Source organism: Neofelis nebulosa, chromosome 15 (genome assembly GCF_028018385.1).
Source record: "Neofelis nebulosa isolate mNeoNeb1 chromosome 15, mNeoNeb1.pri, whole genome shotgun sequence".
In the NCBI taxonomy this organism is placed as follows: domain Eukaryota; kingdom Metazoa; phylum Chordata; class Mammalia; order Carnivora; family Felidae; genus Neofelis; species Neofelis nebulosa.
In genome coordinates this window covers 5,016,283-5,160,461 of record NC_080796.1, presented here as the reverse complement: position 1 = coordinate 5,160,461, position 144,179 = coordinate 5,016,283, and the positions used below count along the sequence as shown (strand labels likewise).

The 144,179-nt window shown below is 46.8% G+C and overlaps 1 protein-coding gene and 3 long non-coding RNA genes across 8 annotated transcripts; 1 reads left to right on the top strand and 3 right to left on the bottom strand.

Annotated features, from left to right (window-relative positions):
• Positions 1-26,641: 26,641 nt before the first annotated feature.
• LOC131495892 (small G protein signaling modulator 1-like) lies at positions 26,642-78,176 on the bottom strand. The gene is made up of 8 exons (XM_058701063.1): positions 77,930-78,176; positions 40,439-40,514; positions 37,108-37,270; positions 35,396-35,548; positions 32,106-32,173; positions 31,681-31,826; positions 31,416-31,547; positions 26,642-27,086 (listed from the first exon to the last, which is right to left on the bottom strand). Exons 1-8 carry the CDS (start codon positions 78,083-78,085, stop codon positions 27,033-27,035), a joined length of 948 nt encoding a protein of 315 aa, XP_058557046.1. The 5' UTR covers positions 78,086-78,176; the 3' UTR covers positions 26,642-27,032.
• Positions 78,177-80,424: 2,248 nt separating this feature from the next.
• On the top strand, positions 80,425-127,755 carry LOC131495943 (uncharacterized). 5 transcript variants are annotated; one of them, XR_009254186.1, is made up of 9 exons: positions 80,425-80,879; positions 84,062-84,189; positions 84,780-84,995; positions 90,831-90,942; positions 94,604-94,722; positions 95,096-95,210; positions 125,289-125,354; positions 126,928-127,191; positions 127,413-127,755. It is a non-coding gene; the product is annotated as an uncharacterized LOC131495943 (long non-coding RNA). The 5 variants fall into 5 exon arrangements; XR_009254187.1 differs by lacking the exon at positions 80,425-80,879 and having other exon boundaries at positions 83,725-84,189; positions 126,928-127,030; positions 127,106-127,191; XR_009254189.1 differs by lacking the exon at positions 80,425-80,879 and adding an exon at positions 94,246-94,372 and having other exon boundaries at positions 83,725-84,189.
• On the bottom strand, positions 95,209-105,212 carry LOC131495942 (uncharacterized). Its single transcript, XR_009254184.1, has 5 exons — positions 105,109-105,212; positions 104,619-104,649; positions 101,479-101,550; positions 96,338-96,460; positions 95,209-95,949 (listed from the first exon to the last, which is right to left on the bottom strand). It is a non-coding gene; the product is annotated as an uncharacterized LOC131495942 (long non-coding RNA).
• A 2,751-nt stretch (positions 127,756-130,506) lies between the features above and the next one.
• On the bottom strand, positions 130,507-134,249 carry LOC131495986 (uncharacterized). The gene is made up of 2 exons (XR_009254241.1): positions 133,698-134,249; positions 130,507-131,485 (listed from the first exon to the last, which is right to left on the bottom strand). It is a non-coding gene; the product is annotated as an uncharacterized LOC131495986 (long non-coding RNA).
• Between the last annotated feature and the right edge of the window lie 9,930 nt (positions 134,250-144,179).

Below are 144,179 nucleotides of genomic sequence, written 5' to 3'. Positions count from 1 at the left end.
AACAAGTGTTGTCTGAGCACGGCTTCCCTCTGGCCCCCCTCTACAGGGATCTCCACCATGGAGGCCATTTCGCTGAGGTCAGGGCTTCGCCACGGAAAAGAGGCTGCAGCCTGAAGAGGAAGCTCGTGGGCAGCAAGGAGACCCCTGACTGTGACGAGGGGGCAGCGGACAGAGCATGGGGTGCAGTTCTGTCTCTCCAGGGTCCCCTTTGTACAGGTGCCTCTGGCCCTCAGGCAGCAGTGGGTGCAGTGGGTGCAGTGGGCCTGCCCTGCTAGAACCCCTGGGGCACAGTCCTGGCTCAGAGCTCAGATGGAGCTCCCTCCAAGGGTAGGAGAAGGATCTGCATGTCCCATTGAATAGGGTAAGTGGGTTCCTCAGGAAGCAGAGCTCCAGGGGCATGTCCATCAAAGCCTACGAGCTCACCTCCCCTCCTCCTCCCTCTCTGTCCGGGTGATCTGCTGTCCATGAATCAGGGGAGGCTCAGTCATTTCCTTCTTATCTGAGGGTACAACAGGACAATGACTTCAGCCTCACCATCCCCGTGTCTCTCTGCCTTTATTGCAGGGCCCTGGGCACAAACTGCACTGTCCCAGGAATCTCAGTGGTGGGGTATCCTGGCCAGAGAGGTCCCTATCTTGCACTGGGTAGGGCAGCATCTTTAGACTGTGCTGTGCAGGCTGGCATAAACCGCTCCCTGGTGCTGCCCCCAGAGCTGTGATGCCCAGAAGTTCTTGGTGCCCACCTCCTGGGATTATGGTTAGGCTTGCCCACTTCGATTAGTTGTGAACCATCTTGCATTCGATGGAAAACTTTGAGTCTGTTTAGAATGATGTATGTTCATTGAAGGAATGACGTAGGAAGTGACCACTAAGGATTCAAGTGTGAGTTCTGTTCCTTAGGAAGTTGTCTTGGTGACTTATCCCATGTCTTCAGTGACTATGGGGCTAAACAGGCTTTTCTGCCTGGTTTTGGACAAGAAATTGACTAACCTCTCTTCAGACAGGCTGCGTGCAGAGGTGACTAAACTCACGTTACAAGTTTGGATTAAATGGACAATTGCCAGTTAAGTGCTTGGGACATGTGGGCGAGCATGGGGTGGGGGGGGTGCTCTTTGGAAGAACCTGAGAGACTGTACAATGAACATGCCAGGAGGGCAGGGACACCACCGCACTACTGTGTATCCCATGTCCCCAGTAGAGACACCCAGCCCCTAGACATCTGTGCTTTAAGGAAAACAAAAGGCAGGCACACAACGTAGAACTGAAAAAAGAATGTCCATGATAGAGGCTGACTGGTACTGGCACGAAAACACTCAGATCAGTGGAACAGAATAGAGAGCCCAGAAATGGACCCACAAACGTATGGCCAACTAATCTGTGACAAAGCAGGAAAGAATACCCAATGGAATAAAGACAGTCTCTTCAACAAGTGGTGCTGGGAAAACTGGACAGCAACATGCAGAAGAATGAACCTGGACCACTTTCTTACACCATACACAAGACAGAGTTTGGGATTGGCTGTGGCAATGGTGGGGGGGTGACAGCTGTGGTGACAGTGGTCCTAGCATGGACCTCAGAGCTGCATGGAGGCTCAGGCCTGCTGAGTGAGGTCGTGACCCAGTAATGCGGGGCCAGGCCTCCACACATTTAGTGATAACAGGACAAGCACCTTGCGAGGACCTTAGGCAAATAATACTTCTGTTTTCACAAGCGCCCCTTGAGGATGGTACTGGAATGACTGTCACTCCTATTTTAGACACGAGGAAAGGGACTCCTAGAGGGGTTTGTTGAGCCTGCCCTGGGTCATGCAGTGTGAAGGACAGAGCTGGGCATGGAGCAGACTGTGCAGATACAGATCCTGCACCCTCCCCGATGTACACCCGTTGTCCTGTCTCTGGGGAATCTCTGTCCTGTTCACCAGGTGCAAGGGGGTGTGTGCAGCATGCCTGTGTGAGTAAGAACTTTGCAGTCTCTGCCTCCATCGATCCTAATTATTCTCTGGAAGATACATATGAAATAAACACACAATAAAAAGTCACCTAGGAGGAGATCCCTGAAACAGATCACCTGAGCACAGCTCTAGTCAGGGAGCACTTGGGTGGCTCTCTTGGAGAGGCTAAGCCCCCAGCTAAGGAACGTATTCAGGGTAACTGGGGTGCAGCATGGGTCATGGCTGGGGTGAGCAGTGGTGGAAGCAATGTCTCCTGCAGAGGAAAAAGCATATGGATGGAATCAGGAGGTGACAAGGAAAATTTGAGAAGGAAGTGATGGGAGGCCTATGAGACAGGAGCTTTACCTCAGTCAACAAGACAACTAACCAACCCAGCAAACTGCAGGGTGTGCTTAGACACAGCTCAGGGCACAGAGTCAACTTGAAGCCACAATAACAGTGTCCTGAGGCTCAGACTTCCATGATAGGAGATACAGTGAGAATCTGAGTCCTCCCCAACCTCTGTGCCATACACACATCTGTGTGATACAGGTTTGGAATGGTCTCTAGGAAAACAGGATACAAAAATCAGCTGCATCCTCTTGGCTGCTGTAGACATCCTTTGAGCAGTTTGGAGCAATTCTGCATGTATTTTAAAGATGCAACATGGAGGGGCACCTGGGTGGCTCAGTCAGTTGAGAATCCGACTTTGGCTCGGGTCATGAGCTCATGGTCTGTGAGTTCGAGCCTCGAGTCAGGCTCTTTGCTGACAGCTCAGAGCCTGAGGCCTGCTTCGGATTCTGTCTCTCTCTCTCTCTGTCTCTGCCCCCCCCCCCCACTCATGCTCTCTCGTGCACGCACATGTGCACTGTTAAAAATAAAAACATTAAAAAAATTTTTTTTTTAATTTTTTTTTCAACGTTTTTTATTTATTTTTGGGACAGAGAGAGACAGAGCATGAACGGGGGAGGGGCAGAGAGAGAGGGAGACACAGAATCGGAAACAGGCTCCAGGCTCCGAGCCATCAGCCCAGAGCCTGACGCAGGGCTCGAACTCACGGACCGCGAGATCGTGACCTGGCTGAAGTCGGACACTTAACCGACTGCGCCACCCAGGCGCCCCAAAAAAATTTTTTTAAGATGCAATGTGGATCTCCAATCACTGGAAGCTTTACATTGTATCTTGGAATCCCTGGATATGTTCACATTTCTTTTCCATAAATCACAAGTCTTATCAAGATAGCTTTTGATAAAACATTCCTGGCCAAAATAATTATTTTCTTTTATTCCAAAATATCCATCTCTGTGACTGTGAGGATGAGTGAAATTTATAAGTGAAAGAAATCATAAATATCCAAATTTGACCACTACAAAATAATATATATAATAAGCTTTGAACAATTGTTTACTTTTTCCAACTTAAAAATAACACAACAAAACCACATCTAATAGCCTAAATTCAACTGAAGGATACTGTCAATATTAGCCACAGGTGCTGGGTTACATTATTCAGTATACTGTTTTAAGAAAATTCCTTTTATTCATTTATTTATTTTTAACACTTATTTAATTTTTGAGAGAGAGGGTGAGCATGAGTTGGGAAGGGGTAAGAAAGAGAGGGAGACAGATCATCTGAAGCGGGCTCTGCACCGAGAGCACAGAGCCTGACACAGGGCTCAAACTCATGAACCGTGAGATCATGACCTGAGCTGAAGTGGGATGCTTAACCAACTGAGCCACCCAGGTGCCCTTAAGAAAGTTCCTTTTAAGCCGGGGCAGAGGGGCAGCTCGCCAGCAAAGCAGAGCCCCCGAGTCTGGCTTGCAAAAACGGAGGGGCCGGACGGAGTGTGTTCTGACAGCAGGCAGGATTTAACATCTGGAAGGTTATAAGTTAACAGATCTGCTTGGAGAACGGGGGGCGGGGGGGGTGCTGGAGGACAACGGGAGGGAGAGTTGTTGAGCCCCGGACAACAGAGCGCAGCTTGGCGGGGAACAAAGGCGCTTGCCAGTGCCATCTCCCTCACCCATCCCCCAGCCAAAATGCCAAAGGGAACCAGTTCCTGTCAGGGAACTTGCTTGCACCGCGCAAACACCCAATGCTGTGCTTCTGCGGATCCATCCCTCCAAAGGTCTGACTCCTTCCCGGTGCCGCAGGGCCCCTCACAAAACAGACCTCCAAAGGAAAAGCGAGCTGAGCCTGCCCCTCCCGCCCCCGTGCACCTTGCCGATCCACCCCAGCTAATACGCCAGATCCCCAGCACCACAAGCCTGGCAGTGTGCAAGTAGCCCAGATGGGCCACGCCACCCCACAGTAAATCCTGCCCCTAGGAGAGGGGAAGAGAAGGCACACACCAGTCTGACTGTGGCCCCAGCGGTGGGCTGGGGGCAGACATCAGGTCTGACTGCGTCCCGCCCACCAACGCAAGTTATGCAAGACAGCACAGGGGAAGTGCCCTGCAGTTCCGCACCACTCCAGGGACTATCAAAAATGATGAAACAGAAGAATTCCCCTCAAAAAAAATCTCCAGGAAATAACGACAGCTAACGAACTGCTCAAAAACTATTTAAACAATACAAGAGAAAGTGAATTTAGAATAATAGTCATAAAATTAATCACTGGGCTTGAAAACAGTATAAAGGACAGCAGAGAAGCTATTGCTACAGAGATCAAGGAACTAAGGAACAGCCAGGAGGAGCTAAAAAATGCTATTAATGAGCTGCAAAATAAAGTGGAGACAACCACAGCTCGGATTGAAGAGGCAGAGGAGAGAATAGGTGAACTAGAAGATAAAATTATGGAAAAAGAAGAAGCTGAGAAAAAGAGAGATGAAAAAATCCAGGAGTATGAGGGGAAAATTAGAAAACTAAGTGATGCACTAAAGGGAAACAAGTACTAGAAGAAATCATAGCTGAGAACTTCCCTGATCTGGGGAAGGAAAAAGGCACTGAAATCCAAGAGGCACAGAGAACTCCCTTCAGACATAACGAATCAATCTTCTGCACTACATATCATAGTGAAACTGGCAAAATACAAGGATAAAGAGAAAATTCTGAAAGCAGCTGGGGATAAACGTGCTCTAACATATAAAGGGAGACCGATAAGACTAGTGACGGATCTCTCTACTGAAACTTGGCAGGCCAGAAAGGAATGGCAGGAAATCTTCAATGTGATGAACAGAAAAAATATGCAGCCGAGAATCCTCTATCCAGCAAGTCTGTCATTTAGAATAGAAGGAGAGATAAAGGTCTTCCCAAACAAACAAAAACTGAAGGAATTCATCACCACTAAACCAGCCCTACAAGAGGTCCTAAGGGGGATCCTGTGAGACAAAGTACCAGAGACATCACTACAAGCATGAAACCTACAGACATCACAATGACTCTAAACCCATATCTTTCTATAATAACACTGAATGTAAATGGACTAAATGCGCCAACCAAAAGACATAGGGTATCAGCATGGCGAAAAAAAACAAGACACATCTATTTGGTGTCTACAAGAGACTCATTTTAGACCTGAGGACACTTTCAGATTGAAAGTGAGGGGATGGAGAACTATTTATCATGCCACTGGAAGTAAAAAGAAAGCTGGAGTAGCCATACTTATATGAGACAAACTAGACTTTAAATTAAAGGCTGTAACAAGAGATAAAGAAGGGCATTATATGATAATTACAGGGTCTATCCATCAAGAAGAACTAACAATTATAAATGTCTATGCGCCGAATATGGGAGCCCCCAAGTATATAAAACATAACATAAGCAACCTTATTGACACAAACATAAGCAACCTTATTGACAAGAATGTGGTAATTGCAGGGGACTTTAATACCCCACTTACAACAATGGATAGATCATCTAGACACATGGTCAATAAAGAAACAAGGGCCCAGAATGATACATTGGATCAGATGGACTTGACAGATATATTTAGAACTCTGCATCCCAAAGCAACAGAAGATACTTTCTTCTCGAGTGCACATGGAACATTCTCCAATATAGATCACACACTGGGTCACAAAACAGCCCTTCATAAGTATAAAAGAATTGAGATCATACCATGCAAACTTTCAGACCACAATGCTATGAAGCTTGAAATCAACCACAGGAAAAAGTCTGGAAAACCTCCCAAAGCATGGAGGTTAAAGAACACCCTAGTAAAGAATGAGTGGGCCAACCAGGCAATTAGAGAAGAAATTAAAAAATATATGGAAACAAACAAAAATGAAAATACAATAATCCAAACGGTTTGGGATGCAGGGAAGGCAGTCCTGAGAGGAAAGTACATTGCAATCCAGGCCTATCTCAAGAAACAAGAAAAATCCCAAATACAAAATCTAACAGCACACCTAAAGGAAATAGAAGCAGAACAGCAAAGGCACCCTAAACCCAGCGGAAGAAGAGAAATAATAAAGATCAGAGCAGAAATAAACAATATAGAATCTAAAAAAATTGTAGAGCAGATCAATGAAACCAAGAGTTGGTTTTTTGAAAAAATAAACAAAATTGATAAACTTCTAGCCATGCTTCTCAAAAAGAAAAGGGAGATGACCCAAATAGATAAAATCATGAATGAAAATGGAATTATTACAACCAATCCCTCAGGAATACAAGCAATTATCAGGGAATACTATGAACAATTATATGCCAACAAACGGGAAAACCTGGAAGAAATGGACAAATTCCTAAACACCCACACACTTCCAAAACTCAAACAGGAGGAAATAGAAAGCTTGAACAGACCCATAACCAGCGAAGAAATTGGATCAGTTACCAAAAATCTCCCAACAAATAAGAGTCCAGGACCAGATGGCTTCCCTGGGGAATTCTACCAGACATTTAAAGCAGAGATAATACCTATCCTTCTCAAGCTATTCCAAAAAATAGAAAGGGAAGGAAAACTTCCAGACTCATTCTATGGAGCCAGCATCACTTTGATTCCGAAACCAGACAGAGACCCAGTAAAAAAAGAGAACTACAGGCCAATATCCCTGATGAATATGGATGCAAAAATTCTCAATAAGATACTACCAAATCGAATTCAACAGCATATAAAAAGAATTATTCACCATGATCAAGTGGGATTCATTCCTGGGCTGCAGGGCTGGTTCAACATTCGCAAATAAATCCATGTGATACATCACATTAATAAAAGAAAAGATAAGAACCATATGATCCTGTCAATCGATGCAGAAAAAGCATTTGACAAAATTCAGCAACACTTCTTAATAAAAACCCTGGAGAAAGTCGGGATAGAAGGAACATACTTAAACATCATAAAAGCCATTTATGAAAAGCCCACAGCTAACATCATCTTCAATGGGGAAAAACTGAGAGCTTTCCCCCTGAGATCAGGAACAGGACAGGGATGTCCACTCTCACCGCTGTTGTTTAACATAGTGTTGGAAGTTCTAGCATCAACAATCAGAAAACAAAAGGAAATCAAAGGCATCAAAATTGGCAAATATGAAGTTAAGCTTTCACTTTTTGCAGAGGACATGATATTCTACATGGAAAACCCAACAGACTCCACCAAAAGTCTGCTAGAACTGATACATGAATTCAGCAAAGTTGCAGGATACAAAATCAATGTACAGAAATCAGTTGTATTCTTATACACTAATAATGAAGCAACAGAAAGACAAATAAAGAAACTGATCCCATTCACAATTGCACCAAGAAGCATAAAATACTTAGGAATAAGTCTAACCAAAGATGTACAAGATCTGTATGCTGAAAACTATACAAAGCTTATGAAGAAAATTGAAGACGATATAAAGAAATGGAAAAACATTCCGTGCTCATGGGTTGGAAGAGTAAATATTGTTAAAATGTCAATACTACCCAAAACTACACATTCAATGCAATCCCAATCAAAATTGCACCAGCATTCTTCTCGAAGCTAGAACAAGCAATCCTAAAATTCATCTGGAACCACAAAAGGCCCCGAATAGCCAAAGTAATTTTGAAGAAGACGACCAAAGCAGGAGGCACCACAATCCCAGACTTTAGCCTCTACTATAAAGCTGTCATCATCAAGACAGCATGGTATTGGCACGAAAACAGACACATAGACCGATGGAATAGAATAGAGACTCCAGAATTGGACCCACAAATGTATGGCCAACTAATCTTTGACAAAGCAGGAAAGAACATCCAGTGGAAAAAAGACAGTCTCTTTAACAAATGGTGCTGGGAGAACTGGACAGCAACATGCAGAAGAATGAAACTAGACCACTTTCTTACACCATTCACAAAAATAAACTCAAAATGGATAAAGGACCTGAATGTGAGACAGGAAACCATCAAAACCCTAGAGGAGAAAGCAGGAAGAGACCTCTCTGACCTCAGCTGCAGCAATTTCTTCCTTGACACATCCCCAAAGGCAAGGGAATTAAAAGCAAAAATGAACTATTGGGACATCATGAAGATAAAAAGCTTCTGCACTGCAAAGGAAACAATCAACAAAACTAAAAGGCAACCAACAGAATGGGAAATGATTTTTGCAAATGACATATCAGACAAAGGGCTAGTATCCAAAATCTATAAAGAGCTCACCAAACTCCACACCCAAAAATCAAATAACCCAGTGAAGAAATGGGCAGAAAACATGAATAGACACTTCTCTAAAGAAGACATCCAGTTGGCCAACAGGCACATGAAAAGATGCTCAACATCGCTCCTCATCAGGGAAATACAAACCAAAACCACACTCAGATATCACTTCACTCCTGAGATGCCAAAATGAACAAATCAGGAGACTACAGATGCTGGAGAGGATGTGGAGAAACGGGAACCCTCTTGCACTGTTGGTGGGAATGCAAATTGGTGCAGCCACTCTGGAAAACAGTGTGGAGGTTTCTCAAAAAATTAAAAATAGACCTACCCTATGACCCAGCAATAGCACTGCTAGGAATTTACCCAAGGGATACAGGAGTGCTGATGCATAGGGGCACTTGTACCCCAATGTTTATAGCAGCACTCTCAACAATAGCCAAATTGTGGAAAAAGCCTAAATGTCCAGCAACTGATGAATGGATAAAGAAATTGTGGTTTATATACACAATGGAATACTACTTGGCAATGAGAAAGAATGAAATATGGCCCTTTGTAGCAATGTGGATGGAACTGGAGAGTGTGATGCTAAATCACATAAGCCATACAGAGAAAGAGGTACCATATGTTTTCACTCTTATGTGGATCCTGAGAAACTTAACAGAAACCCATGGGGGAAGGGAAGGAAAAAAAAAAAGAGGTGAGAGTGGGAGAGAGCCAAAGCATAAGAGACTCTTAAAAACTGAGAACAAACTGAGGGTTGATGGGGGGTGGGAGGGAGAGGAGGGTAGGTGATGGGCATTGAAGAGGGCATCTTTTGGGATGAGCACTGGGTGTTGTATGGAAACCAATTTGACGATAAATTTCATACATTAAAAAAAAGTTCCTTTTAAAGTGAGACTAGCCTCTGTTTTTAAGTGCAATTAATGCACGTATTTGACCTAACAGTATGCACACAACTTCAAGGTGAGTTTTCATCTGAGATGCAGTTTATATTGAACTGTGTATATTACAAAAACCCGAGGACAATCTGTCATGCATGTGGCCTGAGGATACTCAAAAGAATATGATTTGGTGAATGACTTCAGCGGAGAGATGGGAGATGACAGATCTACAAAATTCTGCCCTCCAAAAAAGCAATGAGGAATCTGTCCCAAATTGCCACCATCAACATTTGCAGAACTCTGGAAATGAACGAGGATTTGCAGCAATGGAGGGGATGCTGGTTCCAGGAAAACAGCAGCTAAATCTCAGTCAGAACCATGAGTTTCGTGCTGTTCTCACCTGCCTTGCCCCATGCCCTGCTCTGTGGTTCCACACAATCCAGAAAATGAAGAGCCCACATTCACAGTGAGAGTCAGCACTGTGCAGCCAGCCACCAGACAGAGCAAAGAGGGGCTTAAGCCTCCTCAAAACCTCATTCCTAGGAAATAATCACTACTGGACCTATCTGGTAGGTCTCTATCAGACCCTACTTATTCAACTGTCTGCACTTAATTGGACTCGGAGCTTGCCCAGGACAAAAAGCCCTTTTTTCCCCTGGAATCATTGTCAAAACACAGCAAAACAAAAATACAGGCAATTGCTTAACTTGCACTTGCTTAATGTAATGGATAATACTTGGAGCAAATAACAGGCCAACAAAAAGCCTTAAAAAAGGAGCTTAGAAATGAAATTTCTGTAGGAGTTTTGAAAAGCTCTTAGTCCTAGGAATCTAGACCACGTGCAAATGTAGGGCTGTGCACATGCTCAGGAAAGATTCCACAAGCCCCCATGTTGTCACCGCTGGCTGACCTTGATGTTGTTCTTCAGCAAGCGAAGGTATGGCAGAGTTCTCTGCTGCCAGCTGAGTGTTGAAGACACGGTTCCACATGCCCACACAGCCCCTCAGTAAGGACTGAGTGACTTCTCAGTTCTGGGCTGCTAATGCAATCTCGATCCAGTCAATGGCTGCACCACCAAGTAGCCAAGCAGGTACTACCACGATCCTACATGACAAAGAATACAGACTTCTTCAGAGAATGAGTTCAGAAAGGTCACTCACAAGAAAACAGCAATGACAAAAAGAAAAAAAAAAGCTAACACAATCAACCATAGGGAGGGGTGAGATCCGATTCCCAGAGTTGCCATATTATTCAAAATGTTTAATTTATACACCCCTGCACCCCAAATAATAGTAATTATAAGAGACCTACAAGGAAATTACTAAGTCTGGCTCTATACAGGAAAGAGTTACACAACAGGTTTGAGACTGCTTTCCTTAGAAAGGTCTGCTTGCTCGATTGGCCACTGGCTGACATCTGGGAACTTGGAACCAGGAGGGTCCCCACCATTCTCTGGTAAGAGTGGCTTGGTCTGCCTCAACTGTATGAACACTGTGGTTTATGCTAAGAATCTCTTACTTTCTGGAATTGTGGCCTTCAGTTATGTGCTAAATGACTGGTCTCCACTAAAAACCTTTGGGCACACAGTCACTAATGAACTTCCCTGGAAGACAATGTTTCACACATATTGTCTCGAGTCGTTGCTGGAGGAATGAGGTGTATCCATGAGACTCCATTGCAACAGGATATTTTAAATTATTTAATGTTTATTTTTGAGACCGAGAGAGAGAGAGAGAGAGAGCGCACAAGTTGGGGAGGGGCAGAGAGAGAGTGAGACACAGAATCCAAAGCAGACTCCAGGATCTGAACTGTCAGCACAGAGTTGATGCGGGGCTCAAACTCACCGACCGTCAGATCATGACCTGAGCTGAAGTTGGGCACAAAACCAACTGAGTCACCCAGGCGCCCCCATTGCAACAGGATTCTTAAAACCCTGTGCCTGGTGTTCTTTGGGCCTCCTCTCATGTGTCTTTTCCATTTGCTTCTTTTGCTGGGTGTGCTTCTACTGTAATAAACCATAGCAATCAGCATGACTGTATGCTGAGTTCAGTGAGTCTTCCCAGAGAGTCTTACCAGGCTGATACACAAGAAAATAAAAAAGCAACCAACAGAGCTGTCCCTGAGAGAAGTCCAGACATTGGACAAATACTTTGTATCAGTTATATTTTATTTTATTTTATTTTATTTTATTTATTTATTTTGGTGCTAAGAGAGTAGATCTTTTTTAAATATGAAATTTATTGTCAAATTGGTTTCCATACAATACCCAGTGCTCATCCCAAAATGTATCCTCCTCAATACCCATCACCCACCCTCCCCTCCCTCCCACCCCCTATCAACCCTCAGTTTGTTCTCAGTTTTTAAGAGTCTCATGCTTTGCCTCTCTCCCTCTCTAATCTCTTTTTTTCTTTTTTTTATTCCCCTCCCCCATGGAAGTTCTGTTAAGTTTCTCAGGATCCACATAAGAGTGAAAACATATGGTATCTGTCTTTCTCTGTATCAGCTATTTTAAAGACATTCAAGGACTTCACAGAGCTCATAAAGAGCTAAATTATAGTACAAGAATTGTGCCTCTCCAAGTGGAGAGTAACAATAAAAAGATATAAATTATAAAAGAGAACCAAATAGAACTTCTGGAGTTGAAAAGAATAAAATGTCACCAGAGAGGCTTGAATTGATTTTCTGGGGCTTCTGTGGCAAATTACTATACACACTACGTGGCTTTAAACAACACAAATTTCCTGTGATATGCTGCTGTGTGAAAAGCTAGAAGTCTGAACTCAAGCTGTAGGCTGGGAAAGAGGTGGGGAATTATCCCTCTTCACCACTATCTTGCTTTCGGGATTTTTCTGGAAACCCATGGCTTTCCTTGGCTTATATCTGCAGTTCTTCTATCTCTGCCTCAGCCAGCACCTGACATGGCCTTTGCCCCTCTGTCTGCGTGTCCAAACCTCCCTGCTCTGGTAAGGACAACAGCCTCTGCATTAGGGCCAGCCCCAATCCGGGGTTGATGATATCTGGAAAGACCTTACTTCAACTTTCACAAGTACTGGGGGTTAGAGCTCTGATACATAATTTGGGATGGGATACAGTTAAATGCGCACCAGAGCTGAACAGCAGATTTGAGCAAGAGGAAGACAGAACCAGCAAATTTGAAGGTAGGAAAATTGAGATCCAGTCTGACTGACGACAGCAAGTTAAGAAAAATAAAAATGGGGGGTGGATGAACAGAGCCCCAAAGACCTGTGTAATACTATCAAGCATACTAACACACTAACTGAGAGAGGGAGTCCCAGAAAGACATAAAAGAGAGAAAGGACAGGGAGAATATGCAAAGTAATAAGAGCAAAAATCGCACTGAATTTGATGAAAACATTAATCAAAATATTCAAGAAGTTCAATGAACACCAAGTGGGATAAACTCACATCCCACTAAAATGGTTCGAGGCCACAGACAAAGGATTGTGAAAACAATACAAGAAAAGTGATTAATTATGTATAGAGTGTCCTCAGTAAGTTTAATGGCAAATTTTCATCAGAAACCATGGAGGCCAGAAGGCAGTGGGATGATCTACTGAAAGTGTTAAAAGACAAAACCTGTGCACGAGAATTCTGTATCTAGCCAGGATGTCCTTCAGCAATGGAAGAAGACATGAAGACATTCCCAGGTAAACAAAATATGAGAGAATCCATTGCTATCACCAGCCCTACAAGAAACCCTAAGTCCTGGGGCACCTGGGTGGATCATTCCATTTCATATCTGACTCTTGATTTTGGCTTAGGTCATGATACCATGGTTTATGAGTTCAAGCCCTGCATCGGGCTCCACATTGATAGTGTGGAGCCTGCTTAGGATTCTTTCTCTCTCTTTGCCCCTCCCCTGCTAATGCATTATCTCTTTCTCAAAATAAATAATAAACTTACAAAAAAAAGAAGTCCTGAGTCCTTCCATCTAAAATGCAAAGACATTTATTTCTACATGAATAGTTACATAGGTAAATATAAAAAAGTACAAATGTATAAGTGCATAAGCGCAAGTGTATTAGCACATAAACTATATATAGCCTAAGTATATAAACAATAGATTTTCTTCTAATTTAAAACTGTGAAGTTAAAATTATACATATATATAAATTGCAAATATTATAAATACATAAAACGTAAATATATATGTTAATGAGCACAGGCTGTATAAAGAGGTAATTTGAGTGAAAATAATGGCAAAAAGAGAGGACATCAATTAGATATACTAAGAGTCAAGTCTCTAGGGGCACCTGGGTGTTCAGACAATTGAGCGTCTGGCTCTTGATTTCAGCTCAAGTCATGATCTCAGCATCAGGGGATCAAGTCCAGAGTCCACAATCAGTGCAGAACCTGCTTGAGACTGTCTGTCTGTCTGTCTGTCTCTCTCTCTCTCTCCTCCACTCCCCCATTCATGCTCTCTCTCCAAGATAAGTAAATGAAAAAAAAATTTAAAGGGGTCAAATCTCTGTATGCCATTGAAATTAATCTGGTATGAATCCAATTAGCATGTTGGAAATTAAGACATTAGTTGTAATCTCCAGTGAAACTACTAAGTATTCCCTGAATATATAGTAAAAGAAACAACATGGGAATTTACTTGGTACACTAGAAAATAACACAAAAGAAAGCAGGAATGGAGGAGTATTAGAACAATAAGATATAACATACACAGAAATGATGAAAAAACAATTGATTTTGATGCTACCTGATGAGTAATTAAGGGTACATGGATTTTACATCCAATTAAGAGGCCGATATTGACAGAATGGGTAGAAAACAACAATCTCTCTCTATGCCATCTACAGGAGAGTCATGCTTTAAACCTAAGACACAAAGGCATTGAAAGTAAAAAGGATGGAAAAATATATACCAAGCAAATAGTAATCAAGAGAGCTAGACTGGCTTTGTGAAGACAAATAAACTTTATGACAGTTTTTTTCTAGAGACAAAGAAGGACATGGTATAGTGACAAAGTGTGCATCCTTCAAAGAGATCATTGTAAACACTTTGCACTCAACAGGAGAGCGCCAAAGTACATGGTGAAAGGGCGGGCCTACCCCGGCCGACTCCATCTTGTTCTGTGTCCTTCACCTTGACCACACCTCCTCCCCTTGAGCAACCCCCTCCCCCACCTGCCCAACAGAACTCTGACCCTTCCCCAGCCAATCGGCTGAGGCCATAGCTATTACCTCACCAACTGCCCCTAGGCCCCAATAAAACCTTTGGGCTTTGGAAACTCGCTCTCTCTCCCTGGTATCTCACCGCTGCGTCGGTGCAGGTAGGGGACTGAGCTCGAGCTAGCTCGAATAAAGGCTCTTTTGCTTTTACATCGGACTCGGCTCCCTGGCGGTATTTGGGGATCATGAATTCTGGGCATAACAATGGAACTGACAAAAGGAGAAACTGATCTCTCAACAATAAAACTAGGAGACTTCAATATTACACTTCTAATAGTGAAGAAAACCTGTTAATTCTGGTGATGCTCATGAAAGGACTGTGGGGTGGGCAGAGAAGGGGCTGGGACCTATATTTTATGGTTCAGGGCATTGACATTTGAGAGGTTAAGTGGCTCACTCAGAATCACAGCACTGCTGACTTATGGTTCAGAGGTGGGGGATACAGAGAATTCCCTGAGGACAGAGATCTCTGATCACCTGGATAGGAGATCATGCCCTGCACACTGAAACCAAGCCCTTTTCTCACTCCCTGGCCCATATCCTTTGGCCCCAAGGTTGCTGAAGGGAGACAGCTGGCTCCCTAAGGAGGTACTGGCCCAAGAGAATGGCCCAAAACCCAACCCAACTCCTCTCTATTTCAATCCCTGGCCCAGAAAACAATGCCTTTTCCCCCTGATGGATTGGGTGTGAGGAGGTGTGAGAACAAAAAACACATCCCCATCTCCCCATCCCATGCCCCCCAGTGCTTGATGCTACTAGCTGCCTTGCTGGTGGCCAGGTGACCACCCCGAATGACCACTTGTCTGTTTGACTCCCAACTGTCTCAGAACCCAGAACATTCCAAACCAACTGCCCACAGGACCGTTGCCCAGTGAATTAGCGTCATCTTCAACTGACCAAACCTGGGTGATGAGCAGTTGATAGTAGCTAGGAAAGGGGTCTGCTAGGTTGGTGTTCTGGCAGATGAAGTCTAGAGGCCCCAGCGTCTCCCTGACGAACGATCTGACCCACCATTTGAGCAGCCTGGACAAAGGCATGGCTAGGAGTGGGCAGGGGCTCCCTGCCTCTGAGTGTACACCTTCCCTGCTCCTTCCATCCTCACCAACATCCAGTCTCCACTGTACAAACTGCCCTTACTCCTCTTGAATCTACTTACTGATTTTATACCCACACTACCTTCTTCAATGGAGTAGTCATTCATTGGAGTGTTATTTGTGGCTCGGCCCTGTTGTTTGGAAAGATGTCCATCTTGATGCTCTGAAGCACTGCTGGGGAAAGCCAGTAGATTGTCTTGAGCACAGATACCTTTCTTGTGAGCTCTGTGTTTGAATCCCTTAGGATCCTCTTTTTGTAATCTGAGCCATGATCCTAGAAAATACACTAAAAAGGGAGAGAACTGTTAATATGCACCTGGAATATTCACGCATCCCTAGGTCACACTCCCATTCTCCTTGTTCACCAGTGACTGGGGAGCCAGCTGAGTCTGAGCTGGGCTTAGAAGAGGGGTACTGCGATGTGGTATGCACTTACCACCCCCAGCAGACTTGTGCCTAGGGACCTGACATTAGATGAGACCATGTAGAAAGGACAGTACAGAGGACAGTGACGGAGAGCCTGGGAGCTGGTGCCTGATAACCTGTATCAGATCATACTAGAAACCACACATACCTGGGAAAGTTACCTAACCCCTCTGACTTCAGTTCACTGTTCTGTGATATGGGACCTCCTTACTAGTATTATAAAGCTTACTATAAGAAAATCCAAATAATGCCTAAGGAAAATGATTGGGACCTCCTAAGGGCTCCACATGTGACCCGATATTACACGTCTGGAAGAACAAGCAAGAAATGTAGGAGTGGTTGCCTGCAGAGAGGAAACCTGGATGGCCACAGGGCCAGGGTGGGTGGAAGGTAACCTTTCCGCCTTAAGGAGGGCATGAGGCTTTCCTGCTCGTGGAGAAGATCTGCCATCATCTCCTGTGATCCCCATCAGACTCCATGGAGTGCACAGGGCAGGGCAGTAACCCATATTTGGTAGTTCATGACACTGAAATTCAGAGATTTTAAGCAACTAGAGTGAAGAAGCTGATGACAGGACAGTCTGGGACAGGAATGTAGTTGGTTTCTAGGGACAGAGATCCCGGAGCCCCCAGAGTTCTCTAGCTCCTGTTTTCCCTCTGATCCCCAAACTCTCCTGCCGTGAAACCGCAAAGGGAGCACGTGCCTGCCTCAGCCTCCACCCATAGGTTCCGATCCCTGACCCAAAAGCGATGTCGCTTTCCGCAAAGGAAGTCCCTTGAAGGGTCAGGGTGTCCAATCTAGGTCTCTCCGCCTGCAGCATCTTCACACATCAGCTGTCCAATGTGAGCTCCTGGGCATCTGACCAGTGCTCTACGTGCCCCCATGCAGCTCAGAATGTGGGCATTTCCAAGCCCACTACCCACATGACAGCTCTCTATGATGAGCTTGGTCTTCAACGGCCAACCCTGGATGAACAGCACTGGTTAATGAGGGCATGGCTTGCTGGGCTGGTGTTTGGTGCTTTAATGGATGAAGCTGGCATGTCCCCCGCTACCTACTGACCACTGACGTGAGCAACTGTCAGAGCAGCCTGGCTGAGGGAGGGCAGGGGCTGCACTGGCTCTGAGTGCACACCTTTCCTACTTCTCTATGTGGCAAAATCTCTCCAGACTCCTTGTCCTTCTCTGGCCCTGGCAGTGGAAGGGGACAGAGTCCCCTGTCCTCTTAGAGGGTCCCCTCCATAGCCACAGCCTGTGACACCCACCCCAGGGCTCTCCCTGAGAGTCACTCAGATTCTCCTTCCCTCTGTCATCAAATATTTATTCCGCCAACCCGATGGCACTGTCCCTTCTCACCACCCCTGGGGCAACACGCAAAGTGCCACTGACTCTGTCCACATCCCCCCATTGGAATCCCACTGTGAGATCTCAATTGGCTTCCCAAATCTCCAGATTTATGCTGTATGGTTTTGGATTTTGACATCTACATCCAGGAGAGTTGACCTGTGTGTCCCCCTTTCCTGTCATGCCTACTGCTGGGGTGGCATCAATTTTCTTCTGATCCAATGAAAGCAATGTGGGCATATTCCCTCTGTATCTGTTCTCTGGAAGAGTGTGTATTTCCGTGTCTGGATGGAAGTCTCTCTGGAAGAGACAGGCATATTTCCATCTTCAACGTTTGTTTGAAATTAAAGGAAGCCACCTGGGCTTGAAGTGCGCTTCATGTGAAAATTTCTTATATTGCCTTTTTTTTTAAATGGCTGCTTTATCTAGTGTATGTATAGTGCACACACCTTAAGTACAGCTTTACGGTTTCTTATAAACATATCTGCCACGAATCCTAGTTCCATATACTGAATGGCTCCAGCACCCTGGCAGCCTCCTGTAGAAGGAGATAAAAAATAACTGCTAACTTATCAGGGTAAGGAATGAAATCGGCTACCATGTATTTCCCAAGCATGATGATTATACATAATTAGGACACAAAAGAGTGTGGTGGCACCCTGGGAAGGTAGCGCAACAAACTGGGGAGCTGGGAGGATCCAATTTCCACTGTGCAGGCATGGGGGCAGGGCAGAGAAGCTGGAAGATGCTTCTCAGAAGCATTTGTCTGAATCTCCCTACTTCGCAATGAGAAAGAATGAAATCTGGCCATTTGTAGCAACGTGGATGGAACTGGAGGGTATTATGCTAAGTGAAATAAGTCAGGCAGAGAAAGACAGATACCATATGTTTTCACTCATATGTGGATCCTGAGAAACTTAACAGAGAACCATGGGGGAGTGGAAGGGGGGGAAAAAAGTTACAGAGAGGGAGGGAGGCAAACCATAAGAGACCTTAAATATACTGAGAACAAACTGAGGGTGGATTGGGGTGGGTGGGGAAGAGGGGAAAGTGGGGGATGGGCAGGGAGGAGGGCACCTGTTGGGATGAGCACTGGGTGTTGTATGGAAAGCATTTTGACAATAAATTATATTTAATATAAAAAAAAGAAAAAATAAAAAAAACCCTAAAAATCTATTTAAAAAAAAAGAGACAAGCATTTGTCTTTCACAGAGGGAAAATCACCGCTACAAAGTATGGTGCCCACGGTAATTCAGCTTCTGCTACCTATGCATCATGTGCTTTTGTCTGTTTTATTTTACATAAAAATGAGTTCAAGATAAAGCAGGCAAAAGATAAATTTTGCTTGATGTAAAATCCTCCAGAATTAACTATAAAATACATCTCTGCAACTAAGACAGAATCTATACAATTCACATGCTCAGAGGCTGGCACTGAGTTAGCGGGTAGCCCTTCGTCCATGACCTCCTGTCTTCTTAAGCTTCTAGACACGTAGGTGCTCTGAGACCCCAGCCGACACTTGCTTGGTGCTTCCTTCACAGGTGTCAAAGCAGCAGCAAACACGGGTGCCCTATTCCCTGCAGAGGCACAGAGGTGGAGGGAGGAGGGGTGCCTGGGGTGGGTGTGTGGGACCCCAAAGACTCCTCCAGTCTTGGAAGGTAACCTTGGGCCCAGACACCCCCAGGGGCCTGTTTGGGGCTCTTGGCTCAGGGCATTGTCGTTGGCCGACAGTGTTAAGTGTCCTCCAGGAGAGATTTAACCTGGGCATGTGGCCGTGCAGCCCTCAAGCGTCTGGTCCCTTGAACAGGGTATTGGAGCAGAAGAAAGGGGAGGCTCCGGACTGCAGGAGGAAAAGCCCAAGTCCCACCCCTAGCCTGTGAGGAGCAGGAGGTCTGATGACACAGGGCTGGAGGGGGGAGGTGATGATGTCCCCTCATCCACCTGTGATAGGGCCTAGCATGACACCTGCACCATCGAAGTGACACTTAGAGGGCTTCCCTTTTCTTCCTCAGTATCTTTCCTCCCCATTACATCCAAATGCCTGACATGTGCCTTTCCTTTTAAAGAAGCTTATGATGAGGTAGTAAAAAAATAATAATCTTTATGGCTTAATGTGTTTCAGTGCGAAAAGGCTACAGAAGACACTACTAAGATGTAATGAAACCTAAAAAAAAATAAAAATAAAAATAACACAAATGGAATTAAACCAGTTATATTTGAATTAATTTAAAAAATTGAAAAATAAAAGAAACATAAGCAATTTGCAATTCTACCTCCTTACAAATTCCCTAATGGACACTGCACTGAATTTCTCTTCATTTCCATGTGTGTTTTGATTTATATTATATATATATATATATATATATAAACAAATAATATATAAACAAAATTTATATATATATATATTAAAACAAAAAATTATAGAACCCCAGTTTGAGGTGATCCAGGCTGTCCACAGGGCTCCGCAGAAGCTGACTACCCCAAGGGCTTGGGCTACTCCCAGCCCGGGCTGGAGGCTGCGGTGGCCCCTACTTTATGCCCAGGCTGCTGTGTGGTCACGGGTCTGCAGATCTGGACCTGGGGAGCCGCCGTGCTTACATGCCAGGGAGCGCAGGGCCTCTGCCTTCACTTTTCCCAGGAGGCCCGACTTGGGCAGAGTCAGGGCCATGCACCCCTGGAAATATGGAGCAGGTCTCCGTTTCCAGGAGAGATGTGCTCAGGGCATCCCTCCCCTTCCCTGTGCTGGTTCTTACCACCCTTCTGTCTCTCCCTTGCACGATCACATGCAATATGGCCGCCACAGGGCTCCCTTCCCTTTGGTTGCCTTTCCCGAGGGGCCCAAGAGAAAGTCAGGGAAGCCACGGAGATGTGGGCCCTTATCTGCCTTCTGCTTTTCCTCCCGCCCTCTCCACATTCCACATTTCCTCTTACTCTTCCACTTGATCGCCTCTCACCTTCTTCACCCACCCCCCTCTTGAGCCTGGGGGAAGAGACTTTCTGACCCCTGCCAGCTGGTGGGAAGAGAAGGATCGAGCCTGTCCAGAGCACCACGCCCCTCCCTGGGGCAGGAGAGCACCAACTGCGGGGTTCCTGGAACCCCCAGTCTTCTGGGGGAGCCTCTCAGGCAGGTGGGCCCATCCATCCTCCGCCCCCACCCTGCTCCCAGTCCACCACTCAGGGTGGCTGAGCAGGATCCAGGAGTGCAGACTCAGGTCTGGACCCAAGGCGCTGCTCGGAAAGCAGGTGAGGGGGTGGCGGGAGATCTTATAGACACTGGAGATGTGAGGATGTCCTGTGTCTGGACAGGACCAGGTTCTTCAGGATGAGAATCGTTCAAAGAGGGAGTGGTGAAGAGCCACAGAAGAAGGAGCTTACAGATGGGAAATGCAAGAAAGTGAAGGACATGACAGAGGAAAGAAATTAGGTGCAGAATTTTGCTCCCTTTTTCTGAGTCTTCATAATCTGCAATTAATCTTTGGCATGGACCATGGCAGCTGTGGCCTGGAAGGGGTGGCCTTGGGAAAGGACAGGGGACAGTGAGAACTCATACTCACTGCTCCTGGCAGGATAAGGGCTGATCTCAGGCCCCATTCTGACCTCAGCTCTGCACTCCTCCCTGGGGCCACGATGAGGGACTGGGTCTCTGATCTCCAATGTACTTTTCCAGCCCTCACATTCCATAATTGTGGCCTGGAATGAACACTGGTGTCATCTTGTCCTTCTTAGAAGGCAGCCGCTGTCTCCATGCATTTCTGTGCGTGACGATGCCTTCCTCAGTACTCACAACCTGCTGCTTCCCTTCTATCTCCCGTGTCCTTTCCCTTTTCCTGTCACCTCCACCGACCAGACTGTTGTGTCATATGGGAGGAGGGGGGGAATGATCACGGGTATACTGCCAGCCTCCCTAACCAATCAGTTGATCAAGTAACCAATGCAGCCAACCCCCCTGGGATACCTGCCACAGGTCTGGGGTTGTGCTGGGCCCTGTCAGAGAGAATGGCAACCACTGCCACACACAGAGTGTCTGTCCTGTGCCTGGGGCAACCTTAGGTACTTGGAGATACTTAATCCTCAGGACCCTGTACCTTTCCTAGCCCCTAAGAGGATAAACATGAAATTAAAAGTACTTGGTCCAAATTTCCCTAATCCACAAGCAGCGTGATAGGGGTTCTATAGTAGGTGAAGCCACATGAACACTGTACCTGCCAGCCTTTGCCTGAGCCCTGGCAAGACTGGGGGGAGACCCCGGGCAGGCCTGAACGAAGGTCACAGGATGGGCCAGGACCGTGTGGCTGGAGCAGCAGGTTGTGACAGGGGCAGGGACTCCTGTCTGCTGCTCGGAGTCTTTGGGCCTGGTCAGTCCCAGGAGAGAGCTCAGTGGGGCCGTGAGAGCCAGGGTATGTGGCCAGCCCAGCAGCTTTCACACAAGCTTCAAGAATTCCCGCCAACCAGGGAGGGTCTCAGGGAAGCTGCACACAGGCCTCTCTCACATGGACTCACATGTGCGGGATTTATTCTGATCCTGAGAGAAACGTGCTCCAAGGTGCACCTCCCACCTCACTTCTGCAGGAGGCTGAGAGGGTACATTTTCTGTGATGCCCACTCCGGGAGCATCCTTTCACCCAGGGGCAAGGCTGAGGGTGTCCCATGCAGGTGCTGGTCTGAGACCTGAAGGTGCAGAGAAGAGGGTCCCCACATCCCCAGCCTCCGGCTCACATGGTAGCACTTGGTCTCCAGTTCAAGTATGTGTGACAGTGTATCTCCCCAGACGACTTCTGTCACAGGTCAGACCAAACCCAATGTAGTAACTTCCCTGTTCAATTCGCAAAACGTGCAAACCAAATGTAATTGAGGCTCTGATGCTCGGTGGAGGAGAAGCAGAAAAGAGCTGGTCTTGGGGGAAAGATAATCTTGAAAAGCAAAACACACTTGAAGCCCACACACAGTATCTCCTACTGTTATGACGCTGACATATGAAAAACAGGACAAAACAAAGCTTCACATAGATTTCCTCCTTCTCTCGGATTTCATACCCCATTCCTCAGTCTCCAAAGCAGCAGGGATATTCAACTGCTTGAGTGTTTAACTTCATTTACATTAATTAACTTAAGCATAAGCAGGCACATCTGATCAGTGGCTGCTGCCCTGGATAGCGCAGTTAGGGACACTGGTGTATGGATTTCTGTAGAATATTGTCACGGTGATGCACGACATTATGCATTTGTCAAAATTCATAGAATGTCAAAGCACAAAGAGTGAATTTCAATGGAAGCTGCGACTTTAATTTAATGAAAATGTTTCATTATGATTTTGCTAATTATACCAAAGGTATTACACTCGTGTTAGATGTTATCAAGTGGGGAAACTGGAGGGGTAGAATATGGGAACTTGCTACATTATCTGTTCAACTCTTACATTCATCTCAACCTCCTGTTCTAAATAATGCCTATTGAGGTTTTTAAAAATCTGTAAACACTGTTTCAGGAAGAGATCTATTAGAGCCAAGGTTCACAAGTCAGCTAAAGGTCTATACAACAGCGAGAGATGTTGTTTAGTGTAAAACGTGTGCCCAATCTTGAGTTAGAAATGTATCTTGACTTCTCTACAGTGACAGCACAACTGATACTGATTGCCTTGATCATTCCCCTTTGCATACAGAAGAGTATGGTTTAGATTTTATGGTTTTCTATTAAATATGGGACACTGACTAAAGTAGAATCCTTCTTGAATGAGCTTAATGAGTGAATTTCCACCTACCTCAATGGGGTCATTTATAGAGTACCCCCTGTTGTTTGCCAGATGTGGAGTTTTCTGAAGCACTGCCTGGTGCCAGTCGATATTCTTGACCTCGGGGGAACATTTCTTCTTCTTCATCCTTGAAACAAGATCCTGGGAAATGCATTGCAATAGAGAGAACTGTTGACACCTTGCTGTAGAAGTCCATAGGGAAATCAGCGATAATGTATTCACAGTCAATCTTTTGATTCCATTATTTGCCAGCTGACCAGCAGAGCCTCATGAAGCCAAGTTGGATGTCTGGAGATCGTGCAGTTGGGTGTACGCCTAGAACACCCGACAGACAGATCTTGTGAGCAAATAGCTTTATTTCCCTGAGCCATTGTAGAAGCACAGCAAGTACATAGTCCGTGACTGACGGCCTGGGTCAAAACTCTGCTTAGAAGCTCTACGTACCTGAGAAGGTTGTATAGACCCCTCTGTGACTTGTTTCTCTGTTCTGAGACACTGAAATGTTAATAGGGCCTAATTTTTAGTATTAAGTTGTGAGCTCAAAATGACTAAACACAAGTAAGATCTTCAGAAAAAGAAGTGGTGTTTCATAACTTCCCTAGTGTTCAATCACTGAGTAAGGTAGACACTTGGTAGTGGTTGAATCCAGAGAGGGGATGTGGATGGCTCCACAGCAGGGAGGGATATAAGCTTCCTGTTAGCCTTTATATGGAGAGATGCTTTACAGCTCAAAGAGAGTATCTGTGATCTCCTGTGGTTTCTGTGTCAGCCCTGTTGAGGTGGGAGGCGGCAGAGCAGGGCCTGTCATCTGTATTTTACAGCGGGGGCATTCAAATTTAGAGAGAAAAAGTGATTCGCCAAAAGTCACTACACTGTTGAGTTGGGTGTTCAAGACAGAAATTTAGCTGGTTCCCTGGAGAGAGAGATCTCTGAACAGCTGAAATCATGCCCTGTACCCCTAACCAGGGGCCCCTCAGTCTCTTCCTCAAATCCTCCTGCCCCATTTTCTGTGAAGGAGACAGTTGATGCCTTGCAGGAGGTGCCTGAGCCAAGAGAAAAACCCAAATCCTAACTCAGTCTCCCATCTCTAGGTTTCAATCCTCGACCCAAAACACGATACAGTTGCCCCCAAGCGAAGCCCCTCTGAAGGATGAGGGGAAGCCCAACGTGGGCCATCCTTCTCCGGCATCTTCACACCATCAGCCATCTCACGTGGTGCCTTCCAGGTGACCAGCTGAACACCCTCAGTGACCACGGGTGTTTGGCTCCCAAGCTGACTCAGAAGCCAGGACATTCCAAACCAATGGTCACACGATGGCTCTGCTAAGAATTAGCTTCCCTTCAACTGACCAGCTCTGGCTGGGCAGGTATTGTGAAGTGATTGGGAAACTGGCCACCTGGGCTGGTGCTTTGGTGGCTTCATAAATTGTCTGTGGCCTTCCATGTCTCACTGGCTATTGACTGAAGTGTCTAAGCTGCATGGACTAAGCCTGGACTTGGCTGAGAATGAACACAGGGCTGTTCTGGCTCTGAGTATCCACTTTCCCTGCTCCTTCCTTCATCCCTCAGACCCAGTTTCTACGGACTCATCATCCTTTTGATGAGTCTAGACCCTTTTGTGGCAGGGGACAGAGCCTTGTCTCCTCTGGGAGGGCCCTCCCCATAACCACATCCTAGATACCCCCTAAATACCCCCAAATAGCACACAGTGCTCGAGTCAAAGGTCCCCAAAAGCAAATGAATAGGATGCCTATCAGGAGTTGTTTCTTCCTGGGGATGTGTCTCTCAAGACTACTTAGGGTGCCGACTACAAAATTCCTCACCCAAGCAAGAAAAATTGCTACTCAGGAAAAGATCCTATGACACTGTTTATTAGCAGGATTGGCACTGCCAGCAGTTAATGTCCCCTTTATCAAGTTACGGTTGGCAAGAGACAACCAATCTCCCTACCAGGGAATGTAATGCTATCATGTAAAATGTACATTGTCCTATGTCACCGAATATGACTGGAGATACTCTAAGTAATCAACTTGTCTTCCATAGGCAAAGACAGGCAAGTTCACCTCAGCAACACCTTGGTGTCTTCTTACACGAACGGCCCACACTTTTTCCTCCTTAGGGACACCTAGAAGGAAACAGAATATACGTCAGTACATTGTTGGCACTGCTCAAGAATAGCTCTGGACTGTTCTTTAATATGAACATGGGCCAGAGCATATGGAGGCTTTGCCTCCATGGAATGAATGTCACTGCTGAGCCACGCTCAGCAATAATCCTTATAGTGTGCAGTATGAGGAGTTTTTTTGAGAATGTAAACATGAGTCTTGTCAAGTGTCCATGGCACGTATCTACTGGGGAAAACACATCTCTCTCTCAGTCACCTCACTCTCTCACGAGTGTGTCTCATACTCTGTGTGTTTCCCTTTCCCGCATTTTCTGTCTCTCTCAAACACACACGTGCATGCACACACACACACACACAACACACACACACAACACACACAGTGAATACATTGTCTTCCTCACACTGTAAATAAACATGCACACAGGTTTTCCCCTGGGAAATCTGTCTTTTCTCCACACCCTCAAGCCTCTGTCCTACAGGGAACCTGGAGTCAGGACAGCTCTCTAGACTGATGCCAGCAGGAATATCCCAATTTCCTGACCATTTAGATTATTTCATCAGCAGGGAACGGATTCCAAAGTACATACCATATTCCATTGCTCCCGTGGCGACCTGAATGCACAGGAAAGAAACCCCATCAGGGTCAGATCATGATGAACACGCATTGCACTGGTCTTTGGTTCTCTTGACTTTTGGAAACCAGATGGCACACAGTGCTTGCGTCAAAGGTCCCCAAAAGCAAATGAATAGGATGCCTATCAGGAGTCGTTTTTTCCTGGGGATGTGTGTCTCAAGACCACTGGGGATGCCGACGACAAAATTCTTCACCCAAGCAGGACAAATTGGGGCTGACGAAAAAGTCCTAGGACACTGTTTATTACTAGGCTTGGCACAGCCAAGTGGTTAATGTCCCCCTGACCAAGGTGACCGTTGGCAAGAGGCAACCACTCACCACTGTCCCCATCAGGGAAAGTAACAGGATCATCGAAAATGTAGACTGTCATATGTACAACAGAAGTTGATTGGAAAGACCCTAAGAAAGCACTTGTGTTCCTCAAGGAAAGACAAGAAGCTCACCTCAGCAACAGCCTGGCGACTCCTGACAGGATGGGACCGCTGCTTTTCCTACTTAGGGACACCTAGAAGGACACAGAATACGTGTCAGTACCTTGTTGGTGCTGCTCAAGAATAACTCAGGGACTGTCCCTTGCTATGAATATGGGCCAGAGCATATGGAGGCTTTGGTTACCTGCATGGACTGAATGTTACTGCTGAGCCACGCTCAGCAGTATTCCTTGAAATGTGCAGTAGTATGAGGAAATTTTTGAGAATTATTGTGCAGTGTCACTGGCGCATATCTCCTGGGGAAGGACACATCTCTCGCTGTCTCTCCTCTCTCCCTGTCTCTCTAATGAATGTGTGTGTCCCTTTCTCTTAGTGTGTTTCCTTGTCTCCTTCCCTGTCCCTCAGTTTCTGTCTCTCTCAAACACACACGTGGGCATACACAAACACACACACACACATACACACACACACACACAAAACCACAGTGAATACATTGTCTTCCTCACACTGTAAACATGGACATAGGTTTTCCCCTGGGATGGGAAATCTGTCTTTTCTCCATACCCTCAAGCCTCTTTCTTACAAGGAACCTGGAGTCAGGACAGCTCTCTAGACTGATGCCAGCAGGAATGCCCCATCTTCCTGAATATATGCAGTCTTTCATCAGGAGAGACAGAGTCCAAAACGCATACCATTTTCCATTGCTCTCGCGACGACCTGAATGCACAGGAAAGAAACCCCATCAGGGTCAGATCATGATGAACACGCATTGCACTGGTCTTTGGTTCTCCTCTTGACTTTGGGAAACCAGATGGCACACAGTGCTTGCGTCAAAGGTCTCCAAAAGCTAATGAAATAGGTGCCTGTCAGAAGTTCTTTTTCCTGGGGATGTGTCTCTCAAGACCACTGAGGATGCCGACGACAAAATTCTTCACCCAAGCAGGACAGATTGCTGCTGACGAAAAAGTCCTAGGACACTGTTTATTACTAGGCTTGGCACAGCCAAGTGGTTAATGTCCCCCTGACCAAGGTGACAGTTGGCAAGAGGCAACCACTCACCACTGTCCCCATCAGGGAAAGTAACAGGATCATCGAAAATGTAGACTGTCATATGTACAACAGAAGTTGATTGGAAAGACCCTAAGAAAGCACTTGTGTTCCTCAAGGAAAGACAAGAAGCTCACCTCAGCAACAGCCTGGCGACTCCTGACAGGATGGGACCGCTGCTTTTCCTACTTAGGGACACCTAGAAGGACACAGAATACGTGTCAGTACCTTGTTGGTGCTGCTCAAGAATAACTCAGGGACTGTCCCTTGCTATGAACATGGGCCAGAGCATATGGAGGCTCTCTCTGCCCCTGTCCCCACTTGCACTCTGCCTCTCAAGATAAAATAAAGACATAAAAAAAAATAAATAGATAAACGTCTTATTTATTTATTGTGTGTGTGTGGGGGGGGGGGGAGAAGGGTAGAAGGAGAGGGAGAGAGTGAATCCCCGGCAGGCTCCGTGCTGCCAGCACAGAGCCCAACGCAAGGCGTGAGCTCACAAACCATGAGATCATGACCTGAGCTGGAATCAAGTTGGACGCTTACCTGACTGAGCCACCCCGGCGCCCCAACACCATCCTCTCCTTAACAGGAGTCATTTGTCTGGCATCATTTTGGCCAGTCTCAAGGGAGAACAAGAGGGCAGCCGAGTGCTATGCCCCATCCACAGACGTTATCTTGAATCTTTTCCTCCAAACACCCACACCATACTCGCTGCCCGGCAGCCTGACCCTCTGTGTTCCCCATGAGCCTGCAGAACTTCTCACCGGCTCCCTCTGCTTTATCCCAAGTGGGGTGTGGCGGAGGGGGGGGGGTCTCTCCAAGCCTCACAAATAGAGGACGCAAATTCACCTCAACGACATGTAGAGATGGACAGCCAACATTTACTGAGCACCCAGTGTATACCAAGCCTGTCTCAGTTTTACCCAGACTGTCTCAAGTTAGCCACTCATGCCTGCAGCCCCATGACGGAGCACTGCTGCCCTGGGTCATGAACGTTTTCCATGTTTTCCTGTACCTGAAGTGTGGATGTATCTTACAGCAGGTGGCATCTCACCATCGTGACACAGTGGTCATTGCCTGACCTCCCGCAAACTCGGTCCTAGCTGTTCCTATGTTGTTACTTCACATGCGGAGAACAGGTGCGATTTTAAACGTCTTCAGAAAGATTAGACTGTGAATCATCTTCGACTTAAAAGGTTTTTGTGTATGCAGAAACACGGGCAGCAGAGAAGTAAAGCACTGATTTGATATTGGCCAAGGAGACACATTCTTCACCACTACAGCCATGCCCACAATTCCAGATGGCCTTGCAGAGCAACAACCAAGGACATGCACTTGTGAGAAACGCTGGGCCTCCTACACTCCTGATCAGAGGTCAGCAAGCTTTTTGTATAAAGGGTCAGACGGGGAGTAATTTTGGTTCTGTGAGACATACAGACTCAGGTATGACCACTCAACTCTGCCGTTACAGCGTGATAACAGCCATACACGATAGGTAATGAGCATGGCTCTGTTACAATAAAACTTTATTTGCAAACACAGGTGGAGCGCTGCATTGGGCCCATGGCTTATAGTGTATTGACCCCTTCTTTGGATGGAACAGTAAACAGTATTTGGGGGTGCTTGGGTGGCTCAGTTCAGTAAAGTGTCTGACTCTTGATTTCGGCTCAGGTCACGATCCCAGGATCATGGGATCAAGCCGCACATCGGGCTCTGTGCTGGGCACGGAGCCTCCTTGGGATTCTCTCTCTCTCTCTCTCTCTCTCTCTCTCTCTCTCTCTCTCTGTGCAAGTGCACATGCTCTCTCTCTCTCTCTCACAAAGAAAAAAAAGAAAACAGTATTTACTAGAAAAATACAAGCAGTGATGACTCTAAGTCAAAAGTGATATAGAAATTAAACCCTGAAATGTGAAGAAATTCTAGGACTGTCTTAACTAATGAATGTCAGTTATAAGTTCCCTTATGCATAGTTAAAAAAGCAACGTATGATTTTAAAAAACCCTTTTACTTTTTTTTTAAGTTTATTTACTTCGAGAGAGAGTGAGTGAGCTGGGAGGGGGCAGAGAGAGAGAGGGAGAGACAGAATCCCAAGCAGGCTCCACACTGCCAGCCTAGAGCCTGATGCAGGGCTCGATCCCACAGACCACAAGATCATGACCTGAGCCAAAATCCAGAGTTGGACACTCAACCAACTGAGTCACCCAGGCACCCCTAAAAAAAAACACCTCCTTTTATCCAAATCAAAGAGCTCAAATAGCTCTTTCAAAAAGTGTCAAATAAAATTTCCAAGTAATGAGAAAACATTTTCTAGAACTTAGTATCGTTTTTTTACTTCCTGATGGTTATGTTTAAAAATGGAGCATCTTAAATCCATAGCTTCTTAGATCTGAGGAGATAGGATTTTGTACCCATTGTGATGTGGACATTAAGGCTCACAGGGAGAAGTGACTCGCTCAGGGTCACCCCGTGATCACAACTGCGACCACAGAGCTAGAGCGACTGGCAGCTTCCTCTGCCTCCTCCCAGCTGAGCCCAAACACCACACTGATCCACACAGTCTCAGGAAGGGAAAGGCAGAGGGGTATCTACTCCATGAGGGTAGGGGTTTTGTGTGCCTGGCTCACCACCCATCTCTGGGGCTTGCACCAGCCAGGCCTAGAGGTGATTGATAAATGATTCAACTCCCACATCAGGCAGCCTGAATTCAAAGCAGGACTCTGCCACTTACTCCCCCCTGTGCACATCTCCGCGTTATCATCTTGGATGACACTCCTTGCATCAAATAGTTGCTGGCAGCTTTAAATGAGTTAATATAGTTAAAAGCACTTATCATGGTGCTTGACACAAAGAAAGCACTCCATAAATATCAACTGTGAAGGGGGCGCCCGGGTGGTTCAGTTGGTTGAGCATCTGACTTCAGCTCAGGTTGAGATCTCACAACTCGTGAGTTTGACTCCGCGTTGGGCTCTCTGCTGTCAGGGTGAAGCTCACTTTGGATCCTTTGTCCCCCTCTTTTTTTTTTTTTAATTTTTTTTTCAACGTTTATTTATTTTTGGGACAGAGAGAGACAGAGCATGAACGGGGGAGGGACAGAGAGAGAGGGAGACACAGAATCGGAAACAGGCTCCAGGCTCTGAGCCATCAGCCCAGAGCCTGACGCGGGGCTCGAACTCACGGACCGTGAGATCGTGACCTGGCTGAAGTCGGACGCTTAACCGACTGCGCCACCCAGGCACCCCTCTTTATGCCCCTCCCCCATGCATGTTCTCTCTCAAAAATAAACATTTAAAAAATATATCAGCCATGAAGATACTTATCCTGATATCCCAAGCATCCAGCACAAGGAAAGTTCAGTATAAATACTTGCTGATGAGTGAGTGATAACAAAAGAGAATGGATGGATGGACAGCTAGGTGGACAGGTGGGTGGAGAGATGGACTGGAAAATAAATGGATAATTAAATAGATGGATGGACAAATGGATGGATGCAGGTAAAGATGGGTGGATGGATGGATGGATGGGCAGATGGAAATAAACATGGGTAGGAAGATGGATGGATGGGTGGATGGATGGATGGACGGACGGATGGGGAGATGGATGGGTAGATGGATGGATGGAAGTAAACATGGGTAGGAAGATGGATGGATGGGTGGATGGATGGATGGACGGACGGATGGGGAGATGGATGGGTAGTTGGATGGATGGAAGTAAACATGGGTAGGAAGATGGATGGATGGGTGGGTGGATGGATGGGTGGGTGGATGGATGAGTGGATGGATAGATGGATGGATAGGTAGAAGTAAAGACAGGTAGGTGGGTGAATAGATGGACAGACGGATAGAAGCAATGTTGTCATATGGATGAATGGATGGAGAGATGGAGATGTGGACAGATGCATGGATGAATGGATGAACAACCTGGAACCAGAGGGAACTCCTCCTGTATAACTGGAAGCCAGACCCCCTGTGGAAGATCCGGGTCCCAGATATCTCTCACCGGCTGAACCAGAACATCGTTCTTGCCATAGAGTAGCGTGGCCCGGGAGTTCTGGTGCAGGGACTCAACACAGTCACGGGCAGAAAGGGATGGTCGGTCGTCCATGCTGCCACTTGAATGTCTCTTCTGGATCTGGAAGGGTGAGGGGAGGTGGAGGGTGAGGCCTGCGGTGACCCTCAATGTCCCACTCCATTCTCCACCTCCACACCAAGTCTGGCACTCAGCCCAACTCCCTCCCAGGGCCCCAGAGTCCACCCCTACTCACACAGAGGGCTGGACGCTTGGTGGCTGAGTCCTGCCACAGGTGCGAGCTGTGGATGCGGTGCCTCTGGACAAGCTCGTCGGCCGAGGGGTCAGTCCAGAAGTGATCTGCAGTCTTCATCTTGGTGTACTCCAGGGCACGGGGCCCCACTGTGGAGCATACAGGGGCTGGGAATCCATAGCCTTGCAAGTCCACCCTCCTGTCTACCCCCAGATGGGCCACCAACTCACTGCCTCTCCCCTCCAGCCAGTGACTATGCCCCAGGGTCCTGCTAAGGAGAGTCCAGCACAAGAGCCTGAGAGCAAGAGCCAGGGAACAGGTAAGTTTTGATGGAGAAGGCTAGAGGGAAACGAGAGAGGCCCTTAGGAGGTGCACCAGTGAGCCAAGATCAGAGATCCAGATGAAGCTCAGAGCCCTGGACCACTTACCCAACAAAGATGCAAGGATGGGGCCATCCACCGGGTCCATCAGGAGGGCTTCCTTCTCATAGTATTTACTAGCAAGAGAAAAGGACGGGCAGGTCTGGATGGGAACCAGCAGAGGGCGCACAATTGACACTGACCTGATGCTTAAGAGCAGACTGAGTTCAGCCTCCCTCTTGTTACCCAGTTAACGCTGTAAGCCTCAAATGTCCCATCTGTAAAATGGGGGTAATAAAAACATATATCCTAGGGCCGTCAGAAGGACTTTAGAGGGGCACCTGTGTGGTTCAGTTAAGTGTCTGACTCTTGATCTCAGCTCAGGTCGTGAGTTCACGCCTCACGTAGAGCTCCATGCTGGGTGTGAAGCTTACTTAAATTAAAAAAAGGGACTTTTGAAAGAGACAACAGATGTGGGCACTTAGTACCATGCCTGGCACATAACTGCTTAATACATGGCTGTGATACAGCCTTAATGAGAGTAACGGGAGTAATAATTAGAAGGCTGCTTCTGGCTGCTTCTATCAGCTTCTATCACATCTTCCATTTCAGGCGCCAAGTGGCTTGGGAGCTCAGATGATGTCAGCTCTTCTAATATTAGTGAGGCAATAAAAGGCTTTTTAGCTGTGGTGTGTACGGAAAAGCTATATTAACAGGACTTCCTGCGCGGATAACTATGTGGATGACGCTGGCCTGACGTGCTCACAAGCGCCCCCTGACTTCTGGCTCTTCAAAATAACTTGTCATATGGGCAAGACAATGTTTGTGCTGAGTGTTTTCGGGTTTTGCTTCTTTGTTTGAGCTGTTGTGTAGTGCCTTCTAATTCTCTGCAAACTCCTACAAGCTAGGAACCGAATTTTAGAGTTGGAAAGGACCTTGCTCTACCTTCCCAAGGGATGTCAGGCTCAGGGAGGGTAAGTGACTTCTTGGAGGCCACACAGCAGGTGGATGCAAGCTATACCCAGCCAGCTTGGGTGTTCCCATCCTACAGCAGGGGTCGAAGAACACAGGATCTGCAGCGAGGCAGACTGAGTGGGAGCCCAGGTCGGCCACTCCCACTCTCACTGTGTGTCCCTGGGCATGTGACGACTACCCTCTCTGAGCTTTAGTGTCCTCAGCTATAAAATGACAAGAATGACAGAACCCACCTGCCCAGGTTGTTAGGAGGATTAAATATTGACCTGCTTTTACAGCAACAGCACAGACTCTGACACCAGGGAGTTCTTGCTAAGGGGTGGCAACATCACTGTAATTTGACCCCAGAGGAATCTTCTATCCACCAGGATACTGGCTGAAGCCGAACGGACATGCTCTGTGCGTTCTCAGCAGCAAGTTTATCCATTTTGGTGTCAGATCGGAAGGTAAAACTTCAAGACACTTTCCACTCTGCCACTCAGTCTCTATGCTGAAAACCAGCACTGTTGCATGATCATAAACCCTGGAAATAGTACCTTAAAAACTAGCAGGTGGGACTGGGGGCAAGATGTCACCATGGAGGGTAGCTCGAGGGAGCTTCTTTGGGGTGGTAGGTTTCATTGGAACAGTTCTGTGTCGTGACTGGGGTGTTGGTTACACAGAATTATAGACTGTATTTATACTAGGAGTAAAATACATATACATATGTAATTTTTATTAAATAGTTAAATAATACATATTTAATTAAATAATACATATATGTATTTATACTGAATTTAACTATGCTAAAATTCCATAGAGCTAGACAGAAAAAAATGAGTGTACGTAAAAACTAGTGAAATCCAAAGAAAGCATGGAGTTTAGTTAACAGTATTGTACCAATGTCAATTTCCTGTTTTGGTATTTGTACTATGGTTATGTAGGATGTGATCACTGAGGGCAGGCGAGAACTCTTTGTGCTAATGCTACAACTTCTATGCAAATCAAAAAAATTAAAAGTTTAGACAAAAAAAATAAAGAGATAGTTTGGCACTGCTGCTCAAATAAATTACTCCTTCCTTCTACCGACTCATTCGGCAGAAAACACAAGGTCATATGCCAAAGGCGATAGCTACAGAGGCCCGCACCCATGCGAGGGCACGGGGCAGAGACGTATCACATTTTACTAGAAGGTGAAGAGATTAATTGGACTCCAGAGCCTGGATTTCTTCCAATTTGTCTCCTGCCTCCTGGCTTTGCACCTGCTATTCCCTTGGCTGGGAACACTCTTTTCCCTACCCACTTCACCTGGTTAATGCCTACATGCTCTTCGAACGGATGATTAACTGCCAGGTCTTCCAGGATTCTTTTCCTGACCACCCAGAGGAAATTAAACACCACCCACCTGACTTGGAATACTCACCACATATTACCACAATTACTATTTTCCTGTTTTCCCTGAAACTATGTGAGGTTCGTGAGAGGAAGGACTCCGCTCTCTCCTTTCATATATATTTTCCTAGCAAACAGGCAAAGAATAAAAGGTAATCATAATACCCACTGCATGTGAAGATGTGGTTAAACAGGCACTTTCAAATACCGAGAGCTGAGGAGATTCTCAGATATTTCCCTCATCGTCTTTTCTCTTTCCCACTCCCCCTGTCTATCTCTCTCTCCCCATCTGTCTATGGCTGGAAGGAGTGTTAGCAATGAAGAATCTCAGGTTATACAAAAGCCCACATTCTTCAGTGGCTCCTCTGTGCTCTTAGCATAATATCCAAGCTCTTAACATGACACTTAAGACCAATGTATCTCCAACATCTCGGTTAGTGCCCGGCACATGGTAGGTGCCCATTAAATAGTTACTGGATGAATGAATGCATGGATAAATGCTTGCCAAGAGTACTCACAGTCTAAAACCTTTACACCAGGTTAATCTCAGCTAGAAGAGAAAATGTAAAAAAAGTATCATACATTTCCAAAACACTGTGTACTCACTAGCTCCCCTTCTCACCTCTTCTCCCGAATGGCAACAATCCCTGTCCCATTTATTAAAAGAGCAGCAGAGACACAGAGAAGCTACATGACTCTTCTAGGACCACAGTTAGCAAGTAGACTGTAGACTTCATTCATGGGAGGAAAAAGATCCCTAAGATTGCAAGATCCTTGTTCCTCATTCCAAATTTGAAGATCCTGTATTAGCAGGAAGCACCTGAATAGTCCCAGGTTCTAAGCTGGGCTCATTTAGATGCAAACATCCAGAAGGCCTTTATCTAATTGCTTTCAAATCAAGTGCACGTCAACAGGAGAGAAAAGAAAGTTGCTTTGTGCCATAGGGTGCAGTTCCCACAATGGGCAGAAGGTGGCGCCAGAGCACGCCACGGCGGCTGCTCTTTCTCACTCACCTGCTGTTTTCCACCAGGTAATGCACAATTTTGTCCAGAACCTTCTCAAACAAAGCAGTGCGGATCCACAGGTGCTTGATGGCAAGTGGGGACAGGCTGGGCAGCTTCGGCAGCTTCCGCACATTCTCCTGGAGGCCCTGAATCTGGTTTCGCCTTCAAGACCAGTACAGAAGGAGGAGGAATATTCTCAAAAAAGGAGATCCAACAGGACCTCCTTTTGCATATGCAAACAGCAAAATGCCCAACCTCTCTAGGGAATGAAGGAACGCCAACTAAAACAACAAAAGCCCACCTTGCTCCTGGCAAGTGGGTGACGTGTTGAAAAAATGATAACACCCAGTGAGTGTGAAGATGCGAGAAAACAGACATCTTTATATACTGTTGTTGATGGGCAAGCCAGATTCTCAGGGCGACACTTCTCTTCATCTCTCTCTCTCATTCCCTCTCTCCCTTTCCCTCTCTCATGAATGAGCAATTGCATGAATGAAATGAATGGCTCTCTCCTACCACCTGGCATGGGTATCTCTAATTCCTCCATGAGAAAGTCATTCCCGATATTATGGAAGGCCCATGGAAATCGCTCCCTTTCGGAAGTTATCAGCAAACACTTGGGAATTTAGCATACGGACTGGAAGGCACCTTGAACACCAAGTGGCTGAGGAGTCTGATTCCGAAAGGGAGCCGGTGACGCTAAGTCCACAGCCTTGCCCGTCCCACAGTTGTGGCCAGCAGCTCTGGGCTGGCAGGCCTGCAAGGGAGGGAAAGGACCATCTCCCACCCGCTGAGGTGGAGTGATCACCCACGGCACACACAGCACGTGCGCCTCTCTCTCCTTCTCTTGCCCGTGACACACATGGCGAATCAATCCACACATTCTTTCCTGTGAAGCCCAATCACAGCTCCGGAATCTTTCACAACAAGGTCCTGTGGGCGGCTGCTAGCACCAATGGGAGCTGAAACCTCTTTGCCAGCCCTGACCAGGCTCCAGACCGCGGTTCTGGCCTAGAGTCAAACTGTGCGGGTCGGGACTCTGGTGGGAGGTTCTCGCGTACATGCCCTCAGGCCCCGCCCCCGCGGAAATCAGCCCTCCAGACATGTGAGTGAAGTCACCGTTCCCCTTGTTGCCTCAATGTCAGCAACCGGTCCATGCAGATGGAGACCACAGTAGTTTCATTAAACTTGGTCTTCCTGCATGCGGAATGGGTTTGGCTAACAGCAGACACTTACTCATTCAACAATCATTTCTTGAGCATTTTACCAGGTGCTGGGCACTGTCCAGACACGGGGGACAAAATGGGGAATAACAGATTTTAGTGGCCTGTTCTCATGGAGTTCAGAGCCAAGGAGGAGAGATAGACAACAATCAAGTGAAAAGTACACAAAGGAATGAATAATTACAGGTGGTGATAACCACAGGAGAGAAAATAAGCAGTGATATGTAAGAGAAATGGGGTGAGGGTTGGAGTTTACCCATAACTGAGGAAAGGTCTGAATGATGACAAGGCACCAGCCCTGGAAGGTGAGGCGTGTGAACTGGGTGGTAGGTAGAGCATGTGCAAAGGCCCCGGGGTAGGAAAGAGTCTGGCGGGTTTGAGGAGCGAAAGCAGAGTGCAGACAGTGCCAGGAGGTGCGGGTTCTGGCAGAGCTCAGGGAGGAGCCTGGACTGTCCCCTGCGGGAACGCTCCAGCCCATACCCCATGCTCCGCACTCACACGCTCTCGATCTGCTGTTCCAGGTCCTGCACCTTGCGGCTCAGCTCTTCGGCCGGTGGGAAGTTCTTGCCCACTTTCATGAAGAGAGCTGCAATCTTGTTGCTGCGCAGAAAGCCAGCCTCCCGCCGCCGCAGCCCATGCAGGACGCAGGCCTCTACAGCCGCTGCAGGGACACGATGGTCAGCAGGCCCTGCCCTACCCGTGCTCCCCAGCACCCAGCCCAGCTCAGATCTTCAGCCACACACAGGCGCCTTGGAGAGCGGGGCGCCCCAGAATCGCAAAATCCACGAAAGCATCAAAGGAAAATCACGTACGTCTGTCTGCCTTCCACTCCCTCAAAAGGGAGCAGGAGAGCTTAGCAGTTAACCTGTGTTTGCTGCCCAAGGTCAGATTGTCTGTGTTCATATCCTCTCCCAGACACTAACCGGCTGCGTGACCTTGGGCAATGACTTCCTCTCTCTGTGTCTCAGTATCCTCATCTGTGAAATGGGAAAGTACGAACAGGCCTCTGACATGGTTGCAGCAAGCGAGGTGGGGAAAATGCACGGCAAGCGCTTCACATAGTTCGGCACATAGTGAGCGCTTCAGGGACGTTAGCGGTTACGCCTGTCGGTGAGGGAGGGGAGGCCGACCACAGGACTGGTGGGCTTTACCTGGGCTGAAGAATCACATGATCGTCCCCACCATTGTGATTCCAGGAACAGCTAAATCATGGATCCCATTCCATCTCTGCCACAGCCGAGGAAGAAAGGAACGCCATCTCCAGGTCTCAGATGTGGAAACTGAGGCCCTAAGAGGGGAACTGAATTGCCCAGGGCCACCCAGACGAGCTGGGATCCAAAGCCAGGTCTGAGCCCAAGGTGTGCTCACAACACTTGTGCCGCCACAAAGGATCTGAAGAGAGGACTGTCATCATCTTCCCATGTCTGTGTTTCCCCTGGACACCCCGCCCAGCCCTGCTCAGAGCAGGAGACCTGGGCAGTAGCCTGGGCTCTATCACTGACTTGCCTGAGTGTGACCTCAGGCAAATCGCTTTCCCTCTCTGGGCCTTAGTGTCCCCCCCACCCCCCTCCCCCCAGGAAACAGTCCCTGTGCAGGCCATTCTGATGGCCCCAGTCTTATTTCTGGTACTTTCAGCAGCGCTTCATTGAGTATTTTCTTATCTTCTGTCTTACACAGCAGACTGGGAGGGAGCTCACTCTGGTGTATCATAGGAGCATAATCGACGTTGATGGAAAAACTGAGCATCTTGTAAGAGCTACTCCTTATTGGGTATCTGCTGGGTGTGAGACCAGTGTGAAGGTTTACCTTACCTAATCCTTGTGGAAAAAACCCAAGAAGTGAGAGTTCTGGTTACTGTGACTCCACAGAAGGAATACTCCAGCAGCCTGAGGGTTAAGAGCCCGGCCCAGGTTATGTTGCACACAAGGAGAAATCCCGAGAGGTTTGGTGCAACTGCTTGTCTTGGTTTCTTTTTGTTGGCAATTATTTGACTTTCTTCAAGACCTTATGATTACACTTTTTCTTTTAAGGAGGCTCCACGCCCAACGTGGGGCTGGAACTCCCAACGTTGAGCTCCAGAGTCCCATGCTCTACTGAATGAGCCAGCCAGGCGCCCCAGCGATTACGTGGCTTTGAACGGAGGCCCACCCTACTGCCTAATCTGCCCATGGGTTTAATATATTCTGGGCGAGCATCTCGGAAATATCTTCATTTTTGCTTGCACACACTACACTTTTGTTTAGACTGCAATAAGTTAATTAACTGTTCAAGCACTGGAGACATGCCTCGCGTCTTTCTGACAATGGCTCGTAAGGCACAATGGAGCAGAGACACCACAGGGAGCCCCTGCAGGCCTCACCCTGCCGTGACATCACCCTTCCTCCCTCATCCAAACACTGGGGTTGGAGTTAGAGAATCATGATTTTTATCCCGTTCTATTCCTCTAAATCTTCAACGGGTGAGCATGGCCGCACACTCTGAAGTATGCCTATTATTTTCTTTGCAAATAGAGATGTCCAGGATAAAAAAAAAAATTAGGCATATATACATTCTCACATTAACATTTATGCGTATACACACATGTACACATGCAGACGTATATATATATATAGACCTATATATACACATACAATATATAAACACACACACACACACACACGTATATATGTAATTTAAATAAACACATCTCACTTTAAAAAGAAATCTGGGGGCGCCTGGGTGGCTCAGTCGGTTAAGCATCCAACTTCGGCTCAGGTCACGATCGCATGGTTCATGGGTTCGGGGCCCGCATCAGGCTCTGCGCTGACAGCGTAGAGCCTGCTTGAGAGTCTCTCTCTGCATCTCTCTTCCTCTCTCTCTGCCCTCCCTCTGCCCACACACTCTCTCTCTCCAAATAAACTTAGGTTTTTTTTTTTGTTTTTTTTTTTTTTGCCAAGGTCACCCAACAAACAAACGGCAGAGGAGGGATTCGAACCCAGGTCTGCCTGGCTGCAAAGGGGCTAACCTGACAGCACTGGGCTCCCATGTCACGACATGTGCTCCCATGGGTAGTGCCTCCAGCCATCTGGATGAAGCTGAGGGCCGACCAGGTCTCCTCGCTCTGGCCTCTCCTCGGGGCCAAGAGCGCAAGAGGGGAGATACAGCACGTCCTCCACTGCGAGACACTCCAGTCATGGAATGAAAAGGTTTTCAGGCAGAAAGAAACATCCCTGCTTATACATACACATGGATCAGAAGCTGAACCCTGACTGTGGGCACACGTAAAACGTGTGTCTGTAGCCATTGTGGAAGGACAGTAAGAACCTGGCAGCACGGTTATCTCTGGAATCTTGTGAGCACAGCTGGTTCAAGGATACAAGTCAAGCTCCGAGCCCTAGGCCTGCCTCCTCTGCTGAGCCAGCTGGACATGATCCTTTAGGATGGATCAATGGCTCCCAATTCCCTATGGTTTTAAAGCCCATCCATCCTCCCCCTTCATTTGGCAACAGCCACAGGCAGGGTGAGGAAAGGGTGCAGAGTGTGTCGTCAGATGCACGACCAGTATCACTAGGGGGATGGGCAGCCGTGAACTGAGCCCACAGGAGGGGAAGACAGTCCCTCCAGAGTGAGCAGTGACCAGCTCTTGCTGGGTACACAGGCCATTCTTCCTTTCTTCTCTCGACTTCTCCGTGGTTCCAAATTCCCTCACAGAGCCCCCCGGGGATCCAAACATAACTTCAGAGTCACAAAGTCAAAACACGGTGTGAGAATCCTTGCACAAAGACGCCACTCCCCCAAGGCAGCCCACAGAGAAAGAAGCCCCTCTCCAGGTCAGGGTCCACGGACTCACCACAGAAGGAGATGATGTGGCTGCTGTCCTCGTGGGCGAACTTCCGTGTGACTGCCTCCTCCATGATCTGCTTCACCTGCAAGGGCAGAGGCAGTTGGACGGGGAGACCCAAACGCGACCCAGGGTGCGGTCATCCCCAAGGGCCGTGTCGTCCTTCCTGGCCCTCTGAGGCCACCTGGGGTGCTTTGATAACTTGTCTCCTTCCATGCCCTCCTCATGGCGCCTTCGGTAAGTCTGAGGCCTGGGGCCTGTGAGAGCATCGTGTTTTGCTGAATTATCTCTTCAGGCTCTCTGCGTGGCTGGTTCTTCTCAGGTGTCACACGAAATGTCATCTTCCTTGAGCCACTCATCTGACACAGCCCTGCCCTGACACCACTCACACCTCGTTACAGTCCATTCTGGGTACATATGCTACTCCTGTCCTGTTTACTTGCTTACTATTACCTTCTTCTAAGATGTAAATTCCCTGAGGCCAGGGCCTCACCTATCTTCTTCACTTCTGTATCCATGGAGACCAAAACAGTGCCTGGCACATAGCAGGTGCTCAATAAATATTTTTGGAAGCAAGGAGGGAAAGAAAAGAAAAGAAAAGAAAAGAAAAGAAAAGAAAAGAAAAGAAAAGAAAAGAGAAAAGAAAAGAAAAGAGAAAAGAAAAGAAAAGAAAAAAGGAAAGAAGGAAGGAAGGAAGGAAGGAAGGAAGGAAGGAAGGAAGGAAGGAAGGAAGGGGAAACAAGCATATAAAAGAATCAGGAAGGTATAGTGATAAATCAGGCCTGGAATCTAGCATCTCTGGGTTCCAATCCCTGCTCAGGCACCTCCAGTTGGGTCTGTGACCTCAATTTGGGAAACCGAGGCTCAGCAAAGTGAAGCAAACTTGCCCAGAGAAGTAAAGCTGGCCCAGAGCAGACACCGAATTCCAGGCTGTCTGACTCCCTGGGGGTGTGTTTTCCTACTATCCTCACACGCTCAACAAATCTTTTTTGAGAGCCCCTGATGCACCAGGAGTGAGCGACACAGTGCTGAAAGGGCAGCCGTGCCTCTGCTCACAGAGATGACTCACCAGTGGCCTGAACACCCTTCTGCTTTGCTGGATTCTGGCCCCCGGTCTGCCCAGCCCCCAGTCTGCCCAGCCCCCAGTCACCATGGGGCTTTAGCCATGCATTTCTCCTCTCTAGAGGCTCAGTTTCACCACCTTGAGGTTGAGAAGGCCAAGAGAGATGACCTCAAAGGCCGGTCCCAGCTCTACATCGCCAGGGCTGCGACATGGGGTAACAGGAGCAGTTCTGAATCCAACCCCTCCATGAGCAGCCGCTCCCTTCCTGGCTGCCCCGTGACCTACTCGGCCTCAGCCAAGCCAGCTCAGCAGTGCACCCACCAGAGAGCGATCGCAGGCTCTCCATGCCCCTCTCCCCTTCCTTGCGGGTGCCTCCTGGAGGGGAAAACAGAACTCAGAGCATCCCTGGCCATGCCCTGCAGTGTCTGCCCCACACAACCGAGTCAGCACTCGCCCTGTGAACAGCGCTGACCTCTGAGCTCAGCGAGCTCTAAGCTGGGCTTCGCCAGTGGCATTTCCAAGTCTGAAAACTATCTAGCCAAAGCCCTGGAACCGGCACTGTTTACACGTGTGGAAACTTGAGGGTTGGGAGGCAAACTGGCCTACTGAAGGCCACAAAGCTCGGAAGCCATGGCTGGACTTTTGGCTCAGGACTTTTTTTTCCCCCCATCTCAGCTCCAGCTGCCATATCCTGGCCACTGTGGCTACTGATTGTGTTTCCACAGGCAAATCACATCACCTCTCTGAACCTTAGTTTTCTCGCTGGGTGAAGGGCGTACAGGAACAGCACCTGCCTCATGGGGCTGCGGGAAGACTGAAGGTAACGCACACCATGTGCTGAGCACAGAGCCTGGCGCACAGGGTGCCTGCAGTGTTACTTGCCTAAAACCTCACTTGGTCTCTCTATTCTGGCTGAAACGGTAACCTGTTCAGGAGAATAAAATTCCCCTGCTTCAAGGGTCCCCACAGTGGCTGCTCTCGAACACCCATCAGATTGATAAGCCCAGAGCCCGATGCGGGGCTTGAACCCATGACTGTGAGATCACGACCTGAGCCTTAAGACTCTTTTTTTAGGGGCACCTGGGTGGCTCAGTCGGTTAAGCGTCCGGCTTCAACTCAGGTCACAATCTCACGGTCCGTGAGTTCGAGCCCCGCGTCAGGCTCTGGGCTGATGGCTCAGAGCCTGGAGCCTGCTTTCGATTCTGTGTCTCCCTCTCTCTCTGCCCCTCCCCCGTTCATGCTCTGTCTCTCTCTGTCTCGAAAATAAATAAACGTTAAAAAAAAAAAGACTCTTTTTTTAAAAAACGCTTATATATTTTTGGAGAGACAGAGCACAAGTGGGGGAGGGACAGGGAGAGAGGGAGGCACAGAATCCAAAGCAAGTTCCAGGCTCTAAGCTGTCAGCACAAAGCCCAACGTGGGGCTCGAACGCACGAACTGTGAGATCATGACGTGAGCTGAAGTCGGTCCCTCGACTGACTGAGCCACCCAGGGGCCCCCATAAGCGACTCTTAAATTCAGAGAACAAACTGAAGGTTGCTGGAGGGGAAGTGGGTGGGGGGATGGGCTAAATGGGTGATGGGCATTAAGGAGGCCGCTTGTTGGGATGAGCACTGGGTGTTGTATGGAAGCCAGTTTGGCAATAAGTTATATTAAAAAAAAAAAAAAGAGAGAGACACTCAACTGACTGAGCCACCCAGGTGCCCCAAACCATACAGAGTCTCCAACAACCAACGGGTCAAAGAAGAAATCACAAGAGAAATCAGCAAGTATCTTGAGACAAATGGAAAGGAAAAGGCAACGTATCAAAATCCAGGGGATGTAAAGAAAGCAGGGTACAAGGGGCATCTACAGCTGGAAGTGCTTATGTTCAAACAACAAGGAAGGTCTCCAATCAACCGTCTAACTTGACACCTCGAGGAACTACAGAGGAACAAACAAAACCCAAAGCTAGCAGAAGGAAGGTCATCGCAATGCCACAGCAGAGATAAACAAAAGAAAGAAAAGAAATACAAGGGTAGGTTTTAACAAAACCAAGAGTTGAGTCTTCCAAAAGATCAGCAGGATTGACAAACCTTTAAGCCAGACTGACTAAGAGCAAAAAATAAGAGATAGAGAGAGAGAGACTCGACAAAAATCAGAATTAACACCAATCCTCCTCAAATTCTTCTAAAATAATAATAATAATAATGGAAGAGAAGGGAATACTTGCGTTGCATGAGGCTGACATTACCTTGGAAAGCAAAGCCAAGCAAGTCATGACACAAACACTGGAGACCAATGTCTCCAATGAGTGACTCCATCAGAAGGCTCAACAAAGGGGCGCCTGGGTGGCGCAGTCGGTTAAGTGTCCGACTTCAGCCAGGTCACGATCTCGCAGTCCGTGAGTTCGAGCCCCGCGTCAGGCTCTGGGCTGACGGCTCGGAGCCTGTTTCCGATTCTGTGTCTCCCTCTCTCTCTGCCCCTCGCCTGTTCATGCTCTGTCTCTGTCTGTCCCAAAAATAAATAAAAAACATTAAAAAAAAAATTAAAAAAAAAAAAAAAAAAGAAGGCTCAACAAAACACTGGCAAACAGAACTCGGCAGGATCCGGAGAGCTCCACATGTGCCATGACCAAGTAGGACATTCTGCTAAGATGCAGCGAGGGTTCAAGACACAAAAACCGACCAACCCAAGACACCAGCATTAACATACGAAGAGAAAAGTACCACATGGGCATCGCGGCTGATACAGAAAAAGAATGTGGCAAAATTCAACACCGTTCACCATAAAAACTCTCACCAAACTAAGAACAGGAAGAAACTACCGGTCACGTATGAAAGTCATGTAGGAAAAACCCAGAGTTACCATCCCATGCGATGGTGAAAGACCGAAAGTTTTTCCTTCAAAGTCAAGAGCAAGACAAAGACCCCTCTGCTCGCCTCTTTTACTTCACGTAGCATTGGAAGCTCTAGCCAGATGAATTAGGACAAGGAAAAGAAACCAAAGGTATGCAAATTGGAAAGAAAGAAGTGAAATGATCTCGGTTGATCTTATGCGCGGAAAACGCTAGAAACTCCACATGAAAACTGTTAGCAGTCATAAATAAATACAGCAATGTTGCAGGATACAAAATCCATACGTGAAAATTAGCTGTATTTCTAAACACTACCGATAAACAATCCCAAAACAAAATGTTAAATATTCTGTTTACAACAGCATCAGAAACAGGGGTGCCTGTGTGGCTCAGTCAGTTAAGCGTCCAACTTCAGCAGAGGTCGTGAGCTCGCGGTTTCTGAGTTCGAGCCCCACGTCAGGCTCTGTGCTGATATTACGGAGCCTACTTCGGATTCTCTCTCTCTTCTTCTCTCTCTGCTCCTCCCCTGCTCATGCTCTCTCTCTCTCTCTCTCTCAAAAATAAAGAAACACTAAAAAAAAAAGTAGCATCAAAAAGAATAAAATACTTAGGGATAAACTTAACCAAGGAGGTGAAAGACCTGTATATCGAAAGCTACAGTAAACCTACTGAGAGAACTTTATTATTATTATTATTATTATTATTATTATTATTATTATCGTTATTTTTAATGTTTATTCATTTTTGAAGGAGAAAGAGACAAAGCATGAGCAGGGGAGGGGCACAGAGAGAGAGGCAGGCTCCAGGCTCTGGACTGTCAGCACAGAGCCCGATGCAGGGCTCGAACCCACAAGCTGTGAGATCACGACCTGAGCCGAAGTTGGATGCACAACCGACTAAGCCACCCAGGCACCCCAAGAGAACTTTTTAAAGATGCAAATAAATGGAAAGGCTTCCCATGTGTTCAGAGATTGAAAGACTTAATATCGTTGTCAATAAAACCCAAAGCAATCTACGTGTAATCGCCATCAAAATCCCAATGGCATTTTGTTGATGTTGTTTTGGCGTGGTGTTTTTGGTTTTGGTTTTTGGTTTTGTTTGTTTTTTTGCAGAAAAAGGAAAATCTATCCTAAAAGTCATAAGGACTCCCATGAATAGGCAAAGCAATCTTGAAAAGGAAGAACAAAGCTAGAAGTTTGGTATTTCCTGACTTCAAACCTCATTATAAAACTATGGTAATAAAAATACTAGCAAATTTTGAGGTACCAGCATAAACACAAGTGGTGAAGAACAGAGAGCCCAGAAATAAACCTTCATGTCTATCAGTACATATGAAACGATTTTGACAAAGATGTCAAGACCATTCAGTGTGTGTGTGGGGGCGGGGCAGTCTCCTACAAATGCTCTTGAGAAAACTGGATGTCCACATGGAAAAGAATGAAGTGAGACCCTCACCTGTACCATACACAAAAATCAACTCGAAATGGATCAAAGGCCTAAATACCAGAGCGAACACTACAGAATTCCTCAAAGAAAACATAGCAGAGAAGCGCCATGATTTGGCAACGATTTCTTGGCTGTGACACCAAAAGCAGAGCGGGCAAAAGTAACATGAAATAAAATGGACCACGTCAAAGTAAACAAACAAACTTGCGTACATCAAAGGACACAATAAACAGAGTGAAAAGGCAACACCCATGGAATGGGTGAAAATACCTGCAAATCGTGTATCTGCTAAGGAGCTAACGTCTAGACTGTATGATGCGTTCCTACAACTCAACAACAAAAAACAACCTGATTCCCAAATGGGCAAAGGTCCTGGACAGACACGTCTCCAGAGAAGATAAACACATGGCCAACAAGCACATGCAAAGATGCTCAACATCATTCATCATCAGGGAAGTGCAAATCAAAACCGTGATGAGATACTGACTGCCTCACACCTATTAGGATGGCTCCTATCGAAAAATGGAAAATAACAAGTGTGGGTGCACATATGGAGAAATCGGAACTCTGGTGCATTGCTGATGGGCACGTGAACTTGTGCGGTTCCTAAGGAAAACAGGATGGCAGGTCCTCAAAAAATTAAGCAGAAAATTCCCATCTGATCCAGCGGTTCTCTTCTGGGTATATACCCCAAAGGACTGAAAGCAGAGTGTTGAAGAGAGATTTGCACACCCGTGTTCACGGCAGCACTATCCACAACAGCCAAGGGCAGAAACAACCCAAGCGTCCATTGATGGACAAATGGATAAACAAAATGTAGCAGACACATTCAAGGCAATATAACTCAGCCTTAAAAGGGAGGAAGTTCTGGGGCACCTGGGTGGCTCAGTTTGTTGAGTGTCCGACTCTGGATCTTGGCTTGGGGCGTGGTCTCATGGTTTGTGGGATAGAGCCCTGTGTCGGGCTCTGCACTGATGGTGTGGAGCCTGCTTAGGATTCTCTCTCTCTCTCTCTCTCTCTCTCTCTCTCTCTCTCTCTCTCTCTCTCTCTATGCCTGTCCCTCCTTCCCTCTCTCTCTCTCTCAAAATATACACATAAAGTTAAAAAAAAAGGAACATGCCAGTACATGCGTGAACCTTGAACATGTCACGCTAAGTGAAATAAGCCAGGCACAAAGAGACAAAATACTTATGAGCGGTGCCTAAAGGAGGCAAGTTCATAGAGACAGAAAACAGAATAGTGGTTGCCAGGGGCTGGGGGGAGGAGAGAAAGGAAAATTATTACTTAACGGGTACAGAGCTGTAGTTTTGTGAGACGAAGAGAGACTGACCACACAACAATGTGAATGACTCAGCACTACTGAACTTAAAAATGATGAAGGCAAAATTTTATGTTGTGTATTTTACCACAATTTTTACAAGTGTGGATACTGTGTGTTAATATAGTGTAAATAAATATTTTGCAGTTGATTTAAAAAATAATTTGATGTTTATTTTTGAGAGAGAGAGAGTGGGGAAGGGTCAGAGAGGGGGAAGCAGGCTCCAGGCTCCATGCTGCCAGCACAGCAAGGTGGAGGCTATCAGCAGGTAGAATGGAGAGAATAAGTCCCGAGAGTGGCACTTTGTGAAGTTCTCTCCTGCCTGCCTTGCCTCATGGGATCATCCCAACAGTTCAGGGTAATACTCTCCCCATGTACAGAGGAGGAAAACTGAGGCTCTGGGGAGGAGGACACTCCGTGCAATGGACTGAATGTTTCAGTTCCCCCCCAGATTCCTATGTTGAGATTCTGATCCCCAGTGTGATGGGGGTATTACGAGGTGGGGCCTGTGGGAGGTGATGAGGTCATGGGTAGGATCGGTGACCTCAGGAAAGAGACCCTGGAGAGCTCCCTTCCCTCTTCTGTCATGTGAGGACATAGAGAGAAGACAGCTGTCTGTGAACCAGGAAGCGGGTTCTCAGCAGACACTGCTGTTCTCAGCACAACAAGGAAGTTCCAGGGGTGAACCTGGTACCTAGAACTATAGACAGAGAAGCACAAAAACAAGGGTCTGCAAACCGTTTCTGTAGAGATCTACGGAGTAAGCATTCTTGGCTTTGCTGGCCACTGGTCTCTGTCTCAAGTATTTAACTTCACCCTTGGATCCGGAGAGCGGCCATATGCCAATGAATGAGCGTGGCTGTGTTCCAATAAAACTTTATTTACAAAACTAAGTGGAGAGCCGGGTTTGTCCTTTGGGCAACAGTTTGCTGACCGTGAAATAATAAAACACCATGTACCTGTTGGTCTTGGCCCCCAGTTCCCCGCACAGAGCTCCTAAAACCCTGGTAATTTCCTAAGTGATCACAGCACTAGGGGCATCTTCTATTCTACCAGTTGATCTTTGACCTCAGTTCCTGACACACAATTTCTAAATCCCTTGGACTCTCCTGGGTGAGAGGAATGTGCTTTGTTCTAATGAGGTGATGCCTGGCGGGCGCCTGGATCGCTTCGGGATGGGGACTGGTCACCAGAAAGACCAAGCTATGATGAGAAGCTTGGAACTTTCAGCCCCATGCCTCATTCTCGCGGACGGGGACAGGGAGGCAGACTGAGTCCACTCTTCACCATGTCTGTGTTAATGAAGCCTCCATAAAAACCCCCAAGTATGAGGCTTGGACAGCAGGCTGCCGAACATGGAGGTGACGGAAGGGCGTCACAAGATGACATGGAGGCTCTGTGCCCCTCCCCCAGACCTTGCCCTACGCACCTCTTCCATCTGGATGTTCATCTGCGTCCTGTATCGTACCTTTTTGTCACAAACCGGTGAACCTAAGTGTTTCCCTGACTCCTATGAGCAAATGATCAAACCTAAGGAGGGGGCTAGGGGAACCCCAGTATGTGGCCATCAAGAAGTACGGGGATGGGGCGCCTGGGTGGCTCAGTCGGTTAAGCGTCCGACTTTAGCTCAGGTCATGATCTTGCAGTTCGTGAGCCACATTGGGTTCTGTGCTGGCAGCTCAGAGCCTGGAGCCTGCTCTGGATTCTGTGTCTCCCTCTCTCTCTGCCCCTCCCCATATTTGTGCGCACGCGCTCTCTCTCTCTGTCTCTCTCAAAAATAAATAAATAAATGAAACCAACAAAGAAGTACAGGTGACAATCTGAGACTTGCACCTGAAGTGGGGGACAGTCTTGCAGGACTGGGGCCCCTCACCTGTGGGACCTGACACTGACTCCAGGCAGCTAGCGTCAGACTCGGTTAAGGGGCGGCCACCCAGCTGGCATCGAAGAACTGCCTGAGGTGTAGCAAACCCACACACCTCTGGTGTCTGCGGGATCGTCCAGGAAGAGCATGGGATCAAGGAGAAACACACAGGAGTGTGTTTCTCCAACTCACTGATCCTGCGTGAGAATGTCTGGCACCACTGGCCTGGCCCAGGCTGCCCGCCCCGGTGTCACAGAAGGGGACAGCACGGGGGGGAGGGCTAACGCAGCTGACCACCCCACACACAGGGCCAGCCCCAGCTCTTCCCAGTGGCCAGCCCTCTCTCAGGCAGCTTGTAGCCCTCCTGCCAATGTCCGCCTGCCCCTCAGAGGCGGCCATCTGCCCGTCGCCTGCCAGAGTGACTGTGACGCAGGGGCCCTTCTGTCTGCCCGCGTCCTCCCCCGTGGCTAGTGCAGTGACCGCCAGGACCCACGAGCTCCATCCACAAAAGGTTGCCGGAATGGAAAATCCCTAAGCTCTAAGTTCTGGCTGTGGCTGCGAGCACTGCCCCGAGGGGCCTCAGTTTACCCCTCTGGCCTCAAAGACCTACCCAACTCCCACTTTCCAGGATGCCTTCACCTCCCCAGCTGTGATGGGCTCAACTGTGTCCCTGCCCCCCAATCACATGCTGAAATCTTAACCCCTAGGACCTCAGGATGTGATCTATTTGGAGCCAAGATCTTTACAGAAGTAATTATGTCACAATGAGGTCATGAGGGTGGGGCCTCACCTGGTGTGACTGATGTCCTTATAAGAGGAAACTGGGATGCAGACCACCACAGAGGGAAGGCCACATGAAGACACGGGGAGAAGAGGGCCATCCACGAGGAACGCCGGGAACAGAGCCTTCCCTCGTGGCCCGCAGAAGCCAACCCTGCTGACATCATGACCTTGGACCTCCAGCCTCCAGCACTGTGAGAAAATACATTTCTGTTGTTTAAGCCACTCAGTGTGTGGTACCTTGTTATGGTGGCCAGGGCAGACTGGTACTCCCACCATCCGTATCCGCAGCATCCTTCTCCCTCTGAATGAGCTTTTCTGTGCCAGCGAACGAATGGATGAATGAATGAATGAATGAATGAGTGATGAATTAGTTCTAGGGTTACCTATGTCATTAACTCACTATACCCTCTCCACAGCTCTGTGAGGCTTGGTTCTATTTTTATTAAAAAAAATTTTTTTTAAGTTAGTTTACTTTTGAGAGAGATACAGAGAGAAAACACAAGTAGGGGAGGGGCAGAGACAGAGGGGGACAGAGGATCTGAAATGGGCTCTATGCTGAGAGGAGTGGAGAGCCCGATGTAGGGCTTGAACCCACAAACCATGAGATCACGACCTGAACCGACTTTGGACGCTTAACCCAACAAGCCACCCAGGCACCCCATGGTTCTACTTTTATACCAATTTCTCACACCATGAGAGTTAAGATCAGAGAGATTAAGCAACAAACCCGAGGCCACACGGTGAACAGGAGGCCGAAGCAGAGGGTCAACCCAGGCTCTGGATGCTATTCTAGAAGCTTCAGCCAATGGCTTGTCTTTGAAAATAATAATAATGCTCCAACTTACCAAATGCACAGCACTGGGCTAAGCATACATGGTGTCATGGACTGGATGCTTGTGTCCCCAAAGATTCACATGCTGAAGCCCTGCCCCAGCCCCTGTGTGATGGTATTTGCAGGTGGGGCCTTTGGGGGGAAATTATGGTTGGATGAGCTCATGAAGGTGAGGCCCTCAGCATGGGATTGGGGTCCTTAAAAAAAGAGGAAGAGGAGAAGAGCACAGGGAAAAGGTCATCTACAAGCCAGGAAGACAGCCCTCGCCAGGAACTGAATGGGCTAGCACCTTGGCCCTGGACTTCTCAGCCTCCAAACTGCAAGAAATCAATGTCTGTTTAGGCCACTCCATCTGTGGTGTTCTGCTTCGGCTGCCTGAGCTGAGACACAGGGCCGGCCCCCCATAATCCTCACAACACAGTTCCCAGGTGGCCACCACCAGGCTACTTGACAGACAAGTGCAGAGGTATTGGTTACTGCCTAGCCAAGGGCATCAGAAAATCCAAGGTCACCTTGCTGAGGTTTGTATGCTGGTCAATCTGACTCCAAGGGGAGCCTCTACCCACCACACTCAGCCCCAGAAACAGGAGTCAGATGTACTCCCTGGGACTGCCGGCCTCAGGGACATGACAGAAGACACAATCCCTTCCTTTTCCTCTCCCTCTCTCCAGAAGGCCTGGAGGACCCCGTAGTCACTGCAAGTGGTGGACAACAGCACTGATGCGTTTATTCCACATCTCAGCACGAGCCAGGATAGGGTCTGGGGGACTTCTGCTTCTCTGTGTCACAGGATGGCTGGGCCCAGCAAAACTAAGATTCGGAACTCAGCTGTAGGCAAAACCATGGCCAGGGGTCTTCGCTGGGGGTTCTGTGCACTTGAGGGATCCAAGAGGGTTTCTTGGCCGGGGGTCGAGGCACCACAGGACTCAGAGATAGGGAAGGGAGGGCAGTGGCGGCCACGAGAAAGCCTCTGTCCCCTCCCTGGCTCCGTGGGCAGGTTCTGATGATGTGGCAGGTGCCACAATGTGCCACACAGACCGCTTCAGGACTGGAGGCTGCTAGGAGGGCTCCTGGAGAGCCCTCAGCTGCCAGTCCCATAGAGGACAGGGATCCCTTCGGCCCCAGGGAGAGCCTCCACCAAGGTCTCACTGCTTCCCCAGAGGCCACCATCCAGTGAAGGGAACGTGTAGGCTGTGAAGGTCTGGCATCCTTGCCCCCAACTTGGGACAGTGTGAAGGGCCATCCCAGCAAGACTGGCAACTCCCCACGGGGCTTCCATGAAAGCCTCGTGACCCATCTTCTCCCTTGGCCCACTGCCGCTTGCTTCACTTGGCTCCGCTGGGTGTTAATCCCAAAGGCACACCCTAATAAAGCTGCATGCTGACCTCCATCTCGGCGACAGCTGCCACATAGGGACCGCCGAGATACAGCACGGGTGCATCTGGGCAATAGTCAACAGGGACGAGTTGCAAACCATTCAAACACCAGTGAATTCAGCGGGACAAAGGCCCGGATACACTGGGTGCACAGAGCAGCAGGGATGGAGTCTGACGGTCCTGCCCAGGAAGACCTTTCGGTCCAAAGAGCCAAAAGGTAGGACAAGCTAGGACAGGTACAGGGCAAGAGTGGTGCTGACGCAGGGCCCAGCAGCACCAGCACCAGCTGAGAACCGGCTGGAGATACAGATGCTCGGAAGCCACGGAGGCAGCAACTCTGGGGTGTTAATCAAGCTTTCCAAGCTACTCTCAGGCATGCTCACATTGCAGTGGGGCATTTCAGAGGAGACAGAAAACTAGCAGCCAAAGTCCTTAGGAAGAGACTCCGCAGTCACGGCTCCTGTCTGGGGACCTTCCTCACACAGCCAGTCCCTTCTGGCCACCTCTCCTTGCTTCCCATATCAGACTGGGGCAGGCAACAGTTCCCGGCTCCCCACTATTCCAACCGCGGGGTGCTGCACCCTTCTCCCCACCCACCCCACCCTGCCTTGGTCAATAGCACCCTTATTAAATTCATCTTCATGTGCTCCGTTTGGAGGAATCATCTGTTTCCTATTGTTACCCGGACTGTATACACACGTTGTCTCAAGTCCAAACCCCACAGAATGAAGGTTGTCTGTTTGTAGCTATGGACCCTGAAACTCAGACAGGGTAATCCCCAGGGAAGGCAGGCTCCTGGGGATGGATCTGGGGCGGGGTGGGCAGTGGAGGTGGGGACACAGCACCAAGGGCGTAGTTCTCAGCCTGAGGGAGGGGTTCTGACGAGGGAGGTGCCTCCCCTACTCTGCTGGCTCCCGACTTCCCCAGAAGTTAATAACGCGCTGACAGCCTGAGGCCAGAAGAGGAAATTAAAAAGGCAGGGGGGAAAGCCTCCCCCGGAAGGTCGGTCCCTGCAGCCTCACGGGAGAGGGCACTGTCTCACTACAGGAAGAGGCTATGGCCCAAACTGGCCAGGGGAGGACCCATCCCCGGGGGAACCGACCGCCCCTGTGGGCACGGGGCAGAGGGCCACAGAAGGTCTCTGAAATGCAGCTCAACCACCTTTCCCGTCCCAGGCTCCCAGGCATGAGCCTGGAACTGATCTGCTGTGGAGGTCGACAGCTGTGAGGAACCTCGGGGTGGTCTGGGGGTGGCGGTGGCAGTGTGGCATCCTGGCTCCCTGAACAAGCCCATGTGATTTGCTGAGCTTTGGCCCCAGAATCATGCCTGACTGAGGCAGCACAGAGGCAGTGGCTACGGGTGGTGCGACTGCAGCCACAGAGACCTGTGTTTGCATCCAGCTCAGCCCTTCCTGTCCAGGGGTGAGGATTCAATGGGGTGTTATTTGCAAAAGAGGAGGCCTGGCTAGCACATAGCAGGAGTTTTATGATGCTGAAAGCTCACCGTTCTTCTTTTCTTTTCTTTTTCTTTTCTTTTTTTTGAGCACTCATGGTGTTCCTGGGACTGTTTATGGCATGACAACCCAAGATAGATTACTGACATAGTCCCATTTTAGAGATGGAAGAAACTGAGGCAGAGAGCTATTAGATAACCCACCCAAGGTCATGCAGAGGAGGCAGGATTCAGACCCAGGTCTTTATTCTAACAAAGGCCTCAAAGCAGAAGCTGGAGACCTTTTGAAATAGTTTTGTTACTCCAGCTTAAGAGCAAGAGAATATGTTTACTGATCACCTACTATGTGCCATGTACTTTGTACAGAATACCTTATTTAATCCTCACAAAAATATTATCATCCCCATTTTAAAGTTTTTTTTTTCCAGAGAGAGAGAGAGAGAGAGAGAGAGAGCGCACACATGTGTGCATGTGAATGGGGGAGGGGCAGAAAGGCAGGAGAGAGAGAGAATCCCAAGCAGGCTCTGTGCTATCAGCACGGAGCCCGATGCAAGGCTTAAACTCACAAACCACGATACCATGACCTGAGCTGAAATCGAGAGTCAGATGCCTAACTGACTGAGCCATCCAGGTGCCCCTCTCCTCCCGGTTTTAAAGATAGGTAAACTGAATTGATGCGATTTGGCCTAAGGCACACAACCAGGAAAGGCCGCAGCCAGGACCTGAACTCAAGGTCTGACGGTCAGCTCTGCCTCCAACCTGCCCAGAAATGGGTCAGGCCCTGTGAAATCCCAAAGTGCTGAGAAACCTATGAGAAGGGGTTCCTCAGTCTTGCCCAACGTGGGGACCAAAACAGCACTGAAATAGGAGTCAGGAGACCTGGGTCACCCGGATATGACTCTAACAACCATGCCTGTGGGGGTCTTTTAGGCAGGGGGAGCCAACTTCAAAGGTCAAAGTGGTCAGAAAGATTTCGTCTCTGTCTAGCATCCATTCGGAGTCCTCCAACATCTGCCTGCATTCCTCCAAATGATGGGAGCTCACTTCTTTCGAAACCAGCTTCTTAGCTCTAACGACAGGATGTTAGGAGGCAGTTGAGAGGCTAGGAGCCAGAACGTGGTGTCACTGAACTGGTGTTGAATCCTTGACCCCTCATGATGCTGGACAAGTCTCCCCACCTGTACCATGGGGTGGTGGATAATAGTACCCCACCTCATCGGCAAATGAGACAGCACCTGGCACGTAGTAGGAATTGTACAGGCAGGAGCCACTCTTAGATGGCAGCGACCGTAGGGTTCACGGCCTGGCCCACACTGGATGCTCACGAGTGTGAGTTAGGTGAGCAGGCAATTGCGAAGGGGCTCTTAGGCTCTGTTCACCCACCCCAGCTTCTCATCCACAGGTTATTTAGGACCTAGGTGGCCTCTGGGGCTGTGACCCCACCCCTCCACGTGCCACCAGTGAGCACAGGCCCAGCACACTTCCAGCCCCACCCTGCAACCATTCAGAAACCAGCCCCGTGCTCCCACCCTCCACCTGCAAATACCGAAACAACATATAGGAGGTGTAATCTCAGGAGGGAATCAGGCAGGGAAATCCGGACCAACCCGCAAAGCCGGAAGAGAGAGCTCCCGGGCCTCCGGGGCCTGCCTTGTCTTCTCTCCTCACTCCCACCACCTGCCCACCCACACCAAGGTACCCTCGTGCTGCCCACCTTGAACCCTACCAGGTTTCAGATCAGCCACTACTCCCCGCTGCCTCTCGGCACGGTTCTGTGCTCACCCCTCCAGTGCCCGGATAGGAATAATACAGCCCAGGGTGCAGAGCTGTCAGAAGGATTATGGAAAATCTGGGCAGAGGGCCTCACGGCACGCAGCTGGCACCATGTAAAGGAAGGTGCCTGAGGGAAGTCAGTAAAAACTTGAGTTCAGGGGGCCACTAGGCCCAGGTCAAACTCCAGTTGTGCCGTTAGCGAGGTGACCTCAGGCCTCAGTTTCCTCATCTGTGAAATGGAGATGACACTCACACCACCTGTCTGGGCTGCCATGTGCGGACTTCATGAAAACACACGCACAGCGCTCAGAATGGGGGCAGAGGCTCAGACCCACCCTGTTTTGTAAAAAGAGCTCCACTCCCGACCCCCTTCTGCTGCTGGAGACGTTTCCTTAGAATTTATCATGGCCTGACTTCCACTATACATCCGAGGGCATTTAGTGGCCATCTCTAGGACGCTGACTAGGCAAACAAACAGCATGTGCTCAAGATATGTTTGGTGATCACTCTGATTATATTAGTAGCACTAACACCAGCAGCTAAAGTTCACTGAGTTTTGACCCAGGCAGTGTCTTTAAGTCCCTTGGACGTCTGATCTCATCTGCTGTGTGTTTAAGGCCAGGGTGGGCAGTATTTTCCGGAGAGGGTCAGACAGCAAACACTTCAGGTTCTGGAATAGGACTGCCAGATAAAATACAGGCTGCCCAGTGATACCTAAACTTCAGATACACAAGGAATTTCTTTTTTTGTGCAAGTATGTACCAAATATTGCATGGACCATACCTATGCTAAAAGATCACTTGTTTTCCTGAAATTCAGATTCAAGCAGGCAATCTGAACTTTAAAAAAAAAAATTAAGTTTATTTATTTATTTATTTAGAGAGCGGCGGCAGAGAGGGAGAGAGAATCCCAAGCATGCTCCGCCACGTTGGTGCAGAGCCCTATGCAGGGCTCAATCTCACAACCCCCAAGACTGTGACCTGAGCTGAAATCCAGAGCCTGAGTCTTAACTGACTGAGCCAGCCAGGTGCCCCGCACCACCACCACCACCCGCCCCCACCCAGCAAGCTGAATTTTCACTTACTCCATCTGTCAAACCTATTTTCAGGCCACACAGAGTCTCTGTCCCACTGTCTCTTGTTTTTATAACCCTCTTTTAGGATGTAAAAACCATTCTTCTCTGCTCAAGAGCAGTTTCACAAAAAGGCTGGACTTGGCCCAGGCCACCCCCTGGTATAAAGCCCCCAGCACTGTGCCTGGGGCGCATACAAGGCCAAAATAAAAACCAGCCCGGTTGCCACCTGCTCCTCCGAGGCCTGCTGCCTCAGTCCTGACTCAGGGCGGACCCCACCCCAGCTGGGGTCCCAGGTGGTCGGCGCCTGGCAGTGCAGGTGGGCGAGTCACGCTGAGCCAGCAGGAGCTAAAGAGACGGAGGTCCCTTGACTCTCGCATCTCCCAGAAGCCCACAGCGGAGAGGCTGGTTAGTGCAGGACATCTGGAGGGTGTCAGGGTGGCTTTAAAAATCGTTCTCGGCATCTGGACAAAGTGAAGAGGAGAGGGGAAGAGCAGAGCGCAGGTTTTGCTGCTCTGCCTCCCCTGCGAGCACCCTGGATGCCAAGGACCTAGCGGGCAGCGTCTCCGGCTGTGCCTTGGACCACGGACCGTCAGACGCTGCTCCCCAAAGGCGGCGCCATGAGCTCCGCTCTGTGCTCTCGCTCACCTGTGCCTCCGGCCAGGTGCCCCTCCCTACATGCTCCAGCGGGCAAAGTGCAATTCAGGCTTCAGCCCAGATGTCCCCTCCTCCCGGGAGCCTTCCTGGACTCTCCCTACCTGAGCAGGGATCAGCGTACCTCTTCCATGTTCTGTGAACAAAATCTCTTCCTACATCTTCCCCCAAAACCCAGGGGGAGGGGAAGCTCTCTGTCTGCTGATGCCAAGCTTGCAGGCTGTACCCCAAGAGCGGCCGGGCAACACTCCCCCTCCCTGCAGAGACAGGCGAAGCATAAAGCCAACGCACAGAACATCAGCACAGAGACAGGAAAACAGAGAAGGTCCTCATGACATCATTGGGACCCCTGGACAGAACTGCACCTGAAGCTGGCAGTCTGCACCCCAAATTCCCATACCCTTGAACCAATAAAATCAGTGTTTGAGCCTCTTTCCCTTTTGGCTGTGTGTTTCTAGACTTCTTTATTGTTCTAGCGAGCTTTGCAAGGGATTCCCCACAGTGAAATGGGTGAAGCTGGCTACAGCACGCTGCTGTGCTGCTTCTCAAGTTGTGTGACCTCAGTCCAGCCTCTTAACCTCTCTGAGCTTCGGTTTCCTTCATCGGTAAAGAGGAGTTGCTACCTGTACCTACTCGACAGGAAGCCTGCTTTGTGGACTGGTGATTTAGAGCAGTGGTTAATACGTGGGGGTTGTAAACATGTCTTTATTTCCCAAAAAAGGGAGAAAGAAACAAAAGAAAGAAAAAATGAACGATAGTTGCTATAATCTGAATTTACTGATGACACATAACTTAATAATACAAACTAAAGGACCATTCATTCAAGGTCCCGGGCATCACCCAAATCTCTTGAACTCTTGGGGCTTCAGCTATCTGGCTGTTTTTAATTTAAGGTTTTATTTATTTTGAGGGAGGGGGAGGGAGAGAGAGAGAGAGAGAGAGAGAGAACAAGCCAGGAAGGGGCAGAGAGACAGAGAGAGCAAGAAAGAGGGAATCCCAAGCAGGCTCCCTGCTGTCAGCACAGAGCCGACCCCAGGACTGAGAAATCATGACCCAAACTGAAATCAAGAGCCAGACGCTTAACTGACTGAGCCACCAGGCGCCTCTCAGCTACCTGATTTTTAAAGGGAGGCTCACTGCAAAGGGAGCTGTTCCCGTCCTTTATAAACCTTTATAAATCTAGAGTTCCTTCGAGATTCTGTGAGAAAAAAAAGTGTAAGAACCTATTCACTTGTCTTCCTGTACCTACTAGAAGAAAAACACACCGCCTCCCACTGGAGTTCAGCACTCTTAGCTGCTGACACCCAGGGGCACAGAGTGCTTAAGTGGCAGGGCCAGGAGGCTCACGAGGGTGTTGGACCTTCTTTGGCTGAGGGATTACTTCCACGGGGCCAGTGACCGACCAGACCCAGAGGGGAGATCCAGCTGCCCACCTCAGGATGGCGAGGCAGTCAGGCGAGACTCAGCCTCCCTGACCTCCATTTGAGGGCTCAGTCCTTTGGACCCCAAGAAATACCCCCTTCCAGGTCTACAACATCCCGCCCCCCAGCCCAGGGCTTACCCAGGAAGAGCAAGATCCTGTGCTAAAACATCTGCAAGTTCGGATGTGACCAGACAGGGCAGCAAAACATCCTTCCGCAACTGATTTCTTTTTATTTTATTTATTTTAGAGCGCAAGAGAGAGCGTGCAAGTGGGGGAGGGGGTGGGTGGGGGTGAGAGAGGAGGAGAGAGAGAGAGAGAGAGAGAGAGAGAGAGAGAGAATCGTAAGCAGCCTCCATGCTCAGTGTGGAGCCCAACGCAGGGCTCGATCTCACGACTGTGAGATCATGACCTGAGCTGAAATTAGGAGTTGGACACCTAACTGACTGAGCCACCCAGGTGCCCCTCAACTCTCAAAGGGTAAGCCAAACACAGTGCCTGGTCCCTTCATAAATACTGGTGAATCTTCGGCAGCGATAGCACAATGTAGTGCCGTGTTGGTACGTGACCCCCTGCCATCCCATACGTGAGGAAACGGAAGCCAGAAAGGTTCGTGAATCTGCCAAATGGCAGGGCTGGAACTTGAACTCAAGGCTGTCCAGCTGCAAATCTGGGACCTTTCCCCAACTCCACCTTCTCTGAGTAGCTCATAACCACATGCAGGTCATTGGCTTTGGCTCCAGGGTAATGCAGCGCAGGGTTCTAGAGCCAGAACCCCAAGCTGTACCACTGACAAAGTCCGTGGTAAAAAAAAAAAAAGCTAATTTTACATATATATATATATATATATATATATATATTTTTTTTCCCCCCCCTTTGTTCCTCTGTTCTGATTGTTTGTTGTTTGATCGGGCATTTTCTCTATACTTTTCCAGATCCCCTTCTTCATTTTCCTCCCTCTCTTTCTGGATTAAGCCCTATAGCTCCTTTGAGTCACTGCCTAGTCTTTTTTTCCACTCCTGTCATTTCTCTCTTTGTTTGGGCTAAGGATTCTTCACCACCCTCTTCTCCTTTTTCCCAGGATTACTTCAACAAACAAATCAAAACACACCTGGTGGAAGGCCCAAGCCACCACTCCAAGTAGCGAGAAAAGCAGCCAAAGATGCACCAAAAGAGTGCACACAACACACTCCAAAAACATTTGTTCAACTGCCAGGCCCTGGACCGTGTAGGACCCCTTTTTAATATAGTAGTACTCACAGGTGTGGGACACAGAACAAGCTATTAAAACACAAAAAGGGCAGGAATCAGGCCAACACGACGAAATTGAAGAATTCTCCTCAAAAAAATTCCAGGACAAAAGGACAGCCAGAGAAGTGCTCAAAAGAGACAGAAACAATATATCTGAGCACGTTTTTGGAATACCACTCATAAGACGCATAGCCGGGCTTGAAACCAAGCATAGAAGACAGCAGACAATCTACTGCTTCAGAGATCAAGGACCTAAGGAATCGTCACCATGAACGCTGAAAATGAAATGGTGTAAAGGAGATACAAAGTAAACTAGATGCAGTGACAGCAAGGATGGGAGAAGCAGCAGACAGAATCGGTGAAACAGAAGATACAATTGTGGACAAAGATGAAGCAGAGAAAGGAAAGAAAGGAAATTACTAGACCATGAGGCAGGTACTAGAGATCTAATTGACTCAGTGAGATGAAATAACAGCCACATCATAGGGGTCCCAGAAGAAGAAGAGTGAGAGAAAGGGGCAGAAGGTTTATTTGAACAACTTGTAGCTGAGAACTTCCCTCATTTGGGGAAGGAAACAGGCATCCAAGTCCTGGCGGCACAGAGAATTCCCTTCCAAATCAACAAAACCCGGTCAACACCACGACATGTCAAAGCGAAACTGGAAAAATACAAAGATCAAGAGAGAATTCTGAAAGCAGCTAGGGACAAACGGGGCTTAATCTGCAAGGGAAGACACATAAGGGTAGCAGCAGACCTGTCCAATGAAACTTGGCAGGGCAGAAGGGAGGGGTAGGAAACAGTCAATGTGCTGAACGGGAACATATGCAGCGAAGAATGCTTTCCCCAGCAAGGCTGTCATATGAATAGAAAGAGAGAGAAAGGCTTCCCCAGACAAACAACACCTCATGGAGTTCATGACCACTAAACCAGCCCTGCAGGAGATCCTAAGGGGCGACTCTGTGAGTGGAAAGCAGCAGAGACGACAAAGGACCAGAGGCCTCACCAAAAGCATGAAAGCTTCAGATAACAAATGACACTAAATCCATATCTTTAACTAATCACTGTGAATGTCAATGGACTCAATGCCCCCATCAAAAGACACAGGGAATCAGAATGGATAAAACACAAAACAAAACCAAAGAACAAGATCCATCTATATGCTGTCAACAAGACACTGATTTTAGACCCCAGGACACCTCCAGATTCAAAGTGAAGGTGTGGGGAACAACCTATCATGCTACTAGAAGTCAAAAGAAAGCTGGAGTCGCCATACTTCCACCAGACAGACTAGATTTTAAACCAAAGACGGTAGTAACAGATTCAGAAGGGCGTTTTATCATAATTAAGGGGTCTATCCATCAAGAGGACCTAACAATTGCAAACGTTTATGCCCCAAAGTGAAATGCCCACATATATGAATCGATTAATCACAAACATGAATAAATGTATACATACAAATACCATGATTGTAAACGACCTTAAGACTCCACGCATGGCAATAGACAGATCGTCAAGGCAGAAAATCAGTAAGGAAACACAGATCCAATGTGTCATTGGACCAGATGTATTCAGATACCCATAGATATATATTGGCCTTCATATATACATTTATATACCTGGATATCAACACCAATATATTGAGATCTTTTCATCCAACAGCAGTAAGAATGCACATTCTTCTTAAGTGCACATAGAACATTCTCCAATGTAAGTGACATCCTGGGTCACAAAACAGCCCTCCACAAATATAAAAGGACTGAGATCATACCTTGCATATTTTCAGATCACAACAACGGGCACTTGCTCATTCTTTCTCTCTCTCCCTCCCTTTCCAAGAGAAATACAAACATTACAAAAACATTTAGCTCAGCTCCTTCCAAAAAAGAGAAAAAAAGAATAATAAACCTTGTGGGGCAATGAGTCATGGATGAAAACCACACACAGACAGTAGAATTCCATAACCAATATGTTGACAATGGAGTTGACAGAAAGTGATGTGCTAAAAGAACAGACACTAAAGAAATGTTTTCTGCAAGGAAATATTAGGGTAGGGGTAAACCATTAAAAAAGAGCATGGTGGGGGGGGGGGGAAACGTCGGTGGCTCAGTCAGTTCAGCGTCCAACTTCAGCTCATGAGTCATGATCTCACGGTTTGTGGGTTTGAGCCCCACATTGAGCTCTGTGTTGACAGCTCGGAGCCTGGAGCCTGATTTGGATTCTGTGTCTCCCTCTGTCTATGCCCCTACCCAGCTTGCACTCTCTCTCTCTCTCTCTCTCTCTCTCTCTCCAAAATAAATAAACTTAAAAAATAAAAAAATACCTTAAAAAGCATGGGGGGAGAACAGGAAAAAAGGAAAAAAATTATAAGACATGACCAATCAATCAAGCATGAGCTTAAGACTTTGATTCACAGTATATCCCTTATAATACTGACTTTTATCACTCTACAGTTATCTGGTTATAAATACTGTAATAAAGAATTTAAGTTTCTTCACTATAAAATAAATTGTTCAATTACTGGCATCTATCACTTCCTAAAAGCTATAAATTCTTACTAGACTAACAAAAGAACAGAAAAAGAGAGGTTCCTAACACATCAACCTTCACTATGGAGAAAGAATTGGGAATGAGAATTCTAGGAAGAAATGGGAACCTTCAAAGGACTTATGTAATGGGACAAAGATGGGGTTGAAAAATCAAAGGCTGAGGACTTTTTCTCTGCAATTCTAAGCTCACAATGGGAGGATACTAAAAATAATACGGAAACCTTCTTTCGTATGTAACTCCTGATTTTCTCAATAGAATTCATTTGCGTTTATACGTATTAAACACTAAATGGAATATAAACTGAAGCCTTACTTTTTAAATTCACATATTTAATTGTGACATATCATGCGTATTTCATTACTTTTCAAATTCCATTCTACGGAATTCCATTTCCCTACTCCTTTATTCACATTCAACAACTATGACATTGCTTCTTACAAGCAAGACTTCATTCTAGGAGCTCCAGGAGTCAAACAAGTGTGTTTCCTAACCTCCAGTAGCTTATAATGATTTAGGGGCTTTGAAATGAATATTTAACTACATATCAGATGTCTGAAACTTTAAATTTTAGAATCAGACACAAGGACTAGGAGGAGATATTTTTAAAAGCTAGGATAGGAAAGATTTCTGAAATTAGAAATTTGACAACTTGGCTATGAAGAGCCTCTGCTCATAGAGCTACTCTTTTCAGCAAAATACGTATTCTTCAGGGAGATGCACAATCTTAACTTACTCTTCATGGAGTTATTTAAAAATACAGGGGAACACCTTTGTAAGGTAAATGTTGAGAAATAATGCAAACATCTAAATTTCTACATTTTCTAATATTATTTTCGTCTAAATATAGAACAAAGGATAGAGACCAAGGAAAATCCTGTATGTCACCAAAATAAAACTTGCCCGGGGCGGGGGCCACGTACAAAAGATACTCAGACCCAATAAGATTTCATTTAGGCATGAGTATTATCAGTCATGTTACTATCACAGTAAGAATCCTTATCCTTAACCAAATGTCGTATTTCCTCCATTATGGGGAAGCTTTTCCCAATATAATTTGACGGTCATTATATATTTTCCAGCCCATTCTTTTCTCAGCCTCCACCTATAGGATTTACCGAAGTAAAACAAAACAAAACAAAAAATTCAACGTGTCATGTATCTGTAAAGTGGTTTGTTCTTGCTAACTTTCCATTACACACATAAAATGATGATCCACAGGCTACTGTTAAATTTTAAGAGTAAATAATGGAGAAAACTAAATTCAGAGCAGGAAGTGAGTTTCACAGGAGGGTACTTTACCTTGGTACCGAAATCTAAGTCTTGGCTAGGTGATGTAGGCCATGAATCATCAGGACCAGGTTTGTCGGAAAGCCTTTAGAGCAAAAATATACAATAAAAACATGTTCATTTATTTAAAAACAAAATTTCAAAAATTAAGGGAAAGGTCAGCTGTTTATTCAACGAAGTTTCTTGGTATAATTAAAAGTTGGCCTTTGGTTTTTTCATTAAGTTTTATTTTCATTCCAGTAATAGGAACATCCAGTGTTATATTAGTTTATTAATATAGTGATTCACCAACTCCATACTCACCCCGTGCTCATCATGACAAGGGCACTTCTTCATCCCCATCACCTCCTTCAACCCTCCCACCACTCACCTCCTCTCTGGAAACCATCTGTTTGTTCTCGGCAGTTAAGAGCCTGTTTCTTGGTTTGTCTCTCCCCTTTTTTTCCTCCCTTTGCTCACTCGTTGTCTCTTAAGTGCTACATGAGTAAAATCATATGGTATTTGTCTTTCCCTGACTTTCCTTACCATACTACTCTCAGACTCCATCCAGGTGAGCAAATGGCAAGATTTCATTGTTTTCTGCTTGAGTAATATTCCAGTGTGTGTGTGTGTGTGTGTGTGTGTGTATGGATATACGTATACACACACATACATACATACAGGACTTCTTCGTTCACTCATTTGTCAATGGACCCTTGTGCTGGCTATTGGAAATAATGCTGCAATAAACACAGGGGTGCGTGTGTCCCGTGGAATTCGTGTTTTTGTATTCTCTTGGGTAGTATCCAGTAGTGCAATTACTGGATCATAGGAGAGTTCTGTTTTTAAGTTTTTGAGGAACCTCCATACTGTTTTCCACAGGGGCCGCACCCATTTGCATTTCCACCAACACTGCAAGAGGGTTCCTTTGTCTCCACATCCTCGCAAACACTTGCTTCTTGTGTCCTGGAGTTTAGCCATTCTGACAGGTGTGATGTGGTATCTCGTTGTAGTTTTGGGGAGCATCTTTTCACGTGCCTGTTGACCATCTGTATGTTGTCTTTGGAAAAATGTCTGGTTATGTCCACTGCTCATTTTTAAACTGGGCTTTTTTGGAGAGGGGGGTGCTGACTTGTATCAATCTTTTATACATTGTGGATACTACCCCTTTACTGGATTTGCAAAACATTTGCAAACATGTTCTCCCATCCCAGAGGTTGCCTTTTAGTTTTCACGGTTTCCTTCACTGTGCAAAAGCTTTGTAGGCTCATGTAGTCCCCCAAGTTTGTTCTCGCTTTATTTCCCTTGGCTCAGGAGACATAACTAGTAAAATGTTGCTACAGCCAAAGTCAGAGAAATGACGGCCTGCGCTCTCTTCAAGGATTTTTTATGGTTTCAGGTCTCACACTTAGGTCTTTAATTCATTTTGAGTTCATTTGTGTGTATGGTAAAGAAATTGGTCCAGGTTCATTCTTTGGCATGTGGCTTGTCCAGTCTTCCCAACACCATTTGGTGAGGAGACTGCCTTTTCCCCGCTGGATAGTCTTTCCTGTTTGTGGAAGATGAACTGACCATACAGTGGTGGATTTATTTCTGGGTTTTCGGTTCTATTCCATTGAGCTATGAGGCTAGGTTTTACATCAGTACCCATCAAACTGTTTGGATTACTACAGCTTTGGAATAAAACTTGAAATCTGAGATTGCGATACCTCCAGTTTTCTTCTTTCGCAATATTGCTTTGGCCATTCAAGGTCTTTGTGGTTCTATACAACGTTTAAGATTGATTGCCTAGCTCTGTGACAAATGCTGTTAGTATATTGACAGGGACTGCATTACATCTGTAGATTGCTTTCGGTAGTGTAGACACTTTAAAAATATGTATTTTTCCCATCTATGAACATCAGATGTCTTTCTCTTTCTGTCAACTTCAATTTCTTTGATCAGGGTTTTACGGCTTCCAGAGTACAGGTCTTTCAAAATTTGGACCCCGTTTTAAACAAGCTTTCAGTTCTCTATTTTGCCTCCACCTCTCCTAACCTGTGAAATCTCCAGAAAAGACCCAGTCTGAGTTTCCATGACCAAGTGTGACTGGCAGGGAATTCTCTGAAATGGTTGAAAATTAAATCTATAAACGTTACCACAATGACTTCTCACCTCACATCTGTCAGAATGGCTCAGTTTCACCACACAGGAAACAACAAGGGTTGCTCAGGTTGTGGAGAAAAAACAACCCTTACGCACCGGTCGTGGGATGTAAACTGGTATCGCCACAGTGAAAGCCAGTATAGACGGGCCTCAACAAATTAAAAATACAAATACCATGGGATCCACTAATTCTACTACTGGGTATTTATTTACCCAAGGGAAATGGAAATACTAATTTGAAAAGATATATGCACCCCTATCTTTATTATAGCATTATTTACAATAGACAAGATATGGAAGCAACCCAAGTGTCCACCAATACATGAACAGACCACACACAAACGCAAACACACACACATACACACACACACACACACACACACACACACAAAGGAATATTATGCAGCTATAAAACAGAAAGAGATCTTGCCATTTGCAACATCATGGATATACCTTGACGTAGGAGGCTAAGTGAAATAAGTCAGACAGAGAAAGACAAATCCTATATGATTTCTACATAGAGGTGAAATAGATTCTATGTAGAATCTAAAAAGGGGAACAAATGAACAAACAGAGAAAAAGCAGAAACAGGCCCATAAATGCAGAGAATTGACTGTTGCCAGAAGAGAGGGCCGGTGGGGGGATGGACAAAATGGGTGAAGGGGAGAGGGAAGTTCAGGGTTCCAGTTATAGAATGAATAAATCACAAGGCTCAAAGGTACAGCACAGGGAATCTAGTCAGTGGTATCGTAATAGCATCATACATTAAGAGATGGGAGCTACGCTTATGGCGAGCATCATGGAACATCCAGAGTTGTTGCATCACATATTACATTGTGTGTCAGGTAGACCTCTGTTTAAGTAAATATACCAAAGTTAATGTTTCTATGACATGAGTGGAAGTACTAACTAGAGATTAAAAGATTAAAAGTTCCTAAGGCCAACTTTGTTCCTCCACTGCTCTTGCCTTATTTAGGTCCATAATAACTGGCAAGACCTTCCAAGCCTTCAGGGGCATTCAGCTACCCAAGGAGAGAGACTGTGATCAAAATGGTCCTGGTTGGGGCGCCTGGGTGGCGCAGTCGGTTAAGCGTCCGACTTCAGCCAGGTCACGATCTCACGGTTCGTGAGTTCGAGCCCCGCGTCGGGCTCTGGGCTGATGGCTCGGAGCCTGGAGCCTGTTTCCGATTCTGTGTCTCCCTCTCTCTCTGCCCCTCCCCCGTTCATGCTCTGTCTCTCCCTGTCCCAAAAATAAATAAAAAACGTTGAAAAAAAAATTAAAAAAAAAATGGTCCTGGTAGTTGTGCCTCTATTTCTCTATACGCTGCCTGAATATTTTCTTCCCAATGAGCTCCCACTCCTACATCACTCTTCCACACGGTTCAGTGGCATTCTCCAACCTTTCAATCTTTAGCCTATGAAGGCACACACTCCTACAACAAGGATGGGCTCAAATGACCGAGGGTAGGAGCCATGTCCTGCTCCTGGAAAACAAGCTAATTGGGAGTCTCAGTCATCCGCACAGTCACCTCAACATAGGCATGTTATCACCTATCCAGATGAAGCTCCCTTACTGGTTTGACAAGTCAGTCCTACCCCTGCCCAGCCCTACAGGTACATGGGAAAGGCATCACAGATTTAGGAAAAGAGGTGGAGTGAGGAGACAGCTTGCCTCGGGCCATACATCTCTGTTGTTCAGAATCTCCACCCCCCACCCCCAATTCCTTCAGAGGATCTAAGCCATCCTCCCTAAGTTGGGGTGGAAGTCGATGATATCATATTTCTATTTGCTGTAAACAGACTCTTCCCAGAAGCTCAAATGATTTTTAATCTCTCTCAACAGAAAATCTGAGGTATGCTCGCACCTTCAATGAACAAACACACACAAAACCAGAAATCTGGTCACGACCCTCTTGAACACTCTAGTTGAATATGCCTTTCTAAACAACTCCCCTAATCCTGGGTCCTTCATTCCTGTCTTTCACCTTTATCTCACTTGGCATAAACCCCCACATTCTGACATCTCTTCTAAAACTCATTCCTATCCAACTCAGTGTTGTTCTTCTTGAAACCTGGTCTCCTCTGCTAATACGATTATAACTCTCCTTCACTGTATTCATTAGACCCACTATCCAGCTTTCTATTATTAAAACATTTGCCTGCAAAATGAAGACAAAAAACAAAGAAAGAAAGGAAAGAAAGAAAGAGAAAAGAACCCAAATTGAAATCTCATTTCTGTCACTTATCATATCCAAATAGGTCACTTCAATCTCTTTTGAGTTTCAAATTCTCCATGGAAACAACCATTGGGCAAGGAGGTTAAACAGAGGTTGAAGTACCAGAGGGTATTTTGATGAATTAATCTCTGAGGTTCCCTAAATTGTGAGATTCTAAGTGCTTCTGATTTGGCCTCTGGAAAAATGGAGAGTCCTTCACTGGCAGAAGTGGAAAAATTAATGGAAAAAAAAATACCAAGAAAACCAAAGAAGAAAGTAAAAAGGCAAAAACACAGTACAAAAAAGTCATGGGAAAAAACATCTCCAAACAAAGAAAAAGCTTCCTAGAACTAGTCAAGGGTACTAGCCCAAAGGGAAACCAGACTGGAAACTTAGGCAACAGAGAATCATATAGCAATATCCTCGAAAGAGAGGCTGAATTTAATTAACATAACATGGTCTACAACTAGATATCCTTCCCTTACAGAAAAATGATTTGTCTCAGAAGAGGAGATATCACCATATCTAAGGCGCTGCCTGACGAGATCTTGCTTATTATGTGAAAGCTGTGACACCATGGCCACAGCTGACATCTACCCTAAAATTTCTGATGGCAAAAACATGGGAGTAGTTACCACTGCACTAATTATTTTGTTAGCACTAGTGGTCAAATATATAAGGGCAAATGCTTGGACTAACCTGGGTTTTTAAGAAAACCCTAAATTAGAGTTCCGACACCATTACCTTTGACATTCTGAGTTGATCTGCCCTAGGATCCGGATCTTCATCTCAGGGCTGCTGAGGAACCAAGGAATGGATGTGGAAGCTTCACGAGCTGATGGGCAAAGCCCCTCAGCTACCCATTAACTATGGAATCATGGGGTGAGTAATCAACTTCCCTAAACCACACTTGCCAAAGAAATAAAAAGTAGGCTACAATAACACAGCTACTTTGCAAAGCTATGCAATGACTATATAACTGAACAGATGATACGCATAGGATATAGTATCTAGTCCAGGGTAGAACACTCAACAACTGCTTTTGTTCTCTGCGTTCCCTTAGGAAACACATCATTTTCAGTTCATTCATTTCCTTTCCTTTCATTTTCCTTTTCATTTCATTTCATTCCTTTATACTTTGAGAGTGAGTGCACACAGAAAGAGGGAAAGAGATCCCAAGGAGCCTGTCAGCGCAAAACCCGACCTGGGGCTTGAACTCACAAACCTGAGGTGAAATCAAGAGTCACACCCTTAACCGGCTGAGCCACCCAGGTGCCTCAACAAATGTCATTTTTACAAATCCATACAAATCCTACCTGGTTATAGAGTCTTCCTCAGCATTCTTATCTGCTCCTAGAGAAGAAGGCAAAATACATGTTAAATCAACAATTGAAAAATAGAGGAAATTACAAGTGTACGCCTTATGATTTGTTAAAAAGTATTGCTCTGGGACCACACCTGGGAACCCACTACACTGAATGTTATTATACCATTCGTAGGCTTAAAGCACTAAGAAATCTTACTTTCTCCTCTTTATTGACCGAAAGCAAGAATAGGTTTCATCGGAATTTGACACCTACAGGTGAACTGATGTTTCCAATGACCATCACTGACCGACTCTATGACACTGGAGGAAACTGGTATCGTTAGGAGAATGATTATCATGAGCTGACAATGTCAAACTGAAACTAGCATGATTTTTCTGGACTTCCACTATTAGAGGAGTTAAAAGACAGTATCTTTATTTTGCTCTAACACGGCAGAACTTCCCCAGCCCCTCAGTAGAGACTGTTCAGTTTTAGGATGAAACACCCCTCACAAAGTGTGCTCTATAGCTATTGTCCTTTACAGCATGGCCAAACCATAGCAAACACACTCTCCCTGACCTTATTTCCAATGGCAAGGTAAGTAAGAAGGATTTGGCATTCCACTTTGATAAAGTTCTAACCTCTTGGGACTGTCTCCTTCCATTGCTAGAGAGTCTATCTACACCCACCGCACATCACAGAGGAGGATGCTCCCAATGTGAGTGCTATGTAGTGGTTCATGATGTCATTTTTCTCAACCCTCCCCATTAGGTGACACACATCTAGAGAAATCATGCTTTTTTTCATGGAAGGCAGAGGTCATCAGATCCTCTCCTGATGAGCAACAAAAGAAAACAAAGGGCAAAGAATGTCTTGAATGCCTACCTTCAATTACCAGGGAAGTTTAACTTTCTAAACATTCAAAGGTATCCACTGTATGATTCTAACTATATGACATTCTGGAAAGAGTAAGGCTATGGAGGTAAGGGTTGGGGTGAATGGAGGGATAAAGGGGCACAGCACAGAGGCCTTTTAAGACAGTGAAACTCTTTCACACGATACCACAAAGGTGGATTCACATCATTACACATTTGTTAAAACTCACAGAATGTATAACACCAAGGATGAACACTAATGCAAATTAGAGATTTTGCCTGAAAATGATGAGTTAGTGTCCATATAAAATGCACTGCTGTTCTCGGGGTGCCTGGGTGGCTCAGTTGGTTCAGCGTCCAAGTCTGGATCTGAGCTCAGGTCATGATCCACAGTTCGTGGGATCAAGTCCTGCATCAGGCTCTGTGCTGACACCACAGGATTCTTTCTCCCCTCTCCCTCTGCCCCTTTGCTGCTCACACACATGCATGCTCTCTCGCTGAAAACTAAACCAAGGAACTGAAAAAAATGTACTACTAAAAAGGGACCACAGTCGTGCAAGATGTTGACAACAGGGGAGGCTAGGCATGTACGGGGGTATGGTATATGGAGACTCTCTGTACTTTCTATTATATTTTGCTGTGAACTTAAAACTTGTGTAAAAAGTAAGGCTTATTAAATGTATAGAACAACACCAACAACAAGACATGGTATCCACTGAAGCTACTCTTAGCATATATTAACGCATGATACAGTCACCTTGAAAATGAAGATAGAGATCAAAGTAACACAGTAGGGGGACTGTCTCCCATATGGAAGTATATGAAAATACATAAAGCAAAATGCAAAAATACAAAAGTTATTTGTATACTTAGGCAAGAAAACAATTGGTGAATATGATCAAATATCTTATAACTATAAACAGGGATTCAGCACTATAGGAATCAAACCTGGGTTTTCCTTATAATTAAGAGATTTTATTCTAATTTTAAGTCGAAAATCATTATGTTGATCATATCTAAGAATCCTAATGAAAGCTTAGCCACATAAAAAAAGATTATAATGAACTAATATTGCCCTAGTAATTTTTGTGCAAATACCTACCTCATATGGATGATGAAACTGAAACCAGTACCATGGTAACCATCATATTACTTGCTAGCAAAATAAAATCTTAAGACAGCACCAAAAATTAAGTCAGGGCTATAATTCCTATGCAGAACAGGTTTCATCCAGCGGGCCAAAGATGGCTACCCTCCGAACATCCTACTTGAATGACTGGCCCTTGGTGGTTCCCTGGGATCTTGGATCTCAGGAGGGTTCCCACCATTCCCTAGCTGGTTAAGAGTCACTCACTCTGCCTACGTGCCGGTACAATCAATGTGCTTCAGGCCGTACACTTGATTTCCTTCTGGAAACCTGGAATTTGGGGACATGCTAAGGAGAGGATGCCTATGTGATTAGCATTTGATGAAACCTCGGGCACTGAGTATCCATAAGCCTCTAACTGGCAGACAACATTTCACTTGTGCTGCCCTAATTGCATGCTGGAGGAATTCACATCCTGCTAACTCCATAGAGAAAGGGTTCCTGGAAGCCTGCGCTTGGTCTCCTCTGGCCTTCACCCCATGCAGCTTTCCTCTGTGGTGATTGGCCTTTCTAGCCTATCCCCATACCAATCCACAGGCATGAGTACAACTATATGCTGAGGTCTGGGAGAGCTTCTAGTCAATAATCAAATCTGGGTGTCGTTGGGGTGTCTCTAACACAACTGCGTTATATGAAATTTTTATTATTGGGGTTGATGTCTTACACGTGGTTACAGTCAGAAGGTTATGTCACAGAACACCTTTTCTGGAAACTCTTTTTCTTGGTATTTGCCTTGAAAATTCCTACATTCCTATATACCCATTTGAAGAAAGGTTTAAAAGGAATAGATGAAATCATGATGTCAGAAAGTGTGAAACAAGCAAAAATCCTATTTTAATCAGAAAAAAAAAAAGAGAGAACCCTGGTGGTTGCCACTATGTTCTACCATATACAAGTTCCTCTCAAATATGAAAAATCAGTTAATTTTCTCCCACTAACTAGGACTCAGTTCATTTTTTCTGGCAGATAGGAATCAAAAGAAGTAACAGGGATTGTTCTAGAAAAAAACAGAACTGTCAGACCCAGTATAACAACATATTACTGATTATAGTGTTTTGTTTGTTTCTTTTCCTTAATTTCTTAGAAAATTAAAAATATAGTTCACCTATTAAAGGCAGTTATTGCCAAGATAATCAAAAAGTCATAATTACTGTGTCCTCATTCCTGCTGCTCTCCTCTGTTCATCTGATAAAGTCCTACTCATTCTTCATGCCCAATTTAAATGCTGGCACACAACCTGTAAATCTCTGAATCTTCTGAGAGTTCTCTCTCACCCCCTAACTTTTGATATTCAGGAATCACAAATTCATATTAACTATAGTGTTTCGGTCTCTGCTTTATCTTTCCCCTGCCAGTGCCGTAGTCAAACATGAGTTCTTAACTGATAATTTTCACAGGGGAAAAAATGCCACCAAATATTATTGGTATTTCTTAAATGATTAAAAAAAGTTAACCAAAACAAATGAGAAAGACACAAGGCCCAGAAACAAAAATTAACGGAGTAAATTGAACCCCCTGACGTTTTCAATCTACACAGCTGAAAGTTTCATAATGGACTAATACTAGGCTAAGAAAACAGGAGCTTCCTCTGCCTCCCAGTCTCTATATGTGGTTTCCTATAAGCGATCCTCCATATGAGGCTTCAGAAAACTACGGCCACAGGCCAAATCCAACCTGCCATCTGGTTCTGTAAACAGTGTTTTCTTGGGGCATAGTCCCATGTCTTCACTTACACATTGCTATGGCTGCTTTCACACTACAAGGGCAGAGCTGAGAGACCACATCACCTAAAATATTCACTGGCTCTTTAGGAAAAAGGCTTGGTGATCTGTATTTTATGCATCAACCAGAGTGTCCTAACTCAAATCTAATCTTATTAGTCTTCTGCTTCAAATTCTCCAAAATCCCTGCATCAAATACTGCTGGCTCCCTCCTTCTAAGAGCCATTCCGTATTCTTCATTCTTGCTGGAGAATCACAACTTTATTTGGATATTTATTGTCTCCATACACAGAGAAGGTGGCCTCACCCTGGCTTCAAAAAGAGAAAGGATTATTCTAAGCTAATCACAGTACCTGATTTACCAGGGACCCGTTGAGGAATGAGTGTGTGACCTAACCTAGTGTTTAAAATGTTAGAGGAAGTCTACTGCAAGCCTCTTCCTAGTGAAAAGAAACACCTAAAGAAAAGCAGTCTTTCCCACCCACCGGGTGTTCCCATGAGAATATGATACCTGGAACCGTTGCTAATTAGCCACCCCAGAAAGGAGAAATAAAAATACCACCAACTCCAAAACTGAACAAGAGACGACTGGCATCCTGATGACATCACTGAACCATCAAAACATTTCTGGTTCCTACTGCTTTAGTCACTGATAGAAGTCACCTATTATTTGCCGCTAAAAGCATTCTACCGAAGAAATTTCCCAAGGCCTATCGGGTAAGATCTACTCCTTTCTATAGCACTAACAAACTTCCATAAGCTTGTCTTACCTAGGTACTCACCTCATTCCCAACCATTGCCATAGCACACGTTTTCTACCAGCAAAACCCAGCTGCTCCTAAATCCTGCTAAGTTCACTCGTACACCTTCGCCTCTGCACTGCTGTGTACTCCACCAAACACGTAATCGTGATAGTTTACAAACACTGTCAAACACACCAATGTTGGTCCTTCTGCCTCTCTACCTGGCAAACTGAACTACTCACTCTGCACGCTTACCGTAGGTTCTACCCAGTCTTTGAAAACTCGGATTCCTCACCGGGAACTTACGGTAACTGGAACAAATGCCAATACAAAATAACAATGATAATTATAAGCTCTACGAGACTCTGGCACCTAGAAAGCACTAAATAGAGTAAATAATACAAAGGACAGTGGTAACAACAAACTCCTGGGGTGCAGAGACTGGTTTTGGAACGTTTGTATTCTACAACAACAGGATAACACTTAGTAGCTAACAGGCACTTAAGAGTTACTTGTGAAGTGAACAAATGGCCATGAATAAAAATGAATTCCTTTGAAAATTATTTTTAGGGGCGCCTGGGTGGCGCAGTCGGTTAAGCGTCCGACTTCAGCCAGGTCACGATCTCGCGGTCCGTGAGTTCGAGCCCCGCGTCGGGCTCTGGGCTGATGGCTCGGAGCTTGGAGCCTGTTTCCGATTCTGTGTCTCCCTCTCTCTCTGCCCCTCCCCCGTTCATGCTCTGTCTCTCTCTGTCCCAAAAATAAATAAAAAACGTTGAAAAAAAAAAATCTTAAAAAAAAAAAAAAAAAAAAAGAAAATTATTTTTAAAAACCACAGAAAGTTTCCTGTTTCAAAAACCCCAGGGACAGCTCTATTCTGTTATGAGCACCTTAATGATCCAAACACTGTCTGCTCGATCTCTGTCTTTCCTGTAACTTCCAAAACTAACTTACAGAAGGTCTTTGGTAACAGCCTACCAAGTTAAAGCTTTCTTCCTACTTTTCAGATGGTACAGTGCACTAGTGTCCGGCTTCGGCTCAGGTCATGATCTCACGGTTTCTGGGTTTGAGCCCCGCATCGGGCTCTGTGCTGACAGCTTAGAGCCTGGAGCCTGCTTCGAATTCGGGGTCTCCCTCTCTCTCTGCTCCTCCCCCACTCCTGCTCTGTCTCTCCTTCTCCTTCAAAAATAAATAAAAACAGTACAACATTTTTTAAATAGAAAAAAATTAAAAAGCAACTGACTGTTACGCCAACAGTTCCAGAAAGAAGGGTGGGAGGTGTCTCTGGGAAAGGCTGTGACAGGCAGGGATGTGGCTCCTCTGAACCCAGAAAATGGGGAGAAGGAAGAGTTGACTTGACTCCCCGATTTCTAGGCAAAGAGCTTCCCTATGCCACTCCACTGGAGCCTGGCTCTCTGATACTGGGGGGGAGATGTTCCCCAAAGAGGTGGGCAGAGAAAGGGAAGGAGAGAGGAAGTCGGCTTTGGTGGGACATGGGCTTGTGGCCATGCCCTCAGGGGGCACCCGGGCTGAACAAAGGGCTGACAAACAGAAGACCTGAACTTGTCCTTTACTTGTTCTCTGCCCTTGGGACATCATTTATTCTCTCTGGGCCAGTTTTCACATCCGTGCGATGGAAATCATCCACCACCCGTGCTGACATTGCAGTGCTGCGGACACGTGGATGGACACGTTTGGGTTATGAGAGGTAAAAACCTGGCTCTGTGCCAGACAGACCTGGGGGTGAAGTCCCTGGCTCCGCACCCTGTCGGCCGTATGCTCTTGAGCAACTCACGCCTCCCCTCCAAGCTCGGTTTCTCTGTCTCTAAAGTGGGGACAGTTGCACTCACCTCAGAAAGTTACCTGTCCACACAAGGTACGGCACAGAGTAGCCTCCAGTAAATGGAAGTTCTGATTCCTGAAACGATGTGCCCCAAGAAAGACAGAATTCAGAATCAGCCACCAACTCACTACTGTAAGCCGTGCCTTCTGACTGCAGATCCGGAGTGAATGGGCGCTAGAGGCCTTTTGCCCAAATCTGCGAGGTTCTGTCCCTGCCCCCCTGAGGCACCAAGGGGGATGCCACACAGTCTCTCTGATCAGGCGATGGCCTTGGCCTCCTGTCAGGCAGAAAGCTCATTCCATGCCCCAAACTCGGCTGCTCCCAGGAGAGAGGATGCACGCCCACACCTCTGGTCACCAGGGGCAAAGTATACCCACCCCACCACCCCACCCCCCCTCCCCGCGGCCAATAATCCAAACTAGACTGACATGGGTGGGACCTCCAAGGACGCTCCTTCTCCACGTGTGGAAACTGAGTCCTTGAGAGGGGAAAGGACTTGTCCAGGGCATCGAGGGAGCTGCTGGCAGAGCTGGGACCAGGGTCCCAGCTGGAGCCCTGCCCAGAGGCAGATGCCTTGTTCACACATTCTTCTGCCTGTGGCCCCCACTCCCAGTTGAACAGCCAACCATTTCCTTGAAAACACAGCCATTCCAGTTGCAAACATCTGGAGAGCACATATTACAACCAGGTTTGGTTAAACAATGAGCAAAGAGTCTGCAGGTTTTTAACCTGAAGGCTTTTCGGGGAGGTGCTAGAGACACCCTCCCCTAACATAGTCATCAGAATATTGTAGGTCTGTATGTTTTGTTGGAAGGTGGTCTATCTACACAGAGCTTTCTTCAGGTCCCCACAGGGCCTCTAAGAGGGCTAAACTGGAAACATCTGGGCCTTTCTGAGGAATTCCACACATCCCACCTTATTCCGAAATGCGAGAATGAGGGGTGCCTGGGTGGCTCAGTCGGTTAAGCGTCCGACTTTGGCTCAGGTCATGATCTCGCGGTCTGTGAGTTCCAGCCCCGCGTCGGGCTCTGTGCTGACAGCTCACAGCCTGGAGCCTGCTTGGGATTCTGTGTCTCCCTCTCTCTCTGACCCTCCCCCATTCATGCTCTCTCTCTGTCTCAAAAATACATACACGTTAAAAAAACAAAAAAAAAAAAAAAAGAAGAAACGCTATAATGTACAGTCAGCCCTGGATCTGATTCTTTCAACAACGCAGGACGCGCCACACCTAGAGACCTACACGCAGACACATATGCCCGAGCTTTCTGCGCAGGGAGGGGCAGCAACCGGTCCCGGCTTCAAGGCTGTCCTTTGGTGGCTGTCTGCCACCAGGCGGGGAGGGGCTTCTTGGTGCTCAGTGCTGACACCAGAGGCGGACACCCTCAACACACATCCACAGGCGCAGAAATGAGGCCAGCCCCCAAGGGCTGCGGGCATTTGTGGTCTCAGGCTGAGGACTCAGGATACAGGGCTGGGGCAGCTCAGCAGTGGCGGGGTCCCAGGATGTGAAGTCACGTAAGGAAGGCAACAGACTCACACACAATCACACGTACACGGTCACGGCCTCTCCCATGTACACAGAGACTCATGCATCACGCAGATGCACCTCATACTCGTGGAAACACATAAACACACAGACCCGTGTACACGCAATAAGAAGATGTACTTGGATATCTCCAGACCGATGCACAGACATTCTCAGAGGCACACACTCACAGCCACATGTCCTCGCCCACAGAGGCGTGTGCATGCTTTACACACACGCACACACACGGTCCAAGCATCTAAATGCTTCCCAGGAACCAACCACTACGGATTCTCCCCTCTGCGGGCAGTCCAGGGCTAGAAGCTAAAGGCTGGACTGGGTTCCCAGTTGGCCCCAAGGAGAGGGAAGGGGCAGAGGGACAGCTGAACCTTGCTTGCTTCTCACTCTACTGCATGTGGGGGTGGGGTAGGGGCTAAGGGACACCCAGCTGCCAAAACAGCAGGGGACGAGCCCACAAATGGAGTAACCCACTTGCCAGGGGCTTTCAGGGATGGGGGCGGGGGGAGTCTCTTGGCTCCTGGGGGTGGCTCCAAGCATTGAGAATTTGCGGGAAAGGGCAGATCTGGGATGAGGGGCATTTTTCCAGTGAACCTTTCCCCCCTTCCGAAGTCTGGTCTCCCTTCTGCAGCTCCATTCAGCCCCCCACCACCCAATACGCCCAGTCAGCACCCCCAGGCGCTGGCCTCACCTGACTGAGACCCAACCACAAGAGGAGGTCCTACGCACACATATCCAGGGGTGCCCCACACGCGGGGGGCCCTCCCGCTGCACCCGCCCCTGCACGCAGCATAAAAACATCCAGAGTCCCCCTATACCCCCACCCCCAAACTCGGCCGCCTTCAGTTCCGCGGGAGGTACATACCCAGCCAGGTGAGCCCCAAACCGGAAATGGCCGTCCCGCCGCCGAAACCGGCTACCTCTCCTTCCAGACCCTTCCCCGGGGGGCTTGGAAGCACCCTCCCCCAGGATCGCGCCCCGAGCCCCCGCACCCGCCCCCGGCACCCACCTCCTTCTTGACGGTGCGCAGCAGCCTCCGTCGAGTGTCGGCCTGTGGGACGAGACGAGGGGGCACACGGTCAGCCGAGCGCTGGGGACGGGGCCGGGGCTGCCGTCCCGCCGCCCGCTCGCCCTGCGCCCGCTTAGCTGAGGCGCCGGAGGCCATGGCCGCTCGCGCTGCGTTCCAAGCCCAGGCGGCGGCGGTGCCGGCTCTCTGGCTGCGAGGCTTCAGCCGCGTTGGGGCGGGGCCGAGCGCCCGGTTACGTCAGGACGCGCCGCGCCGCCGCCCGCGCGGAGGGGGGAGGAGTAGGAGGGGGGAGGAGGGGGGAGGAGGAGGGGGGGAGGAGCGGGGAGGAGGAGGGGGCAGGAGGAGGGGGGGAGGAGGAGGAGGGAGGAGGGGGGAGGAGGAGGAGCCGCCGCCGCCGCCCGCGCCGCGCAGTCGGTGAGGAGGAGGAAGAGGAGGAGGAGGAGGAGCCGCCGCCGCCGCCTGCCCTGCCGCCGCGCAGCCTGGCCCCTGGCGGGAAGGTCCTCGGGGCGACGCACGCTCTGGGCCCCTACCACCCGCAGCCCCGCCTCCGCGGGAAGCCCCGCCTCCCACGCCCGGCGGCCCAGCTACCACTCCCCCTCCTTTGGGCAGGGCGGAAATGTATCCTTCATTCCTGGAGCAGCTCCTGGCCGGGCTGCAGGGAAGTGGCCTGAGGCGGTGGAGCCTGTTATGGACACGCTCCAAGCCCCATGGTTCCCATCTTTAAGATGGATGTAATAGGGGCGCCTGGGTGGCTCAGTCGGTTGAGTGTCCGACTTCGGCTCAGGTCATGATCTCATGGTTCGCGGGTTCGAGCCCCGCGTCGGGCTCTGTGCTGACTGCTGAGAGCCTGGAGCCTGTTTCCGATTCTGTGTCTTCCTCTCTCTGACCCTCCCCAACTCAATATCTGTCTGTCTCTGTGTCCAAAATAAGTAAACTTTAAAGAAAACAAAAGACTTATAAGTCAGTCATTTTCCCAGGGATTCATCATTAAATATAATCAATCATTCATGCATGCATCGCTTCTCTCTTAACATATGAATTGAGTGCCTAGTCCTGGTTAGGTACTGTTATCTCTATCGGAGAAAGAAAAGAGAAAGAACAGATCCTTCCCTTGAGGCGCTTCTATTCTGTTGGTGAAAAACCAGTCACAAGTAGTGATATATACTCTGTGGAGCTCAGGACAAATTCAGTGCATGACCTGTCAATGCCAATGGGCAGAAAATGGTACAACTTTTCTGAAAGGCATGAGAGAAGACTTACTGGGAAGTGTCCCAAGTGCCTTGAAGAGGCAGATCCTTACTGAAAGATGCCTCTCAGGTGTGCTTAATACTAAGAACCTGTTACACCCAAGGACTGGGCTGGACTCAGGGCAGGACACCAAATACTAAGTGATGTCTGGGAGTCTCATCCAATTCGCTCTTCCAGAGTTTTCTCCTCTTCTTCTCCCTACACCCTCTCACAGGTTACCCTCCACCAGACAAACCAGAATCTGAAACCAGAACACTCAGTACACATGGCCCCCATCCAGAGGGCACCTGAGCCAGTTTCCAGGGTGCTCTCTATACAGCAATTGGATACCCCAAACATCTTCCTTGGAATCACTTATGAGCACAAGGATTTTCCAGGAAAACCTTAGTGAAGACTCTGCAACTCAGAAGAACTAAATTGATGTCTAAATTCAATCCACCCTCAGGTCACCAGGCAATAGTGCTTATTATATTCTGGAACTTAATGCACTGACTCGAAAACTCATTTGAAGGAACAGCCAAGGATTTTCAGGTGCTTAGCCAATTTAGGCTTTTCTAGTGTTCAGAATACTTTGAAGATCAACGAACAAAACATCGTGTTACTGGTACACCAGACAAAGCAGAACTGAGTTTGGAGTTAGAGCCAAAGGAACGCACAGGTTTCTGCAGAATTACGATGGGACTTCAAAGCAGGGGCAAGGTTAGGATTATTTTAGAAATGGTGTCAGATAACTCTGAGTTAAAATGAGTGTCCACTGGAAACTAATGCAATGCTGTTACGCTAACTGGAATTAAACTAAAAAGTTAAACAATGAAATGGGTATCCAGTGTGTGCATCAAGGATTTAAATGCAAGACAATGCAATTACAACAATTAAAGAATTAGTGAATTAAAAAAACAATTTTAAGTGGCAAAGTCAGAGTGACAGAAACTCGGAAGCAATGGACAAAAAAAGCCTGATTCAACAACAACAAGAATTTTTTTTTTTTAAATTACGCCAATGCTTGAAAGCTTAGAAATCACTGCAAACCCACTTGTAGGGATCTAGGCCAAGGAGAGGATGATGAAGGAGCCTAGATTTGGATCCAAGGATAGTCGCAGTGGTTACAGTGTAGTTTTATTGGGAGCCATGGGGAACTGGTTAAAATATTAAGTGGTAAGGCCCTAAGTTTCTGGAGCTCCATGTGTACCTCGTTTGGTGAAGTCACTGGCAGGTTAATCGGGGGATGGTTGGTGGGGGAGGTTGGGCCGGGCAGGAGAGCGGGCAGAACCGCCCACGCCCATCCCCCTGAGACTCCGAGCACCTTTGAAACCGCCAGGTGCACCACTAGGTAGGCCTCATTTGGGCCCGGATGGAGGCGGTGCCTGAAGGGGCTGGGCCAGCAGGGTTGAACTAGAAATGAGGGTGGGGGCTGGTCGGGGCCAGCCTTGCTGACTGTGGGAGCGTCCCGCAAGGAGGCCAGGCTAGTCCTACTGCCCCTCGGTGACCGCGGCGAGGTACAGGTACAGGGCCAGTCCCGGGAAAGGCCGGCCCTTTCAGAGAGGAGCTTTGGCCCTCTGACCCCGCGGATGTCAGCGCTCAGGCGCTGCGGGGCTGGAAGAGGAACCCTAGGCGACAGGGCGTGAAAGAAGGCAACTGAAACACCCCACAGATCAGACTAATGCTTCAGGAGGCAGGAACGAAGGTGAGTTGTGTCAGCGGAGTCAGGGGTGGGTGACCCGTTCGGGTGGCGGTAGCCCTGGGTGGGTGTGTGGGGGGGGGTGTGTGCGCGCGTGCGCGCGCCATGGGGCTAGGCGGTAGGTGTGAACTCCGTGCACACCAGACTCCTACAAGCAAGCAGGGTAACCCACAGTGACCTGTCACTTGGTGTGGGGGAAAAGAATCCTAGTCAGTAATTTTCTGCACATCTCTAAGAATGTTTTACCAGGCTCCCTGTTACCACAGGATCCTTCTCTGGCAACTTGGCAGTTAGCAGTGTTTGGGGCGTGATTGGAAAACACGTGTAGTTAGCAAGCTGATGCCTTCTTCAAAGTCCTGGTTTGTAAAAGGTGACCAGACAACTACCTAGAGAAGTCGAACGTAACTGTGCCCCCTTCCAGGGTCTGTCCCCTTCCGGGCAGCAATGGCAGGTCGGGCCAGGACCCGAGGCCGAGGCCGCGGGCGAGGTCGAGCGCCCTCTCAACGCGCCCCGCCGCAGGGAGCCGCCGCACCTCCGCCGCCTGGAGCCTCCACAGCCTGTTCAGTCTCCTTGGCGCAAAAGATGCTTTATCTTCTTCCCCTGCTACTTCCTTCTCATACGTTTTCTCCTATGCGAATAGACTTCCCTTCAACCCGAGTGGATGGAAAGGTTTCTAAAGAGCTTGGCCCTAGCCAATGACCCCTCTTTGAAAGTGACTTCAAAACGGGCACCTAACACCCCACAGGCATCTCTGAGCTCCTGATTCTCCCTCGCACACTTGTCTGGCTTGCTTCGTTGGAAGAAGCTCCATTCTTCCAGTCGCTCAGGCGAAAGTCTTTGCAGCCGCCCTAGATTCCTCTGTCGACCCCAAACTCTTCCTGCACACCAACATCCAGGAAACACTGTTGTCTCCCAATTTTCCAAAAACTATCTGGCATCCGACATTGTGTCACCACCTCTGTTCCTGCCCTCTGGTCCAAGCCACCAGCATCCCTTGCTGCACGTGGCAAGCGGTCTCCAAGCTCGTCTTCTTGCTTCCACCCTGGTCTTTCCTTCTGCCTGCTTCCCAGCACACAGAACCATATAAATCGGTCCATGCAGTTCCTCTGCCCGACATCCTGTAAAGATTCCCATTTTCTCAGTCAGAGGCACATTCTTTGAGGTGGCTTCCCTCCTGGGGTGCACCGGTGGCTCATTCCATTAAGCCCTGACTTCAGCTCAAGTCACAATCTCGCGGTTTGTAGGTTTGAGCCCCAAGTGTGACCGTGCAGAGCCCGCTTTGGATCCTCTGTCTTTCTCTCTCTCTCTCTCACCCACCCTCTCACCCTCCCCTGCTTGTTCTCTCTCCCTCCCTCTCTCTCTCTCTCAACAATAAACATTGAAAAAAATGGCCTCTCTCCCACCACGTCTCTGACCTAAGCTTGTCTACCTCGTGCTCACCTTGCTGCAGTCACATTGGCCACCTTGTTCTTTCTTGCACGTTTCTACATTAGATTTGCTCTTTCCTCTACCTATGGCTCTTATAACCTTGTAACTCACTCTCCTCTTTCCAGTCTTTGATTCAGTGGCAACTTCTCACTGAGGGTCTGCTTTGTCCCCCATGAATTCAACCAGCCCCCTCACATCCCACCTTCCGGTAATACCCAGTTTTCTGTACTTTGCTTGGTTCTAAATTCATATGTCTGTTTGCCATTATATGTCCTCTTTGGAGAGATGCCGATTCAGGTCCTTTCCCCATTAAAAGAAAAATGGGTTATTAGGTTTTTTGGCTATTGAGTAGCAGGAGTTCCTTATATATTTTAAATTAACCCCTTATCAGATGCGTGGTTTGCAAATACTTTCTCCCATTCCGTAAGTTGCCTTACATTCTGTTGATTCATTTGCTGTACAGAAAGTTTTTAGTTTGAATTCCCACTTGTCTATTTTGCTCCTGTTTCCTCTGCTTTTGGTATCCTCTGTTGTAGATACTTTTGTAATAAACTGAGACAAAATCCAGACCCCGTAAGACGACGTGATAAACATGAATATACAATATTAAGACACCTATTTTTATCATCTATGTCGCATCTCAGGGGTTATTAATATTTAATGTAAGTACACTGTATGTAGCAAGTACTAATGAATGATGCTTGGTGTTTTCTTTCAGTGAAGTTTGAATATGATAAATTTGATTGCTGGGTGTGTCAGGAATTAGTTGAGAGTTTGATAAAAATCATTTAAAAACTTATGTGTAAAATGAAATAAGTTTTTCTATTAAGGAAATTCAGACTGTGTTTTTATAAGAGCATCATAAGCTAGGGATAATAGCTTCCAGAAGTAACATTTTGAAGAAAACCAGTTTGTGCAACCCAAGGCATGGACTGTATTACCCATTTACGAGGTTTCTTTCATAATTTGTGAAAGATTGCCTTGCACTGTGCTCAAATATTCACCTTGTAAAATAGTTAAATTAGATGAATATTACAATGTGATAAAAATAACATGAGAGCCTTTCCCAGTTGCTGTAAAAAAAAAATCGATCAGTTGTTTTTAAAAAAAAAATCATGAAACTGGCCTTTGATAAATTGTGTTTTCAGTTTGTTTATGTAGAGAGACCGAGAGAGCAAGAGCAGGGGAGGGGCAGAGAGAGAATCCCAAGCAGACTGCATGCTGTCAGCACAGAGCTCTGATGCAGGGCTCGAATTCAGGAACTGTGAAATAATGACCTGAGCTGAAAGCAAGAGTCCTCAGCTTCATCCACTGAGGCCACTCAAACAAACACCTCTCATGCATTTTTTTTTTTTTTGAAAGGACTGTTTATTTAGTCAGCATCTTCTGATGCCAGTAGAGGGCACTCTGGTACCAGGTGATTAGCCTATAAAGGTAGAGAAAGGACAAAGTTTCTGATTAGAAGAAGCTTGCACTCTGAACAAATACCGGATGAAAGGAGGCAACGCCATAGCAGCAATGAATGCGGTGCTAGGGTAGCCGCTGACATGGAATGGGGTCTTGTTGAGAAAGGCTTCTGGGTAACATTCACCTTCTCTGGTGATCCATTACCGAACTACTGTTGTTTGGATCCTTTGACAACCCTCTTTTCTACCTCCAACCACCTCCACTTAAGTTGTACTTAACATTGTCCTTTGTTTACGTTTCCATTTGTTGTTTATCCTATAAAATTCATGGTTTTTGCATTTGTTTCTGTGCAGAGGAACTTCAGCTGGGGGCTGGATTGCAGGCACTGTCGCTGAGGGGAAAAGGGGTCTTGGAGCCATTTTTCAAGACCAGGTGGTGAATACCCGACAGTACTTGGAACATGTGAAAGACTCCACAACAGGTGTGCTGGCCTTTAACAACCTAGTGTTATGGAATTGTTCGTGTTGATCTTGTTCTGAGGTTCATTTGTGTTTGAGAATCTTAGAGCTTCACCCCATCACTGTGAGTGGAGGTACCTTCCTACCTTCTCATGATTTAATAACCTCCACCTTTGCAGAAATAGAGACCTATTTTAGGGGCCTGGATGTACTCTCCAGTTTTCTTTTCCTTTTATAGCAACTAAAATGATGCAGTTCTTTGGTTGTGCTGAGCCTTTTTTTTTTTTTTTTTTAATGCTAAACACTATTACAAACAGTGGCTCCCCACTCGCCGTCCCCTTTTGGAAGCGTTGTTACAAGAGGTTTTCTTTTGATCTCTTGTTACTGTTAATTTAATATTTTAATCTCCTGTTTTAACTCTAAATGTATGTTTGTGAGAGGATTCCTCTAAAAGGCCGGTACATATTCTGGGCATCAGGTGTGTATAAGTGTTCGTTACTTGTTCATGTCTTGGTTTGGCCTAACTTAAGCTCTCAAGATTGTGGTGTCTCCATTGTTTGGGGAGCGATTGGTCAACTTGTTTCATTATTGACCTGTGCCTCGGTTTTTGCAGGAATGCAAGGTAGAGTGGTGAAGCTATTCCCCAACCATTTCCAAGTGACCTCTCGCCCTGAACCCCTCACGTATAAGTACAACATTGATTACATGCCAGAGGTTGAAGATGGAAAAGTTCGTACAGATCTGCTCTGCCAGCATAAACACGTAATTGAAGAGTGTCCCACATTTGATGGGAACTCTTTATTACTGCCTCATAAACTACAAAAGCAGGGTAAGTAATGTGATTGGACACTTTCTTTTTCTTTAAGTTTATTGACTTATTCTGAGAGAGAGAAAGCACACGTAGGGGAGGAGCAGAGAGCAAGGGCGAGAGAATCCCAAGCAGGCTCTGCACTGTTTGTGCAGGGCCACAGGGCTTGAACCCACAAACCACAAGATCATGACCTGAGCTGAAGTCAAGAGTTGGGCACTTAACCAACTGAGCCATGCAGGCACTCCTGTTAGTGGACATTTTCTTGACCTTTGTTCTTTCTTTCTCTCACATTCTCCCTGTATTATAGCAAATACACCTTTTTCATACAATGGTTCATGGACACCTCTCGATCTCTTGCCCATAGGATTTGTAACAAAACCCACATGCCGTGTTTGGCTATCACTGATGTTCCCTCATGCCTTATTTTGGTGGTTAAAATGAATTTAAGAACAAAATATATATTTTTTACCTTTCCAATGGCAAATAGGGCTCAAATGCTGACGAAGTATTGAAAAAGTTTTTATTTCTTGTTCCAAAACTTCACACACACACACACACACACACACACACACACACACACACACGCATACACACACAGAACTGGAAGGACTTAATACTCCATTTCTTTTCCTTAATTTAATATTTTTGAGAGGGAGCAATTGGGGGGGGGACAGAGAGAAAGAATCTTAAGCAGGTTTGACACAGCACAGAGCCTGAAGTGGGGCTCAAACCCCTGAACCATGAGATCATAACCTGAGCTGAAATCAAGTGTCAGAGGCTTAACTGACTGAGCCACCCAGCTGACCCTCTTCAATAAACTTGAATAACTGTTTTTTTAAAACGTTTATTTTTGAGAGAGAGAGAGAGAGAGAGAGAGAGAGACAGGCAGAGTGTGAGCGGGGGAGGGGCAGAGAGAGGGAGACACAGAATCTGAAGCTGGCTCCAGGCTCTGAGCTGTCAGCACAAAGCCCGATATAGGGCTAGAGCCCATAAAATGTGAGATCATGATCTGAGCTGAAGTCAGACATTTCACCGACTGAGCCACCCAGACACCCCACTTCAGTAAACTTCTGTATTTATTTAGCAAGTGCATAGTTTACAGGAGCTTGTTTAAGTTAAAAAAAAAAAATCACTGTAACTATTCGATTCAGACCCTCATTTGGGTCTCCTAAATCATATTTTCTACCTGCCTGTGTCTCTGGGGGTTAAGATTGCTCCTGCCAGACACCCAAGTGACCTGTTGTTTTGTGGTCCAGTAATGAGCGTCCTCTCCTTGGAAGGAGCACTAGACCTTTTTGTTGTTTCTTTACCTCAGAAAACAGAACTGGTCAGCCAGTGGGGCAAAAAGATTGTGAAGGTGATCACTGAATTCTTCAGTGAACTCAAACCCACCTCACTGGACTGCTTACGTTATTACAACATACTCTCTAGCAAATGTGTTTCTGAGATTTCATTTCCTTGAGATTTGGTTGCATGTTAGTGTGTCAGTGGCACTGTACATAGCTGTTTGGTCCTAGAATTTGTGTTCTCGAGGTCTCCTCGTGTTCTGGGAGGGCAAGCGATCTTTGAGATGCATCGGCACTTGAACCTCACCTAGATGTGCTTGAGTTCTGTGGCTTATTGTTGACATTGTTCTTCCTGCCTACCCCCACATCCCGTGCCTGCTCCCTGTCTAGGGAGGGACAGATGTCAACTGTGCACAGCGATGCCTCTTTCTCCTGGAGTAAAGGTGCATTTGTTTTCTTTTCTTAATGGTTGTTTATTTTTGTAAGAGAGAGAGAAAGAGCAGAAGCAGGGGAGAGGCAGAGAGAGGGAGACACAGAATCTGAAGCAGGATCCAGGCTCCGAGCTGTCAGCACAGAGCCCAGTGCGGGGCTTGAGCCCTCAGTGCAAGATCATGCCCTGAGCCAAAGTCTGGTGCTTAACCGACTCAGCCAAGCAGGCACCCCTACATTTGTTTGGTGTTCTACACTTACGGTGACGCACAAATAGTGAAAATGAAAATTGGAGGCACGTAGTCTGCAAAAGAGGTTTCAGTTCATTTCTGGGGATGAAGGACCTTCTGATGACCTTCCCATGACCCTTTGTTGTAGATTATGTAAAGGAGGGAAAAATGGAGGTTCAAGGGGCCTTAATATCTACCCTACAATGTCATTTCCTTGTTGTATCAGGCACTTCCTGTTAATCGTTTGTAAAACAAAGTCACTGATCGATTTCTTTCCTCCAGTGTATCTCCGTGTTTGTTAGTAAATCTTCATAATATTCACTGCGGTTTCCACGAAATCCATTCTTCCAATTTCTAGAATTTCGAAGATGATGGATTTGAAGCAAGTTGGTCGCAACTATTACAACGAGAATGAGGCCACGGAGTTCCTCAATCATAAGTACACAGTGGAAAGTTTCACATTCTACAGACCTGACCATAGAAGCATTTGAGAAAGTGACTCTCATTTGAAGCAGTAGGATTTATAAGTGATGGTCTTTTCAGTGGTACCCACTGGCCATGAACGATTCAGTTAGAATTTCATGTAAATTTGGAACGAAGTGAAAAGATTCACTCTTACAGTCCTAGAGTGATAAGCATAAACCTTGAGGTATTCGGTAGTTCTATAAACCTCATAAGAAGTCTAAATCTTCTAAAATTTGGATAGTAGATTTCTTTTAAATACTTTCATAGTAATTATAGCTACATGTATGTATGTGTATATATTGTGTATATGTTTATAATTCATACACCTATATCCTATATATTCTCACATACATACATACATACATACGCATGTGTGTGGCTATAGGTGTGTGAGCCTGTGGGTGGTAACAATATGGTTTAACAAAGAGTGTAAGAGTTATAACTAGCCCATCAGGTAAATCTCTATTGGAAAGGTCCTTCAAAAGATCAGTTCTTACTAAAAATAAGAAATTGAAACTGCTTGACTCCTAAGCACCAATTTTAGACCCCAAGTTCCAACCCTGGGACGCTTGCTTCCTTGTTCAGAGCTTGGACTTTGACCCTTACATCTAATGTCTTCTGTTTGCAGGCTGGTAATCTGGCCTGGATATAGTGCTTCTATTCTTGAGTATGAAACCAGCATTACCCTCTGTGCTGATGTGAACCACAAACTGCTCTGAATGCAAACTGCTTATGATCTAATGCATGTTGATAACAAATCCCAAAGGAAAGATGCTATGGAAATTTTTAAGAATTAGTTGGATCAATTGTTTTTACATCTGTGTTTATTAACTTTTTTAATGCTTATTATTTTTTTTGAGAGAAGCAGAGAGAGTGTGGGGAGGGGCAGAGAGAGAGAGACAGAGACAGAGAGGGAGACACAGAATCCGAAGCAGGTTCCAGGCTCTGCACTGTCAGCACAGAGTCTGATGTGGGGCTCGAACCCACGAACCATGAGATCATGACCTGAGCTGAAGTCGGACACTTGACCAACTGAGCCACCCAGGTGTCCTGTGAGTCTGCTATTTAAAAACCTATCCAACCACTTTGAGAACTTTTTCCCCCCATAAGAGATGGTCCTATAGTTTTCGAATCAATAAACGTTAAAGGTCAGAGGCAGAAATAGCATGGGAATGGTGAGAATCCATCCACACTTTTCTCATCTGGCTATACAGCATGAGAGAAAGATAAGTTTCAGTTGTAGATTTTGCTGTTCTTGTGATTCCTGATGTTGATCCAGTCACCTGCTCTGAACCCTCTCTCACATGTAACAGAATATGCTCTTTCCAAATTTCTTTTCCCTTGCTTTGTGTCTAACTATTTTTAACAATCAGGGCTTAATTATCATCCATTAGCAAATGTCCACTTGACGGAAGTGTTTTACTTTTAACCTTCTTCTAGACCAGACATTTTAAGCTGAAGAGCGTGGATGTAAAGCTGCTTGGCCAGCATCATCGTAGGAGTCCTCAACTTTATTCCTGCTTTCCAATTTCTTTTTTTTTTTTTTACGTTTTTTTTTTAATTTTTTTTTTATTTTTGGGACAGAGAGAGACAGAGCATGAACAGGGGAGGGGCAGAGAGAGAGGGAGACACAGAATCGGAAACAGTCTCCAGGCTCCGAGCCATCAGCCCTGAGCCTGACGCGGGGCTCGAACTCACGGACCGGACCACGAGATCGTGACCTGGCTGAAGTCGGATGCTTAACCGACTGCACCACCCAGGCGCCCCACCTGCTTTCCAATTTCAAAATTCACTACAAAGCTCTAGGAATCAGGACAGTGGGATACTGGTATGAAGATAGACCTAAAAATCAATGGAATACAATTGAGAATCCTGGAGTTAACCCTCACATTTATAGTCCATTGACTTTTTTTTTCAGCAAGAGTTTCAAGACCGCTTTCTTGGGGAAGGAATACTCGTTTCCTCAAATATTGCTGGGACCACTGGATATCCACCTGGCCGTTCCTCACAGAAGATACAAAATTAACTCCAATTTATCCCCAAAATTAACTAAAACTAGACCTAAATGTAAGCGTTAAAACTCTATAAAATTCCTAGAAGCAAATCTAGGAGTAAATTTTCTTGACTTTGGCTTAGAGAAAACCTTATAAAATAAAATGCCAACAGAGAAGGGATGACAGAAGGAAAACATAAATTGGACTTCACCAAATTGAAAACTTTCTTTCTTTGAAGTGAAAAAAAAAAGGGGGGCGCCTGGGTGGCTCAGACGGTTAAGCGTCTGACTTCAACTCAGGTCACGATCTCGCAGTCCGTGAGTTCGAGCCCCGCGTCGGGCTCTGGGCTGATGGCTAGGAGCCTGGAGCCTGCTTCAGATTCTGTGTCTTCCTCTCTCTCTGCCCCTCCCCTGTTCATGCTCTGTCTCTCTCTGTCTCAAAAATAACTTTAAATTTTTTGTAATGTTTATTTAAGAAAAAGAAAGAAAAAAAAAAAAAGGAACAGAATGAGAGAACATTTGAAACCACATATCTCCGGAACATCTTGCTTCTACATATGTAAGAAATGTTTACAAGTCAATAATTAAAAGAGAACCTAACTTTTACTTATTTCTTCAACCCAACTTTCAAAAAATGGGCAAAGGATCTGAATAGACAGGCTTCCAAAGAAAATATACAAATGGCCAATAATCACATGAAAAGATACTCAATATTCTTGGCCATCAGGGAAATGCAAAGTCAAACCACAGTGAAATATCCCTTCATAGTATGATGGCTAAATTTGAAAAGGCAGACATTAAGTGTTGGCAAGGATGTGAAAAAGTTGGAACCACCCGTCAAATACTGCCGGTAGAAGTAAAAATGGTGTGGTCTCTTTGGAAAACAGGATGGCCCTTTTTCAATATTCTAAATACAGTGTCACCATATGAGCCAGCAATCTCTTCCTAGTTTTATACCCAAGAGAAATGAACACCTGTGTCTACCATAATTGATACATGAATGTCCATAATCTCATTATTCATAATAGCTCAAAGGTGTTAACAACTCAAATGTTCATCAACTGACAAATGGAAAAATAAAAATGTACATCCATAAAATAGTGTGTCATTTGGCAACAAAAAGGAATGAAATACCAATACATGCTACAGCATAGATAAACCTTGAAAAGTAGTACACCAAGCGGAAGAAGGCTGTCAGGAAAGGTCACATACTGTATCATTCAATTCATGTGAAATAGGGTGGGTAGGCAAATGTATAGGATTTACAACTCTGTGAATATACTAAAACCATTGGATTGTAGCCTTCCGTAGGTGAATTATATGTCATATGAATTTACTAAAGTGGATATATCCTGAAACTTCTTGTAGGATTTAAAGCTTCTCACTTCTTACATGATCCCATGCCATAAATATGTTAGGAATACTACTATGTGTTGTGACCATTCCACAGGTATAACAATAGAACCTATCGAGTGGATGCTATTAATTGGGAGGAGACTCCCAGAAGTACGTTTAAGAAATCAGGTGGTGAGGAAATCACCTTCATAGACTACTACAAGGAGGTAGGAAATGTCCTGTCCTTCAATGTATTTAAATCTCGTTTTGTTCTTATTATGTAGTCAAATGTATGTCTCCTAAAAATACATGTGCAATATAGAGTCCTGTATGTTAGATTATAATAATATAACATCACCTATTAACCTATAACATATATATAATCTATTATAAAATTTCTCCTTAGTGGTATTGTAACTTGACAGATGTATTATCCATGCATTCGAGTGCCTCATATATAGGGTAATGTCACATGATTAGAATGGCTCCGATATGGCCTCTCCCGTGGGCCTAAGAGGAGGCTATGGTACTTTGAAACATGTTGATGGATCATTGGGTAGAAAATATGGCAAGACTTCATATATGACCACTTTCCTTATATAGAAGGTTGAGCCCTATAGAATTTGGTTTGAAAAGAAGAAACAAATGACCAATTACCATCTGGAAAGATGTCAGCTGTATGCTGAATCTCAGAACTCATGGATTCCTCAATCTCTGTTCACAAAGACATAAGTAAACTTAGCTTGGTGCACAAAGATACACTAGTTGAGGAGATTAGTTTTCTAGCTTTGGCAGATGAGAGAAAGGAATTACAGATATCTGTAACAAATGGAAAGAACTTACAAATATTTTTTTAAAGAACAGCTTGTATTTTTATACTGGAATCCAAACCATGGCTACTTGGAACCACCAAGGCTACACAGCCCTCTGGCATCCCTTCAAGGGGTGGTGCTATTACATTATCCTCACTTGTGCTTCATACTTAGTTCTTGTTCATTCAATCCAAAAAAGCACTTAATGAGTGCCCATTACACATCTTGGGTATACATTGGTAAGACCACTGAGTTGTCTGTTCTTAAGGAACTTGCATCCTTACGGCAGGAAGAGAGACGGCAGACAAGACTGTTCTAAGGGTTATGAGGGATATATCTAGATAATTAAAATTGAGAGGTATTATGGACGGTGTCTGGTGGTTCAGAGTAGGTGGTCATGGGAAGCTCTGAGAAGCTGGTATGTGAATGTCTGAAAGGAGCAAGCTGTGTGCAAATGAGGGAGAAGAGAAAAGACCCCACTTTCCAGATGGGCGAGATGTATCCAGATCCCAAACAAGGCTAGATTATTCTGTGAAGAAGTGCACATGGTTGCGGGGAGGACATCCTTGGATGTAGGATATGAAATCAGAGGATGAAGTGGGGGCCACGTTGTATAAAGTGCTGTCCACTGAGACAAATGAGATATTGTCAGATGTTATACAGATGGATGAAGTGATATATTTTATTTTACAGAGATGTGTCTAATTACAAGGAACGGGCTGTATGTGGGTAAAAAGGGAGGCAGAGACATCAGTGAGGAGGTGGCTAAGTCACTTTAGGTCAATGATAATGGTGACCGGGATTAGGGTGGGAGAGGTAGGAAGTGAGTGGATGCCAGAGTCATTTACTACAACGGGGGAGTCGGTGTGAGAAGATTGGGGACTTTGGGGTTGACTTAGGCTCTGATGGAGGTGGTAGATGGAGATACCTGGCTGATATTTGCTTGTTCATTCTCCAAATTTGACCTCAAATGTCATTGATTGAGAAGAGCCATGCTGGGTATCCAGAGTACATCCACCCCACCCCCACACCAACCTGCAACCTCAGGCCTCTGTGGGGTCCCCTGTTCTGTTGTGCTCTTGCATTTCATAGCATCTATCCCAATTCAGAATTCTGTATTTGAGTGGTTATTTTATGAATCTCTCCCCTCTCTGTAGACAGAGTTCCACCAGGGCATGACAGTGTTGGTTTTGCTCCTTGTAAATACCTCTCCTGTCTTATACCATGACTAGCACATAGAAGTTGAAATATATATAGGTTGTAGTAAATTCACACATGCTGGCATCACAGAGCAGTGGGTTTGGGAATAATTAGAGGATTTGTCACATGAAGACAAACTACCTTCTTGGCACGAGTTGATAGGCAGGAGCCTTGGATGTAAAAGAAACCTAAGACTGTGGTTTCAGCAGGTTTAATTGAGAAAAAAAAAAAACAGACGGGCTGAAATATTTGAAACGATTTGAGTCATCTTGGGATGCCCTGGTGGGAACTCAGTCTAATGACAGATGGCAATTTAGTTGCCCTGTTGTCATGAGATCTAGAAAAATCCTGGAATCGATCGATGAGCCCTTAGAAGGAAAGTACAATCCTGGCCTTCAAAAAAGGTTTCATAATGCTGCAAAGAAGGACCACAGAACTCCTGTTTAGGTGCAGAAGTTGATGTTGGAGGAGGAGATCCTTCTAGGATGTTGCATGGCAGCTATGGGAAATAAGAGGCGTGTTTCCCAAAGTTGTTGACAGGAAGAATAGCTCGTCCAAAGGTTTTGATAGATGAGGCCCTAAAAGGATGCCATGATTCTACACACATGTAGACACCTGCACAAGCTTGGGCCTTAAGACTCTAGAACCAGGAAAATGGGGGTGAATCCCAGCTGTCTTTCAAATAACTAAAGACCACTCTAAGGGTGAAAAAAAACCATGTATAGTCTGCAATGAGATCATACGAATTAAAACTAATAGTTCAGCTTAAGAGAAAAAGAGCCATGAACACTGGATGTGAAGTTTTGTCGCGGGTAGGAACTCCTTTGAAGTTCTCGGGATGTTTAGCAGTCAGATAAAACCAGAATTGATGTGGCTAAATTCCTACTGATGAGGACCTTCCTGATCGGCATGGAAGGATCTATGAAGAACCATTGCTGTGTGTTGGAGAGTAAAGGCAGTTTGTGGCACGGAAATTGCAGCCCAGGGGTAGGATGTCTTGGCAAATATCTCTTCCTCCTGGAAGCAGGGACTGAGAGTTTAGGAGAAATGATGCAAGAGGCATGTTGGGAATAGATGTGGAATTGCAACTCTAAAAAGTTGACTGGGTTTGTTGCCCACCCCTCCGTTTGGGAATCGTCTTGAAAGTGCTCAAGTATGTTTGAGGAATCTTTAAGACAGTGCTGTAGTGAGAAATACAGATCCTAAGAGTCTGTCATACGTTTACTTATATGTAGTGAAAGGATCGTACAATGACCCCCAGTATAATGTCTGTGAGCATCCCGCTCTCCTTGGCTACGTGTGTTGACAGAGAAAAAAAGAGGCCATCTGCGGGACGTCTAACTAAGAGAATATGAAGAGAATCTTTAATGCGTTCTTAACCTTGAGGAAACCGTATCACCAGCACACCCCCAGGCCTCTGTTGGTGACCCCAAAATGCACTTCTGTACATATTTACGTGACTCTGCTGAGGCTTCACCGATAGTTACAGCAGTGTTCTTTCTTGTTTCTGTTGAGCAGCAACATGGTCTAGTGGTCACTGCCCTAACTCAGCCACTTTTGGTCAGCAAAGGCAAATGGAAAAAGAGCCAACAGGACACGCCCCATGAGCCTATAATGCTGGTTCCCGAGCTGTGCTACCTGACAGGTACTACAGATTTGTGCAGTCTTCAGAGAAGTCCACCCCTTCTGAGCCCCAGGTGTTAGGATGTAGAAGTACCAGCGTTTCATAATGCTCCATATGGCCCAGAGCTGCATTCTCTCTGCTGGTTCTTCCTCTTGCAGGTGCAGTGGTCAAGGCTTCTCTCGTTTACACGAGAGAGTTTACACTATTCTTGCTTCTTTAGCTATATCTTTTCTAAACTTTGTCTTTGGAAAGGTCTAACAGATGAACTGCATAAAGACTACAGAGTGAAGAGAGACATGGCTGTGCATACAAGGTTGGATCCAGAAAAAAAGGCAGCATGAATTACAAAGATTCACGAATATTGGACAAAAGTAAGTGTTATTTTTCTGTGTGTGTGTGTGTCCTGAAGCAGAGACTGCGTAGAACCCCTGGCATCTCACATGCTCCAACTAAAATGTGACAGTTGGGACGAAAACGATACCTTGGAGGGAACAACTCTATTTTTTTCTGTCAGTGCAAAGTTAGGGCAAGTCTGGAGGGGGAGAATGATATAGAAAGATCCTAAGACCCTGTGCAAATGTGAGAGCGAAGACATCATGATTTCAGGGTACCAGGGACCTTCTTTGTACCATGTCAGCACAGAGGACAATAGAAGACATCTTTAGATTAGAGGAGAATTTTATAAGTGGATCGGTGCCTTTGCGTACTTCATTTGGATTGATTTGTGGACATTTTAACTTTCAGAAATAAGAGTGCACAAAAGGAACTCCAACTTTGGGATTTGAAATTTGACCCCAACTTCGTGTCCTACTCAGGAAGAATTATGAAAGAAGTAAGAATTCTTCAAAGAAGCAGAGCGGTAAGACCATTTCAAAGTGGCCATGTTTCTTTATCTCTCTTTTTCTCAGCTTCTTCTTTTTCCATAATTTTATCTTCTAATTCACCTATTCTCTCCTCTGCCTCTTCAATCCGAGCTGTAGTCACCTCCATTTTATTTTGCAGCTCATTTATAGCATTTTTTAGCTCCTCCTGACTGTTTCTTAGTCCCTTGATGTCTGTAGTAATAGATTCTCTGCTGGCCTCTATACTTTTGTCAAGCCCAGCAATTAATTTTATGGCTATTATTTTGAATTCATTTTCTGCTATATTGCTTACATCGTTTTTGATCAGTTCGTAAGCTGTCGCTACTTCCTGGAGTTTCTTTTGAGGAGAATTCCTCCGTTTGGTCATTTTGGATAGTCCCTGGAGTGGCACGGAACTGCAGGGCTCTTCCTCTGTGCTGTCTGGAGTAACTTGAGTTGGTGGGCGGGGCCGCAGTCAGACCTGATGTCTGCCCCCAGCCCACCGCTGAGGCCACAGTCAGACTGGCGTGTACCTTATCTCCCCCTCTCCCAGGAGCAGGACTCACTGTGGAGTGGTGTGGCCTCTGTCTGGGCTACTTGCACACTGCCAGGCTTGTGGTGCTGCTTCGATGGGATCTGGCGTATTAGCCGGGGTGGGTCTGCAAGGTGCACAGGGGCGGGAGGGGCAGGCTCAGCTCGCTTTGACTTCGGTGGTCCGCTTTGGAGGGGCCTAGTGGCAACGGGAGGGAGACAGACCTGTCGGAGGGACGGATCCGCATGAGCACAGCGTTGGGTGTTTGCGCGGTGCAAGCAAGTTCCGTGATGGGAACCGGCTCCCTTTGGGATTTTGGCTGGGGGGTGGGCGAGGGAGACGGCACTTCCAGCGCCTTTGTTCCCCGCCAAGCTGAGCTCCGTTGTCCGGGGCTCAACAACTCTCCCTCCCGCTCTCCAAGCACAGCAGTTGACTTATAACATTCCAGATATTAAGTCCCACTGGCTGTCAGAACACACTCCATCCGGCCCCTCCGCTTTTGCAAGCCAGACTCGAGGGCTCTGCCTTGCCGGGTGGGCTGGCTGCCCCTCCACCGCCCTGGCTCCCTCCTGCCAGTCCGTGTAGCGCGCGCCGCCTCTCCACCCTTCCTACCCTCTTCCGTGGGCCCCTTGTCTATGCTTGGCTCCGGAGAGTCTGTTCTGCTAGGCTTCTGGTGGTTATTGGGGTAAATTAGGCAGATGTGGGTGGAATCTAAGCGATCAGCAACCAATCCTTCTGAAATACAAGCAATTATCAGGGAATACTATGAAAAATTATAGGCCAACAAACGGGACAACCTGGAAGAAATGGACAAATTCCTCAGCACCCACACACTTCCAAAACTCAAACAGGAAGAAATAGAAAACTTGAACAGACCCATAACCAGCGAAGAAATTGGATCAGTTATCAAAAATCTCCCAACAAATAAGAGTCCAGGACCCGATGGCTTCCCTTGGGGAATTCTATCAGACATTTATAGCAGAGATAATATCTATCCTTCTCAAGCTGTCCCAAAATATAGAAAGGGACGGAAAGCTTCCAGACTCATTCTATGAAGCCAGCATCACTTTGATTCCCAAACCAGACAGAGACGCAGCAAACAAAGAGAACTACAGGCCAATATCCCTGATGAATACGGATGCAAAAATTCTCAGCAAGATACTAGCAAATCGAATTCGACAGCATTTAAAAATAATTATTCACCATGATCAAGTGGGATTCATTCCTGGGCTGCAGGGCTGGTTCAACATTTGCAAATCAATCAATGGGATACATCACATTAATAAGAGAAAAGATACGAACCATATGGTCGTGTCAATTGACGCAGAAAAAGCATTTGACAAAATCAGCATGCTTTCTTAATAAAAAAACCTCGAGAAAGTTGGGACGGAAGGAACATACTTAAACATCCTAAAAACCATTTATGAAAAGCCGACAGCTAATATCATCCTCGATGGGGAAAAACTGAGAGCTTTCCCCCTGAGATCAGGAACACCACAGGGATGTCCACTCTCACCACTGTCGTTTAACATAGTGTTGGAAGTGCTACCATGAGCAATCTGACAACACAAGGAAATCAAAGGCATCAAAATTGGCAAAGATGAAGTCAAGCTTTCACTTTTTGCAGATGACATGATATTCTACATGGAAAACCCAACAGACTCCACGAAAAGTCTGCTAGAACTGACACATGAATTCAGCAAAGTCGTAGGATAGAAAATTAATGTGGAGAAATCAGTTGCATTGTTATACACTAATAATGAAGCAACAGAAAGACAAATAAAGTGACTGATCTCATTCACAATGGCACCAAGAATCATAAAATACCTAGGAATTAACCTAACCAAAGGTGTCAAAGATCTGTATGCTGAAAACTATAGAAAGCTTAGGAAGGAAATTGAAGACGATACAAAGAACTGGAAAAACATTCCATGCTCATGGATTGGAAGACTGAAATTGTTAAAATGTCAATACTACCCAAAGCAATCTACATATTCAAAGCAATTCCAATCAAAATTGCACCAGCATTCTTCTCCAAGCTAGAACAAGCAATCCTAAAATTTGTATGGAACCACAAAAGACCCCGAATAGCCAAAGTAATATTGAAGAAGAAAACCAAAATGGGAGGCATCACAATCCCAGACTTTAGCCTCTACTACAAAACTGTAATCATCAAGACAGTATGGTATTGGCACGAAAACAGACACATAGACCGATGGAATAGAATAGAGACTCCAGAATTGGACCCACAAATGTATGGCCAACTCATCTTTGACAAAGCAGGAAAGAATATCCAATGGAAAAAAGACAGTCTCTTTAACAAATGGTGCTGGGAGAACTGGACCGCAACATGCAGAAGAATGAAACAAGAGAACTGTCTTACACCATTCACAAAAATAAACTCAAAATGGATAAAGGACCTGAATGTGAGACAGGAAACCGTCAAAACCCTAGAGGACAAAGCAGGAAAAAACCGCTCTGAACTCTCAGCTGCAGCAATTTCTTCCTTGACACGTCTCCAAAGACAAGGGAATTAAAAGCACAAATGAACTATTGGGGCCTCATCAAGATGAAAAGCTTCTACACTGCATGGAAACAATCAACAAAACTAAAAGGCAACCGATGGAATGGAAAAGATATTTGCAAATGACCTATCAGACAAAGGGCTAGTTTCCAAAATCCATAAAGAACTCACCAAACTCCACACCCGAAAAACACATTCTCCAGTGAGGAAATGGGCAGAAGACATGAACAGACACTTTTCCAAAGAAGACATCCAGATGGCCAACAGGCACATGAAAAGATACTCAATGTCACTCCTCATCAGGGAAATACAAATCAAAACCACACTGAGATATCACCTCACGACAGTCAGAGTGGCTAAAGTGAACCCATCCAGAGACTATAGATGCTGGAGAGGATGCGGGGAAATGGGAATCCTCTTGCACTGTTGGTGGGAATGCAAACTGGTGCAGCCACTCTGGAAAACAGTGTGGAGGTTCCTCAAAAACGTAAAGATAGATCTACCCTATGACCCAGGAAGAACACTGCTAGGAATTTACCCAAGGGATACAGGAGTGCTGATGCATAGGGGCACTTGTACCCCAATGTTTCTAGCAGCACTTTCAACAATAGCCAAATTATGGAAAGAGCCTAAATGTCCACCAACTGATGAATGGATAAAGAAACTGTGGTTTATATGCACAATGGAATACTACTTGGCAATGAGAAAGAATGAAATATGACCTTTTGTAGCAACGTGGATGGAACTGGAGAGTGTTACGCTAAGTGAAATAAGTTATTCAGAGAAAGACAGATACCATATGTTTTACTCTTATGTGGATCCTGAGAAACGTAACAGAAGACTATGGGGGAGGGGAAGGAAAAAAAAGTTAGGGAGGGAGTCAAACCATAAGAGACTCTTTAAAACTGAGGATAAACTGAGAGTTGATGGAGGGTGGGAGGGAGGGGAAAGTGGGTGATGGGCTTTGAGGAGGGCACCTTTTGGGATGAGCCCTGGGTGTTGTATGGAACCAATTTGACAATGAATTTCATATTTAAAAAAGAAAAGACTCCACCAAACACCTGCTAGAACTGTTACATGAATTCAGCAAAGTCACAGGATATGAAACCAATGTACAGAAATCAATTGCATTCTATACACCAATAATGAAGCAGAAGGAAGAGAAATTAAGGAATCTATCCCATTAACAACTGCATCCCAAACCATAAGATACATAGGAATAAACGTATCCAAGGAGGTAAAAGATCTGTACGCTAAAAAGTATTGAGAGCTGATGAAGAAATTGAAGAAGACACAAAGAATTGGAATGACATTCCACGCTCATGGATTGGAAGACAAAATACTGTTCAAATGTTGATACTCCTCAAAGCTATCTACAGCCTCAATGCAATCCCTATCAAGTAACATTAGCATTCTCCACAGAGCTAGAACACACAATTCTAAAATATGTATGGAACCGGAGAAGACCCCGAATAGTTCAAGTGATGTTGAAAAAGAAAACCAAACATGGAAGCATCACAATTCCAGACCTCAAGCTATGTTACAAAGCTATAATCACTAAGAGAGTATGGTACTGGCACAAACACAGAGACATACATGAATGGAACAGAATAGAGAACCCAGAAGTGGACTCACAAGTGTATAGCCAAGTCATGTTTGACAAAAGAGGAAAGAGTATCCAATGGAAAAAGACAGTCTCTTCAGCAAATGGTATTGGGAAAACAGGATAGTGACATGCAGAAGAATGAAATGGGACCGCTTACCTACTATACACAAAAATGAACTCAAAATGGATGAAAGAGCTAAATGTGAGACAGAAAACCATCACAATCCTAGAGGAGAAAACAGGCAACAGCCTCTTGACCTCAGCCACAGCAACGTCTTAATAGGCATGTTTCAGGAGAGAAAGGAAACAAAAGCAAAAAACAAAAACAAAACAAACAAACAAAAACAAAACTCTTGGGACCTCATCAAGATAAAAAAAGCTTCTGCACGGCAACAGAAACAACCAACAAAACTGAGGGAATCAGAGAAGGTATTTGCAAATGACATATCAGATAAAGGGTTAGTTTCCAACATCTGTAAAGAACTACCAAACTCAACACCCAAAAAACAAAGAATTCAGGGAAGAAATGGTCAAAAGACATGAACAGACGTTTTTCCGAAGAAGACAACCAGATGGCTAACAGACACATGAAAAGAGGCTCAACAGCAGTCATCATCAGAGAAATACAAATCAAAAGCAGAATGAGATACCACCTCACACCTGTCAGCATGGCTCAAATTAACGACGCAGGTAACAATCGATGTTGGCGGGGATGCGGAGAAGGGGGAACACTTTTGCCCTGTTGGTGGGAATGCAAACTAGTGTAGCCACTCCGGAAGACAGTATGGAGGCCTGCCAAAAAATTAAAAAGAGAGCTACCCTACGTCCTAGCAATTGCATGATTAGATATTTATCCAAAGGATACAGGAGTGCTGATTCAAAGGGGCACATGCATCCCAGTGTTTATAGTGGCACTATCAATAATAGCCAAATTATGGAAAGAGCCAAGGTGTCCAGTGACTGATGAATGGATAAAGAAGATATAGATCTATATAGATGTATATATCTGTCTATATATATGTGTGTATATATATATACATCTGTATAGATATATATATCTGTGTATATATATATCTATATATATAAGTCAGTCAGAGAAAGACAAATATCATATGATTTCACTCATGTGTGGAATCTAACAAAATAGATGAACATAGGAGAATGGAAGGAAAAATAAGGTAAAAACAGAGATGAAGACAGTCCATAAGTGACTTGATTAACTCTTCACACACTGAGGACTGTTGGAAGGGTGTTGGGTAGAGGGATGTACTAAATAGGTGATGAGCATTAGGAAGGGCACTTGGTGTGGATGACCACTGGGTGTTCTATGGAAGTGATAAATCATTAAATTCTATTACTGAAACCATTATTACACTATATGTTAACCAACTTGGTTTAAAAAAAAAAAACTTTAAAAAAGATGATTACAGACAGAGTACATTCGAAGCCCAGAGGGAGAACACATCTATTCTATTAAAAGACGCTACTATTATATTAAAAGAACAAAACAAGGCTTCGCACATCCTTGCTTTGTCTTTCTGATTTCATACCTCCCACTCTAAGTCTACAAAGCAGCAGGTATAAGCCAGCTGTTTCCAGAAACCCTCTCCCATTGATTCCTACCTGAGTGCAGTTCCCTATCTGACGACTATTCATCATCGGTTCCAGAGTCAGACAGGCTCTCCAACACCCAATCTTTAGAGACACAAGCATGAGCAAGCAGGTTATTAGACACAGGGGCTCCACCATTCCTGTAACTCCCTCTGAGGCCATGCTGGCTCAGCCGGCATCACTTGCCCTTCCTCTGGGTCCTCAGACCTTCCCTGGGCTTGGCAAAGGCAGAGCCCTTCCACAAGGCATTGACCACAGTTGCAAACCTTCAAGCAAGAGAAAGGATCCCCCTTCATCTGGTACTTCCCCAGCTGCACTGGATCATGATAGCTCTCACCCGCACAAGAAGGTGCCACCTGCGCAACCTGACATTCCAACGGTTACAGACATACATAGGGTTTGGCGGGTTCCACGAGCAGACCCTGTGCCCGGCTCAGAGCAGCTGCCCAGAAGAACCCTCTGTGAGGGTGGGAATGTTCTGCGTTGTAAACCTGCGTCTGCCGGGCACCAGAAACGTGGCTAGTGCGGCTAATGGCTATGTGGCAAGTGGCTTCTGCCCTGGATAGCACAGCTTTAGGATGTACACATGAGGAAGACGTGACCTCCCAGTCCTGGAGGTTTCTGCAGAGGAGCTTGCTGGCCTGATCTGACCATTCCTTTGTCGGTTCTCCCTGGGCTCATGCATATGTGGCAGCCACTGCGTGAGACCCTGGGGACACTTCTGGTGGAAGGTCAACACCCAGGTCTGAGGGGAATCCCAGCAGGGGCACATTATAAACAGAGTGAAGAGCATGACACCCCCACACTCATGCTGGATGTAATCAGAGCCGCGGGGCAGAGGGGGAGCACCTCACTGTCTTCAGGAGCCCACCCTTCTCATTCTGATCTGGACCAGTGCCTGGGCAGACAGCTAGCATAGTGTGGGGCCCAACAGGCCTGGGTGAGCTGAGGAGGGACCTTTCCACCCCTAAACGAGTTCCCAGCCCAAGGCTGTGAACAGCAGGCGTTTATTGGGGCCAAACATGGGCTGCCTAGGGCTGAGCCCCTGGGGGACGAGCAATGACGGAGAGACTGTCGGTGCCCTTGCAGTGACCATCCAGAGCTATGGCTCCTGTGCCCATGAGTGGAAGGAAGGTCAGAGACAGTATTTGGACCTGTCAGTTCCCATACCTTTCAGACAAACTCTCACACGGATGTCCTCGGGCCAGGAAAGAGCACAGCAAGGACCACCTCCACTCTGGGATCAGCCCCCACCACTTTGCTGAGCTCCCTGTGCACTGGAGCCTGTGCCCCTCTCACCTCCCCTGCAACTAGAATGTTCTACAGCTGCCCTGGTCACATGGGATGAGATCCCTTTTGTATGAATGTGTTTCCAGCCAGACAACCCTTGGCCAACAGTGTGTAGACAAGGACTGGCTGTCAGGTGACGGCCAGAAGCAGGTGAAAAGTGAAAACTGGTCCCTCCTGGCCCAGGTGGATCAGGCCTGGAAACGTACTTGTGTCTGGCCTGACCCTGGTTCCATCCCTGCTGGCGTGTCCCAGGTGGGAGAACAGGAGACCTGACTCCATTGTCTGCTCCTCCCCAGTGTCCACCAATGAAAGAGTCTGGTAGATGGAGAAGAGGCTGGCACAGGAAGGACGCCCCTCTCCCCAGGCTTTTAGGAAGATGTCCATACGGTGCTCTCACCCGGCATGCCGGCTCGTCCTGCCTCATCCCACCCAGAAGGAGCCCAAATGTCATCCTCGGTGAGGACAAGGCTGGGCCCAGGTGCTGATGCTACACTGATTCAAATAATCCTGCCACCGTGGTGTCCCCTCCCACCCTCACATAGCCTGGATGTCCTTCATGTCTTCCCTCTGCAACCCATCAATATTTCCCGCTTAACATCTAGTCCAAGACCTTGGACCGTGCTCTCACCCTTTCAAGCTGAAGTATTTGAAGGAGCAAGGGCCCTTAGAGCCTGGCTGCTGGTTTCATTCCTGCATTTGACCACACACAGCAGGCATTAACTTCCACACCCCTGGGATACCAAGATCTTGAGAGAAAGGATTTCTAGAAGCTGGAGGATCCTCTTCTCAGATGCCCTCCAGAACTGGGTGTGGCACACACCTGCACCAGGGGCCACCTGCCCCAGCCCTCCAGCTAAGAGGGGGAGGATTCCCTTCTCAGGCTCCTTGAATCTCCTTTTTGGAAAGGATAGGAGGGGCAGGAAGGCAGTAACCCTGGGGCAATTATCTCTTTACTGCTGAAGTATGATGGAGCAAGGACTCTGGGATCACTCTAGTCTCAGCACTGGCGGGTGCCCCACACAAGGAGGATCAGGAGCAAGGACTGAAATTATTACTGATGACAACCTCAGCCTAGAAATTCAGGGTCTGCCTCAGAAAGTAGAGGCGTGAGAGAAAGTACTAGGAATTGGGGGTTAAAGGGCCTCGTCTCCCCGTCCAGCCCCCATCCCCACAGCCCGTGCCAACCCCTCCATGATTCATCACTTCCATAAGCTTCCTTTCCTCAGAGGCCAATTAGATACCATGAGGGCTCCTTCTCCTTAATCAGGATCGATCCAAGTGCCCTGAAGGCAATGCAACAGCCTCCTCAGAGTTGAGGTCTACCTTGAACTGAAGTCATGATTCACAGAATCCTATGGATTCTGAAAACATATTTCCCTTTCAGAATCCTGTGAATGTTTTCCTGGCTATTAATAGGACTTTTTTCAGCCTAAACAAGCTATGTTTGGTGTATAATATACTAACTGTATTTAAATTGTCCATATTTATATCCTTTGACATACAGACACACATGAAGCTCGGTGATGGGATTTTTCTTATGAATGGCAAAGTTCACACCAGCAACTGTGCTCTTTAGGGACATGTTAATCTAGAGGAACATAAACTTCTCACACAGAGACCACATACAAGCACGTACCTGCTCACTCCACACACTCGTCAGTTCACAAAGAGACTCACCCATCTCCACGCACACAAACTCACTACCTGAATGCCACACGAGTGCCTGTAAACACGTGAACATGGTTTTACCCTTCGACAAATCGCTTTGTCACTACGTCTGTGATCCTCCTTTCATTGGAAACCCAAAATCAGAAGCACTCCCCTGACTAAAGACAGCACATGATTGATTCCTGAATACCTACCATTCTCCATGGTTCCAGAGACCACAGGAAGCTATAGAAAAGAAAATAGCATAAGGGTAAGAAGGTGAGGCACACTGATTGCACCACTCTTTAGATCTTGGTGATATTAGGATCCAATAGGGAACACAGTGGTTGAGTCAAAGGCCACAAAAGCAAATGAATAGGATGCCTGTCAGAAGTTGTATATTCTGGGGGATGTGTCTCTCAAGTTCACTTAGTATAGAGACTCTCAAATTGTTCACCCAAGCAGGAAAAATGCTTCTGATAAAATTAATCCTAACACATTATTTATCACCAGGTTTGGCACTGCCGCTGGTCAATGTCCCCCTCACCAAGGTAACAGTTGGCGAGAGACAACCACTCACCACTGTCCCCGCCAAGGAAAGTAACAATATCATCTACCATGTATATTGTCAAATTTAGAACAGAAGTTGATTGGAAAGACACTAAGAAAGTATTGTGTTCCTCAGGGGAAGACAGGCCAGCTCACCTCACCAACAGCCTGGTGCCTCCTGACAGGAAAAGCCCACATCTTTTCCTCCACAGGGACACCTAGAAGGACACAGTACACACATCAGTACATCGTTAGTACTGCTCAAGAAAGCTCAGGGACTTTTCCTTGATAGGAACATGGGCAGAGCATACGGCGGATTTCCTTACCTGCATGGACTGAATATTACTGCTGAGCCACACTCAGTAATAATCATTGAAATGTGCAGTGGGAGGGTTTTTTTTCCAGAATATAGACATTGGTCATTGTGCAGTGTCAGTGGCACATATCTCCTGGGGCAAGACACATCTCTCGCTGTCTCCCCTGTCTCTCTGTCTCTCCGTCTCTCTAATGAACGTGTGTGTCTCATTCTCTTAGTGTGTTTCCCTGTCTCCTTCCGTCTCTCAGTTTCTGTCTGACTCATACATGCACTTACACACACACACACACACACACACACACACACACACAACCACAGTGAATACATTGTCTTCCTCACACTGTGAACATGGACACAGGTTCTCCCCTGGGAAAACTGTCTTTTCTCCTCACCCTCAAGCCTCTGTCCTACAGGGAACCTGGAGTCAGGGTAGCTCTCCAGACTGATGCCAGCAGGAATATCCCAACTTCCTGACCACATAGATTATTTCATCAGCAGGGGACTGATTCCAAAGTACATACCATATTCCATTGCTCCCGCATCCACCTGATTGTAGAGAAAAGAAACACCATCAGGGTCAGATCATGATGAACTCTCATTGCACTGGGCTCTCATTCTCCTCTGGACTTTAGGAAACTAGATGGCACACAGTGCTTGAGTCAAAGGTCCCCAGTAGCAAATGAATAGCATGCCCGTCAGAAGTTGTTCTTTACTGGGGATGTGTCTCTGAAGACCACTGAGGATGCCGACTACAAAATTCCTCACCCAAGCAGGAAATATAGCTACTCAGGAAAAGATCGTATGACACTGTTTCTTAGCAGGATTGGCATTGCCAGTGGTTAATGTGCTCTCGATCAAGTTACAGTTGGTAAGGGACAACCACTCACCAATCTCCCTATGACAGAATTGAATGCTATCATGTAAAATGTACATAGTCCTATGTCACCGAATATGACTGGAGATACACTAAGTAATCAATGTGTCTTCCATAGGCAAAGACAGGCAGGCTCACCTCAGCAACACCTTGGTGTCTCCTGACAGGAATGGCCCACACATTTTCCTCCTTAGGGACACCTAGAAGCATACAGAATATATGTCAGTATGTTGTCGGTAATGCTCAAGAATACCGCAGGGACTGATCCTTGATAAGAAAATGCGCCACAGCATATGCAGGCTTTGGTTGCTTGCATGGACTGAATGTCACTGCTGACCACGCTCAGCTGTATTTCTTGAAGTGTGCGCTATGAGGAGCTTTTGGAGAAAGTGGACATTGGCCATTGTGCAGTGTCAGTGGCACATATCACCTGGCAAAACTCACATCTCTCTCTCTCTCTCTCTCTTTTTTCCATATGTCTGTCTCTTTCTGTGTGTGCCTGTCTCTCTGTCTGTGAGGCTCTCAAGTAAACACACACACACACGTACACACTCACAGTTACACTACATACAGACACATACAGAACAACACCAAGACTCATGCACAGAGCATCACTCTGCAATCAAGGAATACATTCTCTTTCTCATACTGTGGAAACATGGACATAGTTTTTCACCTAGGACTTCGGTCTCACACCCCCCACTTGGCCTAAGACGTCCCAGGTCTCTGGAATCAGGGTAGCTCTCCAGATTGAACACAACAAGAATGCCCCACCTACATCAACATCTAAACGTTTTCCTCAGCAAGAAACTGTTTCCAGAATACGTACCTTCTTCTCGTGCTCCTATGGCCACCTGAATGTTAGGAAAGAAAACACCATCAGGGTGAGATCACGATATACAGTATTTGCACCACCCTTGAGTTCTCTTCGTGACTTTAGGATACAAGATGGGACACAGTGGTTGAGTCAAAGGCCACAAAAGCAAATGAATAAGATGCCTGTATGATGTTGTTTTCCCTGGGGATGTGTCTAAAGAACACTTAAGATGCAGAGTACAAAACTCTTCCCCCAAGGAGGGAATATTGCTGCTAACGAAAAAGATCCTTTGACACTGTTTCTTACCATGCTTGGCACTGCCAGTGGTCAGTGTCCCCCTGACCAAGGTTACAGTTGGCAAGAGGCAAGCACTCCCCACTCTCCCCACCAGGGCAAGTAACAATATCGTCTAAAATGTACATTATCATATTTACAACAGAAGTTGATTGGAAAGACACTAAGAAAGCACTTGTATGTCTCAGGGAACGACAGGCAAGCTCAACTCTGCAACAGTCTTTTGCCTCCTTACTGCAACGGACTGCAGCTTTTTCTCCACAGGGACACCTAGAAGGACACAGAAAACAGGTCAGTACATTGTTGGTGCTGCTCAAGAATAACTCAGGGACTGTTCCGTGATATGAATATGGGCCAGGCCATACAGAGGTTTTGGTAACCTGCATGGACTGCATGTGACTGCTGAGCCTCACTCAGCAATAATCTTTGAAGTGTGCAGTAGGAGGAGTTTGCTGAGACACTAAACATCGGACATTGTGCAGTGTCAGTGGCACATATCTCCCGGGGAAACACACCTCTCTCTCTCTCTCTCTCTCTCTCTCTCTCTCTCTCTCTCTGTCTCTGTCTCTGTCTATGTCTCTCATGTCTCATTCTCTTTGTAAGTTTCCCTGTCTCTTTCTCTGTCCCTCAGGTTCTGCCTCTCTCAAACACACTTGTGCGTCCACACACACACACACCACACACTGATTATATTGTCTTCCTCACACTGTAAAAATGGACATAGGTTTCCCCTGGGAAATCTGTCTTCTCTCCACACCCTCAAGCCTCTGTCCTACCAGAACCCTGGCGTCAGGGTAGCTCTCCAGACTGATGCCATCAGGAATGCTCCAGCTTCCTGAACATATAGATTCTTGCATCAGCAGGAGACAGATTCCAAAATAAATACCATATTCCATTGCTCTCTTGACAACCTGAATGTAGAGAAACAACACCAGGGTGAGATCATGATGTAAACTCATAGCACTGCTCTTTGGTTCTCCCCTTGATTTTAGGAAACCAAATAGCACACAGTGCTTGAGTCAAAGGTCCCCAAAAGCAAATGAATAGTATGCCTGTAAAAGGATTTTTTTCGCCTGGGATGTATCTGCCAAGACCACTTAGGATGGCGACTACAAAATTCTTCACCCAAGCTGGAAAAATTGCTGCCTACGAAAAAGATCCTAGGACACTGTTTGTTACCAGGTTTGCCGCTGCCAGTGGTAAATGTCCCCCTGACCAAGGTTACAGTTGGCAAGAGCCATATACTCACCACTCTCCCCACCAGGGAAAGTAAGAATATCATCTACCATGTAAATGTTAATATTTACAACAGAGTTGATTAGAAACACTCTAAGAACACACTTGTGTTCCTCAGGGAAAAACAGGCAAGCTCACCTCACCAACAGCCTGGTGCCTCCTTAAAGGAGCGCCCTGCTCCTTTTCCTCCTTCGGGACACCTAGAAAGACACAGAATACACGTCAGTACCTTGTTGGTGCTGTTTAAGAATAACACAGGGACTGTTCCTTGATATGAACATGGGCAGGAGCACATGGAGGCTTAGGTTACCTTCATGGACTGAATCTTACTGCTGAGCCATGCTCAGCTGTATTTCTTGAAGTATGCACTATGAGGAGTTTTTGAGAATGTAGACATTGGTCATTGTGCCGTGTCAGTGGCACATATCTCCAGGGCAAACCCACATCTCTCTATCTATCTCTCCCAGTCTTTCAATGTGTCCGTCTTTTTATGTGTGTGTTTTTGTCTGTCTCTGAGTGTCTCAATAAAACATACACACACACACAATCACGTGACATACACACACATACCGAACAACCCCAAGAGTCATGCACACAAAATCACTCCGCCCACAAGGAATACATTATCTTTCTCATACTGTAGAAATATCGTATAGTTTTTAACCTGGGACATCGGTCCTTCCCCCACCCTCAAGCACCAGTCCTCCCAGGACTCTGGAATTAGGGTAGCTCTCCAGACCGAAGACAACAAGAATGCCCCACCTACATCACCACCTAACATTTTCCTCAGCAAGACACTGTGTCCAGGATACATACCTTTTTCCCTTGCTCCTGCGGCTACCTGAATGTTAGGAAAGAAAACACCATCAGGGTGAGATCATGATATACGGTATTTGCACCACTCTTTGGTTCTCTTGGTGACTTTCGGATACAAGATGGGACACAGTGGTTGAGTCAAAGGCCACAAAACCCAATGAATAGGATGCCTGTCAGAAGTTGTTTTTCCCTGGGATGTGTCTCAAGACCAATTAGGATGCCAACTACAAAATTCTTCACCTATGTAGGAAAAATTGCTGCTGACGAAAAATATCCAATAACACTCTTTCTTACCAGGTTTGGCACTGCCAGTGGTAAATATCCCCCTGACCAGGGTTACAGTTGGTAAGAGGCAGCCACTCACCACTCTCCCCACCAGCAAAAGTAACAATATCATCTCAAATGTACATTGTCACATATACAACAGAAGTTGATTGGAAAGGCTCTAAGAAAGCAATTGTGTTTGTCAGGGAAAGACAGGCAAGCTCACCTCAGCAACAGCCTGCTGCCTCCTTTCAGGAATGGCCAGCAGCTTTTTCTCCTTAGGGACACCTAGAAGGACACAGAATACACATCAGTACCTTGTTGGTGCTGCTCAAGAATAACTCAGGGACTGTTCCTTGATATGAACATGGGCCAGAGCATATGGAGGCTCTGGTTACCTGCATGGACTGAATGTTACTGCTGAGCGACCGTCAGCACTATTCCTTGAAGTGTGCAGTATGAGGATTTTTTTGAGAATGCAGATATTCGTCTTGTGAGGTGTCAGTGGCACATATCTCCGGGGGAAAAACACATATCTCTCTCTCTCTCTCTCTCTCTCTCTCTCTCTCTCTCTCTCTCTCTCACCTCACTCTGTTATGAGTGTGTCTCGTTCTCTTTGTGTGTTTCCCTGTACCTCATTTTCTGTCTCTCTCAAACACGCGTGTGCGCGCACACACACACACACACACACCACAGTGAATACATTGCCTTCTCACATTGTAAACATGGAAATAGGTTTTCCCCTGGGAAATCTGTCTTGTCTCCACACCCTAAAGCCTCGGTCCTACAAGGGACCTAGAGTCAGGGTAGCTCTGCAGAATGATGCCCCAGATTCCTGCCCCAGATTCCTGACCATATGGATATTTTCATCAGCAGGAGACAGATGCCAAAATACCTACCATATCCCATCGCTCTCTGGACGACCTGAATGTAGAGAAAAGAAACACCATCAGGGTGAGATCATGATGTACATGCATTGCACTAGTCTTTGGTTCTCCTCTTGACTTTAGGAAACCAGATGGCACACAGTGCTTGGGTCAAAGGTCCCCAAAAGCAAATGAATAGGATGCCTTTCAGAAGTTGTTTTTCCTGTGGATGTGTCTCTCATGAGCACTTAGAATGCCGAGTACAAAATTCTTCACCCAAGTAGGAAAAATTGTTGCTGATGAAAAAGATCCTAGGACGCTGTTTCTTACCAGGTTTGGCACTGCCGGGGTAAATGTCCCCCTGACCAAGGTGACAGTTGGCAAGAGGCAACCACTCCCCACTCTCCCCACCAGGGAAAGTAACAATATCCTCTACCACGTACATTGTCATATTTACAACAGAAGTTGATTGGAAGGACACTAAGAACGCACTTGTGTTCCTCAGGGAAAGACAGGCAAGCTCACCTCAGCCACAGCCTTCTGCTTCCTTTCAGGAAGGGCACGCAGCTTTTCTTCCTTAGGGACATCTAAAAGGACACAGAATACATGTCAGTACCTTGTTGATGCTGCTCAAGAATAACTCAGGGACTGTTCCTTGATATGAACATGGGCCAGAGTTGATGGAGGCTTTTGTCACCTGCATGGACTGAGTGTTACTGCTGAGCCACGCTCAGCTGTATTCCTTGAAGTGTGCAGTATGAGGAGTTTTTGGAGAATGTAGACATTGGCCACTGTGCAGTGTCAGTGGCACATACCTCCTGGGGAAGGGCACATCTCTTGCTATCTCTCGTCTCTCTCTGTCTCTCTCTCAATGTGTCTGTCTCGTTTCTGATTCTCTCAAACACACACACGCGCACACACACACACACGCTAACAGTCATGCCACACAGACACACAGAGAACAATCCCAAGACTCATGCACACCAAATCACTCCACACTCAAAGAATACATTATCTTTCTCATAGTGTAGAAACATGGACATAGTTTTTCACCTGGGACATTGGTCTTCCCCACCCCCCCACCTTGGACAAAGTCCTCTCAGGACTCTGGAATCAGTGTAGCTCTCCAGACTGAAGACAACAAGAATTCCTCACCTACAGCACCATCTAAACATTTTCTTCAGCAAGAAATGTTTTTCGAATATACATACCTTTCTTCTCTACTCCTGCGGCAACCTGAATGTTAGGAAAGAAAACACCATCAGGGTGAGATCATGATGTACATTATTTGCACCACTCTTCAGTTCTCTTGGTGACTCAAGGATAGAAGATGGGACACAGTGGTTGAGTCAAAGGTCCCCGAAAGCAAATGAATAGGATGCCTGTCAGAAGTTGTTTTTCCTGGAGATGTGTCTTCCAAGACCACTAGGGTGGCGACTACAAATTTCTTCACCAAGCAGGAAAAATTGCTGCTGAGGAAAAAGATCCTTTGACACTGTTTCTTACCAGGTTTGGCACTGCCAGTGGTAAATGTCCCCCTGACCAAGGTGACCGTTGGCAAGAGGCAACCACTCTCCACTGTCCCCATCAGGGAAAGTAACAGTATCATCGAAAATGTAGACTGTCATATGTACAACAGAGGTTGATGGGAAAGCCTCTAAGAAAGCAATTGTGTTCCTCAGGGAAAGACAGGCAAGCTCACCTCAGCACCAGCCTGCTGCCTCGTATCAGGATGGGGCCGCCACTTTTTCACCTTAGCGACACCTACAAGGACACAGAATACATGTCAGTGTCTTCTTGGTGCTGCTCAAGAATACCTCCGGGACTCTTCCTTATATGAACATGGGCCAGAGCATATTGAGTCTTTGGTCACCTGCATGGACTGAATGTTACTGCTGAGCTACCGTCACAATTATTCCTTGAAATGTGCAATAAGAGGAGTTTTTTGAGAATGTAAACATTCGTCTTGGGCAGTGTCAGTGGCACGTGTCTCTTGGGGAAAACACATCTCTCTCCCTCTGACCTCACTCTCTCTGTCTATTATGAGTGTGTCTTGTTCTCTGTGTGTTTCCCTGACTCTCATTTCTGTCTCTCTCAAACACACACACACACACACCACATAGTGAATACATTGTCTTCTCACACTGTAAACATGGGCATAGCTTTTCCCCTGGGAAATCTGTCTTTACTCCACCTCCTAAAGCCTTGGTCCTACAAGGAACCTAGAGTCAGGGTAGCTCTCCAGAACGAGGCCAGCAGGAATGCCCCAGCATCCTGAGCATATAGATTATTTCATCAGCAAGAGACTGATTCCAAAATACATACCACATTCCATTGCTCTTTCCAGGACCTGAATGTAGAGAGAAGAAACACTATCAGGGTGAGATCATCATGTACACTCATAGCACTGCTCTTTGGTTCTCCTATGACTTTAGGAAACCAGATGGCACACAGTGCTTGAGTCAAAGGGCCCCAAAAGCAAATGAATAGGATGCCTGTCAGAAGTTGTTTTTCCTGTGGATGTGTCTCTCGTGAACACTTTGGATGCCGAGTACAAAATTCTTCACCCAAGTAGGAAAAATTGCTGCTGATGAAAACGTGCTGATAACACTCTTTCTTACCAGCTTTGGCATGGCCAGTGGTAAATACCCCCTGACCAATGTTAAAAATGGCAAGAGCCACCCACTCACCAGTCTCCCCAGCAGGGAAAGTAGCAATACCAACTAAAATGTACATTGTCGTATTTACAACAGAAGTTGATTGGAAAGACTCTAAGAAAGCACTTGTGTTCCCCCGGGAAAGACAGGCAAACTCACCTCAGCAAAAGCCTACTGCCTCATGTGAAGAAGGGCCCGCAGCTTTTCCACCTTACAGACATCTAGAAGGAAACAGATTACATGTCAGTATCTTCTTGGTGCTGCTCAAGATTACCTCCGGGACTCTTCCTTACATGAACATGGGCCAGAGCATACGGAGGCTTTTGTTACCTGTAGGGACCGAGTGTTACTGCTGAGCCACACTCAGCAGTATTCCTTCAAGTGTGCAGTATGCAGAGATTTTTGAGAATGTACACTTTGGTCATTTTTCAGTGTCAGTGGCACATATCTCTTGGGCAAACCCACATCTCTCTCTCTCTCTCTCTCTCTCTCTCTCTCTCTCTGTCTCTCTCAATGTGTCTGTCTCTTTCTGTATGTGGCTTTGTCTCTGAGTCTCTCAACAAAGGACACACAGACACAACATACACAATCACAATCCCGCGACACACACACACATAAAGAACAACCCCCAGAGTCAACACAGAAAATTACAACCGCACACAAAAAATACAGTTGCTTTCTTCTACTGTAGAAACATCACCTAGTTTGTCACTTCGGATGTAGGTCTTTCCACCAGTCCTCCCAGGACTCTGCATTGTAGCTATTGGTCATTGTCCTGTGTCAATGGCCCATATCTCTGGGCCAACGCACATCTCTGTCTCTCACTCTCCCTCTCTTTAACTGTGTCTGTCTCCTTCTGTGTGTGGCTCTGTCTCTCTGTCCCTGAGTCTCTCAGGAAAACACACAAACAAACAGAGATATGCATACACACTGACAATCATGCGACATACAGACACATACAGAACAACCCCAAGACTCGTGCACACAGAATCACACCGAGCAGAAGGAATACATTACCTTTCTCATCTAAAGAAACAAGGACATAGTCTTCACCTGGGATGTCGGTCTTTCCCCCCCAAACTCGAGCACCATTCCACCAGGACCCTGATATCTGGGTACTCTCCGGACTGAAGAAAACAGGAATACCCCACCTACAGCGCCTCCGAAACATTTTCCTCAGCAAGAAACAATTCCCAGAACACATACCTTTTTCTCGTGTTCCTACAGCCACGTGGATGATAGGAAAGAAAACACCATCAGGGTGAGATCATGATATACACTATGTGCAACACACTTCAGTTTTCTTGGTGACTTTTGGTTTTTTTTTGTTTTTTTGTTTTTTTTGGTTTTTTTTAATTTTTTTTTCAACGTTTTTTATTTATTTTTGGGGCAGAGAGAGACAGAGCATGAACGGGGGAGGGGCAGAGAGAGAGGGAGACACAGAATCGGAAACAGGCTCCAGGCTCCGAGCCATCAGCCCAGAGCCTGACGCGGGGCTCGAACTCACGGACCGCGAGATCGTGACCTGGCTGAAGTCGGAAGCTTAACCGACTGCGCCACCCAGGCGCCCCTCTTGGTGACTTTTGGATACAGGATGGACATAGCGGTTGAGTCAAAGGCCACAAAAGCAAATGAATAGGATGCCTATCAGAAGTCCTTTATCCTAGAGATGTGTTTCTAAAGAACACTGAGGATGCAGCCTACAAAATTCTTCACCCAAAAGGGAAAAGTGCTGCTGCCGAAAAAGATCCTAGGACGCTGTTTATTACCAGGTTTGGCACTGCCAGTGGTAAATGTCCCCCTGACCAAGGTGACCGTTGGCAAGAGGCAACCACTCACCACTGTCTTCATCAGGGAAAGTAACAGTATCATCGAAAATGTAGACTGTGGGGCGCCTGGGTGGCGCAGTCGGTTAGGCGTCCGACTTCAGCCAGGTCACGATCTCGCGGTCCGTGAGTTCGAGCCCCGCGTCAGGCTCTGGGCTGATGGCTCAGAGCCTGGAGCCTGTTTCTGATTCTGTGTCTCCCTCTCTCTCTCTGTCCCTCCCCCGTTCATGCTCTGTCTCTCTCTGTCCCAAAAAATAAAATAAACGTTGAAAAAAAAATTTTTAAAAAAAGAAAATGTAGACTGTCATATGTACAGCAGAGGTTGATGGGAAAGCCTCTAAGAAAGCAATTGTGTTTGTCAGGGAAAGACGGGCAAGCTCACCTCAGCACCAGCCTGCTGCCTCGTATCAGGATGGGGCCGCTGCTTTTTCACCTTAGCGACACCTACAAGGACACAGAATACATGTCAGTGTCTTCTTGGTGCTGCTCAAGAACACCTCCGGGACTCTTCCTTATATGAACACGGGCGAGAGCACACGGACGCTTTTGTTAACTGCATGGACCAAATGGTACTGCAGAGCCACGCTCAGCAGTATTCCTGGAAGTGTGCAGTATGCAGAGATTTTTGAGAATGTAGACCTTCGTCATTTTTCAGTGTCAGTGGCACATATCTCGTGGGCAAGCCCACGTCTGTCTGTCTCTCTGTCGCTCTCTCTCTCTCACCCTCTCTTGAAATGTGGCTGTCTCTTTCTCTGTGTGGCTTTTTCTCTGCGTCTCTCAGGAGAATACACACACACACACAGACATACACTGTCACGATCCCGCGACATACAGCCACATACAGAACAACCCCCAGACTCAACACACAAAATTACACTGCACACAAGGAATACAGTATCTTTCTTCTGTAGAAACATCACCTAGTTTGTCACCTGGGACGTTGGTCCTTCCTCCCCCACCCTCGAGCACCAGTCCTCCCAGGACTCTGAATTGTAGATATTGGTCATTGTCCAATGTCAGTGGCCCATATCTCTGGGCAAACCCACATCTCTGTCTCTCTCTCTCTCCCTCTCTTTCACTGTGTCTGTCTCTTTCTGTGTGTGGCTCTGTCTCTCTGTCTGAGTCTCTCAAGAAAACACACACACACACACACACACACACACACACACACACGCATACACACTCACAATCATGCGGCATACAGAGATACAGAACAACCCCAAGACTCATGCACACACAATCACACGGCACAGAAGGAATACATTGTCTTTCTCATACTATAGAAACATGGGCATAGATTTCACCTGGGATGTTGGTCTTTCCCCCCCACACTCAAGCACCAGTCCCCTCAGGACTCTGATATCCGGGTACTCTCCAGACTGAAGACAACAAGAATAACCCACCTACACCTCATCAGAAACATTTTCCTCAGCAAGAAAGAGTTTCCAGGACACATACCTTCTTCTCGTGCTCCTACGGCCACCTGAATGTTAGAAAAGAAAACACCATCAGGGTGAGATCATGATGTCCAGTATGTGTACCATTGTTCAGTTCGCTTGGTGACTTTGGGATTCAGGATGGGACACAGTGTTTGAGTCAAAGGCCACAAAAGGAAAAAATAATATGCCTGTCAGAAGTCGTTTTTCCTGGAGATGTGTCTCTCAAGACCACTGAGGATGCCTGCTACGAAATTCTTCACCCAAGCAGGACAGATTGCTGCTGACGGAAAAGATCCTAGGACACTGTTTGTTACCAGGTTTTGCACTGCCAGTGGTGAATGTCCCCCTGACCAAGGTGACAGTTGGCAAGAGGCAACCACTCACCACTCTCCCCATCAGGGAAAGTAACAATATCATCAAAAATGTACATTGTCATATTTACCACAGATGTTGATTGGAAACAGTCTAACATAGCACTTGCGTTTCTCAGGGAAAGACTGTCAAGCTCACCTCAGCAACAACCTCATACCTCCTTGCATGATTGGCCCGCAGTTTTTCCTCCTTACGGTCACCTAGAAGGACATAGAATATACCTCAGTATATTGTGCTGCTCAAGAATAACTCAGGGAGTGTTCCTCATATGAACTTTGGCCAGAACATACAGAGGCTTGTTTACCTGCATGGACTGAATGTTACTGCTGAGCCATGCTCAACTGTATTTCTTGAAGTGTGCAGCATGAGGAGTTTTTTGCGAGTGTAGACCTTTGTTATGTGCAGTGTCAGTGGTACGTGTCTCCTGGGGAAACACACATCTCTCCTCTCTCTCTCACCTGTCTCTCTCTCTCTTAGGAGTGTTTCTCATTGTCTTTGTGTGTTTCCCTGTCGCTCACTTTCTGCCTGTCTCAAACACACACACACACACACACACACACACACACACAGCACAGTGAATACATTGTCTTCTCACACTGTCAACATAGACACAGGTTTTCCCCTCGGAAATCTGTCTTTTCTTCACACCCTCAAGCCTCTGTCCTGCAAGGAACCTGGGTTCAGGGTAACTTCCACACTGATTCCAGCAGGAATGCCCGATCTTCCTGACCATATTAATCATTTCATCAGTTGGTTAAGTGTCCCACTCTTGATTTCGACCCAGGTCATGATCTCAAGGTGTCTGGGATCAAATCCCTGACTGGGATTCCACCCCGCTCCCTCAATCAATCAATCCATCAATCAATCAATGACCTTTTAAAAGTTGCCCAACAGAGCATCTAAACTGATGCAGTGAATATGAAAAAACAATGTGGAAGTGCTTCAAGACATTTAAAAAAGAAGTACCATTTGATCCAGCAATCCCACTTTGGGCTAACACATCCAAAAGTATTGAAATCTGGTCTTCTGAATGATACCTACACTCCCTTGTTCTGCATTCACAAAAGCTAATATAGCGAAACAACTGAAGGTCCATTGATGATCAAATGCACAAAGACAATGTGGTGTGTCCATACAATGGGTGACTATTCAGCCTTAAAAAGGAAGGAAATCCTGTCATTTGTGACAACACGGATGGCCCTGGGGGACTTGGTGTTAAGCGAAATAAGCCAGACACAGAAAGACAAATACTGCAGGATGACACTTACATGTGGAACCTAAAATAGTCAAATGCATAGGAACAGAGAATAGAATAGGGGCTGGAGGGAGGGGAAAGGGAGGAAATGTTGGTGTTCAGGGCACCAAGTTTCATTTATACAAAAGAAGTCAGTTCTGGAAACCTACCTTGCAGCATAGGGCCTGTGATGAACTGCTTGAAAATCAGTAAGAGTGAGTTTGTAGGTTGAGTACCCTTACCACGAAAGACACAGAAGAAAAGCTCCAACAGACACTGTGTGGGCAAATACCTTTATCTGGGTGAGACAGGATAGAAATGAGAGCAATCCAGTCATTGAGAGCGTGGGGTTGGTGCCTGTTGGGCTGTGCCTAAGTTCCCTGTACTGCACAATGAAAACTTTCTTAGGGGCTGCTTATATGTCTTATGGTATGAAGTTGAAAGTGATTAAATGCAGGAAAAGTCTTCGGGGAAAAATGACCGATGGTTCAGAAGCAGTGTGTAAGTGTTCAGTCACTACATGTCTGGAACATTAACCTAAACACTTGGTAGTGGTTGAATCTAGAGTGGGGACTTGGATGGCTACAGGACAAAGGAGGATGGAAGCTTCCTTTTCATCCTGTCCATGGCTAGGATGCTTTACAGCTCATGGGGAAGTCCTGTTACCACCTCCTGGGATCCCCATATCAACCCCGTGGGGCAGAGAGGGCAGGGCCTGTGACCCATATTTTCTGTGAGAGATTAAGTGACTCAGCAAGATTCACTATTCTGAAGAGTGGGAGGTCCAGGATAGGAATGTAGATTTTGCCCGGGGACAGAGATCCCTGAAAATCTGGGACCTTCCCAGGGCACCTGAGATCATGCCTTGAACCCCTGAGCCAGGGGCTCCCCCAGTCTCTTTATCAAATCTTCCTCCCCAAGGTCTCTGTGGAAGACAGTTGATGCCCTGGAGGAGGTGCCTAAGCTAGGAGAAAAGTGCAAATCCTAACAGCCTCCCACCTCTAGGTTTCAACCCCTGACCCAAGGCACAATGCAGTTACCACCAAGTGAAGCCCTTCTGAAGGAGCAGGGGAAGCCCAACAGTGGCCATCCTCACCCGGCGTCCACACTACCAGGGCTCTCACAAGGAGCCTTCCCCAATGGCCACTTGGCCACCTTCAGTGGTCAGTGGTCTGCCCAGCTCCCAAGCTGACTCTGAAGCCACGACATTCCAAACCAACTGTCACATAACGGCTCTGCCCAGAATTAGCTTCCCTTCAGTTGACTAAGCCTGGCTGAGCAGCTACTGTGAATTAACTGCGAAACTGACCCATCGGGCTGGTGCTTTGATGGTTTATTGAATGTAGGCTGGGACACTTAATGTGGCACTGACTATTGGCCTGTGGAACCATCTGAGCAGCCAGGACTAAGGCCTGGCTGGTGAAGGGCAGGGGTTGTACTGGCTCTGAGTGGGCCCCTTCCCAGTTCCTCCTCCTTCCCCAAAATCTGATCTCTACGGACTCCTCATCCTTCTTGAGACCCTGCAGTGGCAGGGGCCCATGTCCCATCTCCTTTTAGATGGACCCCTCCATACCCACGGCCTGGAGAAGCCTCCTCCCCCTCCACCGCCATGACTCTCCCTAAGGATCACCCGGACCTGCATTGGTCTTTCATCTGCTGTTTACTGTTTTGCAGGTGATTATAACCAACCCTTTACTGAGAGACTAGATTCGAATCTAGGCACGGCAGTCTGTGTTAGTTAATCATAAATCCTTTGTTATGAAGCTCAGCAATGATTAACAAATTGTACATAAGGAAAGCCCACCATTGAAAACCAAACAGTATTATTAATTATGTGCTATTTTTCTTCTCGTCTTGCCTTGCGATGCTACCCGGATATATATTCATTAAGCATGTCAGCTATTGGCTTTCATTTACTAGCAAGCAATGGGATAGTTCATTAAGGAGCAAAGGCCCCACTGGAGCATGGATGAGAGTGCCTAAACAGGGAGGATGGACACCGGGCTGGTAATCAAATGTTTGAGTTCTTATTGGTCACGTTCCCTACAGTGTGTAGTTCTTGGGAATCAAGCTGTTTTTAGGGCTCATGCTGATAATGTTACCGAATATACTACATTATGTCCCTGAATCTTTTTTCCTGAATGAGTCTTCACACACCACATGCAACGGGGCTGAAGTCATCACCCAGGGAGCAAGAGATGCATGCTCCAGCCGCTGAGTAAAGCACCAGCCCGTTATGTTCCCGATTCTTATCAGATTTGTGCCGTGTCCTGAAGAATGACCACACCATGAAACTGACTGAGCAGGCGCTGACCAGTTCTCTAACTCAGCTGTACGAGGGAGCAGCAATGAGGGTGATGGCACAAGGTTCATTGTGAATTGGTACTTTGAGGCTTCATTTTCGTTGTCTCATGGGTAGGCTCACAGAACTTCAGCATTACTAGGACTCACTCGTATTGACAATGCCATCCAACACCTCTAAAGGATCTCTTCAGTCCTTACTGGACTCAGGCCAAGTGCTGAGGAGTAGCTCAGCACTGGCAGAATTTGACCAGGTTTTCCTAACTTGCGCCTCCTAACTTTCAGAATCTTTGACCCGAACCATGTAAGATTTCTAGATCCTTTTCATATTAGTGACTACGGCAAGTTCTATAATAATCTGCCTTGAGAGTTTCCCTGGGCTATGGGACCACAGAGACTACCTCATAATAATAGACAGCATGTGGGATTTTCCTTGGTCCAGGTGATTCCTGATATACACACAGATGCTGGAACTCCTTTGCACAGCCAGTGATCCCATGGCTAAGTAGAAGTGCAGTTCAGTAGTTAAAGCATGAGCATTGGGACTACAGGCCTGGGTTCACATCCTGACTCTTAGGAGTTCATGCTCCTGGACACAAGAATCTCTGTGCCTCAGTTTCTCCTCCTGAGAAGTAGGAAGAGTAACAAACCATCACATATGTTTGTGATGGCATTGAATGAATTATTGCATGCAAAGTGTGCGGTGTATGACAAGTGGTCAGAAAGATTCATTAGAGGGGATAGATCTTAAATGAGACCTTACGATTTTGCAAGTTCCAGAGGTGGATTCAAACCTGGGACTCTGAGTTCCCAGACCATCGTTCTATGACACACAGCTGCTTTGCTTTGCCTAAAACTATCATTTTACCTCAACATAATTTAGTTTTGACAGAATCAGAGGCATCAAAAAAAAAAAAAGGAACACAAAAGAAAAGAAAAAAGAAAAAAAAAGCTGTTGGTGACCCCTGGATCCCACTCTCTGTGGCCCTTGACCAGAAATATTCATGATTGTTCTCCAGAGTGATCCAATGTATACAGTGTAATTCTGGATAACACCCAAAGGATAAAAGTAAATGTGTGTGTGGGGGCCACAAATTGTTGGAACTCTCATATTGTTAGGGTCTCTCTTGGACAACTCTTTATGTGAATGAAGGAACACATCTCCCCAAATACTGAACCCAGTACCCATTTTTGGTATAAAGCTTATAGGGAAAGCATGTTAAAAACAATGATGGATACCTTCCATATCAACCATTCTGGATTCACTCTACATTTCTGTAATGAATAATTTGAATACATACTTTTGGAGTTTTAAAAGATCCTACATTACAATAGACATTGCCATATGTTTTCTCCTAGGAATACCTAGTGGTGACAAGAAAGGGGTGCAGGATATAGGCCACTTTTCTCAATGAAGAAAAAATATCAAGAGAGCTATCTTGATAGAATAACCGAAAATCAAGAGATAAAGCAAAACTATAAAACATATTCATAACTCCGAACGACCAGATAGAGGAGATTTTAAACCATGGAAAAATATTTTGAGCAACAGCTAACTGTCCAGTTAGTAGCAGACAGTGTTAAGAAGATCTTTATGAACATACCACAGCAGCAACAAATCAGATTGCCCATCTTCGAAGACGCTAGGTATAGATCTGAGAACTCACTCGCTATCAGATTTGAAGTGCTCAGCTCAGAGACTGGCAGTTGGAAAAACGGGCATCTTACATCATTTTATCGCCATGGCAACAGAGCTTTCATGGGGAATGCAGGCGCACACCGTCCAACGTCTGCTGTGTGGACAGGTGCGGCTCTACAGACACAGGGACACCATTGGAGATTAAGTGCTTGTGTTTCAAAAGCTGAATCCTGGTCTCACACATTGTCATTCTCTGTTTTGAAAATAAATTACATGAAGGGAAATGACCTGACCCCTCCAACACCAATTATAATAACTAGTCAAAATTGCAGGGTGAAGAGGGAAAAAGAGAATATTTTGAGAATAAAGAGAGGTCCCATTTTTTTATTTGCAACACAATCCATACCCATTTCTACCAACCTCAGTCCCAGGACACCTCTAGAACAAAGTTTAAATTTTGTCCCAGATGAAATATTAGAAGTAATCATTATATCTTAAAGTAATTTAGTCAGGTTATAGACCCATTAATTATAAACACAATTTGATGTAGAGTAATTACACAGAAGGCATATTTATTTTCTTAGCAAAGGTGTGGGACAAGGAGTTTACCTTTAGCTCTTCACTGAAACACACATGCCTGTGTTTTTGATAAAACACTAACAGCTACATTAATTACATGTTTTTTCTCTACCAAATTAGTCTAGGAGTTTAGAATCAGGGATGGCACATATAGAAAAAGTCATAAAATGAAAAATAGTAATTAAAATAATATTTACATTAAGAAAAGATAATAAAAAGAAAATTTTCAACTAAAACTAAGGGAAAATTTTCTTGTGTCAATATGGGAAAGGTGAACAGAAATGTTATCGTGTTCTTTTTGAATGGTAGAATGAGACTTCTATTAATTTTATATGTTCTAAATCTTAAGATTTTCTACTCTGCCATTGTATGTATGTTTTCATCAGAAAAACAATAGGAAAGGTATTAAATTAATATAGATTTTATAAAGGTATAAAATTAAGTAATAAAGATATGTATTTACATTGCAAAAAAAGAAAAAAAATGTCCAGGGCTTTGAGCTGAGATGCAAGGAGGACCCAGACTTAGCAGGATCCCCCGTTCTGTCTGCATGTACTACCTGGCCTAGACATGAACCCAGGACAAGGGTGACTTTCAGGATTCCAACAGCGCACAATTCTCCACCTTCCAGGTCACTGTTCTCTGATAAAAATTATGCAAAGCACATACATAGTTTTGGCTTTGCCAGTAAACACACTGGAAAAAGGAAAATCAAAAACAGTAAAACAGTGAAGCTAATGTGAGTAATATATTTTTGATCCGATCCATCCAAAATGTTAAGATTTCCACTGTGACACATGAAACGTGACCACATTTCAAGGGCTTGAGAGCCGCTCAGAGCTGGTTGCTACCGTAGAGGAGAGTGGAGATGGAGATCATTCACAGCACAGCAATAGAGTGGACGGTACTGTTCAGGATCTCCTAGACTATACTTTAGGAACATAATGAAATAATCCACTTTGTCAGACTGAGTACTGGGAATCACATCTCTGCCTGGAATCTCCAGACCCAGAGTCAGTGTGTGACAAAACCACATCCGTGTTGCCAGGCATGGATTGGATGGTCGGCACTCAGTAATGGTTTAATCATCTAAATTCTCCATCTTGCTATCTCCTTAGCCATCTTCTTTAAAATGTGAGAAACCAATTAATTTAATGAATGTATAGGAATCATTTGAATTACCTAAAAGAATTCAGCGCTCCCCTCACCTCCCCTTGAATCCTGGCCTCCAGACTTACATTGGAGTTTCTCTCTCTCACTCACTGTATTCACACCCTCTCAATGCCCCATTAGTCCAATATTACTGTTACTTAATTCAGGTACATACTAGATTCTTGTACCTGGAGAGAGTACCTTCCCAGTTCTCTGGGACACATGATATTGGCTTCTGGTGGTCCCCAATCAGGGAGAAATTGGGCCCCCAGGGGACATCTGGCAAATTCTGGATACATTTAAGGTTGTCAACAGTGGGGAAGGCACGGCTGGCATTTGGCAGGCTGAGGCCAGGGATGCAGCTAAACATTTTGCAAGGCATCCTGCAGCTCCTCACAAGACTTACATTGCGTAAAATGTCAACAGAGCCCAGTTTAAGAAACCTTGTCTTAAGCCATGTCTATTAAGTCTCTTTAAGAAAAAGGAGGATTCCTCCCAATCTCTTTGAACCCAATGTTAAAGGGTCGATATCTATCTATCTATAAGGAATTAGGCACAGACCCCACTGGTGTGAATGCATTAAATATATTCTCATAGTTAGATTTTGTAAAAAGTAATGAGGGCTCGCCTGGCTGGCTCGATCCGTGGAGTGTGTGACTCTTGATCTCGGAGTCGTGAGGTTGGGCCCCAAATGGGTGCAGAGATTACTTAAAAGGAAAATTTAAAAAAAAAAATTTAAGGTTTATTTATTTTGGGGAGGCAGAGAGACAGAGTAGGGGAGGGGCAGAGAGAGAGAGGGAGACACAAAATCCAAAGCAGGCTCCAGGCTCTGAGCCAGTCAGCACAGAGCCCGACACACGGCTCAAACTCACAAAGCGCGGGATCGTGAGCTGGGCCGAAGTCGGATGCTCAACTGACTGAGCCACCCAGGCGCCCCAAACGTAAAATTTTTTTAATGTTTACTTGTTTTTGAGAGGGACACAGACAGAGTGTGAGTGGGGGAGGGGCAGAGAGAGAGGGAGAACACAGAATCCTAAGCAGGCTCCAGGCTCTGAGCTGTCAGCACAGAGCTGATGTGGGGCTTGAACGTGTAAAACAACAAATCACGACCTGAGCCAAAGTCGGATGCTTCACTGACTGAGCTACCCAGGGGCCCTGTTAAAAACTAAAATGTTTTAATGAAATGTAACAATCATTGCTTGGAGAAGTGTACTCTAAAAGCTCACTCCGGGGACACCATCATTTCTCCCCAGATATTTCTCTCTGTGATTGCAAATATGTATTTTCAAGGATTTGTGAAGCAAACTGGAGTTTGTGCAAAATCACAGGAAATTGGACAACAACGTTTCTGTTTTGAAACTTCTACCGACTGTAACAGAAATGAGACTACTAATGTTACACTAAATCCTATCCTGCATCTTCTATCTAAACTAACATTCACATCAAAACTATTATTGATTAGCCATTTCACAGCATTTCCACCCCTTGGTAATCCTAGTAAAGTGTATGAGGTTTAAATCTGTTGGTGGCTGACAAAGGTGTGAACTCAGAGCATTTATAGTCCATTTAGAACAATGTCTCTCAAAGTCAAAAACAACCACCACTTCTCGATATTGGCATTGTATGAGTTTCATGTTTGCTTTCCTTTGTTCAGCTCAAGTTTGGACATGTGTGAAAATGTACAAGAAGCACGAGAATTGAGAAGCACTTGACTTCTGAGGTAGGAACTTAGAAATAATTCTTAGATAATCTTAATATTTCCCCTTCTTGATGTCGTGCCACAATTCAGGCAAGTTTCCTTTGCTTTATTCTTTACATAGTGTGCAATCAAGTTTTCTCCCTTCCATTATGTTCTGTTGTTTGTATTACTCCTAGATAACCAGGAAAGTGTAGGGAGAAGCAAGGTCAGGAGACAATGTATGGGAAGTCTGATGGATTTCAAAGCATTAAGTCATAGATCAATCCAAGAGTCACTATTTGTTGTCTACTTTTCTCCTTGTATTTGATATCCAAAATCAAGACCACAGGCCCAGCTCTCTTCTAAATTTGTGTCATGAAAGAAAATTTAAGACCACACCCTCTATCAGAAGCCCCCCCCCCCCCCCGCCGCAAGTTGTCCTGGGAGAGCAAAGTACAAACACCATTTGTCTTGGGACAAAAGGAAAGGTTTCTACAGGTAGGAACAATTGAGGGGACATTGGGTGTAGCGGAGTTTGGCCACACAGTAAGGATGGATCAAAGTTCCCCGGAAAATGGGAAGGCTGAACACGTACCTACGAATTGAAACGGCTACAGTTTTGAATCGTCCTGTGAAGAAGCAGGGGGTGAGGCTACCCCTGGTTATCAGGAGACAGAAATGCTTACTGAACGGAGCAACTGCAGGATCAGGTGGGTGTTTGCCTTCCGGTGGGCATTTCAGAAGGTAAGAGTGGATGCCTTAAGCCTGCATGAGGCCAGGAACAGGGAAGTGCTTCCATCGTCTTTGACATAGCTCCACCTAGCGGCCAGCCGTGTTTACTACCACTCGGTTCACCCAACCTTCTTCGGGTGTCTGCCAAAGTCACTCAAGAACTACAATCCCTCCGCTTTCCTACAGTTGAAGAATAAAGACCCAAATAAGTGAGACACAACACAAACTTCTCAAATTTCATCGACAGATCACTAATAAAGATATTTAAAATGCGTGTAATTTACCAATTGTTGTTATGACCTTCCCATATTTTGAAGCTCAAATCTGTTTAAAGTATGCTTCGTGGGCTTTGATACACCGATAATCTTATATTTTACTGTGCAGGAAAACGTGATGGCAGTAAGAGATTTCTACTTTCTAGTCACTGGGTGGCAATAAAATCAAAGTGAAGAATTTATCTCCTAGGAGTGGAACCAAGCACAGCCAATTCCCTTCCCCTCCTCAGCTTGGTACCCCACGGTTCCTCAAAACTAGGTTCTGGGCCCACATGTTTCAAATCGTTGCACTAACGTGAGTGAGAATTCATATCCTATAGAAGCTAAGTGTATTAAGTAGTAAACCAGAAGGTTTTAATTTTAAACAGTGAGTCAAATTGAAATGGGAATTTTATGACACATTATGTGCTTGACAGATGAAGCATATTTGTGTAAGCAACATAACTATGGAGTATTGTATAGAGAGAGTAATATTAATGAAATTAAATATTCATGTCTGGTTTTGTCCACAAGACAAGGAAAACATGATATTTATTGACCACAGATAATTCTTCACCTTTATCAATCCTCATATTCACAATGTCTGAAACTGCTATTTCTTTTGAAAGTTCGGTTCCATGTGGAATAAAAACACATGTGGCACCATTTCTGTCATCAGGAAATCTCAGTCCTCCCAGAATTAAATTAAAACATAATCGGATGATGAAATAGGTGAGTCCTGGTATGGTAGGGTGGCAAGAGGACCCTTTAACATAAGGAGCCCCTTCTGAATCAATCTCATTTCAGAACTGAGCCCCCTTTGAAAGGAGTTGGAAACCAGAGAAGAATCTCCTAGAGGAGGAGTCCACTCTTCTGCAACCTCCTTTTTGCTGGTCAGTGTTCTACAAAAGGCACATGGGAGATGGCAAAGTGCAGGGGAGGAATCCTCTATGAATACAGCAAGTGTTATGGAGGCCACCTCCATCACAAACACAGTGTGTGCCCCTAGGGACACTGTATACGCCTGGGCTTTCTGTTCTAGGAGCTGTGGGTGGGAGTAGATTTTCAGCACCCAGGCTTGAGAGATGACATATTCTTTCTTTTCCCTGAACAGATCATGACTTGGACTGTTGTACGAGATGTTGAATTGAGTTTCTCCCATTGATTGGTTCAACCTCTCAGCTGCTGCTGTGGGTCTGAGCCACGGCCAGGTTGGAGTGGTTCTGTGAGTTGGGAGGATCTCTCAGCCTAGACTGGCAATGGCAGGCAGAAATAGAATGGGACCCACCCATGTCAACTACAGATTGTCTAGTAGCTCTATGGTAAAAAGAAACAAGTCAAAAATCAAATCATTGTAATGGGCAAAATGGTACCACTTCAACGTGTATTTGATTTCAAAAATACATTGTTTTTAAAACCTCAACAAGAAAGTTTCTTCTTCTTCTTCTTCTTCTTCTTCTTCTTCTTCTTCTTCTTCTTCTTCTTCTTCTTTTCTTATTCTGTCCTCAGAATCAGTGTGCATGTCACACTCAGAGCTCGGCTCAATTCAGAGGAGCTGAATTCCAGGGCCTCGATTTCCACAGGCGGTTGGTGGCTACAGTATTGGACACTCCACGTCTGGTCTATTTTACCAGCTCAGGTCAAAGCTGAATGACCAACTGAGTCTTTAATTCTACTTAGCATCTCAAATATCAGAAGAGCAGCACCAAGAGTGACTTATGTTTATATTTGTAGTGCATGGCATTTCCTAGTAGAGGGAGGACACGTAGTAGGTACGTGACATGTCTGTGCAAGCAAAGAGGATAAAACCCGACGCAGTCCTGTTCCTTTAGGTCCTTAGGAAACTCTACTATCATGCTCATTTTTCCACAGAGAGTGAGTATGGCTGAACATTTTAAAGAAGGAAGGAGATGTCTCATCTGCCTCAGTTATCTTGAAAAACCCATGTTCCTGGCACAAAAACAGACACATAGACCAACGGAATAGAATAGAAACCCCAGAACTAGACCCACAAACGTATGGCCAACTAATCTTTGACAAAGCAGGAAAGAACATCCAATGGAAAAAAGACGGTCTCTTTAACAAATGGTGCTGGGAGAACTGGACAGCAACATGCAGAAGGTTGAAACTAGACCACTTTCTCACACCATTCACAAAAAGAAACTCAAAATGGATAAAGGACCTGAATGTGAGACAGGAAACCATCAAAAGCCTAGAGGAGAAAGCAGGAAAAGACCTCTCTGACCTCAGCCATAGCAATTTCTTACTCGGCACATCCCCAAAGGCAAGGGAATTAAAAGCAAAAATGAATTACTGAGACCTTATGAAGATAAAAAGCTTCTGCACTGCAAAGGAAACAACCAACAAAACTAAAAGGCAACCAACAGAATGGGAAAAGATATTTGCAAATGACATATCGGACAAAGGGCTAGTATCCAAAACCTATAAAGAGCTCACCAAACTCCACACCCGAAAAACAAATAACCCAGTGAAGAAATGGGCAGAAAACATGAATAGACACTTCTCTAAAGAGGACATCCGGATGGCCAACAGGCACATGAAAAGATGCTCAACGTGGCTCCTTATCAGGGAAATACAAATCAAAACCACACTCAGATATCACCTCATGCCAGTCAGAGTCGCCAAAATGAACAAATCAGGAGACTATAGATGCTGGAGAGGATGTGGAGAAACGGGAACCCTCTTGCACTGTTGGTGGGAATGAAAATTGGTGCAGCCACTCTGGAAAACAGTGTGGAGGTTCCTCAGAAAATTAAAAATAGACCTACCCTATGACCCAGCAATAGCACTGCTAGGAATTTACCCAAGGGATACAGGAGTACTGATACATAGGGGCACTTGTACCCCAATGTTTATAGCAGCACTCTCAACAATAGCCAAATTATGGAAAGAGCCTAAATGTCCATCAACTGATGAATGGATAAAGAAATTGTGGTTTATATACACAATAGAGTACTACAGGGCAATGAGAAAGAACGAAATATGGCCCTTTGTAGCAACGTGGATGGAACTGGAGAGTGTGATGCTAAGTGAAAAACGCCATACAGAGAAAGACAGATACCATATGTTTTCACTCTTATGTGGATCCTGAGAAACTTAACAGAAACCCATGGGGGAGGGGAAGGAAAAAAAAAGAGGTTAGAGTGGGAGAGAGCCAAAGCATAAGAGACTCTTAAAAACTGAGAACAAACTGAGGGTTGATGGGGGGTGGGAGGGAGGGGAGGGTGGGGGATGGGTATTGAGGAGGGCACCTTTTGGGCTGAGCACTGGGTGTTGTATGGAAACCATTTGGACAATAAATTTCATATATTGAAAAAATAAATAAATAAATAGTAACAAAATAATAAATAAATAAATAAATGAATATCATGCAAATTAAAAAAAAACAAAAACGAAAAAAACAAAAGAAAAACCCATGTTCCTAAAATGTGGTGATGTCCGCTGCCTGCAGTGTGTCAATTCATGCCAGAAGGAGCCCTGTGAGGATGGTTTGTTGTGCCCATTTTGTCTGTGCTCATTCAGAAAGATAAGATCAAGACAGGTGGTCAGCTGGGGAAGCTGGTGTCCGAGATCGAGGAACTGGAGTGGCCTTGGAGAACTGTTCTCATCCTTTTCACAGAAGGATGCTGAAACACCAAGGTGAGGCATCTGTCCTGTCCCAGGTCCTCTGACTCACGTCCGGGGACAGGAGGTAGGAATTGGCCTTGGCTAAGTTAGATGTTGAAACGCAAGGTCCAAGCAAGCATAGGTGGCCCTTATAGACCGGATCCTTTCCTATGGGCAAGGAAAGCTTTACCACTCTCCCAGAGGGAAACAGACCAGCTCCTCTCTATACAAAGCTCCAATTGGGGAAGCTAACGAAAAGAATTACAAGAGGAAAAGCCCAAGTCCCACCCTCTGGGCCCTGTGAGGAACAAGAGGTCTAATGATACAGGGTGGTGAGAGTGGTGACCCTGCTCCCCACCCCACATGCAATACAGACTATCATGACACCTGCACAGTCACAATGGACTGTGAAACTCTCCGCTCTTTTCCTCACTCACAATCCTTCTTCCTAACACCCCATCAAACTTTGCCTACAGCTTTCAATTAAAACACAATCAGTACGCGTCCTATTGGAATCATGAATTATATGTCTTTAGCATATTCCAGCAAGGTAAGGTCACAGAAGACACTGATTTTTAAAATATAATACAAGTTCTATTTCTTATATTTATTTACAAAATTGGAAAGAGAAATGTAAGTAACTGGAAAACCTTACTCCTTAACATATTCCAAGTTAGCACGGCATTGAATTTGCTTCAAAATTGTCTGCTCTCTTTGGTTTTTCTGCATATATGACAAATCTGTAGAATCCCAGTCTGAGAAATGGTGCCACAAGGTGACCCAGGGCGTCCAGAGGACTCTGAAGGGTTTGGGGGGGTGACTGGCCTTGGGAAACTCCCAGGCCGGACTGGAGGCTGCTGTGGCCCCTATCTAAACACAGGCTGCTCTGTGCCCATGAGGATGCGGAGCTGAGCCAGGGGAACCACCTTCCTTGATTCACAGGGAGACCCCCGGCCTCTGTCCTCCTCCCTCTTTCCCCTGGAGCCTGACCTGGGAAAAACCCAGCCCACCCTGCACTATCTCACCTTGTTGAGTGGCTGATGTGCTCACTGTTTCCCTTGAGAGGGTTGGGCAGCATAGGGTCCTGCAGGACTGAGATGTTGAACCCTCCAGGGACACCTTTCCCAGAGAACACAATGTGACCTGCTCCATGTGGCCCCGCAGGGGCCTCCAGCCCTGTCGCCCAAATCCAGGAGTTCGTGGAGTCAGGAGTCAGTGTCCCAACAAAGTTAGGGCTGGGCAGGGCATGGCTATCTGCTCCCTGGGCTATGTTGTCAGTACACCCTTCACTTGTGGCACGTGGCCATAACCTTCAGGTCCTCCCGCAAGGTCACGTGCATTGTGGGCTGCCCCAGCGAGCTCCTGGGCGTCCAGGTTCCCTGAAGGGCACTTGATTGCCTTCTGCACTTCCTCCTGCCTCTCTGCACTCCATTTCCTCCTCCTGTTCCACTCCATGCCCCTTCTTTCTTGACACATTCTCTTTCATCCACGACAGGAGGATTTCTGGAATCAGATTCCTGATGGAATAATTCTTGTTTTAAAATTGTGTGATCTTGGTAGCTGTAAAGGCAGAAGACAGTCATGTGATTGCAGAGGCCCCCATCCCCGTCTCTGGGGCAGGAGAGCACCAAGACGGGCTCGGCCAGGGCAGACACAGGCTCCCAGGGGGGCCCGCCAGCAGAGCGATCCCAGCCCTCCTCATTCCAGCCTGGTGCCCAACCCACCACACAGGGCTGCTCAGCCCTGGAAACAGGGTGCTGCTGGGAAAGCTGGTGACGGGATGCTGGGGAGATTATATAGACGCTGGAGATGCTAGGCCCTCCTGGGCCTGGATGGGACTGGGTCCTTCAGGATGGGAATCATCCAAAGAGGGAGCAGGGAAGAGTCACACAGGAGACTTAAGCGCCAGAAATAAATAGAAAAGAGCCAGAAGTAGGAAGTAAATTATATGCAGATGGCTAGCGTCTGAATCCTAATCCTCAGGATCTGTAAAACAGACTTCTGCATGCACAAGGGCAGCGACAGTGATGGGGTGGCCATGGGAAAGAGAGGATGAGGTCAGGGGAGGTGAGAACTCGGGCTGCTGGTTCTGGGATTACATCCCTGACCCCAGATGGCAACTGTGCCCTCACACTACAATCCCCCTGGGGCCCTCTTCCCACCTTTCTCCAATGTGATGAGGAGCAGGTCCAGGGACTCCAGGTCCTTCCTAGTTCTCGGATTCCATACCTGGGACCAGGAAGCAGCACCTGAGCCACCCTGTCCCTCCAAGAGGCAGTCACTGTCCCTAGGACTTTGTGTGCAATACACTGCCCGCCTCCCAAGTTCCCTCCCCAATGACCACCTGGACTCCTTCCTGCCTCCAGATTCCTGTCCATTTCCCGTCTCCTGGTCAGCCTCCACCTTTGTATTTTCCTCCAATATGGGGAGAGTGGAACCCAAGTGTGCATGCCATGGCTATACTGCCACCTTCCCTAACCAATCAATCCATCAATTAATCCAGCCAAATCCAGGGGCACCTTCATGGTTGTGCTGGGCCGTTGGAGAAGACAATCCATTCCCCATACCGTGTGGCTGGCCTGTGCCTGCTCTGACCTTAGGTACCTGGGGGATACTGGGCGTTCCCACAGCCCTTTCCTCCACATAAGTCCCAGCCCCTTAGGGACAGTGACCATGACATTAGAGGTAACCTAACTTTCCCAAAGTCCCCCAGTCTATAGGTGAAGCGAGGGGAAAACCTCAACAGGTGCAGCCGTAGAAACCCCTGTGCCTGCCAGCCTCTGCTCTGAGCACTGGAAGGAGAGGGGGAGCACCCAGGCAGGCACAAGAAAGATCACACGGAGGGCTATAACCATGGTGTGGGGAGCAGGCCCATTGCTGTGTGGCTGGAGGAGTGGGATCTGACAGGGGCAGGCACCCCAGCCCCACTGCCAAGAGCCTCTTTCCTGGGGCTGTTCACTCCCAGGAGACAGCTCAGCGGGGCCTGGAGACCCAGTGTGTGCGAGGGCCCAGTGGCATTCACACAGGCCTCTAGAAATCCTGCCATCCAGGGAGGGTATCAGCGAGGGTGGGGGTGGGGGGAGCTGCACAGAGGTCCCTTCCACGTGGAGGCAAGTACAGGATTTATTCGGCTCCAGGGACCCAGGATTTGGGTGAGGAGAGGAGGAGAGAACTTGCTCCAGGGAGCACCTCCCACCTCACTTCTTCAGACGGTCCCAGGAGAACTTGCAGGAGCTGGAGAGGAAACGTTCTCTGTGATGCCCACCCAGGGAGCACCCTTTCACCCAGGGGCAAAGCTGAAGGTAGCCCATACAGGCGCTGCTCTGTGACCTGAAGGTGCAGAGGGAGAGGGTCCCCGGGTCCCCAGCACCCAGCTCACATGGAAGCACTTTGTCTCCGTTTCAAGTGTGCATGCCAGAATATGCCTCATCAGACCACCTCTGTCACAGATCACACCAAATCCGACCCAGTAAACTGCCCCTGCTCAAGTCCCAAGACGTGGGAACCTACCGCAACCAAGGCTTTGATGCTTGGCAGAGGCAGAGCAGAAGAGAGCAGGTCTTAGCGGAAAGAGAGACTTTAAATAACAAAGCAAGAAAAGCTTGCCAACAGACATAACAGCTCTTACTCCTACAGCATTAAAATATGAGAAGGACGCACATTTCCTTTTCTCTCTGATTTCATACCCACCTCCCTCAGTCTCCAAAGCGGCAGGTATAACCTGACAGCTCCCAGAAACCATTTCCTGATACACCTGAGGGCTGTTCCCTACCTAGGGGTTCTTCATCCTCGCTGCTCGAATCATATCTTCAGTGGACAATCCAATCTTTACAGACACAAGCATGAGCAAGCAGGGTACTAGAGAGAGGGTCTCCCCTGTCCCTGCTGCTCCAGCTGAGCCCATGCTGGCCCACCCGGCATCAGCTGTCCTTCCTCTGGGTCCTCAGACCTTCCCTGGGCTCGGTGGAGTCAGAGTCCTTCAAGGAGACATTGACCACCCTTGCAAACCTGCAAATGAGAGAAAGGATCCACCTTCACCGGGCACTTCCCCAGCTGCACTGGATCGTGATAGCTCTCACCTGGGCACGAACCAACCTGACCTTCCCACTGTGACGGACACATGGTGGGTTAGGTGGGTTCCATGAGCACACCCTGGGCCAGGCTCAGAGCAGCTGCCCAGGAGAGCCGTCTGTCGGGATGGAAATGCTCTGTGTTGTAAACATGCACCTGCTGGGTACCTGAACTGTGGCTAGTGTGATGAGGGATGGAATGTTTAGCTTCATTTACTTTAATTCATTTAAACATGAGCCGGCCCGTCTGGCTAGTGGCTTCCCCCCGGATAGTGCAGCTGTAGGATCCAAAGATGCAGAAGACTTGACGTGCCCGCCCTGGGGGTGCCTGCAGAGGATTTGCTGGCCTGACACGGTCTCTCATTAATAGGTTCTTAGGGCTCATACACATGTGCCAGGCACTCCATGAGTCCCTGGGAACACTCAGAGAGGACGGCCACCCCCCAAGCCCTAGAGGAATCCCAGCAGGGGCCCACTTGTAAGCAGAGTGAAGAGCATGACCCCCCACAGCTGTGCTGGATGTAATCAGGGCAGCAGGGTGGGGGGGCACCTCACTGTCCTCAGGAAACCACCCCCCCTCTCTCGGATCTGGACCAGAGCCGGGAGAGATACCCAACTTAGTGTGGGGCCCGACAGGCTGGGACAAGCTGAGGAGGGACCTTTCCACTCCTGAACTAGATCCCAGCCCAGAAGTTTTACAAGAGGCGCTTCCCAGTGCTGAGCACTGTGTGAGACAAGAGTGAGGGCGGTGCTGTCAGTGCCCTTGTAGTGACCACCCAGGGCTAGGGCTCCTGTGCCCACACGTGGAAGGAAGGGTTAGAACGGATGGGGTTTAGAACCGAGAACTCCAATACCTGTCAGAAAAACTCTCCAACTGATGTCCTCGGAGCCAGGGAAAGGTACCGCGAGGACTACCTTAACCCTGGGATCAGCCCCCACCACTTTGCTCAACTCCCTGTGCACTGGAGCCTGTGCCCCTCTCACCTCCTCTGCAACTAGAATGTTCTACAGCTGCCCTGGTCACGTGGGGTGAGATCCCTTTTGTATGAATGTGTTTCCAGCCAAACAACTCTTGGCCAACAGTGTGTAGACAAGGACTGGTTGTCAGGTGATCCCCAGAAGCAGGTGAAAAGTACAAGCTGGTCCCCCCTGGCCCCCAGTGGATCAGGCCTGGGAACCTCCTTGTGTCTGGCCTGGCTCTGGTTCCATCCCTGTGATATGTCCTGGGTGGGAGAACAGGAGACCTGACTCCACTGTCTGCCCCTCCCCAGTGTCAATGAAGGAAAGAGTCTGGTAGATGGAGAAGAGGCTGGGACAGGAAGGAAGGCCCTCTCCCCGGGCTTTTAGGACGATGTCCATGCAGTGCTCTCACCCGGCACCCCGGCTCGTCCTGCCTCATCCCTGCTCATAAGTGGTCCCCAGGCAGGGGATGCGTGAGAGACAGTCCATGGGGCTTAGGGCCGAGGGCCTCGTTGCAGTGCCTGGCTCCCCATCCACAGGCTGTGCTATTCCCCATAATCCATCCCCCTCTCTGGCCTCCCTTGTCCCAGAGGCCAATTAGATACCATTAGGGCTCCTTCTCTTAAATTAGGATTGATCCACCTGCCATAGCGTTAAGGAAACAGCCTGCTCAGAGGTGAGATCTATCACTAAATGCAGTGGTTATTGACCCAATAATGGTGATTTTGAAACAGTTTTGTCCACTTAGAATGCTGGGAACCCTTCCTAGCTGGCAGTGGGATTTCCCCCCAAGTTTATTAGCATACAATGAACTGTACACAAAGTGCAGAATTTGATCAAGTTTGAAATACATATAATTGCATGAGACAATGGTGATGGGAGTTTTCACTTAGAAGCTGATGTTGTCACCTGTGTTTTTGGAGGGGACACCAGTCTAGGGAGACACACACACACACACACACACACACACACACTCAGAGCCACATCACCTAGATTCACACAGGAAAGAGCCCACCACCATACACACAAACCCTCACCACCCAAAGGGAGCAAAAGTGCTTGTGAAGAAATGGCCACGGTTCTTTCCCTGTAGTGTCAGCCTCGTTCCCCACATCCCCAGCCCCCGTTCCCAGCAGGCACCCAGAATCGGGGTGGCACTCCCAATGAAAGCCAGCAGGAAAGCCCCGCGTCTCTCACCACCTAGATCTTTCCCCAGCAAGTGTGGGACTCCATGGAACTCATCACCATTTTCACTTAATCCCGAGACCACCTGCAATGGACAGAAAAGCATGAGGATCAGATCGCTCCCATGTGTCCTCTGGGTGACTTTAGAGACCTAGCCGGGAGACCATCCAGTAGAAGCCCCAAAGGCCAGAGTAGAGAACGCTGCTGAAAATTCCTGGATCACGTCCTCTCAAGTCCATGTCGGTTGCCAGTCATGAGATTCTTAGTCCGATGAGGGGGCATTTCTTGCTAAGGGAAGCCCTGCCCCCCTCTACCCCCACCCCCCCCACACACACACAGTCTACGAGCTGGTGCAACCCTTTGCAAACAGCTGCGTGAACCAGATGTCACTGGTAGGACTCGACAGCCATCCCCAACAAGGAACTGATCAATATCATCTGTGATGAGCATGCCCACATTTTCACACATGAATTCAACTGAAAGAAAGAAACCTAGAAAGCAGGGTTTGTGTCTCAGACACAGGCAGGTCAGCTCACCGTGGCACTGGACGGGGCCTTGGCCTCGGCCCTGTCCCAGGATGCTGCTCCACCAGGCCCTCGGGGGGCAGCCAGGAGGACACAGGGTAACTATCACTCAATGGCGGTGCTGCTGTGCTCACGTAGGGGATTCTGCTTGACACGACACGGGCCCAGCCTGCCTGGCAGCAACAGGCTAACAAGCAAGAACTGAGCTGTTCCGGGCCACCCGTCTCGGTGAAGGAAGGAGGCAAAGGAGAGTGGCGGGAAGGGAGAGAGAGGCAGAGTCCAGGCTGATAACAAAGCGCATATTGAGTTCCTGTTTGTCACTGTCCCCGGCCATTAGGCTCACACAACCCAACGCTTCCAGGGCTTGTGGTGATCCTGTTATTAAATGCCCTAAAATATCTCCCTGAGTCTTATCTGCTTTGGGCCAGAGGCTGAGGAGTGACCCCAGCACTGACAGGTGTTGACCTACATTGTCCGAGGTGGCCTCACACTTCTCACAAACTGTAGGCCGACCGGGAGCACAGGGCTTCCTACCTGCATTTCACACTAATGGCCGTGCCAAAGTCAGCTGAATGCACTTGTGGCTGCGGGGGGTGGGGGGGGGGTTGCTGCGTGACCGATGAGGCCACCTTGTAAGGCTGGCAGGATCTGGGACCTGGGTGGACTCTGGCGCTCCAGGCATGTTCCCAGATGCCGTAACTCCCTCGCCCCACGTCGAGTGCGTGTGAGGAGTGCAGGTCAGAGTTCAGAGCTGCAGCCACGTGCCTGGGGGCCACATGGTAGCTCCTGAGCTTGGGCCCTTCATCTCTGCACCTCAGCCCCTCTCTCCGAGGGGCGGGGAGAGAAAGCCAACGCCAGCACAGCCGTGGCGAGGGGTGAACAAGACAATGTACGCAAAGCGTGCCGGGCGATGGGGTTCTTTCTCAGAAGAAGGACCCAGCGTTGTGACGTGTACATGGGGCATACATCTCCTGGGGAAACACATGTTCTTACCCACAGGCACTGCCCACACCACACGTTCACACCACGCAGACGCACACAGAGACCCTGCCCCTAAAGCCCGTACACACAGACCCGCCCCGTATAAGGGAGCATGGCTGTTCCCAGGGACTGGAGCACTGGCCATGGTTCTTATCTGGAAAATCGGTCCTTCCAAAAATGTCCCCTTTCCCAACAGGAAGCTGGAAATAGGGTAACCTTCCAGACTAAAACCAGCAAGAAAGCCCCACCTTTCCTTTCTTGAGGATTTTTCCTCCATAGGCAAATGATTGTAAAACATGTACCATTTTCACGGGGCCTTGAGTCCCCCTGCAATCCCAGAAATGAAAACACAGTGAGAGTCAGGTCATACTGTATTCTGCTTGCATGGGGCTTTTGTTCTCTTGGGAGTCTAGGAAACCAGATGGGAAAAGGCAGTCGACTCAAGGGAACCCAAAAGCAAGAGTAGATCCAGTGTACTTATGCCAAAAGGCACCAACTTTTCCTGGACAGTAGGTCTCAGGTCCATTTTGATTGGCAATTATAAAATTCTTTTCCAAGGAAGAGAAATGCCAAGATGTTCACTGCTGTCCAGTTTGGAATGGATGCTGTCATTTCTGAGTGCCCTCTTGACTCAGGTATCTGTTGGTAAGAGACTCCCAAATGACACTCTCCCCACCATGGAAACTGCATATGCCATCCATAATATACACTGTCAGGTCGTCCTGCGTGAAATCCATCAAACCCGAGATAAACCGCCAAAGCAACATATCAATCTCAGACAAAGACAGGAGACCTTACCTTGGCATTAGATGGAGCCTCTTTGTCTGCTGTGTCATGAGGAATTTCCTCGATAGGCCCTGGGGGGGGATCTAGAACGACGTGCCAGTCACGAGTGGTGCTACTTGGCACTTAGGCAGCTTTGGTCGACTGGGCACGGAAGGGGGCTTATGGAGCCGGTTAGTTAATAACCATGAGCAGGGTTTTCCTTGGTGCCAAAGGAAGGCAATGGGAAGAAGCAGAAGATAATGAGAAACAGAGCCTTTAGACTTTCCAGTAAAGGCCATCCAAGTCACCGTGACATGTTCATGATTGCAACTGTATGGCATTTTGGAAAGGGCAGATCTGGAGAGACACTAAAAAGACCAGGGGTCTCAAGGAAAGAGGAAGGGGTGAACAGATGAAACCAGGGGATCATTAGAGCAGTGAGACTCTTCTGGTTGGTTGGTACCAGATATTCAATGTTTTTTCCAAAAAAAGGACATAGAAATTGGGGCACCTGGGTGGCGTAGTTGATTATGAAGCACCCGACTCTTGATTTCGGCTCAGGTCATGACCTCACAGTGCGTGGGTTGGAGCCCTGCGTCAGGCTCTGCACTGACAGCTTGGGATTCTCTCTCCCCCTCTCTCTCTCTGCCCCTCCCCCACCTGCACGTGTGCACGCGCTCTTTCCAAAATAAATCTTTAAAAAACATAGAAATGTACAACACGAAGAGTGAACGTCAATGTCAAGTATCCGTCAATATTGGTTCACTAATAGTGACAGGTATAGCACAAAAGGACTAGGGGTGAGTAATAGAAGAAATAGGATGGGGGGAGAGGATAGGGCATAGGAGAACTTTCTCTGTTATCTGCTCCATTTTTATGTTAATCCGAAGATCTTCAGTAGTTACAGAATGATTTAATTAATTAAATAATTTATTTTTATTAATGAAGAATTACTTTTAAAACACCCGGTTTATTAATTTGAAAATAACCTGGCAGCGGTGTTTCAAGGAGAGATCTAGCTCCACTCATGTTCAGCAACCAGTTAATGTGCAAACATTAGCTTGAGACATTGTTTCCCACGAAATGTCAACAAGGCTGAGTTGTTAACCCATGTTTACTTCCATGGTCATAGCCTTAAGGTCTGTCTGTTGCGGTCAATGAGAACTTCTCACAGGTGGAATAAAAAAGCATGTGGCGCAGCACCTTCCCCTTTTCCATTATACGGGTACACTGAATAAACTTCCATCAGCATTGAATTTGCTTAATGACTGAATTTCCACAGTACCTTCCATTGATTTGTTTGCGGGGTGCACCCTGGGGTGCGGCAGGATGCTGTTTTTGTTACCCGCTGCTGGGGGTGAGGTGTGTGTCTTCTTAGATGCGGAACACATTGTCTTTCCACATCCAGCTCATACCACTCTGGGAAATGCATTCACACAATAAGAGCTGGTGGGCACCTGGCTGGCAGAAGATCACAGCGAAAGTAGTAATGACTTATTCACAGTTCAAACTTTTGATCTCCTGTGAACCAGCTGATCGTGCACTCCAGGATCTTGCAGTGTGCACTTAAAAAACCCAGCAGATATGGGTGCCTGGGTGGCTCAGTCGGTTAAGTATCCTGACTTCAGCTCAGGTCGTGATCTCACAATGCCTAGGTTTGAGCCCCGCGTCAGGCTCTGGGCTGACAGCTCAGAGCCTGGAGCCTGCTTCAGAGCAGGGCCTGGGGACCCCTATCTTATAGTTGCCGGCATGGAACCTTAGAGACCTTCAGAGATTCACAACACCGATGAGGGATGGATCTGGGACAGGAATGCAACGGGTTCCCGGGGACAGAGATCCCTGAACCCCCAAGCAAGTCCTTTGGATCATGCCCTTGACTCCTGCACCAAGGGCTTCCCTCCCTTCAGTCCTCAACTCCTCCTGCCCCAACGTTCCTCCTGGAGGAGGCGTCTGAGCCACAAAAGCAGCCTGAATCGCAGCTCAGCCTCTTCTCTGTGTCTATCAATCCCCGACCCAAAACATGACACTGTTTTCCCCAAACCAAGCCCCACTGAAGGAGCACAGGAAGGAGCCCAGCTGTGCACATCCTGCCCCCACACCTTCACACCATCAGCCACCTCGTGTGGAGCCTTCCCCAATGGCCAGTTGAGCACCATCAGTGGCCAGGCGTCTGCTCGGCTCCCAAGCTGACTCAGAAGCCAGGACGTCCCAAACCAACTCTCACACGACGGCTCTACCGAGAATTAGGTTCCCTTCAACTGGCCAACCCTGGCTGAGCAGCTAATGTGAATCAACTGGGAACGCGGCCTGTTGGGCTGGTGCTTTGGTGGTTTATCGAATGAAGTCTGGGACTCTCAGTGTTTCACAGAATGTTGGTCTGAGTAACCGTCCAAGCAGTCTGGGCTAAGGCCCGCCTGACTCAGGGAGGGGTTGTACTGGCTCAGAGGGGGCACCTTCCCTGCTCCTTCCTTTCTCCCCCAAATCCAGGCTCTAGGACTCCTCATCCGTCCCTAGACCCTGCAGGGGCAGGGGACAGAGTCCCATCTCCTCTTGGACGGTCCACTCCTTACCCACAGCCTGTGACCCCACTCCAGGATTTCCCGAAGGATCCCCAGCCCCTCACGACCTCTGCCACCAAATGTTTATTTCATGAACCTGAGAGAACTGTCCCTTCTCACCACTCTCCCAGGCAGTCAAGGCCAGGAGAGAACGCTGCTTTGCTCTGGATTCTTTTGGCAGAAGGCAGAGGGGAAGGGCTGTGGGCAGGGGTGTGAGGGAGGGCAGGGGGTAGTGGGGAAAGGGGAAGGGACAGCATTCTTGAACATTCCTGCAGAGACCAGCAGAGCCAGAAACCCAAGGAAGGAGCTGGTGTCCAGAGGGACGTAGGCCCAGCTGCTGACGGGCGGCCCAGAGCCATGGAGACGCCCAGCTGCGCCCTGCACAGAGCCCTCTCCTGCCCGGGCATCCTGAGCGCTGGGGACGCGGGGGCAGCGGAGGCAGTGCCCTTAGCTGGACACAGTACAGATGGAGCAGAACAGGGCAGACGGGCCTCTGAGCCCGCGGACCCGGAGACCCAGCACCTGGGGAGGCCAGGAGGGCGGGAGGCCGGGAGCAGGCTGTTCCGGCACTGGCCCTGAGTCTTGGGTCCTGTTAAGGGGACCTTGTCTAGCCTCCTGTGCTGAGGCCACCAGCTCATGCGGGTCACATTCCTGGCTTCTGTGCCAACCTCTGTCCCAGCCTCTGAAGCTTTCTCTTCCAGATGTCCTTCCCTTCCGCTAGATGCTGCTCTACCGTCCCTGGCAACACCCCCATTTCTGATCCCTCGGTCCTCGTGTGGAAGAGACACGGAGGTGATCTGGGGAGTCCTCCCCATTCCCTGCAAGCTGAGTGGAGGTCCGAGTGTTCACCTGAGCTCCTTGACATCGTGGTGACAATATTAACGCCCAGAGCTAGAGCTGGAAAGGCACTCAGCCTGAGTCAGGCTCTTTTCACCCGTCAGCTTCTTAACCACCCCCAGGCCCCTTGAAGTTCGTTCCTGCCCTACATTCCAGGAAACTGAACCTCAGAGAGCTGGCGCAACCTGCCCAGAGTCACACGGCACGTGAGTGGACAGGCTGTGATTCGCACCGAGGTTCCTAGGTTCCAAACACCAGAGACTGAACCACTTTTCTGTCCCATTGTCTAAGGCAGTGGCTAATGATTGAGTGCCTTCTATGTGCTGGACAGCAGCCAGAGCTTAGAGAACGGAGACAAATAAGACAGACTCACTGTGTCCCCTCTCCCGGGAACCTAGCCCCCACATGTCCCCAGCATCTAGCACAGAGCTTGGCACAGACTGAGGCCTCAGTCAGTGACGGAGAAATGAACAGGTATTGGTTATACAATAAGCACTTAAGTCTGAAGACTTTTTGTGGTCCATCCCAGGGAAAGTGCAGGACAGATGATGTCCTGGGACCTCACGTTTGTCCCATCCAGGCATCTGTCTGGGTCCTCAGGCATCTGTTTGGGTCTGTCGGCTTAGCCCCACTGGACCATCCCAAAGGCTCCTCCTGCTCCTGGAGTGCCGCTCTCTGTAAAACAGTGGTTTGGGATGACTTTCCCAGTGGCACATGCTTCTTCGTTTTTCCCAGTGTTTCTCGATTTCTTGGGAGCCTTAAACAGTATAGAGAATATGGTGGGTTCTGTAGATGCCTCCCCCTGGAAAGCACACGTGAGCCTGTAGTTTACATCCGGTTTCAGGGGCTTCGTAGACCCTAAGCTAAGAGTCTCGGTTGTAGAGGATCTTGAAGACCACAGACATTCAAAACCAACAGAACCGCATCTCAAAGGGTGCCATGGATTCAATCAGCAAATTCGTTATCAAATTCCCGCCATGCGCTGTGTATCATGATGGGTTCTGGGGACCTCAGGGGACAGCTGCAGCATCCAGGGGAGTCAGGAGGCAGCTCCTGGGAAGCAGGAATCCAGTCAGCAGCCTCTGGGCTCCCAGCCACACCTACAGAGTGGCCTCCAGTGGCTTCCGCAGATTCCCACGTCCCTGGGGCGCCTGTGACTTTTCTCCCCCCGGTCCCTCTCCATTAGAGTCCTCGGGAGCAGGCTTATGCAAAGATGACGGTGGACGATTCTGAATGTAGGCACTGTCTTTAGTGCTTCTGCTCCAGAGTATATCCCACAGGTGTGCAAGTTCAGCTGCCAACTTAGTGTTACAAGTTCAAAGCCACCCTCGTCCTAACTTCCTCAACAAAATGTCAGGAACCTCTTCCTCTCCTTTTTGTTGCTAACAATAATAATGACAACCACCAATAATAACAAAACATTTCGCCATTCATTGGGCACATGTGTATTGCCCTTTTGGGGGCACCTGGGACTATGGGGCGAACAAGATCCCAGGTGCCCAGGTGGCTGAGGGCTAGGGGTGGGGACAGGATGAGTTGATGCCTGGCCACAAGTGCCAATCTACATTTCACGGGGTCTGAAACTGCCAGAATTTTGAAGACCGCTTTGAGGAAAAAATTAAAACTGCAAAAACAAATTTCGGGTCAAAAGTGGCAAACTGCGGCGTTAAGAAAAAGTCTAAATATTGGCGACATTACAAAACCCAGAAAATAATGCTTTCCTGTATTGCCTGCCAAACATACAACACTTCTCATTTTTTTTTTAATTTTAAAAAATTTACTTTGATGTCATGGTTTTTGATCGCTTCTCCATAGGGCAACGCTTTTTCTAAGATGTTCTAAAGAACAAGTAAGCTAGGATTGCAGTCTTTCTTCTAACATAGAAGATACCACCTTGTTCTTTCTTAGTTTAGAAAGCAATGTCAGTGTTGGGGTGCCTGGGTGGCTCAGTCACTTAAGCATTTGACTCCTGATTTTGGCTCAGGTCATGATCTCACAGTTTCGTCACATCGAGCCCCATGTTGGGCTCTGTGCTGACCCTGCGGAGACTGCTTGGGATTCTCTCTCTCTCTCTCTCTCTCTCCCTCTCTCTCTCTGTCTCTCTGCCCCGCCCCCCCACTGGCACCTCCCCCCCCCAAAATAAAGAAATAAATTTTAGAAAGGATTAAGACGGTAAATTTCATATTATGCGTATTTTAGCACAATTTAAAAAAATGAACACAGCAGTACCACAAAAGACAACACAAAGTTAAAAGACACAGACTTTAAGGAAAAACATTTGTAACTCATATGCAAATAAGCCCACAGACTATATAAATAACATTTCTCTATAAATAGGAAATGATTACAGATCAAGTGACAGAAGAGTAAAATA

Coding starts and splice junctions, on each gene's coding strand:
- LOC131495892 (XM_058701063.1), bottom strand. CDS start 78,085: ATGGCCTCCGGCGCCTCAGCTAAGCGGGCGCAGGGCGAGCGGGCGGCG. Junction 31,548..31,680: donor CCAAGCGTCCAGCCCTCTGT/GTGAGTAGGGGT, acceptor TCACCCTTCCAG/ATCCAGAAGAGACATTCAAG. Junction 27,087..31,415: donor ACGATGTTCTGGTTCAGCCG/GTGAGAGATATC, acceptor CTGTGCATTCAG/GTCGTCGCGAGAGCAATGGA.